This window comes from Anser brachyrhynchus, assembly GCF_964034855.1.
Source record: "Anser brachyrhynchus genome assembly, chromosome: Z".
NCBI lineage: Eukaryota > Metazoa > Chordata > Aves > Anseriformes > Anatidae > Anser > Anser brachyrhynchus.
Window position 1 is genome coordinate 48,612,922 of NC_137697.1, and position 144,179 is coordinate 48,757,100.

A 144,179-nucleotide genomic window follows, 5' to 3' on the forward strand; every position below is an offset into this window, starting at 1 on the left:
TTACTTGGAGTGCAGTCACTTTATGATTATCCTTAATTCATTCTGTATGTTCATATGCTAGTACTGCTAGATGGCTGTCACAATGTGACAAAGGTGATTCTATGTATCAGTAAAATGTGTGGTGTTTTTATGGATCCCTATACCCCTCTGGGATGTATCTTTTCCCTAGGACATGATTCTTTCTTCTGCTTTGAATCTCTGCTCAGATTATCTCAGAGGTGTAGGGAGGTCTGCTGATGTATGTCATTATTTTTGACCTCCGAAACAGCTGCACAAGTCATAACAGTGTGGAATTGATCATCCTCTCCTCCACATGTGCATCCAGGAGTCCTGCCTAACTTCATCTCACCTACCTTGTTGGCAGAGCCCAACAGCACTAGTCTCAGCATTTATGATAGTAGGGAAATAGGCCAGAAAGCAAGTTGTGGTGGTACTGCAGCTTCCGGGGAGCACATTTATGAACCACCAGTGAGTCCTGCACTGGAATCCTTTCTCTGCCAGGGGAAAGTGACTCAATGGCCCGGGAAGCTCGGTTGCAGCTGCACACTCCTTATGCTGCCTGAGAGAGGCTTCCCAGGAGAACATACAGAGCAGTGAGACTTCTTCACCCCCTGCAGTCCGGTTTCTAGCACCCAGGCTTCCTGTTGGTTCAGGGAGATCATCTGATATTGTTCTGTTAAGGGATGTTTATCGGTGAAGTGATACACAAATAAGTCTGTGATTGGTAGAAATTGTCTGTGAGAAAAAAACCTCGAGCAAAATTAGTTTATTTAACAGCAGAGTCCTTTGAAATTGTCTGGCGTTGAACTTCAATACATTTATTAATGGTCTTAGAAGGTGAAGGGAAGATAGTTGTCCAGATTTCTGTGCAGTAAAATTAGAGAGGACTGAAAAAAGAAAGTATGTCAAAGAGTTGTAAATGGCAATTTACAGTTCTTAGGAAAGTGTAACATGGTGGCAAAGGAAATGCAGTGCTGGCACATGCAGAACAGCACTATCTGTGACAACATTTTTCTCTATTCACTCATCTTGCTTTGAATGGCTCTTGGAGAAAGAGGCTTTGGCACCATTATGTGACTAAACATGATTTTAGGATACAGCAAGAAGAAAAAATGTTGAAAGAGAAAAAACATCTGAATTCTTTTTACTTTAAAGAAGTTACCTGGAGAAAGTTATTCTATAGAGCTTTTTCTCAGCTTTATTTCCTCCGGAGTTTGTGTTTCTGGTTAAAAACATGTTGCTGAGTTTATATGGAATTTCATTGCTTCTAAGCAACAGGCAGTGGCAGGTGCAATGTGAAATATCCTAGGCACGGTAACTGATGGGAGTGGAGAGGAGTGTCAGAGCAGCCTGTTGCAAGGTGAGCTGGAAAGAAGAAGGATTGGCATCTGTTTCACTTGTTTCTTTGAATAATTTCATTCGGCTGTGTATATTATGCATAATGTCACATAATGAAGCATGAAGCATATGCGTGTAACTATACACAGCTGGAAATGTGCTGTGGTTGTTACTAATAATCTTACAATTTTAATCTGGTTTTTAATTTCAAATTTTTTTTTTGTCTGCAATGCAACATCCAATTCTTCACAAAGTATATTCACTGCATAATTGAAAGAACAAATACCTAACCACAAAAAATATGTTGGTGTACAATAAACAATAGGTAAATGACAGTAACTGACATTTTAAGGTTGCCAAGGAACACGTATACAAAAAGTAGAAGTGTGCAGCAGAATAAAAGAAGTGATAAACTTTGTATGTTGGTCAATTTTGTTTCCCAGAATCTGGCAAATCATCATGCCCCATATATTCTTCTGATCTGCCAACCCTGATAGTAAAATTAAACCTTTTTTTTTTTTTTTATTTTAACAAAAGCTGAAACTGCTTTTGTTTTGCTAAACTTTGCTAGACTACAGTTAAGATATCTGGCATAATAAAATGTCTTGCCATAATTTACTAAAACTAAACCAGAGATTTTAAGAAATACTGAAAAAAAAAAAAAGTGTTCATCAGGTTATCTATGATTTTGATTGATTCTCGTAAATTAATTGCTTGATATAATTAGTTAGCAGCTCTTTCTGCTTTTAGATAAAATACCATGAAATCCTCATTTCTTTCTCCCATCTGCTTTTAATCTACTCTTTCAGGTGTACTTTGGGTTTTTCTGTTGACTAGTATGTTTTGCTCTTGAGTTTCGTAGCATGAGACTTGTTAATAAAACTGTTACCTGGATGCCTGCTTCATGAAAAGAATTTCCAGGTGTTATTCCCTTGGTCTGAAACTACACCTTGTTGCATACTGGAAAGAAAGGTGCTACAAAGATAACTACTTTGTTAAGAAAGTTTTTCTTCTTCAATGAAGACAAATGGGTTCCAGAGAAAAAATGTAAAGTGTTACTCCATAGCTGTAGTTTTAATTTCATGAATCAAAACTTTAACAATTATGTGTCTCTATTCCTTCTTTCTTTGCTTTCTTTCTTTCCTAGATACACCAGAAAATAAAATACTTTATACTTTTTGTGGATGATTTAAACATGCTTAAATTGGATCGTTATGCCTTTGAGCCTCCTCTTGAGCTGTTTTGACAGTCCCCCAGTTTTGGAGGTATCTATGACAGGGATAAATGGGTTTGGAAATAAACAAAGGTCACCTCAGCTTCTAAATTATTCAAGTGCTGAATCTGATGAGGATGTTTGGATTCCTTACTGTTATGCAGTTATGGGGTTACTGCTTTCTATTGTTTCTAAGCTTAATATTAAGGCGGGTAAAATGATGCTATAACAATTTCAAGGACAGAAATATAAAGCTGTGCAGAGTGTGAGTGATCAGCTGCTTTTTTTTTTTTTTTTTTTTTTCATAACACAAGTAACAATGAGGCTGAAGCTAAAGTGCAGGAGCTGTTTTTCAGAATTTTCCTATAACAAGAGAGCTTTACATCTTTCTGCTATGGAAGAATGCTTGAAATTCATTTTGGGAAGGGGTAACCCGGTTGCCAAACTTAGAGCTGAAGTGGATAATCAATGAGGGTGTTGATTTTTTCTCTCTGATTTCTGCCTTGTTCTTAATGTAAATGAATGGACAATTACCTTTCTCTTCATGCAGCCATTCACTCTGAGCATTAAGTCATTAAGTTATGAGCTTAGCATATTGCAAGACCATTGGCAGCAAACAAAAGATTGATCTGAAAAATTAGCAGGGTCCTTATGCTATTTTAACTACCTTTAAAAAACACCATACAAGTACACTCAACCATAGTGATTTTTGCTTAAGATGCTTGTGATATTTAATTCCCACCTGCCTTCTCTTGAATCATTCTTGCAGTGACAGTAGCAGTTTGCATGTAACTACTGAAGAGTGCTTCCTGACTAACACTGTAACTGATTTTTCTTCCTCTTGTATGTAAGAATGGCACCACCTTCTGTCCCTCCAGGTGGTGGCTGTAATTCTCTAACTCCATGTTTTATTACAGCACTTTGCTGTGCTGTGTTTTTTAACACTTTCAGAGCATAACGTGAAACAAGTTTTTCAGTTTGGTAGCAACTTACATTTTACCTTAAGGTGGAGAAAATGATCTTAAAAATGTTATGTTATATTGCAATATAACTAAATATATAGATAGGTAAAGGGACCACCCCGTGATGTTCATGGAAATCTTTCTTTTCATAATTGTGGAATTTGGATAATAGCTCTCTAACTGCATTTTTCCACTTGCTTGTTGTTTTTGTTTGTTTTTTTTTTTTTTTATTTGAAATGTTTCATGAATTATTCCTAGTTTATTTATTTATTTCTTTATTTTATTTATTTATATGAATCTATCAAAGGGCCAAAAAAGATTTCCTGGCATTTGTAGTTTTGCATTCCTTCAGGAATTTATAAATCAGCATAAGTCATACTGTCTTATGCATACATACATATAAGTACTTGTATTTTAGGACTTTTCCAGGATGTAACCGGTTCTATGATCTTTGAGAGGTGAGGGCACACATGGAGTGCTATGTCCAGTTTTCTGACCTCTGGTACGAGAGAAACATGGACACACTGGAGAGAATCCAATGAAGGGCCACAAAGATGTTGAAGGGTCTGGAGCAGCTCTCTGAAGACAGGCTGAGGGAGTTGGGGTTGTTCAGCCTGGAGAAGAGAAGGCTCCGGGCAGACCTTACAGCGGCCTTCCAGTGCCTAAAGGAGGCCTACAGGAAAGCTGGGAAGGGACTCTTTGTCAGGGGGAGTGGTGACAGGACAAGGTGTAATGGCTTTAATCTAAAAGAGGGTAGATTTAGATTAGGTATAAGAAATACATTCTTCACTCTGAGGTTGGTGAGGCACTGGCACAGGCTGCCCAGAGAAGCTGTGGATGCCCCGTCTCTGGAGGTGTTCCAGGCCAGGTTGGATGGGTCTTTGAGCAACCTGGTCTGGTGGGACATGTCCCTGCCCATGGCAGGGGGTTGGAACTGGATGGTCTTTAAGGTCCCTTCCAACCCAAACTATTCCATGATTCAATTAAACTATCTTTATCTCAAATCAGGAGGTTTACTTTTTTTTCATATATATATATATATATATTTATTTTTTTTTCTTATGCTCTTCAGCATCCCACTGGGAGGCACTTAGCTGCTTGCTGGGTTAATCCCCACAGAGTACACACAGAGTGAATAGAAATTCACTCAGAGTATACATAGAGTGAATAGAATAGAATAAAAAAACATGCCTTTAAACAGGAGTCATAGACTTCCTTTTCTGAATCTGTCTCCTTTTTGCCTTTGTAGTTAATTCTGCCTCTGCAGTTTGTTCCTTATTCAAAAGGATAATATAATTCAAAATATCCTTATGTGGTACAGACTGGTAAATGCCAGAGAAAGGCAATGAATAGTGAAAGTGATGTGATTATGTTTACATATAGCATATTGGCTTGCAGGGACAAGGATTATTTAGTTGATAAACGAGAACAGTCAGAGTAAATTAGCTGAGTTTCCCATAATTCTGAATGTCACACTGAAAAATGATCGTTTCTTCGTTTTCTCCTTTTCTCATCACTAAAAGAAGAGTGGTCATAAAAGAACAAAAAGGGAAATATTTTGTAACTAATAATATTTCATTCAGACTATGACCTACCTGTGGTATTCACAGTGGAGCCAGTCATCAAACACTATCATGACAAACCAGTTTTGTTACTGCAAGTAACATGGGTAGTTCTCTAAGCTAAACTAATTAAAATAATCCAGTTTTACTTCTTGCCATTCCAAGAGTGGTTATTGAAATTAAGAAGGATATATTTTTAAAGTATGGTATAAATACATTTTGTTGGAACTTACTGCTCATTTCATTCTGTCCCTGGCCAGAACTATAAAAAAATAGTAACTTTTAGTAAACACCCAATCTACATGACCAAATTTATTATTATAGATTTTTCCTCCCTGTTTATGTTTGTGCACTACATGTATTTTTATAAGCATTATAAACATTTTAAATAACATTTCTTGTTAGGTAAGCTGAACATATTTGTCAATAACAAAACACACACTGTAATATTGAAATGTTAATAATGTCAATAATGCATCAACATTGCTGTTCCTTTTTCTTTGTTTTCACTTATAACAGTTCACTTTGTGCAGTTACAATTTCTCTGCCATCCCATCTCAGTTCTTCACTCCAATTCAGGAGTAAAGAAGGGCTAAGTATTTCATGTCTGATATTGATTTTTTCATATACTTAATATATTAACATTTCACACTCTTGCTTTTCTTCCTCCATTAGTATTATCCTCCCTGTGTTTTCTGCCATAGGCATTTGCAGGCACTGTCATTTTGTATAAGGTCTCACTTTTCATTTTATTCTGTTTCTTTTCTATTCTGATCTTTGATTCTGTTGGATTATTGAACACTCTTTGCTGCCAGTAAAGACTGCTACATGGACCTGACAAATTCTTTTCTGACTCTTAAAGATTTTTAGAGGCTATTTTAATGTAGAATGAAATATTCTGATTTTAACCAAAAAAAAAATCTTCTTTTTTTTTTTTTTCAAATAAGTGTTCTGCAGCATGATCCTGCAGTAAGAAGGGCCCAAATGCAGGCTGTATTGCAATGAAAGCCAAAGAGTTTTCCACCACCGCTTCATCAACAGTGGAGACCTGCAGTATTTCCATCCTATGCTGTCTGAAAGGACCAGTAAGGAAATCAGCTCATTTTATTTGTATTACACCCTATATGCAAGTATGTCCTGGGTGCACCTGTTGAACTTTGCATGTCAATTTGTAGCAGAGTGTTTTGGAGTCCCTGTCAAAGCAGAACATTTTATGTTTGAGCCAATTGTATTTGGTGGCTTTCTTATGGTAAACGTATCATAAAAACAGTTCTTTTAAAATGTCTGATTAAACTGAAATAATGGAAAATGGAAGTGAGTGAAGCCACATTTGCTCACAAACCCATGGTACGTAGCCCTGTGCATCACATTTAGAAGGGAAATTATTCTTTATCATATTCTTGAAATGCCTGCACGAGCAAAAGTGTGGTTTGCCCAAGTGTGGTCACAGACTGTGAAAGAGTAAGTTCCTTGTAAATAAACTGAACTACATATAAAACTGTAGTAATTGTAGCTGTAGGGATCTAAAGACTTAAGAAGGCCTGCTTTTATCTCTCAAAAATCCTGGAAATGAAGAGGGAAGCAGAAGCTTATCTCCTGTTTGAAAGTCTGTTTGTCAGAGCAGGATCTGGTCTGTTCGTAGAGGAAGCTGCTAATGCTTTTGAGGTGCTAGTAGTTTTAATGCACTTGTAGCAGTAATGGCAAGGGTTTGATGCTGCATTCTCTCCATGCTGACCTGACACATCCCATCTCCCTGCCAGCTCTCACCCATTCTGCCATGTGTTGTTGTTGTTGCTGCTACTGGTTTACTTGTTTGCTTGATTGTTTGTTTTGTTAAAGCATGCTTGTTTCCTGATATCGTCTGTAGCATAACACACAGTCTTCACAGCAGGAAGGAAGCAGAGCAAGTGTGGGGAATGCCATAAGCTGAAATAACATCCAGATTAAACACTGCCTACCCAAGGCCTAAAGATATAAACGGGGCAGAATTTGTCAGAAAAGATGGGTGTCATTTTATTATACCAATTTATGTTTTAGTTAAAACTCAGTTATGTTTCCAGGCATGCAGGGAGACCCCAAAATCGGTATCCTGCCCCTGAAGGTTTACTTATCTTTCAGCAGTGCCGACTGATTTAATAAAAGACATTGCCTTTCCTCATGGTATTTTACGGGAAACTAGGGAGGTACTGAGATGCTGAGAAGGGCGCAATTTACATCTTGATTAAATGAGTTTATTTCTTCTTTCTAAAGGTTTCCTGGACAGGGAGGTGAGGTCCACTGGTAGTTCAAGAGTAGGTAATTTAGCAGATAAATATGAACCACACAACAGCAGGGAGATCTAATTATACTCTGCCCTTTCACTGGTCCTGTGGGAAAGTAAATTGCATGAAACATGTTGATCATTCTGCTCCAAGAAAACCAGAATGAAATAAATTGGTCATTGACACTGCATGCTTCACACTAGAGACAACTCTAGCCTGTTTGTTGTTGTTGTTGTTGTTATTTTGTTTAGTTTTTTGGTTTTGGTTTGGTTTGGTTTTGAAAGCAAAGGATTTTAGCCAAATAATTACACTGAAAAGGAATTTCAGCTATGCCATTGTTATTTAAGTTGAGCAGAGAGCAAGATGTAGTTATGTGAGAGGACAAATATGACTGTTAGCCAACTATCCATCACATAAAGTCCATGTCAGTCAGATTTTCAGATAGTCTATCATCTTTTTCTGTTCCAAACTGAGAGGAAGTCATATGAAGAAAATAAAACTTTGGAAAAAAAAAATATGATTCAGCACAGTCCTACAATTTCCTACAATCTACTAGTTCATATTTTCAGATTTTAAATTTAATGACAGGCTTACAAATATATTTATTTTTGTGTGCCAAAAATGCATGTCTAATATGTGTTTTATTTTTCCACTGGGTTTACACCTTTATCTCCCTTTCAGTTTAGCTTTTCAACTCATTTAACATATATCATCCTCCACCTCCACATTTTTTCAACATAAGACCAAAATAAACAGTTACAATTAAGCTGTGTTTCATGCCTCATTTTCTGCCAAATCACTCTTACAGTGCAGCTCAAATAACTCAGCTGTTTTACCTCTCACTTTTGCTGCCTTTCTTACTCAATTTTCACTTGCATGGCAAATTAATTCTTCTTAACTAGCTACCTCCATAATGAGGCATCTCCTGGAACTAGGTAGAAAAGAATTTCTAAAGAGTTGTCACTTGCACATGTCAGTCAAGCAAAATAAATTCTTTTCCTGTGCAGAGAAGAGGAAAATGCAAACATGAAAAGGAAACTGAGAATGTGTTTGTTTGTTTTTTCTTTTTAATATTTTGAAATGCTTTTCCAATATTTAACAGCTGCTTTTTTAATGGCTCTTCAATTTGTTTATAAAGTGATGATTATGGTGTTTAAACAATTTGGCTCTTATTTTTGAGATCGCTTTCCCAGTTTCCACTGTAAGCAGAGTTTTAAGTGTTAATTTGATGTATGTACAGTCTTGCATGGAGATTGTTATAGAGTCCTTGGAAGGCATAAACAGTATTCTCAGTTCTGGGGAATTCCCTAATTTGTTTTAAAAGGATCATGTATTAAATCAAATACCGGCAGCTAGCAAGCCTAAAGGCAGAGAAACAGAAGTACCAGAAGCGTGCAGAGATCACCTAAGAGCTGCAATGCAAGTAGTGGATTATACTAGATAGAATTTCCCATGGGAATCAAGATACTCATTCTGAAAGGAATTAAAAGTCAAATTGTGTCTTATATTCATGTTTTATTTAACTCATTTGAAAAGAAGCTGATGTTACATTTGATTTAGAGCTGAAAAGACCACTTTGTAGGTTTTCTGATGAATACACTGTTCTCGGAAATGTGGACAGAATATTCATAAAGAGGTTTTAGTGAGAGGAGTTCAATGGCTATGTAAGTATTTCAGAAAGGTCAACTAGGTGTGTGATCAAAACTGAATTACTTGCTGTTATCATCAGAGGAATGGTTACTAATCATTTGGAAAGGGTGAACTTCTGAAAATTAATGGTAGAGTCAAATAACCTCAAACTCACTTTACCTTGTCAGAGCCAGTGCTCTTAACTAAGAAAGAAAAAAGAAACTGGAGGATACATATATCTATCTCTTCACAAAGCAATTCAACACATTAAAAAAAAAAAAAAAAAAAAAAAAAAAAGAGAAGAAAAGTCACAGGAGTACTTTAAAAATCAAATGCAACTTTATATAAATTTATGTGTGTACCTGTGCACGTACGAGATGTGTGGTGTAAGAATGTGCAGATAAAACAACTTACCATCTAAGTGATGTAATTCAAAATAGTATTCATAATATTCATAATATTCATAATTCATAATATGAAAATATTCACAATTCATAATAGCAAGTAGCTCAAAACAGGATTAGAAGAAATAAGTTAGGAGCTGGAAAGAAATGTTCTTCATCTCAAATGTGTGCTTTGGGCATTGTTTTACTTTTCTAATGATCCTTCTCCAGGAACTCAAGATAATTATCTCTGCCTAACAGATGTTAAGTAACGGGTCACTGTGAATCTTTAATATATTTCTTGACTCTCTGGATGCAAAAGTACATGTTGCTGAGTCATCTCTATTAATTTGGATCAGTGAGATCTAGCCAGTTTAGCCCCTGCACAGGGATTCAAGGACATGCAGCATCCCTGGGAAGAGGTATGCAGAGATCAGGAAGGGGAACCTTTGTGAGAAAAGTAGGTGTAGAAATCTGAACCTGCTGAGGCATGGACCTTTGCTAATTTTGTCAAGCCAACTTTTGCAATGGAAACATTGAGAAGAAAGATAGGGAAGATGTTAAAACTATACAAGCAGATTTATTAGTAAATGTCATATTGAACAACACTAAAATGATTAGACAAGTTCAATTTGTGCCACCCTTTTCTGTGGAGTTAAGCTTCCAAATTATTATTCATCAAAGAAGTGTCTTTTACTTTGATAAACCAAACTATGCATCCTCCCTAGGAACATATCTGTTTGCTTCCTGTTCTGATGGTTGAAATGTTAGGAATACCTTTGGAGGAAGAACAAGGATCTAATTTCTCAGTTTGTTGGTCTTCATTTTTAAACCTTGTTTTCTCTGCTGAAACTAAAAAACTAGTCAAAACCTCGGCATAACGGCAGAAGTATCACGTAAGTATGCCATAATCCGTTCCCTCATTTAATATTCAAGAGACTAGATTGCTTGAAATCCTCAGTGTCAAAATCCTTACTTTTCCTATGATGTGAGGTTTCTGTTCACAGTGGGAACTATGTAACTTATAGTACAAAATCAAAAATACCACTGCCATGCACTGAAATGCGGCAAAATGTTATAAATTGCCTCTGCCTCTTCAAAAATTTAAACATTTCAAAATGTTTAAATAAATTTTTTTCGTGCAACGAGGCTGAGAATCATTGCGTATAAACTTTGGATGGTGCAACTAATGAAAATAGAACCACATACTTCTTTTTATTCACTTGCCTGTTCTTATTGTAATGTTTTTGGAGATATAACCTGATTTTTATTATTTTTCCCTATCAATGCCAATGATCAATAATTATTTGTCCTTGATAAAAATTGCTGACTGCAGGCTTACTGTGGGTGAGAGCCAGGCTACATTTAAGACATTTTGGTGAAATTAGGATCTCTAAAATTAGGTGCCCAGATTTTATCTGCCTCTCTTTTGCATTATCATCTGATAGTTAGTCAAGAGAAAAAATATATTCTGGAGTAAGATCCATTTTGTGCCATGAGAAATGTCTGATATAAGCCAGCTAGGAAAATCTAGACGGCTGTTGTTGTTGTGGCACACTGTGAAATCTGAAGTCTTTAAATCCAGGATTCAGAGAACTTGGAATTTAATAGGTGGGGCTGAGGCTTACACCATCAACCAGATTCTGATTTGGCTTAATATCTGTTGGCAAATATACCAATAAACATATATAAAAAAATCAGAATTGTCATCAGTGTTACTATAAATGCTGTTGGATCCTGAAAGCATATAAGAATACATAAGAAAAGAAAAGCATAGAAGCATAGAAGAAAGCATAGAAGAATGTCTTATGAAAAGAATTGTTAGACTGGTTCCTAAGTTCATGCAAAATGTTGAACTTCTACTTGCGATGTCAGCTTCTCTATGACAGTACTCCAAATATGATCATATCATATAAATGCACTTTGTTATTACAAGGCACACCACACCACAAGAGTAGTTCATTAAAGAATTATTTTCCACACCTTCCTTTAAAAGTACTTGAGGAGACAGAATTCATTTATTTATTTTTTTTTCATTGAATGAATTATTGATACAAATTGAAAACCAAACTCATTTTTGACAGAGCTCATTTGTGGTGAAGATCAAAGATTTTGTCCTGCATGGAAATCATATAAATTGTTTTGCCATGTCTAAACAATCACTCACAGAAGAGAAAAGTGGGTTATTAAAGTCTGTGTACACTGAAGCTTGGAAGGAGTTGAATATTCTCTCAGAGATGGTCTATTCTGTTTTTCATTCTACCAGGCATAAAATGTTAGAACAAAACTTTTCATTGCTATCTCAGTCATGATGGGAAAAGTGCAGCTGATGTTTTCTTTTTATGTATGATTTTTTAATATGATAGAACTATAAAACTTTAAATGTCATTCCTGTCTGTCTGTCACCAAATGTCAACAATTTTTTTCTGTACTGGAAAAATCATGATTAAACATTGTCTGTTCAGAGTTTATTCATCATGACTTATATGAATTAAGTGGTGAATAGCAGTTCACTGCTGGGATCTAAGTCCATCTCTAAATATTGACAATAAAAAGCAGCTGATTAGACAATGAGTCAGCGTTCTACTGCTCCTTGCGGTGTATGGCTGGACAGGATTTCATCTGAGCAGATCATACAATTATTACCATCGTGTTTTGTCCATGAACATTTCTGCTTTCTTTTGAACATGTATTTCAATTTGTTATTAATATAAATTGTCAGAAGTGTAACATGGTTCTGTGTATTAGGCCAATACGAGGCACTGTCCTTGCACGATGTCAAATGTTTCTACCCCTTGGGACCAGGCAGTGTAATAGATGGGTTCATGCAGATATGTGGTTACTGTGATCCAACAATGTTTGAGTTGTCCAAACAGCTAACATTTTTATTATATATACATTTGTGTTTATAGCAGAATATATAATTATTTGGACCCAAGATATCAGCCAGGATTACATAATATGTTGTATTTTTCAGCTACTCATTTCTTGCAAGCTGATTAATAAGAATGTCTTAAGAAACTGTATTTTATTTCTCTGACAGTTGATTTTTAATTTATGAATCTTGCTTTCTCTAAGAAATGTCATGAAAACCAAGTATTCTCTGAGCTTATGCACATGACAAGAGCTGTTCTTGAGATATTTTCCTCCCTTTAGTGGTCAAGAAAAACATATTTATTTATTTTTTTTTCTGTATCGACAACATTTTAGATAAATTCTGATCTTGGAAATAATAATATGAAACTTTTTGTAATATTTGTGAATATCCATATGAGTGTAACTGAAATGGTAGATTGATATTATACAGAAATCTGATGACAACATTATATGGCACCTACTTCATATTTAAAGTTAATCAATCTCTACTAGACAATGTTGAAGGAAGAAAAGAAACAATTGTTTTTCGTAAGTGTAACTTTACTGAATATAATTCTCTGTTCTGTTTCTGTACAGTTTTTGTACTATTCTTCAATTGCATTGCTGCAATTTGAAAAGATGTACCCATAAATGAAATATCAACAATAACTACAGTTTTGTAAAGTAGTTACGTAACATCCTTCTTTTTATTTATTTATTTATTTTTCTGTGTCAGCAACTAATAGTAGAAAAATACAGTTCATTTTAATGTCTGTTATATTTGTCTTGTGGTCTAAAACTTTAAAGTACAGCCCTAGAACAGAAGTTCTAATTCTAAATGAGATAAAGAAACAAAACCCAATTTTGACTTTTTGAACTTAACACAAAGCTCTCTCCAGTATTAGTCATTATAAAACATTTAACAGAATGAATACTAAACTAAATGAATCCCTAGTAACAGTCATTATGAAACATTTAATAGAATGAATACTAAAGTAAATGCACCACAACGTCCAATAGTGAATGCATCTGCTAAAGTTTGATAATAGCAGGTTATTACACAAATCAGAAATTACTACATACCATGCATACTGATGGAGCTTTTAAAGTTACAAAACTAAATTTCAACATATTTGGTACCAACGAGTGAGAAAAATCTAAAGGTTTTGAAGTATTTTCACTCATAATTTACTGATGTACTTTCAATTAAATTTCAGGAACGGAATTGTGGACAGTAGTTTATTCAAATTTTTGTAAACAACCAGTTAGTAGATAAAATGAAATTAGATATTGCATCTTCAGAATCCAGTCCTCAAAGAGTAATCAGCAGTTGTTGAAGCCTTGATGAAAAATCTGAAAGAGAATCAAGAAAATGTTGATCAGGTACAAAGAACTTGTACTATTTATGAGATAACATGTTATTGCTCAATATATAACAGTTGAAACCTTGTATTTAAGGAACACTAATTTTAGTCAATATGTTTTTCTTTATGCAACATGGTAGAAGATAAAGTCAACAAAGCAGGGAAAACATTGGAATGGGAGTCTGGCAGGGAAAGGCAGCCAGATCACCACTTTCTGTGCTGCCATTTCTACCCACTCAACTGTTGCTCTGAAAGGACAACAGAATCAGCATGCTGCTTTCCAGAACAGTTCGCGTAGCCTTCCATGCATTAATACCATCCTCAAATGAGTAGCCTGCATTGTCTTTTTTTCATGTAATAATGTTCTCTTATATTTCTATGGTCTTATACTTGCAGACCCGCTCACATAAAGAGTACAACAAAATTCACCACCAGCTAACCAGATCAGAGCTGCTAATGCTGCATAATAACAGCGTTGTATCCTAATTCTCCAGTGGCTGCTGCTGTGCATGTGGAGGAAAGAAAACTACGGTTTCCCATCTCTCTCTGTATACTCTAAGTGTAGTGATGAATGTTAACAGCGAAGAATCAAATGTTTTGAAATATAATGCATTATGAAAACATTTGACAGCACATTTATTTTAACCTTTGTGCAGTTGTTCAGGAAGATGAAGCTACTGCTAAAGTGAAAGCAGAAGAGACTCAAGCAATAGCTGATGATGTTCAGAAAGATCTGGATGAAGCTATCCAAGCTCTGTAGGCTGGAATTAAAACTTTTGACTCCTTAGAGAATGCATATATTTCTGGAATATAGAAGTTTTTCTAAACCACCAGTTCTTACCTTGACTGCGATGGAAGATACTTGCGGTGTTTTACATGCTGAATAAGCTGTTCAATATTGCTCATTACTTTCCTCTATTTCTTACTGGTCAAGCCTTTACGTTTAGTGTGTTGTTTGTGTCTACCAACACCTTTCACTGCAAAACTCATATTTCTTTTTTCCTCAAGCAAAATAACTGCTAACCATTCTAAATGAAAGATGTTTTTCTCACCACACTATATTTATTTATGAAATGGATGTTCCTGGGTCAGAATCCCCATGAAGAATACCTTTGAACTTAAAAGAAATTGAGTATTGACATTTAGCATGTCTGCCTGGCCTCACTCAGATATGCAGTCTTCCGGAAGTTCACAGACATTCAGAACAAGCTGAAACCTTTTGGTTTACTTCCCTGTCTCATTTCTAGCATTAAGAAGGAACAAAAAATGTAACCTAAAAAAATTAAATGCATATGACATGCAATGATGTTTGTTATATTTTGGTTTGTCACGTTTTGATTCATTTACATACATAACATTTTCAAACTGTCTTACACTTTGATTGATGTGCACTCAGTCCCAGTTTTGTGTTCCAAATCAGCAGTCATTTGTGAATGTACTGACATAATGTCTTAAGAAAAAAATTACAACCAGCATCTGAAAAGAGCAAACCTTTTCAGTCAGAAAATGTCATTAAAAACCAAAGGGCAGGCATAACTTTTAATTGGTAATACGGTTAACAATACTCATTTTCTAAAACTGAGCACAATAGAAATTAGAGACTGTAAAAGATCCTTTGAAAATATATATAGCTGTGCATTTATTTTTTTAAGGCTTCTTATATATATATATATATATGCATATTTTTCCAGTTCATAAAGTACATACTGATATTATTTTTAAATACACCAGCTGTGAAACTCAATTTAAGATGGCGTTACTTGTTTGCCCTGCTTATTGCATTGTTGATTTCTCACAATTTTGCCAGTGTTATTAGGATGACCTTTATTTTTCACATAAACCTGCTTGGTTTTTAAAATATCTTAAAGAACTTGTATAAAAGACTAACTTCATAATTTTCCATATGGAAAATGGCTTATTTATTTTCTCCTTTGTGTCAAGCACAATAAGCACAATATAATAATGAAAACTTTGTTTAACAGATTCTCTCAAGAAATTAAACTACTTATTCAAAACTATTGTGACTTGCCTGAAATTTCAGTATTAGAAAACCGTAATGCCTATTCTGCTAGTGAAAAAACAGTTTTGGTAGTTTGCCTTTGAAATGTCTGCACAGATTAATTAAAACCTATAGAGATGATTGATGACTGTAATTCCATTCGTGTTTTTATGAAGCAGTAGAGCCTGAACTTTTTCCCTGTTTGCACATCTGCTGTCTTGCGGTATATAGTATCCTTCATTTTCCTCAGGAAGAGAGCTGTTCCTTGGCTTCCAAATATCCTAAAAGCATATATACATATATGTGTATATATACATATATGTGTATATATACACACACACATATATAATATATATAATGTATATAATATATGTATGTATAGTGTATATATATATGTATATATATTATATATGTGTGTATATATAAAAATAAATTTAGATTATGTGTGAAATAAATAAAAATGGACCTCTATCTTCAGCAAGCATTTGTGATAAATCACTTTACATGAAATCACTCAAAATATGGAAGTTTGTGTCAGTTAAGACACTGTTTTCTAATGTTCAGTCACTTTTTTTTTTTTAATTCCTTTTAATTAATTTTTTTTTAATTTTTTTTAATTAAGCCTAACTAGGCAACAGCAAAACAGCTTCTTGGAGACGCCAGTTTTGTTAGAAAGCTTTTGGAATAGAATAGAATAGAATAGAATAGAATAGAATAGAATAGAATAGAATAGAATAGAATAGAATAGAATAGAATAGAATAGAATAGAATAGAATAGAATAGAATAGAATAGAATAGAATAGAATAGAATAGAATAGAATAGAATAGAATAGAATAGAATAGAATAGAATAGAATAGAATAGAATAGAATAGAATAGAATAGAATAGAATAGAAAATAAATAAAAGCCTCAAATATGGTCGTAAGTTGCAGAGATGCATCAATAAGCCATATTATGTCCCTGAAAAAGTGGAAATGCTTTCAAGAACATGCAGGCCTATGTGTGTGTCGGCAAGAGCTGTGGATTTGTACTGTAATATGATCAAACAGGTTGAACCAACAATATAAAAAATTAGTGCTGCACAATTACTCACTTTATCTTACATGACTTATTTCTTCCGTAATTTATTTTAGTCATGAAAAGCTGAGTTATTGCACTCAGTTATGGAATTTATTGGCAAGTTTATATTTGACAGTAGTTACTCCAGCCTACATGAGCAAATGCTGTGCATCCCATTTGTACCACACAAGAAACTGCGTGAAGAGCCACAGAGGACCTTTTTTACTGGGGCAGGATCACCACCATGATCCACCCATGTGTTTGCAGTGATACTGTCAGCTTTTTTATTCCAAGGGTGAGGGGACAGAGTGATGTCAAGATGATTTTTTTCAGCATTGTGATCCAGAAGAGACTGGATGCCTCCATGCCAAATTTCAATAAGCTTTTGAAAAATAAAGAAGTTTGACAAATATAAATACGAGAGAAGATGGCTATCAGTATAAGACTGATGGCTATCAGTAGGTTTTAAAGACAGGACAGAAACTTTAATTATAAAAGCCATTTGACTGGACTGGTTTCTTTACTTAGCAGAAGGCTCTGAATTGCTTATATTGTTTGTACGTGTGATCTTCAACATTACCGACTAAGGACCCTCAGTTCTTATTAATACAGTCTCAGACAGCTATCTTCTCTGAAATGTGGTGAAGCCACCAGCATTTCATTTGCTAATCCACTTTATGGCCTTCCGATGGCAATAGATCACAGTGCAGCAAATTCAACTACGGAGCTTAATATCAGTGGAACTTTCTGGTCCATATTTTTTAAAATTAGGTGAGTGATAAAAGTGTCTCAAGAAACACACCATTCTATTATGTAATTTTTACATTTCAATCATTCCAAATTGCAGCTAATGTAAATGCCTTAGGATCAAATTTTCTGCCCTAGAAGAGGCATATTACGTCTTTTCCACCAAATAGCTTTACAGCACCTCTTCAAGGTTCTGTCTATAGGGCCTCTAAAATGAAGGTAAGAATAGATTAAGTTAGAGGACTTGCAGATGCACAGCAAGAGCACAAGATTTTGCTAAGGCTGGTATGTGCAAATGCACGAATCATTCCAGAAGGAGCGTTCAGATTCCCATTTCTTCTCTGTCTATTTGAAGAATGAACTGCATCACGCAGTGTGACTGCTACCAGAACATGTTAGCTTTGGAGACCATGGTCCTCAAACTTTCCTCAAACCATTTCTCTTTTCACATTAGATTTGTGATTTGGTTTGGACGATCTGCAATAGGAAAGTGTAGGCAACATAAAGCTGAAAATCCCAAATCTCTGGATAAAAGCTATACATTTTACAGAGGCAGGAGCAGACATTATCATTTGAGGAGGTTTAACAGATAGACAGAGATTTTAAATATATATAGAACCATGACTCAGTAATATCTTTTTGTTCTGTTTTGTTTTCCCTTCAGGAAATTGTATTCCATTTGAAATATGATATGTGTGAGAAATAAGCACAAGAAATTTAGTTAGTAGGACAAGCTGGCTTTGAAAAATTCAGAAAACAGATTGTTTCTTTTAAAAATTCTATTATCACTTTTTCGTCATAATTATACCTTGTCCTGCATGGGAATGTCACAATAATTTTCTTTGCTGTCCTCAGAGATAATATTCATCAACCCCATGAAAAGAAAGAATGCTGAGGTACCAGAGGATATGAAACTCAATGTGTAGGTAGAAAGAAATTGCTTCATTTCAGAGATGCTAAGGAAAAAGAATGAGAAAGACTTAAACATACCTTGTAAGATATGCATCTAAAAAAGAAAATAGTAATAATAAAAAAAATACAATGCTGAAGAGAAAATACAGATTAGGGTCCTGATCAATGGCAAGTTATTACTCACATGAAGCAGCAAAGGAAGTAGTAGGGTGGAGATAGGAAGAGGAGAGAGGGAGGGAAGGGAAGGGGTAGACTGCTGCTTTATCAAAGAGGTGATGAGGCAAACATGAGGAAATGCCAGAGCTTAAGACTATGATTCGGACCAAAGAAAACTGGCCTGGAGAAAGGAGATGAATTTTACGATAGCCCAGCAGAGCTGTTTTGACACTATACTGCTGATGGCAATCCACAGAGGGAATGAAGATGTTCTCGAAGCCCCTTGAAACCTTCTAAGGTGGAGAAAGAGGCTAAAGAAGAAAAATTACAGAAGGCAGGTTTATGAAAACCAAAGAAATACAATCTTTGAATAAACAGTGTGTAGAACTGATGTGTGAGGAGATGTACACAGTTCCTACAGAGGTCGTGTCTGTAGGACTGCAGTTAACTGCTTCACTACCTACCCAGCAGGTGGCACCAGGAGGACACGAATCACATCTAATTCCTTGTTTCATTTTTCAAATCCCAGCTAAGAAACTACTCTGCAACACTTTGTCTTCACCTTTTTCCTTGAGGATAGATAGCACCAATTTTGTGACTGAACATTTGACTGTATACTACATGACTTTGCATTGTACCACAACAATTTCAAATAATATATATATATATATTCAATGTATCCTTTTATCTGGACTAAAAAGATTTTCTACGTCGGCAGAGACAGAATGTGAGGCAAACACTCCGCCTGCCCTGACAAAACAAAACTCCACAGAGAGAAGTATACAACTCTATTTCTCCTTCTGCTCCTTAGGGGAAAGTGAGTTATCTCAGTGACAGCACAGCAAGGAATATATTTTCTTTTGAAAGTTCTGAAAGTCTGTTTAGAAAGGAAACCTCCACATGTAGTCTTCAGTCAGAAAAGGCAGAGTGAAACATGAATATCTCATAACACCCTTCCCAGACTAAATTTATGTCTCTGTGCTGATAAGTCAGCCACTGCATATTGGAATTCCTAGAAAAATGAAGTCATTAAACTTGTGATGATTGAAGTTGTAGAAATTAGGATCCCAGTGCTTACCTACCTAGCAGCTTTTGTAGCAGTGAAGGTATCGCAGAAAAGCACTTCCTACCAAATCACTGTTGGAATCAAAAATATATTCTCCAGAGACTCCAAAAGAATCATAATTTGCCACAGCTTTTGTCCTTTTCTGGCAGTAGTCATATATGGATACTGTCTCATGGGCTGAGAACTTTGAATCAGAAAGAAATAATTTGTGTACTCAAGAATTTATCCTGGTAATTGCTAACTTTTTAATTGAGACATGCAATTTGTAACAAAGGCTGTATTTACAAAATTAGTAACAAGAACGGAGTTATGTCATAGCCTGGGAAGAGCCAACTACTTAAAGTTATCTACATATCTGATGTCATAGGGGAAGAGTCTGTTTGGCAAAATAAATGAAAATAAACTTGCTGAAATATAATAAAATTTTGAAATCATAATTTCTGTTTTTTTGTAAACATGCAAAAAGTTTTAATTCAAGAATCTTATTTATGTTTGATTAGCTGGCTTTAAAAAATGAGTAACAGACAGTGACATTTTCTCATTCCCTATTTATGACATCAAATATATTTTACTCAGAAAATGAAGACCTTCTGGAAAAAGGTTTTCATCATGAGATTTAGTCTTTGAAGCCAGTTTTACAGGAAGATGATACAGCTCACTTATGTCTAAATATTGCTTACAGTTTCTTAATTTGTAAGTATAAGAAAAGTTGCATATTGATTGTTTCTATGTCATTGCTAAGGACGATGGTTAATCTTGTGTATTTTTAATTTTTAAAGGATTTTTAGTTAGCATTATTTTATTGTTAATGTCGTGTCATTTTTAGCATGATTGACATCTTTCACATACATATGAAGTTCACAGAGTTAGTTGCTGCTTGCCAGGCTATAGCTTAGCAGACGTACATTTTTACAAGCGATGCATGAAGGAGGCCAGTTAACAGAGGCAAAGCTGAGGTAGCCAAGAAACGCAGCAGTCTGCACAGCAGATTGCTGTGAAGGGGTGTCAGTGACTGCTTAGAACAGCAGACACGTCCACAGCAATGGTGATGGTGTGCCACAGGGCATGGTCCCAACAGCTCTTGGAGCAACCGTTCCTGGAGCATCAGAGCCACTGATCCAGCCAGAGCTCTGGGTGGAGGATGCAGGTCTTCAGGGAGTGCCTGGGGCCTCTTGCTGGGGCTAGGGCAGTGGGAGATGGCTTTCTGCACTCCAGGAGATGTGTCCTTGTTGAGAAACTGCTTTACTAAGTAAATGAGCTGTGGGAGCAGGTTGGAAAACTCTGCAGCACTCAGACATAATGAGAGAAATTAGGCAGGTCTTCTGCTGCTTCAAAAGTCTGAACCTAATGTGTTCTGTATTAGGCACAGGTAAAGTCTTTGCTTATTGGGCTGGGAAACAGAAACTTTCATTATGGAGAAGGGTGGAAGTTTATGCCTTCTGGCATCAGGAAGACAGCGCCCACTCCATCTATAGATTTGCTAGTATCGAATATATTCAATGTTTTTGCAGCAGACAAGTGCTGAGAGCTCTGTCAAATGAAAGTTGCAGTCTGGCTGAGCTGGAGCCCTGCAACAACATGAGGTGGAAGTAGCAAGTGATGGTGATGAATGACTCCCTGCTGTGGGGTGCAGAGGACCCCCATCTGCCAACCTTGCCTGTTGCATGAGGAGCTTTGCTGCTTGCCAGATTAAGGACATGGAGGAAAGACTGCTGAGGCTGCTGTGGTACTAAGGCTATTAGCTCCTGCTGCTTCTACACATGGGAACCAATTATACTGCCTGACATCACCAGGCAAGTATCAAATATGACTACGATGATCTGCGAAGAATGGTCACGGGGTGTACAATGGGGAGGTATAATGGGTGTTCCTGATCAAAGAACAAGGAATCATGATCTAGGATTGTTTGAAAGAAAAGAGATTCACTTGATCAAGTGAGCTAAAAGTGGTCAACAGCCTGGCCAACCTGGCGAGGAGAGCTTTGCAGTGGAAATGACAGGGGAGGAGATCAAGATTCACAATCAAAGAAAAAAATTGTTGGACTATGTTAGTGTGACCGCTACCCCCTGCTCCTGCAATATGTTTAGCATAACCAACAATGAGGTGACTATCCACAAAATGGATATGCCTTCTCCTGCCTTCTCTGACCCCAGGGTGTGGGGACACCCACTGGCAGAATGATAAAGGCGTTAGTGTTATCAAGACCCATCTGCTGTGACATCCATTGACAGGGTGGTTAAACCCATCAGCTTTATCAATAGCCAGGTGCTGGGTTGCCAGGATATGGTAACACACATCCTGGAACAGGGAAGCCTAACAGCACAGGGAGCACTGTAAAAAATCCAGCAGCAGCAAGCTTTAAGTGGGACTGAGATGGGAACTGCTGCTGGATGGCAAAACCTGTCCCCTGGTGATATGGGACACCTTCAGCTTTTGTCCTCTGAAGACTGAGTGTCTCATAATCTTACAGGTAAAGCCTTGGTCTAGGTTATGATTGTATCATGTGCTGATTGATAACAATTTGACCCAATCTATAGAGGGTCTAGGTGACTGTAAAAATAAAAATAAAAAGTCAAGTCTCAGTATTCATGACAGTATCTATACAGTAAATGCTCCTCCCTTTTCTTAGGATTAACTACGTGGCTCTGAAGTCACCAAATGCTATATAGTTCCATTGTTTTTAAGCTTGCATTGTTATTCTCTACTAAAAGTGCATAGTATCTATGAAAGAAGTATCCCATGGTCTTGATCATCCTGTCTGCAGCAAACAGGAGAGCTATACAGCATTAGAAGTGGACCCAGGTCTCCTTTAGCATGAGATACATTGACATATCACCAGAGGAGGTCTTCTTGTAGCCACTGGAGCCTTTATAAGAGCAGGTTTTCTTCATTGTCCCTAGTATTCAGTTCCTAGGTGCAGAAACATTGCTCAAAATGTATTTCTTTTAGTTTATACCAGCTGCCATTACTGCAGGAAGTGAAAGCACTGGAACAGAAAATTTGCTGCTCATGAGAAAAACTGTCCAGTTGCTACTCAAGGATCTGTCATATACTTTGTAATTGCAAGTCTGTCAGAGAAAGATCCCATGTGTCAGTTTTCTTTGAAGTATTTTAAGCAGGTTAGTTCAATATATCTGTTAAGAAAATACCATTTCACATTATCGATACCTAAAATGTCCTAAAATAGTATCTTATTAACTTTGCATTTAAAATTCAGCACTTCTAGAAAATACATTAATAGTATTTCTCAAAAGATGGCATTGTTACGAATCTTTTGAATTTACCCTGAAATTTCTTTGTAGACCAGATTTCATTGCTTTATATCTCACGAGAGTGCTCATTCTACTTGTAAATATATTGTAAGAATTTCATAAAAATTAGTAAAGTTAAACAAAAATCATGCTTTATTACAAAAGCAGATTCTGTATTAAGTCTTATTATTAAGACAGAGAAAAAATCTGTAATTTCCAAAGTGAGTGTGTGTATATATATATATATTATACACATATATATGTAAATTTTCTTTTTAAGGTCATGATACTTAAATAAATCTTACAAAATACTCTTGGACATTGAGAGCAACTCCCCTGTTCCAAAGCATGGCTGGTAATGCCTGGGTCTCTCCCTGCAGGCATTTGCTTAAGCTGTTATTAGTTATCTTCGGTGACAGAAATTCTACAAGTTCCTTACACCAACTACTGCCATCCTGATTAATATTCATCACCTTTTAAAATCAGGTCACTTATGCTGTGAGGTGACTGACTTTAAGCAACTAAGTATCAAATAGTGTTTGGCTAAATCAACTTTCTCCAAGGTCATACAAAACTCTGCAAAAGGGACCCAATTCTTCTGCTCTTATTTTACCCAATATTTCATGGTGTTTCTTTATGGTGTGGTAGGCAGTCACCCCCATCAAAATAAAAATAAGAATATGTAATTTTGCAACTTTCCCATCTTAAAAAAAGTCAATTTTCTTGTTATTTTGCCTCCCTGAAGATCTTGGTACATGAGTTTGGCATCTTATAAGCTGCCTGTTTTGCAGAGAAAGTAGAGGAAGTTAGTGGGAAGTGGTGAGGACCTATGAGATCTTTAGTTTAAACTGGAAACTAGTGAGTGGAATTTAAGAGCATGTTTATAAATATATTTAAATGCTATCTTCGGTTTATCTGATAATTCAATAATATATTTAAATGGCTTTTCAAATAAGATGCTATTAGTAGTAGTGTTTTATAACATTTATATTTTGTACATTGAACATTGTATGCTTCTTGAATTTTTCTTTACCTTCTCATAATTTCATTTTCACTGATTCTTGTCTCAACTCGTCAGCTATGTGCAGTTAATCTTGGTGTTTCACAGCCTGAAGATACCATGTGATTGATGTGTTACAACAAAGCACTCCCAGCTTTCAGTGGAATTCAAAAGGACATCATTTGTACACCTATCTTCATTTAATTAAGTTACAAGAGAAATTAGATTGGAAAGATTATTTCATGATTACCAACCCATTGTTTCAAGGTATTTTTTTTTTAGACTGACACTGCTTTGTTTCGTTGAACTATTATGAACAGTTTCAACAACAGTGACTCAGCTCTGTCTGCAGGTAATGTCTCAAAGGCCATTTCCTATTTCCTTTGCCTAGGTGAAAGGCTCTTGTCACACCCCTGCACAGGGTAGTCTGAGACTCCTCATCTGCCTCCCTGGAAGAATATAGAAGAGCAGTGGGAGCACTTCCACTCTGTTACCTCATTCCCACACCTTCCTGTTCCTTCTCCTGATCTCAGTCTATATCAGTGATTATGCCTTGTAGTTGTAGTATTCTGTCCTCACTCAAAATTTCTGCCAACAGGGGCCTGGGTAGGTCCATCAATCAGATGGCAATTCATGTCTTCCTTAGACCCGTGGGGCAGATTATCGTATCAATAATATTGTTTACAGCATTTATACTCAGCTCACTCCTTCATAACTGCAGAGAGAAGTATCTATATGTTATCACAGAATTGATGAGGTTGGAAGAGGCCTCTAGAGGTTACTCAGTCCAACTCCCTTGCTCAGGACACTTATTTACTGATATTTATGCAAAAAATGGCTTCTGACATCATTTTATCACTTTGTCTATTCTATTGTGCTCCCAAGTGAATGTAGTAAAAGGGTATAATTGCTTTGCAAAAGTTCGAAGGGCGTTTGACTTAAAGACAAAAAATGTGTTTCTCATATTTGTGTCATATGTCTGCTGGATTATTGACACAACATATTAATACAAATAAAGACAATTTCATATGCACTAACCCAGAAAACTGGTGAGACTACAGTTCTGAACCATTTCATACAGGGCAACATGAGGAAGAAAATCTGAAAATAAGAGAAAGACATGATACTGATCATGCTTCAGAAATTAATTGTGGTGAAGTGTTTTATGGAAGAAAAGTTACAGTTCTTGCAGAATTCTACCTACTCCAAAATGCCAATAGTTGTCTATGAGGGGAATCATGACATAAGAGATCTGAACTGACATGGAATCCCTACAAGTCATGTCAAGCTTGGTGTAGGGCAGAGCCACACTAGCTTGTGACTTCAGAGCTGTTGAGGAGCAATGTACATCTGCAAGATCTTGCCTGCACTTCCTGCACAGAGGAATAATCAGGCTTTTTGCAGACTGAAATACTAGAAGGCCATTTAAAGTCTTTTCCTATGAATGCGGTGGGAATTGTGGCTTCAGTGAAACTGCCTGGAAAGACTGCTCTGTTGTAGTTTGACCCTGTGTTAAGGAACAGTTCCAGCTTCTAGTGTCTGGCCACAATTTCTTGAAACATTTCTAGTGCAGAGTTAATGTTGTTTGAGTTAACAGTTTGCAAAGATCTGTGAGTACATTCTGCTTGTGGGTACATTGAGGCAGTTATTTCTAGATATCATAGTTTTTCAAATTAGTACCTTGAATGGTAGAATTTTCTTTTCATTATTGATTTTTTTTAATAAATATTTGTATCATTAAGAAAGAATAAGAGGCATCTGTCTATGTCAGGTATTGTACAAGCAGCAGTGGAATTGCTAGTAAAGTATGGTGCTTTGTGCTTTTCTACATTTATACATTGGTGTATCATTATTTCTTCTGGTGGGTTTGTAATAGAGAATCTTGGAAAACACTATCCACATTGATCTTGAACCCTTATATCAAGACTTGTCTGCCTTAACTTCATGACTGTTTGTCATAAGCTTGGACTCTGACACAACAGAGGCTTTTCGGGAGTTTGCAGAAGGGTGAAAATATTCAGAATGTTAATGTTTACACTTATTGTATATGCCATCTGGCTGGTATTTTCAGATATCAATATTAAATATCAAATATCTAATTGTTTTAGTAATATTTGGGAAATTAATTCCTTAAGTTTATTTGAAAAACAATTCCTGCAGGCCCCATTGAAATACCAGTCTCTTCTTTATTTTCTTAAAGCATATAATTCTACATTGCCTGTACACAAAGCCCTAGTCCCATAACAGTTGATGAGATTTTACAGTTGACTTTGATGAAGCTGGGATTTCATCTGCATAATGAAACTGTAGGTAATTCTTTCTACTCCTGTTTATGTGTGCTGTGTACTTCATATTTCTAAGAATAGTAAGAGTTTTCTAAGAATGCGCTTAAATTCACATAAAACAATACAGTGCCTAATGATGACATGGTTTCTAGCCATTAAACCACTACCAGCAAAACGATGGGATCATAATTTTTGTTGTACGTAGCTCTTCAGAAAATTGAATCACTTTCATTTTGGGTTTAAGTATGAGACTGAGAACCCTGAGTTCAACATTCAAGCACAAAAATGTGGCCAAGGTTTTTTTTAAAATAGCAAATCCCAAAGCTTCTATTATTGCAAAAGTGTACTTATAATGAACAGATAAAATTTACCCTCTATTTCAGACTGGGGCCAATTTCACTGGGGCAAGGTCAAGTATCTATTGCAAAAACAAAAGATAAAGGATGCAATAAAACTATGAAACTGGGCATTTCTGGAATTGTCAACTAGCAGTTGCATGGATGTTAGCTCTGTAAGAGCTTTTAAAATACACAACAGTATGCAATTTTCATGCTGCAGTACAAAACGTTTGTATGAAGTTCTTGGCAGATCAGAATTGAGCTTATGTTGTTGCTACTTATACCATGGGGTCAATGGAAAGATATTTTAGGACTAAAAAGTTGCTATTGTTTTCTAACCTATTGTACAAAATGTAACCCCACACTGTAGTGACCTTTAGCTCTTAGCCATTTTTTATGTTGTTTTTATGGATATACCATGTCACTTTTTCTTTTTTTTTCTTTCTTTTTTAAATAATGAATGACAATCCAAAGAAAAACTGAGAACTCTTATCCCATTTTAAAGCCCAGAAACTGAAATACAGCAAACCTTACATAGCATATAGCAAACTACCATTTTTGAAAAAAAAAAAAAAAAGGTCAAAAATAGGGTTTTGTGGGTTTTGTTTGCTTTTTTTTGCTGTTGTTGTTTTATTTTGCTTTGTTTAAGCAAGTAAAGAGGTGAGGGAACCTTCATCCTGAAAAAGGGATAGGTGGAAGACAAATAACAGAGGTCTTTGTTGGTGATAGCCAATATAGTTTCACTAAGGGCAAATCGTGCCTGCCAAATCTGGTGGTCTTCTACGATGGGGTTACAACATTGGTGGATATGGGAAGAGAAACTGACCTCATCTACTTAGATTGTGCAAAGTTTTTGACAATGTCCTGCATGATATCCTTGCCTCTAGATTGGAGAAACATGGATTTGATGGATGAACCACTTGGTGGGTAAGGAATTGGCTAGATGGTCACACTCAAATATATATATGCAGGACAACCAGGAGATTAGGCCCAGTCAGCATGGGTTCATGAAAGGCAAGTCCTGTCTGACCACCCTCATCTCCTTCTATGACTGGGTAACCACCTGGTGGATGAGGGAAAGGCTGTTGACATAGTCTACCTAGACTTCAGCAAGGCCTTTGACACTGTCTCCCACAGTATCCTCCTGGAGAAGATGGCAGCCCATGGCTTGGACAGGTACACTCTTTGCTGGGTTAAAAACTGGTTTCAAACTAGCAGAGGGTATATTTAGATTAGATATCAGGACAAAATTCTTTAATATGAGGATGGTGAGGCACTGGAACAGATTGTGGATGCCCCATCCCTGGAAATGTTCAAGACCAGGTTGGATGGGGCTTTGAACAACCTAGACTAGTGGGAAGCGTCCCTGCCCATGAAAGGGGGGTGGGAATTAGAAGATCCTTAAAGTCCATTCCAATCCAAACCATTCTATGATTCTATTGATGAGAAAACCTTGAGAATTACTAGAGAAATAGAGGAGTAGTTGAAATGAATAATACTTTTCCCCAGAAAAATGGAGTATGGGCATCAAAATTAAGCTAGCAGCTAGTAAGTTATATATTTATACATATATACTCTTTTTTCATACTTACTGCATTTCCTCCTCTTTGTAAACCTTATCATTTCAATCAAGACACTGTTTTCTCATAGATGGCCATTCTTTCTGAAAAATAGCAGAGACATCTGATAAATCATCACACAAAAATTGTATATTATAATAGCTAAACAGAATAGTTAAATTTCAATAGGGTGTACTCAAGTCAAATTTCAGCTAATTTTGTTGCACAGTTAGACCCATTCTGCAAGTCCATTTCCTTTATGCTTTTTCTTGCTCCCAACATCTTCTTTTTAATATTCAAGTTTCACAAATTTTCCATTTCGTTACATTTACTTGTTATATATCAGCATGTTCATCTGACTAAACACTAAAACCTATTGTAGATTAATCTCCTTCATGTAGAAAATACAGTTTCCATGCTGCTAGAGCCCATCTGTTAACTTCATAACCCTGAAATAAAAAACAGAAAGCAAAATTAAGTATATAATCAGCATTTTTTTCTTTTAATTCAGATACCAATGAACATCCAAAAGGACTTCAGGCAAATAGCAGGTGAGCAACAATGATAGCTACATCTTTTGAAGAAAGTATCCTTGGCAAAACACAAAGAAAAACCATTTTTGATTTTTTTTTCACGCTGTTATATAAACATGTCTGATGGCGTTGGAGCACATTGGACTATGCAATTATAAAAAGTAGTTGTTCTACCTCTCTTATGTACTTAGGATATAAGTTTAATGGGTATTTCACAATCAAAATAACATTTATTTCTGCAAAGTCAGCTATTAGCTTAAATGAATGAGTACAGCATTTATTTGTTTCTGCAAAGCCTTTCATCGTTTGGATTAAGTAAGATTTAGCAGAGAGGTCTGTGCAAACCTTCTTCCAACTTAACACTGACTTTTCTATACGCAGTACAATTGAAGTAACCATGTAAGAAAGAAAAAGAATGATGATCAATAACCGCATATTTGAAGTTTAAGACTTACAGATTGTGAGTAGACACATGATTTTATATGCTTCTATAATTAATCTATTTTCATCCAGATTGTTGAAAGCGTTCAAATAACAATGTTGTTTTACTGATTTTGCCATAATTCACTACTTAGACCAATTTCCACTAAAACCAGAAAGAGTTTACTTATAAAAGAATCATGTAATTATACAAGACTTCATTCCATACTGGCAGGAATAGCTCTCTTATTAGTTCTCGTAATCACAATATAATTCTTGTAAATGTAATAAAGTTTGTTAAACTAAAACATGTGTTCTAAGACAGGAAATGGATACTAAAAATAACTATTTGTTTCGGCTTTAGTCCTTCTTTCAAAAGATTTCCTGTTGCTTATCTCACTGCACAGTGAAGGCTTTTGAAGCTTGAAACAAAAACTTGTTTTCTTTCTGAATTTTTCTAGTCTTTTCTTCAGAAAGTCACTGCTTTCAGATTATTCATGAATGTTTGTGTGATCACTTGCATTTGCTAGATTTCATTGTCCCTTTCAAGCAATTTTGCTAGTGCTCATCCATTAGTTTCAACTTTCTCAAGAGTAAATGTAGAACTGCAACTCAGGAATTTTTCTGAGCAATAGTATTTTCAGACTACGCACATAAAGAGATCATCTGATATACCACTTTCTGCTTTAGGGGACAAGGCATGATCTAGCCTTCCACCACTATATGTTTTTTAGAACTTCATGAAAATATATCCACAGAACAACTTACTGCTTTTATACCATCTGATGATGAAGAGAAGGACATCTGCATCTCTTGCTTGGAACATCTGCTGTGAATTTAATGACAGTGATAGAGAGGATACATCACTGAATTTAAACCGTTGTTTTCAAGGAGGCAAGGTGCCATGGGATGCCCTCTGGGATCCAGTCTGTGAGCTCTGTGTCTAGGAACCATTGTAAGAGGAGGGAGAGACTGGTAATGAGGAAAAGACAGTACTCTGTAGGCATGATATTATTCCATCTGCCTTAGATACTTGTTTTATCATCAGATGATGACATTAGTGAGGTGTCCTTCTCACTCCATTGACTGGGGAGGACTCAAGGTAACAGACTAATAGAAAGCACCTAACTTTGGGTGCTAAAATTAGATGAGGTGAATTTCACCTGCTCTCTAAAACTGAAGCACCTACTGAAATGATGGATGTAATATGTGAAGACTAGGGAGTGTGATCACTTTTATTTTCAGTCATAGATTAATGAGCAAAGATTATGTGTTTTTTATATATTCTTAATATGATGCAATGTTTTCGTGTTGTTGGTTTTTGTTTTGTTTGTTTATTTGCTTTAACCTTGCGTCCTCATAAAGATGAAGAATTTTCTAATCCAAAGACTGCAGTCAAAGTAGACATATAGTCCTTTTACATATAGTACAATAGTTTGAGGTTCTTACTTGCTGCCTGCAAACTCATAGGTACTCAAAGTCTCCTACCCAAAAACAAGTATACAAAAAATGATTAGTTTTACACATTAATAATGTTTCTTCAGATTCTACAATGTGCATCTCTTTTCCAAGATAAAAAAGCAAATTTCTAATTTTTGCCTTCTAATAAAAAAAAAAAGTGAAGTCTTTTCTTTCTTACAGTTAGTAGCTTTCATAGCCTGTAGCTTTCATAGCCCACATCTTTCAGTCATAGTCTAAGCTGCTGCCATACTTGAACTCCCCTATTATCTTGTCCATGAACCCCGTTAGCCACCTCCCAGGTAATTATCCCTTTTTTTGCTGCCACTGAAAGAGCCATCATACACCAGAACATTAATGTCTTTGCAGAACAAATAGCAGTATGCTGTCACCCTCTGTGGCAGGAGCAACCCACAATTACTCAACTTTATACCTTCACTGCATTTGCTGGCAATAAAATACCGTCTGCTTATCTGTGTGCCTGAAGTTTTTTCCCTCATGGCTGACTAGGCATCTGTTCCACATATTGAGGTAGTCAACGCACAGATTTGCACAATTTATTTCATAATGTTTTCACTCTGGAGCCATAATCTATGTTCCACCTCTGTACCCACACGGTGATGGAGTACCACAAGTTACTGCAGAAGGCACTCACAGTACAGCAGTCATTTCTGCAAGGTTGTTAACAGTTCTTCACTCTTCTAGTCACCTTTCCTACTTTCTGCTTTATAATTAGTGGACCGTATTCACCTTAGTTATCATAGTTTTCCTACCTGCCAACATTCCTGCCAAATTCAGGCTACTCAAGGCTGCATTGTTACTGTCCAAAATCCCACTGGAGTCATGGCCTCTGCCTACAGGAGTAATGAAGACTGAACCACATAGTCAAAGGTAACTGTTTTCTCTCTTAATACAGTCACCACAGCTCTAAAAGGACTCAGTGTTGACTTCAAGTATGTATCATTTACTCAATGTTTTCTACTCTAGCCCCATTTACTTTTGATTTGGCCATTACTTATTTTTTTCTTACTTATGATTAGCTAAGGTGGATTTATACTTCCATTATATTTCTCTAGCTGTTGAAGTTCAAATCTGTATGCCCTTAACAGGTTCTCCCACAGCATTAACCAGTTGCAACCTGTCTGTGAATGTTCTCAACAGGATTGCACAGTGTATATAAGGTGATGATTGCCCAGAGTGAAACTCTTTGTCCATTTCAATTTGCATTAATTCTACTGAGAATATTTTTATTAATTTCTGGATAGTCTAAGATGATTCTTTCCCTGAATGGTAAGTAGTGTTCATTATGATATTTTGCATATGTTTAAAAACAAACATTTCAAGGCCCTCACCCAGGTCATTCTTCAATTTTCCCATCTGAAAAATGTTGTAAAATTTGTAAGACACTTGACACTCTTTCTTCCACAATCTTCAGCACATCTCTTGACATGTTACATTGCCAAAGCCTGTTCTGCTTCTTTTTTTTTTTTTTAATTTTCATAAGTGTTCCTTCAAATTTTTATTTTATTTTTTTTCAGGAATATATTATTCCTCTTTTCAGCACATTTTGTTCTGATTTTCTCTCCTAGCTGTCATTATTTAACATTCATTCAGAATAATCCCTCTTGATATTATTTATTGATTAATCATTAGATTGAGTAATGTGACTTTTTTTTTTCCTAGCAGAAATAATGTTTTGCACTTTCTTTTTCCTTCATTTATGCACTTTCTTTTTCCTGTGAATCCTTAAAGAGCACGTAAAAGCATCTTATCTGCTTTGTCATTAAAATTCATTACATTCATGTCATTATAAAATTCACTGCAGAGTGCATTGTTAGTAACTGCTGTATTTCCTTTGGCATAAACTGATGTATATTGAGATAAAGGTTTGTATATCGTAATAAAGGTTTTCAAGCTCTTCCTTAACAATGGTGAAAATAGTCATCTTTTCAAATCACTACTAACTGTTAACTTACAAAATATCAAGTATGCCATAAAATCAGCTCTGCAGGGGTATTCTTTCTAGTTATGAAAAGTTTTTAGTAATTCATAGAATTCTAAATTGCCTCTGAATATCTATGCCAATCTTATAGTCATTACAGACTGAAACTGAGGAATCACAGTTATGGATAAACCATCCATTTTTCCTAGATTTTAGATTAATTATATTTTTAATTGATTATCATTTTATTTTTATTTTTTTGAGTTTTGAAAATTAAAAAGGTTTTACCATCCTGATTAATTGTGATTAATAAATGCATCTTGCTTTGCATTGTTATATTCACAGGAAGCAAATATGGAAACTTGTGATAATAAAAGGAAAGTGGCATGTGTTATAAAGGAATGTACTAGAGTTGACAAAACCAGCTGCAATGATTTAGGACAACACACATTTATCTGTTGAGGCAGATATTCTATTCAAACACATCTCCTGGATTTCTTGAAGTATGAAAAATATCATAGAATCATAGAATCATAGAATATCCCGAGTTGGAAGGGACCCATAAGGATCATCAAGTCCAACTCCTGGCACCACACAGGTCTAACCAAAAGTTTAGACCATGTGACTAAGTGCACAGTCCAAACACTTCTTAAATTCAGACAGGCTTGATGCAGTGACTACTTCACAGGGGAGCCTGTTCCAGTGTGCAACCGCCCTCTCAGTGAAGAACCTCTTCCTGATGTCCAGCCTAAACTTCCCCTGCTTCAGCTTAACACCGTTCCCATGGGTCCTGTCTCTGGTGATAACGGAGAATAGGTCACCTGTCTCTCCACTCCCCCTCGCGAGGAAGCTGTAGACTGCGATGAGGTCCCCCCTCAGCCCCCCCTTCTCCAGGCTGAACAGGCCCAGTGACCTCAGCCACTCCTCATACGTCTTCCCCTCTAGGCCCTTCACCGTCTTCATCGCCATCCTCTGGCCACTCTCCAACAGTTTAATGTCCTTTTTGTACTGTGGTGCCCAGAACTGCACACAGTACTCGAGGTGAGACCGCACCAGCGCAGAGCAGAGCGGGACAACCACTTCCCTCGACCGACTAGCAATGCCGTGCTTGATGCATCCCAGGGTATGGTTGGCCCTCCTGGCTGCCAGGGCACACTGCTGGCTCATATTCAGCTTGCTATCAACCACAACCCCCAGATCCCTTTCTGCAGGGCTGCTTTCCAGCGTCTCATCACCCAGTCTGTACGTATAGCCGGGGTTGCCCCGTCCCAGGTGCAGGACCCGGCACTTGCTTTTGTTAAACTTCATGTGGTTGGTGATCGCCCAGCTCTCCAATCTGTCCAGATCTCTCTGCAAGGCCCTTCCACCCTCAGCCGGGTCCACAACTCCTCCAAGGCTGGTGTCGTCAGCAAATTTGCTCAAAACACCTTCTAGTCCTACATCCAAATCATTTATAAAAACGTTGAAGAGGACTGGCCCTAAAATGGAGCCTTGAGGGACCCCACTAGTGACCATCCGCCAGCCTGATGTGGCCCCATTTACCACAACCCTTTGAGCCCTGGCCATCAGCCAATTGATCACTCATCATATGATGTTTTTGTTAAGCTGTATGCTGGACATTTTGTCCAGTAGGATCCTATGGGAAACTCTGTCAAAAGCTTTGCTGAAGTCCAAAAAGATCACATCAGCTGGTTTCCCTTTATTGACTAGATGGGTGATCTTCTCATAAAAGGAAATCAAATTTGTTAGGCAGGACCTACCCCTCATGAACCCATGACTACATTGTCCCCCAGGTGCACTTCAACAACTTCAAGGATCATCTTCTCCATAATTTTACCAAGCACTGACATGAGACTGACAGGCCTGTAATTGCTACAGTCTTCTTTCTTACCCTTCTTGAAAACTGGGACAACATTTACCAGCTTCCAGTCTACTGGGACCTCTCCAGATTCCCAAGATCGTTGAAAAATAATTGAGAGAGGCCCTGCGATGACGTCAGCCAGCTCTTTAAGCACCCTGGGATGAATCCCATCCAGACCCATGGACTTGTATGGATCCAGGTGGAGCAGCAAATCCCACACACGTTCAGGGTCGGTTGGGAGTTTGTCATTCCCACCATCACGGTCCTCCAGCTCAGGGCACCCTGGATCCCGAAGACCATCATCAGTGTTGAAGACAGAGGCAAAGAAGGCATTAAACGTCTCTGCTTTGCCTATGTCCTTGTCTGTGAGGAGACCTCCCCATCTAGTAGCGGACCTATGTTTTCTTTGGTTCTCCTTTTTCTGGTCACATATCTAAAAAAACCTTTTTTATTGTCTCCCACAGACATGGCCAGCTTCAACTCTAGTTGCGCTTTGGCCACACAAATTTTTTCCCTACAAACACAAACAGCATCCCTGTATTCCTTCCTTGTCGCCTGACCCTCCTTCCAGCAGCCGTACACTTTCTTTTTTCACCTAAGCTCCAGTAGAAGATCCCTGGTCAACCAGGCCGGCCTTCTGCCCCGCCTGCCTGATTTCCAGTATTTTGGAATTGCCTGATTCTATTCAAACACATCTCCTGGATTTCTTGAAATATGAAAATATAGTTTCCAAACACACTTTGTTATGTTTTATATATTTTTATATGATCTTCTATTTATTAGAAGCCCTGTAACTTGTCTGTAATATTCCATTATACTTAATGTTTTTTTTGGTAGAGCAAATATTTTAAAAGATAGAATCATAGAATCGTAGAATCATTAAGGTTGGAAAAGCCCTCCAAGATCACCCGGTCCAACCATCCCCCTACCACCAATGTCACCCACTAAACCATGTCCCTAAGCACCACGTGCAACATTTCCTTAAACACCCCAGGAACGGTGACTCCACCACTTCCCTTGGCAACCCGTTCCAATGCCTGACTGCTCTTTCTGAGAAGTAATATCTCCTAATTTTTAACCTGTTTTTAAATGAAGACAAGTGCTTTCAAGCATTCCTCCTAAGTGAAATCCTTCTTATTTTGCAAAACATAGCCCAATATGAGCTATAAAGATCTGTTCATTCTGCATCACTGAGAAAGTTCTTGTTTACAGATAATTAAATTTTGATATCAACATTACAGTTCCTTTGACAATCTTTATTACTATGTTAGAGAGGTTATATGTATGAATATTTGATTCTTCTTATATTTTCTATGGAGAATGAATTGCTGCCTTAGTTCAAATCTTAAAATTTAGCTCTTTGGGTGTTTTTTGTTTGTTTGTTTGTTTCCTTTTCCTTTTGAAATATGACTAGCCAGTCATATTTACTTTGGGGTTTTGCAGTCCCATCTCCTAGATTCTACTAGAGAAAAAGGAGAGCATTAGTTCTTATGTATTACAAAAGGATGTCAAAGAGATGCTCCATCTATGAGAATATCAATTCTATTAACTTGCTTTTATGGTGAATGCCAGGCCCTGAAAAAAGTAAAAGTTACTAATACCAGAAAAATCAATGGTTGTATGGTAAAACAAACCCACAAGATAACACAGAATTATCTCCTACAAAGCATATGCCTTAGACCCTGGAGACATACTCTACTAAACAACTGTATATTCATTGACCATAAGCCACGCAAAGGTTTGTTGGCTTGTTTTCATTCAGCTTCTGGCGGAATGAAAACTGATTAATTCCATCAAATTTAGGAGCTGTAACATTCCTTTAGTCTTCTTATAATCATTTCTTTATTAACTGTTCCTTCTTGTTTATTGTGTCACATACATTTATATATGTATGTGACGTACAAATTCAGTGAAAACTGAAGCAAAGGTCAGAGCACAGAATAATATTTGTCTTTGTTTTAGCCTTTCCCTTTAAAACATCTCTTCCTCTAATTCATTAAGCCAATTTTATTTTTAGTTTTAGTTTTTATTTCTTTGATAGTATCCTTTTGCAAACACACCTTTAATTTACAATGATGGATATAACATTAGTTTTAGAATCTTTCTGTCTACTAAATTTTATTAATTTCCTAGTAAAAAACTCTTTTTTTAATGCATAGAATTTGAAATCATTTTTTATACAGTCATTTTCTGAAGTTAAGACAAAATTAATTCAACAATTCTGGTGATCATACTGAAGACCAAAGTTTTAGGTTACAAATGAAAAATGCAAGGACAAGTGTTTGTTTTGCTTCTGCAGTGATTCTGTTTATATAGGAAACAGAGCAGTTGTGTGTATAGATGGGGCAAAATTAGCTGTCCATTCAGATGGCTAATTAGGCAACGAAAGGATAATAAGTATACATAGGCAGCTGCAGCAATGACTGTAGTGAAATCAGTGTGCAGCTTTTTATGTACGATGTTAAAAACTCAATATTTTCATGACTTTTACAGCTTGAGATAGATATTTTCTAGTACCACATTTTTATTTTTTATTTTTATTTTTATTTTTAATTTAGCAACTGAAAGGAACTAATTATTATATATTAGCACTTCAAATAGTGTGCACATGACAACAAAAGGCAATTGCTCCTACATTCTGGAAAACAGGTTTGGAAATATAAGATACTATTTCTTTGTACATTTTAATGTTCAGTAGGAATCTGCCAATATTGTAACTGAATTACCTGTGGAAGGCAAGTTACTGGTATCTAGGATCACAGATGTCTTTGTACAGCCGTAAAGAGATTTTTTTTTTCTGACACATTTAAAGATGACTACTAAGAATACATGCAGTTATGTAAATATATTCCAAGAAAAGGATGAAATGTTTCAGTTGGTTGAAAATCTGAGTAGAAGTATGAATTCAATGTCTGGTGTTGTATTTGTCTTCTATGAATGTGAATTATCATTTATTTTCATGTTTATTTTGTATGATGTACAGAAATGCTAATCCACAGCTCCGCCGTGGGATCCTTCGGCTGCAGGGGGACAGCCTGCTCCACCAGGGGCCTCTCCCTGCACAGGCCACAGGGGAACTGCTGCTGCCTGCCTGGAGCACCTCCTGCCCTCCTGCTGCACTCACCTGGGGGGCTGCAGGGCTGCTTCTCTCACATTTCTCACTCTTCTCTCCCGGCTGCTGTTATGCAGCAGTATTTTTTCCTTCCTTAAATCTGCTCTCCCAGAGGCCCAGCCGGTGTCGCTCCCTGGCTCAGCTCTGGCCAGCAGCAGGTCCCTTTTGGAGCTGGCTGGAGCTGGCTCTGCTCTGACATGGGGCAGCTGCTGGGCTCTGCTCACAGAGGCCACCCCTGCAGATCCCCTCATATCAAAACCCTTGCCTGATAAACCCAATACATAATATTGTCTGCAAACATACTGAGGGTGCACTCAATCTTTTCTTCCAGATCATTGATAACAACATTAAACAAATCTGTCCCCAGGACAGTCCTGGGGAGCACTACCGGTGACTAGCCACCAACTGGATTTAACTCCATTTACTGTGACTCTGATTAGCCATCAAGCCATTTCTTCAGTCAGCAAACTGTGACCTGTTCAAGCCATGACCAGCCAGTTTCTCCAGAAGAATTACGTGTGAAACTGTCAAATGCTTTACTAAAATCCAGGCAGACAACATCCACAGCCTTTCCCTCATCTCTGAAGTGGGTCACCTTGTCATAGGAGGAGATCAGGTTAGCCAGGCAGGACCTGTCTTTCACAAACCCATGCTGACTGGGTCTGATCACTCAGAAGTCCCATATGTGCCATGTGGTGACATTCAAGATGATCTGCCCCATAAACTTACCCAGTTCCAATGTCAGACCGACAGGCCTATAATTCTCCAGATCCTCCATCCTGCCCTTTTTGCAGATTGGAGTCACGTTCATTAACCTCCAGTCAACTGGGACCTCCCTGGTTAACCTGAACTGGTGGTAGATTACTGAGAGTGGCTTGGCAAGCACTTCCATCAGCTCCTTCAGTACCCTTGGATGAATCCCATCTGGTGTCATAGACTTCTGAATGCTTAAAGGATGTAGTAGGTCACTTACAGTTTACTGCTAACTGAGGGTGAATGATCAAGATCTAAGCTGATTCTCATCAGGCTTTTAGCTTTATCATTCAGGCTTTGGAAAGCTGTGCTTTTCTTTTTTCTCTTTATATGATATGTTTTGTCTAAATGGTGTCTTGCATCCAACTATTATTTTTACACATTGTTACCTGAGGCAACAAGTTTTTTTTTATTTTTATTTTTTTCTGTTCCAAAGTGTAAGAAGAGGGAGAAAATATTCCCTCTTTTCTTTTTCTTTTTTTCTTTTTTTTTTTGAAAGGCTAATGCATATTAATATAGCACACATGAAGGTGAAAATGTTAAATACTTTTAAATGTTGCTTGTAGTAACATGAAGATATCGAAAGCTGATAGGAATCTGCCACTACTCTTGAAAAACTTTGCCATCCATGTGCATCTTCCTGCAGATGTTTTCTTATGTTGAGTTACATACATCTTCAAATGCCTTAAAGGCAATCCTTGTTTTATATTGGTAATAGGTAGTATATATAGCCTGACACCTATTGGTTATTCACATAAAAACATTTTAATATGTATGTCATATGATGTACATTATATATATATATATGTATGTGTAACTGGTGTATGCTTTGTTCTTTTGGATGAACTTTCCAAGATTTTAAGAATATATTGAAAAACTTGCTCTGACTGATGATCCAGAAATATTTAGAATGCATGAAGATGCCAATTTAGTGTTTCAGGTTTGTAGGTTTTTCTTAAAAACATTTCTAAACAAATATGTTAAATGAACTATATTTTGTAGCTTAAAGGGCAAATTTAATTTAACAATCACAGTTTGTTAAGCAGAAATAACAAGGAGTGGCTGCACTGCTCATTAGACTTGGCTTCTTCCACATAGGTATGGAACAGAGGATTCTTGGATGTTTTCTTTAACCCATTTCTTATCAAATTACTTATTATTATTTGTACATTATATATTATGTACTATGTTATATGTTATCCATGGTTTTGCACAAATTAATCAGTTTTCACGTGCTAGTGCTTTTATACTGTCCAATTTCACACAGAAACACACCAAAGGAATACTAAGAAGCTGTTCATATCCAGGTTTTCAATATTAAATTAGTTAAATCTTTTTCATTTTTCCTAGAGGGACTCTAGTAATCCTCTAAAATCTGCTTAAGCGGGACATTTATAACAACTGATAATGTGATATGTTTACAACCACTCAATGTAAGGAAGTTAAAGACTTTCAATACAAGCTAAAGTATTAACATGAAGGAAAAAAATGTATTTGTTTATGCTTAAGGTTTTGGGGTAGAACTGCAGTGATTTTGTACAGTTCCTGACTGCACCACAAATACCCAGGGTAGGCTGGGGTAAGTGATTTGATCTCTTTTTATTTTTGCTTCCTGTCAGCAGGAAATAAATGAAATATTTCTTGTTTATCTTCCTGTACCTTGTTTATCTAATCTGAAAGCAATTTGGATTGGCTGTACACAGCCAACCACATATGAAACTAATTTTGGTAGTTTTCTGAGCGCTTCTGAGTACACAATAATGACATCCCATGACTTTAGAAATACATATACGTTAATATTCCCTGTATCATTTTTAATAACCTGATATGAAAATCACACTTTTACCACTTAACCGCCAGTTTCTACAAGATTTCTAATTCTTTACATTTCTATTCTAAATCTATCAAGCATCAATACACATATCAGTCCCTTTGCAAAGATATCAACTTGAGATTTTAGATGCAGTTTTGAACAGAATCAGTTTACTTACATCATAGCCCTCTGCTAGGGAGAAGAAGCGTCAATTTATGTCTACAGTGCAATATTAATTATAAAAACTAGACTTCTATAGCAATAAACTGAAATCCTAGTACAAAAAGATGGAGGTTGCACCTCCTAGAATATAAGGAAGATAAAGGACATGATATTTAATAAACTTTGTTCCTCCAGGCTTGAAATGAGAATTTAATAACATCTAGTCCTAAGATAATTAGGTCAAAGTATTAAAATTTTAATATGTTTTCTTATGTTTAAAACCTCATTCAGTAATACACCTAAGGATTTTAATGGCAAAATTAGGAACATGCTGAGGAGAATAAACCTCTTTATGAAGGAAACAGTGAAAATTGTCCTTAGAATGATCAGCATAAAATATTAATAAACACTTTAATCCAACTTTGAATATTTATCTTTGATTTAAGTAGTATTCATAGTCTACAATTCAGTGCAAAGGAATAGATGCTGTGTAAAATTAAAAAAATATATTTTTTCCTAATTCCTTGGATTTTTTTTTTTCCTGTGCAGCAGTTGTTCTTTTAATAAATAGCTGAGAACAAGTAGACATTTGGTGTAAAACATCAATTTTAAATTTTGAACTGAGCAACTTAAATAAGACCATCATTCCAAATACTGCATGGAAGCATTTCCCATGGAAAATAAATATATATAAATAAATAAATAGGAAGGAAAGAATAGAAAACATGAGACTTCTGTTGGAAAGTGCTCTGAAGGATTCTTATTTTTCTATTATCTACCCTCTGTCCTATATAAAGAGACCAATATTTTAATTACAATAATATCTGAGTTGCAGCCATGGTCAACAGCACAAAGATAAGGAAAAAGCAGCGAGGAAATTCTTCTAGGGCTCATTAACAATATCTTGTCCAAACTCTATGGTATTTCAGTGTCACATATCTTTCTCAGTGCAGCTATTCTATATTATAAAGTCTGGTTGTTAAAACCAGTGAAAATTGGTCCACTGTTTAATAAACTCACTTCTCACTGGAAACACTACAATGGATGGCTACAAACTCTACAGAAGGGTTAGGCAGCCCTGTACGTTAGTGAGTGTTTGGATTGTCTTGAGATTAATAATGCTGATGACAAGGTTGAATGTTTATGGATAAGAATCAGGGGGAAGAACAATGAGGCAGATGTCCTGGTGGGCATTTGTTATAGACCACCTAACCAGGCTAAAGAGGCAGATGAAATATTCCACAAGTAGCTGGGAGAAGTCTTAAAATTGCTAAACCTTGCTCTCATGGGGGACTTCAATATACCAGGTATCTGCTGGACATACAACATAGTTGAGAGGAAACAGTCTAAGCCAACTAGAGACGATGCCCTGCTGGGCCTTTTGAAGGGCAAAATGTAGAGAAGGAATTGTGAGTGATGTGAAGGTTGGAGTCTGCCTTGGGCAAGTGAGTTAATACAGTTTCCGATTCTTGGAAAAGTAAGGAGGGGTTTTAGCAGAACTGCCACCCTGGACTTCCAGAGGGCAGCCTTTGACCAGTTAAGAAGACTGGTTGGCAGAGTCACTTGGGAGGCAGTTCTGAAGGGCAAAGGAGTCCAGGAAGGCTGGACACTCTTCAAGAAAGAAATCCTAAAGGCACAAGAGCAGGCCATCCACACATGCCAAAAGGTGAGCTGGCACCGAAGGAGACTGGCCTGGCTGAACAGAGAGCTGGGGCTAGAGCTCAGGAAGAAGAAGAGGGTGTATGACCTTTGGAAGAAGGGGCAGCCACTCAGAAGGACTACAAAGATATCGTGAGGCTGTGCAGGGAAAAAAAATGGAGGACCAAAGCCCAGTTAGAGCTCAATCTGGCTATTCCTGTTGAAGACAATTAAAAAAAAAAAAGTTTTATATAAATGCATAAACAAGAAAAGCAGAACTATGGAGAATCTCCATCCTTTATTGGATGCGGGGGGAAACATAGTGACAAGAGATGAGAAAACAGCTGAGGTACTTAATGCCTTCTTTGCCTCAACAAGACCAGTATTTCTCTGGGTACTCAGCCCCTTGAGTGGGTAGATAGGGACAGGGAGCAGAACAAAGTCCGGAGCAGAACAAAGTCCTTATAACCCACGAGAAAATGGTTAGCAGCCTGCTACTCCTCTTCTATTCCACTTCTTCAATATTTTTACAAGTGATCTGGACAAGGGGATCAAGTGCACCCTCAGTTAAGTTTACAAATGTCACCAAGTTAGGCATGAGCGTAGATTTGCTCAAGGGTAGGAGGGCTCTGCAGAGGGCTCTGGATAGGCTGGACCAATGGGCTAAGGCCAACTGTATGAGAGTCTTGCACTTGGGGCACAACAACCCCATGAAATGCTACAGGCTGGGGGAAGAGTGTCTGGAAAGCTGCCTGGTGGAAAGAGACTGGGGGTATTGGCTGATAGCTGGCTGGCTGAATATGAGCAAGCAGTGTGCTGAGGTAGCCACGAGGCCAACAATCTCCTGGCTTGTATAAGAAATAGTGTGGCCAGAAGGATTACAGAAGTGATTGTCCCTCTGTACCCAGTTCTGGTGTACCTTGGCCCACATTGAATACTGTGTTCAGTTTTGATCCCCTCACTACAAGAAGGACATCAAGGTGCTGGAGAGTGTCAAAAGAAGGGTGAAGAAGCTGGTGAAGGGTCTAGAGAACACGTGTTATGAGGCGCAGCTGAGGGAGCTGGGATTATTTGGCTTGGAGAAAAGAAGTCTGAGAGGTGATCTTATTATACTTTATGATTACATTCAAGGAGGTTGTAGCGAGATGGGGATCGGACTCTTCTCCTAAGCGCCAAGTGATGAGGGAAAATAGCCTCAAGTTGCACTGGGGGAGGTTTAGTTTAGATATTAGGAGGAATTTCTTTGGTGAAAGGATTGTGCAGCATTGGAATAGGCTGCCCAGGGAAGTGGTTGAGTCACCATCCCTTGAATTCTTCAAGAAACATGTAGATTTAGAACTTAGTAGAATGGTTTAGTGGTGGACTTAAGTACTAGGTTAAAGGTTGGACTAGATGATCTTTGAGGTCTTTTCCAACCTGAACGATTCTATGATTGTAATAAAAGTGTACTTGTCATGATGCCAGTTTTACATAACGAAATAGTAAATATGTGTGTAACATACTAAAAGCCAAACTTCTAATACCCATGAAAAATTGCTGTACTTTGAATGTTAAAAATGGGAAAAAACACCTAATCATAATCTGTGGTTAGTGCATTGAAGTTGTTGCATAAAGCATCATTAAGCAGTAAATTCTCATTTATGCTTGTGAATATCTTCAAAAAGATATGATGACTAGTGAATATAAAACATGTAAGATTAATCAAAACAGATTTTTTTAATATGTAATATATTTATCTGCTAAATGTTAACAACTGCAACACAGCATAAACACTTAGGAGTAACAATCCAAACACTTCAAGAAGAGATCTGAATGGCAATTGGTGTTGACAAAGCAGAGTATAAGTGTGTTGCTAGGACAAATTATGGTGTTGACAGCCTCTTTCAGAGTACCCCCCACTGGCCAGTGATGTGAATGTTATCTGGCTAGATGGGCTAGATGGAATGAACAAAATAGGTGGATGGGATCCAAGTACACAGCAGTTCATGGGATCATACCTAGTTATGTCAACTGAGGATTTGGCTACTCTTAGATTGCATGTTACACAGTGATTAGATACTTGGCATAAAACTGTTTCTCTCAAAATAAAAGATAACCATGTGGGAGTAAAATTCCTGCAGGTGTTTTTAAATCAATGCTTTTCATCATGTTTTAAGTAGAAAACATTGAATAATAGTTCAATCAAGATTAAACTCTTTCAAACCTGTCACAAATCAGAAACTAATTAAACACATTCAAAATTATGGTGAAGTCAGTAATTGTATTCCTATCTGCAACAGACACAGGTGTCCATGAGAAAAACACGGTATAAGAATGACTGTGTCTGACTTGTTTGTGTATTGACTGCACAGAAGTGGAGAAGAAGGAAGGATTTCTAAATGGAGCTGGAAGTCTTAGGCTATTAGAAAAATCATCTATTCAAATAGATGTTCATGATGAGATGTCATAGCAAAAATAGATCTTTTGTTCCATTAGAGAAAATAACATCCTCTTCCAACAAACAGCTTTTATTACACATTCCCTTAGCTCTTAATTTCATTTATTTGCTAAAAGAAAATTTTAACACTCACATCACCTGCAATGCATAAATCTCACAGCAGTTTATGTGGTTATTAAGCAGTCACAACTGTGCTCCTGAAATGCTTTCCCTACTTTGATTTACACTGATATACTGAAGAGGAGTGGCATTTGCCATGGATGACACAGCCCGAGATACCTGGTTTGGGTGTTTTTTTGTCTAACTATATACTATGTGGCTGCGTTAGCAAGGTATGGCCAGCAGGTCAAGTGAGGTGATCCTTCCCCTCTCCTCAGCACTGCTGAAGCCATACCTGGAATACTGTGTCCAGTTCTGAGGCACCCAGTGTAAGAGAGACCTACACATACTGGAAAGAGTCCAATGTAGGGCCATCAAGATGGTCAAGTGACAGGAGCACCCCTCCTACAAGGAGAGGCTGTGAGAGTTGAGACTGTTCAGCCTGGAGAAGAGGAAGCTCAGGGAAGGTCTTATCAATGGCAATAAATGTCTGAGGGGAGGGTGAAAAGATGGTGGAGCTAGGGTCTTTTCAGTGATGCTCACTGACAGGACAGGAGGAAATGAACAACAGTGCCCTCTTTAGGGCACTGACCCAGGGCCAGGTCCTGGCCAGGCATGGGCAGCTGACAAGAGACATGAAACCTCTCAGTGCTACCAACAGTCCTGGATGGAGAGACTGATTTGGAGCTGTGCTGCAGAGCAGCAGCAGCAATGGAGCATGTGCAGGCCCTGAAAGCCCCTGGGGAAGCCTGGAAGAGGAGAGGTCTGGCCACCAGCCATGGAAAGTGAGGAGGTGAAGCTGGTGCTGCTGTCCAGGGAACATGAAGCATGGGCAGTGCTCAGCCTGGGGTCTGTATTTCTATGGGCTGACAAACACTGTTGGAGGAGTTGGGCAATAGGGTGAATCCTCCTGTCCCAAAAAGGCACTGCCATGGTCTCCCAGACCAAACAAGCTGGACAGGGAAAAGGCGCCACCTTCTTCCCAAGTGCTGCTCCGATTGCTCAGAGCAGGCAAAGACCCTGGGGCTGAGCAGCACTGTGTGACCCCATCACCCTGCAGACACTGACCAGGGGATGCTGGGCCCCACTCAGCTCACATCTGAGCTGGGACCCAAGCACTACGTCCATCCCAGCCCAAGGGTCAGCAGGAATTGAACGCAAAAAGCTGCTAGGAAAAGTGACGGTGTCCTGTGGTGTCTCCATGGTGGTATCTGGGTGCAACCCCTTTCAGCAAATGGAGACCCAAAGCTTGGGTCAGGAAGCAGACGTTGTTTTGCCCTGTGGGTGGGACAAAATCCCTAAGAGCAAGCCAAGTGTTGCTTTTGAGCTCACCTGGGAGGAACCAGGGGAGCCCAGAGGGCTGGTCAGCAGCCCTAAAGTGTGGGAAGAGCCTGTAGGACTTGGTCCTGCAGCCTCAAAGAGAAGCATGAGGTGTTGTCGAACACTTCCTCTTGCTTTACATCCCTGGGGATGTGTGCCATGGCCCGAATGACCTGATGGAGCCACGTCACAGGAAGACATAGCCAAGGCCTTGATGACTAGTGTGAAACACCAATGCCCAGCACACAAGATCTGCGAGTTGCAGCAAAGAGTGGCACTGCAGAAACCCCACATGTGTGTGCTGGGGCTGGAGTGCGGCTGGAGCACATGCTGCAGGTGAGAACACAAGTCGTGATGCCAGGCAGAGACAGCTCAGGGACACCCAGCCAGCCATGGTCCCCTCTCCTCTAGGCAGCCTGGCCACGGGCTGTGGAGCTGGTGCCCATGGCTTCAGTGGGTGGCTTCCACCAGCACACCTGGGAATCCTTCTTCCAGGATGTATTGGGTTTATGTGGCAAGGTTTTGGTAGCAGGGGGCTGCAGGAGTGGCCTCTGTGAGCAGAGCCCAGCAGCTGCCCCATGTCAGACCAGAGCAAGCTCCAGATGGCTCCAAAAGGGACCTGCTGCTGGCCAAAGTCAAGTCAGGGAGTGATGTTGGGTGGGCCTCTGGAGAGTAGATTTAAGAAAAGGGGAAAAATGCACAACAGCAGCTGGGATAGAGAAGAGTGAGAACCAGCCCTGCAGCCCCCCAGGTGAGTGCAGCAGGAGGGCAGGAGGTGCTCCAGGCAGGCAGCAGCAGTTCCCCTGCGGCCTGTGCAGGGAGAGGCCCCTGGTGGAACAGGCTGTCCCATGGGTCCCTGCAGCCCATGGGTCCCACATGGAGCAGATCTCCACACTGCAGCCCCCCCGTGGAGGAGCCCCCGGTGGAGCAGGTGGATGTGGCCTGGAGGAGGCTGCGGCCCACGGAGAGCCCCCGCAGGAGCAGGCCCCGGGCCGGAGCTGCAGCCCGTGGAGAGGAGCCCACGCAGGAGCAGGGGGTCTGGGGGGAGCTGCCGCCCACCCGTGGGGGACCCGTGCTGGAACAGTTTGCTCCTGGGGGATGGATGGACCCCGTGGTACGGAGCCATGTGGGAGCAGTTCTTGAATAGCTGCTGCCTGCGGGCAGCCCCCGCAGGCTCAGTTTGGGAAGGACGGCATCCCGTGGGAGGGACCCCACGGGGAGCAGGGGCAGAGAGTGACCGTGAGGGAGACAAAGTGTCAGGGACTGACCGCAGCCCCCGATCCCCATTCCCCTATGCCGTTTGGGGGAGCAGGTAGAAAAGAGTGGATGGGGGGAAGGTGTTTTTGGTTTGCTTTTAGTTTCTCACTTCTCTAGCTTGTTAGTAAAAGGTAATAAATTTTATTAAACTCCCTATACTAAATCTGTTTTGCCCATGACAATAATTGTTAAGTGATCTCCCTGTCCTTATCTCAACCCTTAAGACTTTTTCATCATATTTTCTCCACCTTCCCTTTGAGGTGAGGGAGTGACAGAGCAGGTTGTGGTGCAGCTCAGCTGCACAGATGAGTAAAACCACCACACAGGAGTACCCATCTCTGCACATTTTTTGGAGTCCTACATAGTTGAACTTTTAGTTTAGATCATCTGTGGAAAGCAAAGGCTCTGAAGACGATTCAAAATAAACGTAATCTGCACTTAGATACTGAGATGTGAATGTAGAACCCTGGCTGCAAGTCTTGTTTGAAATCACTTCTGACATCCTTGCCACCTTTCAGGTATACTGGCTGTAAACAAAAAAAACAAGATTTCTTTATATCCATAAAATCAATAGGAATCACAGAGAGGCTGTGTCATTAATGTTTCTTAGAACTGAAAAGTACAGGAATAAACTGACAGATATTGTGAGTTTAGGTGTTTCTCACTGTGCAAGTCATTCATTAATAGTTACTTCAGTCAATAAGAAAAGAGTAAGTTGACAATATAGCATTTTTAGTGAAGCAAGGTCTAATTCTACCTCAAATATACACAGCACATTCTCTTATATCTGCCCGGTTTTCGCTGGAATTTACATTCTCCACAAGGATAGGGTCAGCCAAAAACAATACATACACTCTGTACACGTAGTGGCCGTCTTCTATGTAAAACCACTGGATGAGGTGCAGCTGTCGACTGCACTTTCTGAATGTCAGCAAATATAGCACTGAAATCTTTGGCTCACTTTGTCAAGAGAGACAGAGGTGAAGAAGACAGGTTTAGGTACAGTTCCTATCTCACCCGGCAGTCAGAGAAGATCTTATTCAGAAAGATGAGCAGCTTGATATTACCTTACTTGTTCCACGAGGATTTTTGCTTTTGTGCTCGATGTGAACAGAAACCAGTGCCAGGAGACATTTTTGTGTGCCTTGAAGCCCCCCTGGTGACGCATGCTTGCTTTGTCATGTTCCATATCTGCCTTTCAGGCCTGCAGTGACTACATATGAGCTGGACCCTGAACTTCATCCATGCCCCCTCTTCTTTGGGGCAATACATTCAAGAGAACCCACACATGGTCCTTCCTTCAGTGTCGGTTACTTCAGCTTGGAAAAGGATTGTTTGGATCTAAAATATCTGACTGATTTTTGACCATCCAGTATATGCTGGGTTTTGCAAATTTCTTAGCTTACAGTTCTCTACTAGTGTCTATCACAGTATAGAAAGGTTGTGGGTTTTTTTCTCATACAGTCCATACCAAGACTTTGTTAGACTCACTCCTGAGACTATTCCATAAACTCAGAGAAGGTTTAGGAAGGAAGACTGGAAGGTAAAATGGATTTAATCACAGCTCATCATTTTCAAAGATGTGTAATTTCTTAATGGAGTCTCCTGTCAGAAAGTGTTCACCTTTACTCCTTAAAAGGTTTTCAGATACATGACGATACTGAAGTTGAGCCTGGTTATGAGAAAGCTGATTATCAGCCAAGGGAACTTCTCTCTCCCTTGACAGGTGCAGTGTTTTGTGAGCAAAGTGAAATGCTCAACCCAACATTTACTGGTATATGTTCAGTATATATGCCCTGTCCTTAAGATGTCCTCTGTGCAGCAAATTAAGACACTCCATGACAGGCACCTGCCACAACATTATCTCTGAGCTCAAGATAATACAGAGCTCTGAGTGAGATTTTCTCCTGACACAAAGAAGATGTTAGAGGTACACCAGTGAGTTGGAACCTGAAAGGGAGTTAACATGCTGCACTCCTGAAAAGATGAAATTAGTTATGTGTCCTCTGCCCATTTAAACTGGTGAATAATATCACAAGATTCTGCATGTGATGAACACCGAACCCCAGACAGTTGGCTTTGCCACTTGCCAAAAAAATATTTTCACTTTTTAATTTTTTTTTTTATGAGTTGGACTTGATGATCCTTATGGGTCCCTTCCAACTAGGGATATTCTATGATTCTATGATACATTTATCTGTTCAGGAATTCCATTAGGCATACTTCATCAGTGCCATCCAGAAAAAAATACCTCAACTGAAGGGAACTGTAGCGACTGTCTGCAAGCAAAACACTTTGTTGTCTTGCCAAGAACACTTTACTAGTTTGTAGTAGAAAATATATGGTCACTGAATTACAACAACATGGAACTAGTTTGTGATCAGTCAATGAGATAAAAGGCAGGCTCTTTTAATGTGTTCATGGAACTGGTCATGTCCAATATTAATAACAAAAACTGATGACAATAGTCACTTTATACTATTTCTGCATTAAAGTCCATTAAAGTGACAAATCAGGTTGTTGCTGTTTAGATGTACACAGTACCCACAGCTTCCATTTTATAGCAGCCCTGGAGGAAATAAATGGACAGAAATGTGGTTGATATTTTGTTTCATGCAAGTTTTGGAGGTGACTCCTCATGTTCAGACCCTGGCATGCATCCCCTGGAATTGTGTAACAGACAGTCCTCCTTACAAATAGGTTTTCTACTCTCTCAACAAACTCTATCAAGTTTACAAGAATCTTCCATGCTATGCAGATGCTTACCATCAAAACTAATTTTCAAAAGCTCAGATTTTCACTTGGCAATCTTTGTTGACAGTGGTGAGAACCTGGCTGTTTCTTGCTCTGTCAACTCATCTTCTCACAAATCCCAAATACAAAAAGTTGAGACTTACATATATATATATAATGTTATTCTTACTCTGCAGAAGCAACAATTAAATAAAAAAAAACCAAACAAATACACAAAAAAAAACAACAACAAAACTCACAGCTTTAAATAAGAGGTATGTGGTTCACTTCTGTTTCTGTAATACAATTTTAAAATTATGACTTGAAGGCTCTCTGGAAACACTCAAAAAATATTGCTGTTTTTGTGGTGATGAGAGAAGAGGAGGAAAAAATTTTGTAGTAGTTTTATTTAAAAAATAAAATAAAATAAAAAATCCTGCCCTGTGGGCCAATGCAGAATATTCTTCCCCGAAGCCCTTAGGAAGCTGAGTACTAAATTTTATCTCAGGACAGCAGTAGATGCAAGTATTTCACTTTATTAGTTAAGGATTTAGGAATTTCATGCTGAACTTTATCTTTTTTGGCTTTAACTATGGGAGCTGCTCAGGGATATGAAAGAAGATGCTGACCCAAGTTTGCTGTGTAGTCTTTTCTCCAAAAGCCATTTGGAATTAAAACACAAAATTCACACAGCACAGCTGCTGAGAAATCTGCTCTTCATCATCACCATTATCGTAGCTGAGTCCGTTTCTGGACACTGAGGTTTCAGTCTGCTGCTATTCTTCAAGGCATTTGAAAATTCATAGCAGTAGGAAGAATGTGCAGCAGAAAGGCCCTTCTGGCACGTTTGAAATGGTGTATCCAACATCTCCACAGCTTGAGCCTTCCCAGCTATTGCACAGCATCAATCTCAGGTCATTGCCTTGTTCTGTCTGATCTCATATGGAAGGTGTATTTTAAAGTATTTGAATCTAGTCGATTTTACTATGTGCTAGTGATTCCCAAACAGTGGTAAAATATGTCAGTGATGCATTTGGGAAACTGTAAATTCTCTGTTATTTGAGTTTTAAGATTAGTTATGTTGGAAGCAGTTGAAACATAGCTGTTGTTGATCCCATGTTGGTCAGGAGAAAGATTGTGTGAATGATTTGTGTGATATTTGATAAGGAGTCAGAACTAGAGATCCAAAGAGCATCTTAAATGGTGATCGAAAGCAGTTGTGATGGAGTCTAGCTTTAAAAGCTACCGTGTCAAATATAAATCCAAGAGACATTTCTACTCTTTCCTGTGCAAAACCTGCACAAAAGCACAGTAGACACATAGAGTCCTCCAGCCTGTTCAACATGAGAGAAAGGGAGCCAGTTTTCTGAGCATACACATTTTTACTAAATTGAAATGGGGAGTTTGTATGTTTTCGGTACTTTCTCCCTTACTCTGCATGCAATCAAGAGGAAAAATTATAAGAAACCCTTGTTTTGCTAATAATTCCAAACTGGATGTGTAATTCTGGTAAGGGGAGGTCTTCCAGGAAAATTTTCTTTGCTGAGCCCTTAACACAGACATATTTTCAATAAAAGTTTTACAGAGGTTCAAAATATTCTTCCAAATTCCAGAAAGAGGAGATTGACAGAAGAGATTTTAACTGAATCATAGAATATCCGAGTTGGAAGGGACCCACAAGAATCATCTAATGGCCTGGGTTGAAAAGGACCTTAAAGATCATCTAGTTTCACCCCCCCGAGCTCTGGGCAGGGTTGCCAACCACTAGAGCAGTGGTTCTAACTAGTTCCCTGAGCAGTCTGAAGTCTGCTCTCCCCAAATCCAGGGTTGAAGTTTTGGCAGCAGTTTTCCTTTTATCACCGAATATTTTGAATTCAACTACCTTGTGGTCGCTATGGCCAAGGCAGCTACCAAGGCCACTTCACCCACAAGACACTCCCTGTTCGCAAGCAACAGGCATAGGAGGGCACCTTTCCTAGTCAGCTGGATTCACCTGTATTTATTTCTGTGGTGGTTTCACAATATTTGACACTCTTACAGTATAAAACCCCCAATTAGCCATGTTCTTCAACAATATTCTGCTGATTTAAACAACTCTCTTACTCAGGGAATGTGGTAACTTAGTATAAGAAAATGTTTTTAGCTCAAAATCCTCTACTTCTCTATTATTATCAATACTAAAAAGTTAATGTTAGTTCTAAAGAACTATATGGTTTTACTGTAGTAAATACATTCTTGATATTCACTGATAGAAGTTATACAGCCACACTTCCCATGGTGGTAGGCAAAATAGCAGACTTTCAAGGGTGACTGCCAGTGTTCTAAGAAGATTGAAAAACACATTGTTCCAGGTATATCTAGGTATTTTGAGTCAAGATAATTAAGACACTTCAGAAAACACTGTAACCCATGAGTCAAAGTGAAAACTAGGCATTGATGGTATCTATTGTTTTTTATGCTTCATGAACAAATCAGGGCAGACTCTCATCTTCTTATGCTGAATACCACCATGCCAGAAACCTACCATGCCTTCTAAGAAATAAGGCTCTCTCTTTAGCAAGAGACAATGCATAAAGGCCTTTACTGTCATGTTTCTGTGTTACCTGGGAAGGGTAAGAGGATCAACGCTCTTCATGTTTCACTTGTGTAAGTGCCTCAACATTGTAAGGGACATTGTGGGCTAGTTCCTTGTTGCCATTTACCCTTAGTAGTCATTTTGGGATTTTTTCCTTCTCTTAGAATTATGTAGTACTTTGACAGATACTCTGTGACACTATCTAGCCATGTCATGAAGGGCTGTGAATCAGTATATAGAGATGATGCGTCTGCTTTTCCAAGGGTGCTGTGGTTCTCAGAAAAATCTTAAATGTATTGGCACTTTATTCTGCATTGCCTTGTGTGTATAGTAACTATTTTCTGGGCCATCTTAAACTAGGTCATTCTACAAATTCTGTGCTGATGGTGCTATTACCTTCCAAAAGGTTAAGTGACTACTGAATATCCAAAGGATCTGCTCTACTTTGTCACCTTAACAAGTAAGCAGAAAGCAGTTTCAGTCTAGTATAAAGATTTGTAAACTGCATAGAGCTAACATAATTTGAGTTTTAGAACACTTCTGTAAGAGACAGTCCAGCCTTGCTATATAACAGTATTAGATAGTAAACTGTAAATTGAAGTTTTTATTTGCACTGACTTAATAAAACAAAAATTATTGAAATTAATTTCCCGTTGCTGTTTTCAGACAGTTTCTGTCCTTTCTCTGATCCTAACATATACACATCCAGTTAAAAATACTCTTATACAACAAATCTACATTACTTGTAAAAAAACGTGCTTTGCATTGGAAAGCTAAGCTATTCTGACTGTGTGCTTTAACTTTAGCTTTTATCTTTTTATCCTGTCACTGGAGATTACTTTCAAAATGGAGATCTTCAAGCAAAAATATTAGTGGTCCTTGAGCAAGTGTTCCAAAGGTCATTTAGCATCCTGCATCATCAGCGGCAGAAGTAAATGATATTTAGGCTTTTTATTTGTCTATTGTCCCTGTAACTAAAGCAGTAATTTACAGTGAGCACTTCAGCTGCAGTCCAGGAGCAGAGCCTGATATGACTAACCCAAAGCCCCAGACCAGTACAGCAGTTCAGTTAAGATATTTCTATTAGCCAAACTGCTCTTGAATTGCATTTTGCAAGGTCAATTTAATAAGTAGAAGCAACAAAATGGGCAGGAGAAAGAATCAGAGATCATGGCAGTTTTGTCTTGCTGGCCCAGAAAGAACTAATTAGAGCACTAGAGCTCCTGTGGAGGAGAACAAGATCTCAGAAATATGGATTGAATTTTCAGTGGAGGTTTTTACCATAAGTCATTGTTACCCCTCTGAGCTGCACCCAGAACTGAAGAAACTTCCGTAAATACAGAGCACAAAAGTTACATGAAATACTGAACAGGCAGCTGTGGCCAGAACCATCAGGGTGCTTTTTTGAACATAACTCCAAGTGGTGTGATAGCTCCATTGATGTGATGATCTAATTTCATATCCACAGAGGTAGCATTCAGAACAGTGAAGTCTCTGTCTGAAGGGAGCCATCACACCCATAATAAAGAGCAATAGAGGAGAAGCTCAAGAACCTGATTCAAAAAGAAATAGTTGCGTGTTCCTTCAGTCTGTATAGCTATCAGCTTCACTGTCACCTTTAAATTAAATGCTTTCTCTTGAATAATAGCTCTCTTTCTTCAATACTGATAGTGAGACGGATCCATCAAGCAGATACGGGACATGTTAATTCTGGTGCACTAACAAGTGGAAGAAAAGGAAGGTGTAGGCTAACCATAGAAAACAGTAAGTTGTTGTTTTCTTTTAGTGAACACTCAGAAAAATGCTATGTTACCCCAAAGAGGGAAGATGCCTCAATCAGATCATATCCTTTTGGAGGTCTGTGGTGGTCAGTTGGCAAAAAAAAGTCATACCAAGAAAGGTGCATTGCCACTACAGCAGTGAATGGAAAGATGCTATTGAGAAGAGGGTTTTATTGCCAATATCTTCCAGCCAAATATCATGATAGAAATATTTTTTTATTAATTGATACTTTGATACTGTAATTGAAACATTGATGCATAAAAATTTAGCAAAATAAAAATAACCTTTTACACAATCTTTTTAACAAAGTCATATTGACCAAGCTTGAAAGTGGACTGTACTAAAAGAATTTGCAAAAAATATTGCTTAAGTGTGGTAAAGACCAAGGGCAACAAATATGGAATCTGACACCAGTGAAATCATTGGCAAATTTGCTACAGATTATGCAAAGCCAATATTTTTGCCCTAATTACACAGAGTTAATCACTCTACGTTGGCAACTGTGACCCAAGAAATCAGAGATATCTCAGATTAAGTAAAGATGACAGCTACAGTTAAGCGGCAAGAGCACCGGGGGTGTTGTGTTAATGATATGTATGATTGTCAGCATGAATTTTCTTTCCATCCTCAACAGCCAACATTTCCTACATTAGAAACAAACTAACAAAAAGATAATATCCTGGCAAAAAAAAATAAAAATAATAAATATATATATTAATAATTAAAATCTGAAAACATATTTACTGATAAAACATTCCAGACATTGCACAGGTAAGAGCTAACAAGATGATAGTTTATTTTCTTATATGCAATATGCAGGATCATAAAAGTGCAGAGAGATGTCTGTCAAATGTGAGGAGTAAATTTCACAACCACACTAAACAAAAATGATAAAACATAAAGATATTGAAAACAATAAAATGCTGCAAATCTTATAGTCAAGAATGTATCATTTAACTTACTAACAATATTTAAAAGTTCACAAATACATAGTAACACATTGACACTACTGTTAACTTGTTATAAATGTATTGTGCACTTGAATTCTTGTCTATTATTTGTAACAGATGATGACATAATTACGTGTGGAATTAGTCTAGGAAATAAGTAACAGAGCTCAATATGTATACTATTCAGTAACTACAATTACTAACATCAGTAATTATTATCTCCTAAAATTAACTTTATCCCCATCAGTGTATGTTAGCACATAAAAGTACACTTCTCTCTTATGAGTTAAATTACTTAGCAGAATTACTGGTAATATTCACTTTTAAGTTACCTTTCTGCTCTTTGTGTTTATCTTTGAAATCCTTATGTAAAATCCTTTGAAACAGCTTCTATGAAGTTTGGAGCAGACATGAGTATTGTAAATGTGCAAATGATGGCAAAAAGGGTAAATGCAACCAGGCATAATCTGTCTATAACTGCAGCTGCAAACTTCCACTCACTGCAGATCTCTTCACCCTCATCTTGCTTCCTGAAGCGCGTTGCTATGAACTGAACTTCCTCCAGGATCTTCACAATCACTGGGATAGTATCCATTAAAGCTTTCTTTTGAACAAGCTCATTATCTTCTGGCAAGGGGCAAGAGATCTTTCCACTCTTGCTACCCAGGTCATTGTTCTGGGGGCAGCATGGATTCTCCATTGCATGGTAGCTGTAGATCATGCTGCCATTGCTGGACTGGTGCCCAGGCAGGACGTTCATCTCCATGCTCTTCATGCTTGGATGGTGCTTGGGGTAGCTATATTTGCAAGAGAGGGGCTTTAGGTTTTCCCCGGGTTTTTTCATACGTAAAAACCAAGCACACCAATTCAGCAGAATGACACGGACCTGAAAGAAAGTGATCATAATATAAAAAAAGGGAACTTTAGTGCAATTTAACAGGTTTTGAAATATTCAGTGACTGTTATAGTCAGTCTGTATGTTCTGCTAGAATGACTGCCTGCTGTTTCTTCAGCTATCTGCTTTCAAATGTAGTGGTTTTGGCTCTGGCTTATTCCCGAGAAATACCTTTTTTTTGGATATGTTTTGAAGATGTCTACCTAGTGTAGAAAGCAAAAGAGATGTAAGATCTTATTTTACAAAATGGTTTTTGAACTCCTGTATTTTGCAAACAACCTTGCATCTCTGTAATTGAACGCAGTGGATAAAGTTGGCTGCATTGTTTTACAACCACTTCCCAGGTAACATGGAAAGAGACAGAGTTAAGGATCTGAGGAACAAAGTTTCAGATTACGCTGAAAAAAAAATAATATATATACACAACAAAATAACAGCTGTTTTAGCACTATCCTCACCCATATTGTTTAAATCTAAATAACCTTTTTTTTTTCTCTCTTTTTTTTTTTAATTTTCACTTGAGTGATCTTAATACTCCTTTGAAGTTTAGCTGCATAATACAGAAGACCTTTTTCTAATGAATAACAGTAAATCAGTTAGACTGGGCAGTTCAAATCCAAATGTTGTTGTCAGCTGCCATTGGCTCCTCATGGTCTGGTGTACAACTTCTTGGAGCATTGTGAGAATGCTCTATCCTGCACCTGGCAGACTGGGGAGTGTACATTTCTTGTCAAGGTCATCAGCTGAGCCAAATGCAGAGAGTACATCCAGCTCTTTTTCCTTGTGAATTGGTCTTCTGATGTTCTGTCTGAAATCTGAGCCTCCGATAATTCCTGGAGTTGATACATTGCAAATTAAATCAGTAAATCTTGTAACTGTAAAGTCCTTCAAGCAGTATGTATACAAAATAGACATTTGCAAGGTGCTCGTGAGTCACTCCAGGGACAGAGAGGGCCTCCGTTATGACTTTGTCATTCTGGCTGCAAGTCAAATAATCTGCTGTTTGGTAAAGAGCAGAAGTGACCACTGGTTTCAGGAAGAACAGGACTCTTTCTGCATTTCTGCTGCAGTCACTTCAGCCACACAGAGCTCAGCACTGCCCTCTGCCTCTGTGGTTGTTTTGGATACAGGTTGAGTTGTCTCCTGTGTTTGCACAGTGCAGATGCAGGGATGGGGAAGTTACAGCAAGCACATCAAGTTGCTGCTGTAACGACAAGCATAATTTCAGAAAGGAGAAACCATTAATTACCACAGCTGGGAATAATACTAATAAAAACCCCAAGCAATAGCAAGTGGAAGATGGTTACACAACTTTGAAATTCTACAGTAAGTGTTCTTCTGGTTTGCAGTCTCGTACTGTTTTCTGTGAGCTTTTCTGCTTCTCTCCTACTAATGAATCACTTATTCCTTATCCTGGAAGAATATTTCCTGTGTTTCAAATTATTATGTTTTTCCCAAGGACTTTAAATGTTTCATTATTTCCTCCATGGTCACCACAGACAAAGAGAAAACTGTAATGTAGCAGCTTAAAAAAATCCATCCTCGATTTAATTGAACTTACTTAGTTATAATGTCCTCTGACAGCCTTTAGACAGAAAATGAAACATCATTGAACAAAATAAGGTCTTAATTACTAACAGTATTTTAACAGTGTTTGTGGCAAAGGGGAGAAAGATAAATTTATTCTCTAGTACCATGAAATTCCAAAATACTACACCAGGCAAACTTTCCTATTAGAAAATGTTAATATGTCTCTTAGCTCTGGAAGGAGACGTGAGGTGAAAAAGCTTTATTCTACAGGAATATTACTTTTCTTTTCAAGATAAAGTGTTTGCTCCCTAGGGAAATTAGATTTATAAATATAGCCAAGCCCATTTCCCATAGAAAAATAAATATGTGCAAGAAAGCAACACAGCTTTTAATTTGCTTAAACTTCAAAATACAATATTTCTTTGAAAACAGAGATGCTCATGCATCAAAATGGTCTGTCATGCCAACTAATTCAGGAGACAGATACAGCACAGGAGCTGTCAGAAAACAGCCCGGATATGATGGTATGAAACTACATTCTCATCTGTACTGTCATTTATGGGTTTCTGTGGAGGAAGGACACAGGTATGCCACCCTCAGAAGTTAGCAGCCTGCCGCTGTTGCAACCCTGCCACCACCGCAGCCTTTCTGCTCTCTGTGCTTGATCTTCCTATATCTGTCACCTGTCCAATTGTTTTGGTTGTCAGCAGGGGTGGGTTGGTGGAGTTGTACCTCACACCTGATATTATCCATTCCCAAATTGTCAGCTAGCTGGACTTTGCCTCATGCTATTTCAGCAGATGTTTTAAAAAGCGCCACGTTGCCATCAGATCCCACTTCTGAGCTGAGTAACCAGTAAATACCATGACCGAACACCTCAGATTTAAGCTTCTCTCTTGGAAAGATGTAGGCTTTACTAAATCATCAAGATTAATAGGAAGGAAGGCACAATTCTCATCTGTGGAGTAAGGGAAGAAGCAAGAACTTGCAGAGAGCTTAAAAACTAACGCTCGTATCTCCTCCCTCCTCTGGCCCAAAGGCCAAACACCAAGCCCTTGAGAGATGGGCAGGGAAAAGAAACTGCTCAGTTGTGAAAAGTTTAGAAAGCAGATGTTTTGGCAGTGCCATCAGTTATACCCTCTAGGTTTGAAGCTGCTTCCACACAAACCCAGTGCCTTCCCCTGGAACTTACCTCAGCACTAATTGCATCGGAGCAGGAGGTGAAAATAATTGTGTAACATTATCCAGTCAACTAGGGCAAGAGCTCTGCAGTACACTGATGTCTGGCTTTGTGAGGAGGAGGAGAGTGTGGGGAGAGAGTAGCTGGTAGGGGAATCTGATGAGACTGGAATTGCAGAGGAAAAAAGAACAGTATTTCCTACTTTCTGCAGACAGATGTAGTATATCCCAGTTTTTCATTGAGCAAAAGTCTGTAAGGCTGTCTGCGACAGAAGAATGTAACATGCCCTGAAATAGGTGGACAGGAAAAAATGAAAATGGAGAATGTGCCATGAATCCTAGTGACTGAGCCTTGGCCGTGTATTGCAGAGGACTAATGCCCAATTCTGTGGAGTTAGCCTCTTCCCTGCATACCTGGCATTCACTTTTTTTTTTTTTTTCTCTTGAGATCTCACAGCTCTGTCAGCTTGCCTGTTCTGCAGATTTCACAGTCTTATCATCTGCTCTTCCCAGCAGTCCGTTAAAGAGTTTTTGCTTCATAATTTATTTTTTTATTGTTTTTTTGTTTGTTTGTTTGTTTTAATGCATGCCAGTTCAGCAGTTCAGCAGTCAGGGCACTGAACCATGTTCATCTGGAGTGATAATTCTTTATACTCAGTGTTTCCAGACGAGAGGGTGGACCTCAGCAGCTCTGTGGCAAGACCCCAGACTACTCAACCAGGTCTTCTTTTATCTGTAGTTTTTATTCTTTCGTCCTTTGGTCCAGATATTGTCAGGCACAGACCAGACTGTAGTCACAAAGCTTAGCAGCAGGTCTGTAGAGGGCTAGTGAGTCCTACACAACATGCTTCAAAACACAGGTCTAGAGCCCTCCATTCCCTCTCTTCTCACCCTCCAGCCCCTGTTTTCCCGTACTGGTTTCAAGAGTCTGGTTAGGCCCAATGCTAAAACTGGCCAAATTGACAGAAGCTCCCGTGTTTGTCAGTTGTGTTAGCACAGGATGTTGCCATGGGACTTTGCAGCACTGTTCTCTTAGGCTTGTGCTCTCTCACGAGAAACTCACAGAAGAGTCCTGAATCATAATTTCCTCCAAAATCTGAGCATCATACGACAGTTTCCTCAGCAAAATAACTGAGGAGGCCTGAGAGGATCTCCTGCTGTACTGTGATACAGAGCAAGAGCTGACTAAAGAGCTCATTTAATATGAGCTATTTTGTCCAGGCTCCTCAAAAAGCAAGATGAATAATAAAATTGCTCATGGGAGCTGTTACGCTGCTACATACTCTGTCCAGGTACATATCTGAAGCATGTTTGCCCAAATTTGTGCCCTCAAGTCTTGCTTGCATGGAGGCTTATCCACAATTCCCATGCTCTGGTGTCTTGAAAGTAAGGTGATCTTAAATGATATGGCACTTTAAGAAATAGTTATTAAAAGGCTTATTAGCTATTGGACTTCCTTTTTATTTATTTATTTATTTATTTATTTATTTATTTATTTATTTTTTAATTTGCACTGATGCTGCAGTTTATTTTTGGAGGTGTCAAATTAGAAAGCATTTCTGTTCTCAGGCTGACATTGGTGAGCATAGGACATTTAACGTGTCAGGATAATTGTCTAGCATGACAAATGTGGTGAATGAGGTACTAGAGGATGCTATAGGAGCAGACATCTGCAAAACCAAGGTAGGCAGATGACTATTTGTATCTGCTTATGCTTTCATTGTTTTTCTTTTTGCAATAGCAAAGCACAACCTTCTTATTCTAAAACCTATTCTTAGGGAAGGGAGAGAGGAAAAAGCATACTTTAGTTTTATCTGGAAAATCTAAAATAAACACATTCCTCCTGAAAGGCATCTGGGACAGGTGCCAGACCTCAGTGGGAAAACAGTCTCTGCTGTAGAGAAAAGAGGGTCCAGATGCTAGCTGAACTGAGAAGTGATCAGACGGAAACAGACAGAATTAATTTTCCACTCAGAGCAGTGGACATAGCTTCAGCAAAGGGCAGATACTTGAGCCAGTGATGTCCGGGGATCTACTTGATGCCAGAGCAAGCCCAAAAGTATTGCCTTTCTGTTTCTGCTGATGGTGCACTAGGAGCCGGATCCGAGCTGTGAGAAGCGTAGCTGTGCTCAGCGTTCAGTTATGAGTTGTTGCTGTTCCTGGTTTTCCAGCAGCTCTGGGAGCCAACTCCTAAGTGGGGCAGTTGCAAGACAAGATAAGCAAATTGGCTTCACCTCCTGCCTTTGTTCTGGAGGATTACAGCTCTGCTGCTAGATTCAGTGAGAATCTATGAGGGAGCAGAGCAGACAAACTGCCCAGCAGAGGCCAGTAAATGTTTGCTGGTGCTTTGTAATGTCACGTTTTATTGGTGTCTGCTGGATAAGAAATCAAAGGTGCTGCCCACCTTTGTTAGCGCTTGCAATGCACGTGCTGAGAGAGATTACTCTTACCTACCCCTGTTTAAAGTTTAAATAAAAAACCTAAATAACAGATGCTGTTTTTAATGGAAACCCCAATTTAGTATGTTTGTTCTTTCACTCCAACAACAAATGTAACAGTGTAAAACAGTGTCCCTATTTGACACTTGGGGTTAATGGGGAACAACTTCTTCCCCTCATCAGTTTGCCACAACATTTAGATTTTTCCATCAGTAGGCTGTTGAATATTTACCACCAGAGCTACTTACCCATCTGGGCATCTTTCCGGCTTGTGGGTCGTGATGGTGAAACTGCAGAACCAGCACCGTTACAACCACAGACAGCCCAACAATGACCATAATGCTAGCGAAATACTGAGCTGCAAGTAGAACGAGGATTTGGTTAGGAGGGAAAATAATAATAATAATATTCCTTGGCCAGGCCCTGAGAGCTACATTTGAGAAGCATTGCATCTTATCCAAATATCCTCTACTCTGATCTTCCACATCGGAGCATCTGAGGCCTTTTAGGTTTTCAGTCTATCTGCTCAATTCCCTCATCTCCACCTAGGAAAGGCCAGAACTGGTGAAGGGCTTATGTTGATCAGTTTTTATTCCCAGAGAGGAATGTGCAGCCCCATGCCAGGGACCTGCTCCGTGTCTGCTGCCAGGACAGCAAGGTGCCTGCAGAGCTGACCTGCACACCATCACACCTGGCCCTGGACCTCCCTGCCATGCATGCAGAGGTGCTGGAGAGAAAAGCTGTCTTTGTGGCACCAGTGGACACCCCAGGAAGAGTGGTTGTGTCACCCTTTTCTCCTCCTTCATGCCATCATTGCCCACAAGGGCTTAGGTGCATTTTTTCAACACCCTCCGCAGCCCTTAGGGCCACCTCTCTTGGTTTCTTTGAGAACAAAATACACACTTGCCTAAGTGTTAAATTTAAACCTTCCATGCAGGAAAGAAATCAAGATCTTGAAAGCCAGAACTAGGACCTGAAACCGAATCTCAGTGTCAGTAGAGCCTCCTCATGCCAGCAGTGGGGTTGATGCACCAGGGTGTACAGAAGAATTATCCACAGGGCTAATGATATTTGAGGGCATCTGTGTCAAAACACCAGGGACCATTACAGCTGGGTGATAGGGAGAGATGTGGGAGAGAATGTGACATCACCACAGGCTGCAGCCTCCTTCCATCATCACCCCTCCCTCCTGCAGCTTGCAGAAAAAAATGAGAATCTAATTAAGACTCCGAGGCAAGTTTTTCTATTTCAATTTCTTAATGCTGCTTCCCACTGCCTCAGCAGAAAAAAAAAAAAAAAACCACTTGTTCATAATAATGGGGTTCTGAAACCTTTCTGAAACCAATGTTGCTATTGCTTCAAGAGGCAGGTGCGGGTTTCTGAGGTAAGATGAATTTCACAGCTGAATGCTCCTGAGAGTGAGGTGAATTGAGAGGTCTTTGCTGCACCTACTTATAAGAGAACAGACCCAATAGCCAGGCAGAAGAACAGCAAACCACAAACTCAGGGTTGAAAAAAGATGTCTGATTTGATTCCAGCATGCATCATGCAAGAGAAATGCAGCAGTGTTGATATCACTGTTTTAATTACTGCCATAAATCACTAAATCCTACAATAAATTCTGTGCATTTTGGTGCCTCCAGTAAGACTACCTGACCTGAATGGTGCCTCCAGTAAGACTACCTGACCTGAAGTGATCCACTTAAAAGAGCTTTGGCTTGGATTTTTTCATAGAGTCTTACTGAATTACCTGCCTTGTTGAATTTGAAAAGAACTTGGTATTACCCGACACTATCAACGTCCAAGCTAATGATTAGGGTAGGAAATCAGTCTTAACTTTGTGTGCTGGAAACCCAGAAATTGAGGTCAGGAAATTGCTGTAGAGATCTACTAACAAACAAGGAAAGCAGTTCTCTCAGGAACAGACTGGGAATTGTAGGGGACCCGTGGAGCCATAAAGAAAGATGTTTTTTGTTTTTGCCTAATGATAGACAAAAGAAGATAGAGAAGAAGAAATGGCTGGGTGAGCATCATCTGTATATGTCAGGAGGCTTCAGTTCAAGGTACAGTTAAGTTTTCAGTTGGAAAGTAAGGATGGAGGAAATAGGGAATTGTACTTCAGCCCTGTTGCCAGGGTCAGGCAATGAAATGTCACAAGAGTATCTGTGAGATGAAAATTGGCAAAATTGGCGTGGGTAAACCCATGCAGCCCAGGCGTTGAGCTCATCTCAGGGGAAGAAAGCCCCAAATCTCTGGAGCAGCCCAGACCTGAAGAACCAGCACTGAGAGGGGTGGAAGGAAGTATCAGCTGGTGGCACATTTTACGTGTTAGCCTTTCACAGCTCCAGTATGCAACAAGATGAAGGCTGTTGCCTGCTCTCCTGTGGCAAGATGAGTTAGATGAGTCACTGTTCACAAATAAATTGCTAGATCTTCTGCCCATGTCTATCTTTGATCAAAAACATGATTCTACCTACAATCCAAATCCTGCACTGGGACAGAGACACAGGTAGAGATGGCCAAGACCAAGCTGGGCCTGGGTTCAGTGACAGTTCACGTGGAAGGGAAGGAAAGACCCCAGGACCCAATGTTAAATTCTGCAAGGCAAACAGATGCTGACTCTGAAAAAATATGTGTACTCACTCTGCATTTCCTAATATTACCTTCCAGAGTTTAATCTTGCGTCCTTCTCTTTCCTTGCTGAAAAACATGGTCCTTCTGCAATAGTCAGGAGAACTGGTGAGGAAGACTCCCATGCTGTCTCCCATGCACCTCCCCAAAAGCATTGCTTAATGGTTTGAGAACGCTCCAGCCTGCTGACTTGGCATCTCTGCCCCGGCAGGTTTTAGCCCTCACAACAGACGGATCAACTCCCATCACTTGGTGAAAGCAACAAGGGCTGATGTGCCATTTCACACCTAGCACACCCTCTGCTATGACTGTGACTTTCTCACCTTTCTTCAGCCACCCTATGAGGAGAGGAGCAGTCTGCAGTCACCCCACACTTGCCCCACACAGGCCCAAATCAGTGAACTCTATTCCTGGGGCACCACCGATGTTGCTGAGCACTGCCACAGGAATAGAGATGCTCTCCCATGAAACGTGGCACAGGAAACAAGTGACACTCACGGGCTTAGGGCTTTGAAGCTGCTGCTCTCACCAGCCCCTACACCTGTGAGTGCCTGTTGGCAGGAATAAATGTGAATCTGATTTCACAAAACCTCATCCCCTCTCACTGAAACAGCAGAAGGGAAGTGCTCAATCTCTCCCACTAAGTATCTCTCTGTATCCTTCTTAAGAGCTCCTGCTTACTGAGGTCTTCCCTCATATAAATGGGTCATCCTGGAGGCTTTAACAAATCACCTCCCAGTGGGTAGTGTCAGCCCTCGGATTAAAGAAGAGCAATCCCAGACCAGGGTGCGTTAGCAAGAGCATGGGACCAAGTGCTGTACGTCAGCTGCTCTGGGGCACGTCTGGGAAATGACTGACCCATTCTGGAAGGCAACTGCTTCATTTGCACTCTCTGTCCTGGACAGCTGCCACAGTCCAGGGAAGGGAGATATCCACGTCTCCAGCCCCACCATATACCTGCCTTACACAGTGGCATTTCCCAGGAATACCAACGCCTGCTAGATGCTCTCCATCGATTTCAGAGCTGCATGCCGCTCTCTTTAGCAGTTGCGTGTGACAAGGAAAGCTGTTTAAGATTATTGGCTGAGCTCTTTCAAGCATGAAATATTTGCTCTCCTACAGCTGATATTATTCCCTTTGCCAAAGGAGGCATGATGTAACACGCTACCTGGACAGCTGTTCTAACATCTGGGAGTTGTCAGCCCCTGTCTCAGCACTGTCAGAAGAAGATCAGGTGCTGCTGTCATAGCAAATACAGATCTAATATAGACATAGAGGCCCAGAAGCTCTTTAAAATATCGGTGACAACAGCTATTTGTTCTTACAGACATCCTCTGAAATTGCCTATATCAAAAGGATGGCACTGACTTGCAAATCATAACTCAAGGAGCTTCCAGCATGATTTATGGACCTTCTGTGCCCTTATTTGATGTCAGGAAAGCACCTTAGGATTATTTTAGAAATTATTTGGATCTGCTGCTTGAGTGGAACTGGATTAACTTTAAGGGCTGAGTAGGAGCAGGGTAAATAAAACAGAAACCCTGAGGGGCGAAATGATTCCAGATGGATGCTTCACTTTGTTGATTTTATCATTGAACACTGATTCAGAAAGCAGTGTATTACCCAGATTTATTAACACAGCTAATCATAGGAAAGGCAGAGCTTCTCCATTGTGTCCAGTCTTGCTGTTACTGTGGAAGAGGGGGGACAAAAGAGAGTGTTATGATCAAGTGTTTACAATGATAAGATTGGATACTTCCCACTACCTTTTCTGTTTGTATTCCTTCTTTTGTGGACACACCAGTTTGTGCAACTGAAATGCAGGACCGGCTTAGAGCTTCTGTAAGTCAGGTCATTTCAATCATTTAGTGCTGAGCACTTCTGGTGAACTCTCATGAAATGGCACAAACATCCCAGAGAGAGCATGCACAGAAAGAGATACACACTGCTCTTCCCTCTGGAATGGCTCCAGGTTAATAAACTGAAGCCTGTGGAGGGTGCAGAAAACCTCAGATGTCAGCACAAGGACTTCCACCCACCCTCCTTCTTTTCTCCTGTGGCATGGAGCAGGACTGGAGCTGGTCTAACACTGTCGCAGTCTATGGCAGGTGATGGCTGTTCATGGGCAGAGTTTCTTGGAGACCAGGGAAATCAGAAGGTGGAGGACAGACTGCCTTGCTGGCTGACTTACTGTTGTATTCAGACATCAAAGAGACAGGGACGATGACAAGGGCAAGAAAAAGTTGTCCATCATTAAGATTTACTGTATCTGGGACACCTTGTGTCAATCTATTAGGTCTCACTGGCAGTAGAAGGCAAAAAAAAAATTGTTACTGGTGCCTCACAAACGTGAAATATCTTAAAAGACTGAGAGACTTCAGGATTAGAACCTATGTTGACCTTCTGATTATGGTATTTTTAAAGGGCATAGATTTTCTCTCTCTTTTTCCTCCCACATGCTGTTGAATAATAGAACAAATGTTTGAGGAATAAAACTGTTCTTATTCTTTTTTTCTTTTTTTTTTCTTTTAAACAAAGTGCATCCAAGAGTCATGGATTTCTGCAAAGCACCATTGATCACTGTAAAGAACTGCTGCAAATAAGAATTTCTGTTGGGTGGAAGAAGCTGAAAGGAGACCTGGCATCAGCAGGTCACCAGGAAGGACCATGAAAAGGGAAGGAGAAAATCATTCCACAAAACTGGAAAGAGACAGGCAAAAATGAAATGGCAGCAGCTGAAGACATGCAGGCAGATGACAAAAGATGCAATAGATTAATCTCATTTTCTCTCTCTAGTCAGGACCATTAATAATATCTTATGCTCATAGCTTAAACAATCTGTAATTCCTGGAGGTGGCAAAGCACCACATTGCTTCCTTGTCTTAGCAATTTGCAGTCTCATTTGCTGTATGACTAACTGCAAGAAATCACCCTAAGCATCTGCTGCAAACTTACTTACCCACAGCTTACAACCTTGATTTGTATTGAGATAATGTTGGCAAGATAATGAATGGCAAGGAGGGAAGAAGGCTGAAAACAGGTCAGCACAGCAGAGCCCTGAGCTGCAAATTCAACTGTTGTGGATTTAGAATAAGCAAGCAGATGAAGAAGACAGAGGAAAATGCAGTTATGTTATCTGGAGATGAGGGTAACTTGAGGGTTTTTATGCAGCATTTGACACATCCAGCCAAGGTGTCAGGCATCATGTGGATGTTGATCATAGGAAGTGACAGTTCCTTATCTTCACAAGCCCTGCTGTCCACTTCCAAATGCTCTCTGCACAAGTTAGCTTTCAGGTGCTTCACACTTTCTGCAATAAGAGTCCTTTTATAGAAAATACAGATTTGGTTGTGTTATTGTGGAGAGAGAAATAGTGATTTGCAGCATTTTGGAGATATTTGGCTGTGGGGAAAAAAGTCTGACATGATTGAGGACTTCTCCCGAGCAACAGGATGCTCTCTGACTGGTTTCAGAACATTTCACCTGAGGATTTCCCTTTTGGGCAATCTGATCTGACTTCCTCAGAGCATGGCTAGGATGGAGGGAGTGCAGCCAACTCACACCTTATTGCAGATTTGGTCTCAAGCTAAAGCTGTCCTGCTGTGAGTGCCCCCAGCTGTTGCTCTGCATAACTGTACTTCTCTGCCACCCAGGACCTGACCTCAAAGGCTTCTGGTCTGCTGTGAGCTGTGGACCAACAGGAGAGTAAACAGCCAGATGAATTGCAAAGTGATCATTTTAGGGTCTCTTTCTCCACTGCATTGCCCTGTTCTCACAGCAGTGGGACAACACTGCAGCAAAACAAAGGTGGGCTCAAGGCAGATGCAGGAAGGTGGCAGAGAAACCTTCTGAAATTGGTGTTTTTATCTGTTGCTGGAAGCAGCCAGCATCACGGAGTGAGAGGGAAGAGTGGCAACAGCTACAAAACTTTTCAGTGCTTCAGGGTTTCTCCCCTCTGGAGATGATGTCGGAGGTGGGAAGGAAGGAGGTCAGGAAGCTGGTCGTGATCATGCCCACAGCCGTGATGCTCTGAATTTTCTAGTGCAATGGGTTTGGGGTTTATCCGACTTTAACAAGGGTTGTGGATTGATCTGTCTTTCTGAAAGACTAGTTGGTATTCGTAGTAACTAAACATTACATTAGAAGCTACATTTTTTTATGGTTTATAAATCCAAACCAGAAGCTTAAACTGAGACACTGATTTTTGAAGATATGCCTACAGCAGTACAAGATTAATTAGATTCTGGTCACTGTTTTAACAGGTACTGCTGGATGTGTGTAGGCATGGTCAACAGCTGTGACATCTTAAGGAGTCTCTACTCAAAGGACAGTCATGAAGGGACAGAGCTACAGTCAGGAATCTGTCTTGACGTAGGGGAACTTGTTCCTCAGTGACTTCTTAATGCATGGTTTACTAGCCTTAATTACAAGGTTGCTTCCAAATGGGAAACACAGCTTAATGAAACAGACCAGAGATATGGAGGCTGTAAGAAGGGAGGCACAGAGCTCTATAAAAAAGAGAATTCAGGCATATGTCTATTGCCAGAGGAAGGAACTGATCTTATCTCCAGAGATGGTCATAAAAATATTATCAAAAAATGGACTTGATTATCCATCCCTGTTTACCTGAATAAATTTATCTTTATAGAGTTAAAAATAAAAATAAAAAAGACACTTCCAGTTTACATCTGAATGACTCAAATGTAGTTCTCAGATTAATTACCTAAGCCTTTAGTTTCAGTGGGTAGGACCTGAGCTTGTACAAAAGCTCTAATTGAAATAAGAGGATTTGCTTAATTTCAGTGCGGTCACTGAACTGGGAAATCGGCACATGCACATCCATGTAGATATCCCTTCTTATATAATGCAGTAGGCTGGGTGCAATGGTAGGGACATGAAATCCCTTTGAAATTACTGGCTTTCATTGTGTGAGATAAATCTATGCATAACTGCATAGGTTTTGAGAAGTGGAAAGAACAGTTGATGTATACGTAAGCTGTATCACACAGGCTTTAGGATTTTAGCCAGTGATCAGCACATTCAGCCCAGCCATTTCAGATGTGCAATACACCTGGAGTACTTTGCATTTCTTCATGTTCCTTCCTCAAGTAATGACATCCATCTCTCTCTACTTACATAGACTCTTCATAAAATATTTTCAAAGAGAGAAATCAAAAGTCAAAGCACGTGTGCAGCCAGACACATTGCCCATGAGGAATGATTAAGCTACACCAGGGAGGGTAAGTTTAGGACACAGCTGCTGCTCTATGGACGTGGTCTGAAAGTCTTTTAAGGAGCTACACTCCAGAGCTTTGAGTGCCAGGAGGGACCTCCAGGACCCAGAAGTGAAACAAGCCTTGTGTATAGAGTTGACTTGTGTTGGGCTCCGGCCAAACCATTGTGTTTGTAGATGTCATGGGACTAAAACTCTCTTCATCCAAATGGCTGAGCTGGTTTCTGTTGCTAGGGGTAGTTAATTTTTTAAACAGAAACAGAGGCATCCTTGCTCTGGTTCCCAAGCTTCTTTCTTTGGCATCACAAATGACTTTGCAGAAGGGCAGCATTCAACTTTTGAATGGTCTCTGTGCCTTGCTTGGCACGTACTCATGCTGCTGAAAATTGTGTTTTGGAAATATTTTTTTCCCCCAAACATGGATGGTCTCCTGGAGAAGGATGGGAGCAGATGTGCTGCTATTCAAGGAGAAACTAGCTTCTGATATGAATGCAGGCCCCCAGGAAGGCTGGGTGAGAGCAGGGACCAAATGTCATCATCCAGACTACCCAGATAGAACATTTGGCAGGGAAATAATAGACTGATCATTGTGGAAAAGAAAGTTCCTGTAAACACAACTTGCAGTGCAGTGGAGTATCAGGATTCTGGTGTTGAAAAGTGCTGAGCAGCCTGCTGCTTATATCTATAAGCTTATATCTTTGCTGCCTGCTCTTTGCAGAAAAGAAGTCTGCTTGTTTTTAATGTGTATTAACACAGCATTTAGAGGGCTGTATAGAAATGGGCATCCATTGTGAGGGGAAATTGAACATCATGAAGAACAGCTCTGGGCAGCTTTATAAGCAGACAAAGAAAGGGCACACACACCAAGGAACCAGGGAGCAGCTTTGTGCAGAGGTAGAAAAAAGCAAATGTCTTGCCCTGCCTGTCTTCTTGTGTCTATTTAGGCTGAGTGGTGCTTTATTCACTGTAAATATAAGTTGAGGACACAAGGGAAGTGGCCTCAGCTAAGAAGAACCAGACTATAATTTCCACATTTCCTTTCAAACAGACCAGACCTGAGAAGCTAGTTCATTCCCAGGTGTCGTATTAGAGCAGCATTCCTTTGTCTCTTCATAAGAGACACTCCAAACAGCAGCCATGAGAATTTCCAGTATTATTATCTACTATTATTTAAGTAGTTAAAGCTGTGGTCAGATGGTGGAGAAAAGTAAAATGTACAGCATGTTTGGGTTTAGTGTTTATACACTAGCAAAGGCCAGAAGTGTTCAGCCATGTCCAGGTAGCAGTGGGTGCATGGCTGTTTCAAAAATAAAAATAAAAAAATTCTAGGAATAAATTCAGATTTTCCAAAGCACGTGGGGTCATGTTTTCCCACACAAAGACCAGCAACAGTGGCTTTTCTGTAGACTAGCAATGGATTTTTTCAGCTGCTGGTGGCTTTGTTAAGAGGATAGAAGGTGTGCTCTTCATAGAGTCATTTAGGTTGGATAAGACCCTTAAGATTATCAAGTCCAATCATCAACCTAACACTGCCAAGTCCACTACTAAACCATGTCCCCAAGTGCCTTGTCCTCATATCTCTTAAACATCTCCAGGGATGGTAACTCCACCACTTCACTGTGCAACCTTTTCCAATGCTTCAGCACCCCTTCATGAAGAAATTCTTCCTGACATCCAAACTAAACCTCCCCTGGCACAACTTGGTGCTGTTTCTATCACTTGTCACCTGAGAAAGAGACCAACACCCACCTCTCTACAACCTCCTTTTGGGTAGTTGTAGGGATCGATGAGGTCTCCCATACCGGGGAGACAAGTTAATACCCACAAGGCTGAACTATTTGGAGGAAAGGCTGACTGAGCCAGCATGCAATTCAGGCCAGAGCTATAGGCAGCCCTGGCCCTAGGCAAGCAGAGCCCATCAGGAGTCCAGAGGGCAGCTCTTGGGAGATGGCACAGGGGGCACAGGGCTGCACAGGGGCCAGCCAAGAGCTGGGGCAGAGTGGGCATGGGGTGAGGAGCCAGGAGGCCCGGGGGGATCCCTCCCTTCAGCAACAGCCAGGCCTCATCTAGGTGCTCCTTTCTGGGGTCCTGGGCAGGGCGGATGACGGCAGACTTTCAGAGAATGATGCCTGAGTGGACCCCACCATGTGGATGGGTCGGTTTGCTTTTAGGCTGTTACAGGGGAGCATCAGATGAAAGTAATCATGGGGTTGTTTTAGGCAACCCTCATCTGGATACCTAAAGTCAGTCTCTAGTGTCTTACAAAGTATTTGTGTGCTGGCATAATTATATTATAATGTTTCACAATGCAAAATTTGACTAATGAACAGATGAAAGAAACAGACTGCATTTGACCTACATGACAACTTTGAGATTCCAATATATTTAATATGCTCTAATTATTGAGGCATTAGGAAAAACTTGTAACAATACGTGCAGCCAATGAGGCATACTAGCTGTGAGAAGAGACTCCTTTATCATCTCCCTGTCTTTTGATCTAAAAAGGATGAAAAGTTGTGAGAGGTCCTAATATAACATTTACATGGAGAAACGGACTGTTGCATAGTCAACCTCCTTCTCCACAGGTAGATCTGATTTTTTTTTGCCTTGAAGTTAGATAATAAGATGTCTGAGTAAATGTTCTTTTGTTATTTTTATGATACAATTCATGCTAGGCTTTAATTTTACAATGATGAAGTGCACCTTCTGTCAGCACTTAGATACAATGTTGAATTTTTAGTTTATTTCAACTGTCTGGAATGTGAACCTTAGTCATGATTTATATGCAAATATTGACCTTAGCTCACAGGAGAGGATAATTTAACAATTTCTGAGTTTTCCTTTGGTGTTCATACTTATTTCTTTGGCAATCCAGAACAGCTTTATTTTTCCCACCCTGTTATGAGATCAGGAAGCTATGCTTTACCCAGTTTATAGGAGAGAAACTGAGTCCTCATGAGATCAAGATAGAGTGATGATCCTATGAAAATAAAAATAATAATACCTGTCTGTAATACTCAAATCAACTTCAGGATAGAAATGACTCAAATAGACATGCATCAGGTGTTGTTAGCTGGGTCTTGCAGAACAGCAGAGTCCCAGCCTCATTTTCTCCTTTTTAAAGCCAGCTCCAAATTTAGCAAAAGGAGGACCAGGAGATAAGGGACTGCACTGCACAGATCACTTAGTCCCAGTGAAAAAGATAACTACTGGCTGCTTTGCCTGTGCCCACAGGGTGACTGTCACCAGCTTCTCCTTCAGCAGGTGCCGGTAGTAACTCAGGCTCTGCACCCAGGTACATGTGCATCCAACAGAAAGACAACAAAAGTACACGTGCCTTCACTGATCACAACTTGCCACCCAGCCTTCTGCCTCTCCCATCCAATTTAGCCATCACAGCTCTGCTGGGTTTCTGCCTCCTCAGCCCAAGAGAGGCGGAGAGCCACCTGAATCTCCTGGCCCTCTGACCAGCTTCAAGGCATTCCCTTCTGCCTTTGCTTCTCTGAAGGCACAAGGGAGCTTCTCGCTGCTTCTCCCTCTCGTGCTGCCAGTGACAAATCAGCTGGCAGAGGAATGTGCAGCACACAGAGGTGACTTTCCCTTCCTGTAGTTTATGTCACATGCAGCTTCAGAAACAAGATGCCATCAAGTCCATATTTCTCACTTTTTCTGTTAAGGTTCATAATATCCACGTCTTTGTGTGCTAGCAGCTTGATATGACAGTCCCATAACAAATAAGCCATCCCTCCTCCCACATCAATTTACCTCGTAGAATAAAAGTGAATCCCTCACCTGACTTGTTATTTGACACTCCAGAAAGAACAAATAAATAAATAAAAAATGATTACAGCCCGCTGTCTTTCTTGTATGGCCTTGGGCAAATCATTTAATCCTTCATAGTGTCTTCACTCCTTGTCTGCAAAAATGGGAAAATATCATTCCTTCCAGCTGTTTCTTTATACTTCCCATCGATTGTGTGCTTTGTGTGCCTAACCTACTGATCTGGAGACTTCTGATACCACAACAGTGACAAAGTGAGTAACAATCTACCACGTTAAATCCACATAAGATTTTTTTTAGATGTTTCCATGGCTATTTGCTAACTCATAATAAAAATATTTATCTAGTATAAGTTTCTATTTCTTGTATTATCTTTGGAGTTATTTAACATTGGTCAATGCCAGAAAGAGAATTGCCTAGAAGGTTCCTAGTTTGGATTTTACAGGGCTATATCTAGCTTTAGAGATTTTAAGCCAGTTATGATTGTGGGTTTTTTGCTCTCAGTGTAGGCTGTGCAGTCTCACAAGCATTTCCCCCAGAGGGTGATATCCTATCCATTTTGTGTTCGTGTTAACTTCTCTATCTGTAGGTTGAGTCTTGCTGTTCAGACAGTGGTGGGAATTTCTTGAGTCATTTGTGCAAGCCTCACCACTCTGTTCTTACCTTCATTCCTTGGTAAGGACAAGCTCCCCTGCAACAGCATGGCAATTTAACTCACACTGGTTATTTCGAAAGAACAGCTCATGATTGCACCTATGAGAGTTCTGTGTCTAGCTTGGTGGGGATGACCACGAAGAGAAACTGAGACTTCAGTGAGGTTTAAAGGCTCATGACACATCTTTGCAGACTCCCTGTAGATCTGCATATGGTGGAAGGACTCTGTCCAATGCATTGTTCATTAAACTTTTTCATATTTAAGCAAAAAGTTGTGTTTAATTTACATCAGGTAGTACAATAAATTCCCAACAGTGCATAAAAGGATGGAGAGCAGGTGACGTGGAAGAGGAAAGGATTTTCTTCAGACAGCAGCACTGACATCTTCAAATGGGCCCAGCTTCATCCAGAGAGATGTCAGAGTAACTGTACCAGCAGACCCAATGAGCCCAGCACCATGGCCAAGTAATATTCCTGTATCCCACCCACATCCATGTACTGGTGGTGCTGTCCTTTGTACTCTGCCTACCCAAACCTCCACATCGTGTATTGATTCTTCGTCCCCTGAATCATTCCAATTACCAGCTTATATGATACTTGCAGAGCCCCTTTCTATCCCTCATGCAGGCTCTCTCTGCATCTACTCAGACAGCAAAACCCAGACAGGGATTTACTCCTGACGTTGCTGAAATGTAGAACTGTGGTAAGACAAAGAGTCAAACCTCCAATAGGCATTGAAGAACTCTTGGAAAGCATTGTACTTTATGCACAGAGCAGAGAAAATCAACCTACCTATTAGTGGGACTGAGTCAGAAGTTGCAGGCATGATCTCGGCCACAAGCAGCATGAATACTGTCAGGGAAAGCAGAACAGTGATACCTGCAGGGAGTGAACATGTAGGGGAAAGATGAGGAACACGATCACTGCAGCTCCTCCTCTGATGTCTTTGCTGTTAAATATAACTTTGTCCTGATCTATGGCTAAGCCAAAACCATGACTTAGTGCTTGTCAGAGCAGGTGAGAACTTCTACCAAGTGAGAGCATCTTTGGATGCACTTTTATCTGCTCCCTTTCCACTTCTCAATTGCACCCAAACCTTTGCTCCTCTGAAAATAATGGATAAATCTTTGCAGGTCAGTCAAATGGAGCTTGCAGATCTCATGAAATACACTGTTCTTGCAAAACAGAACTCATACAAAACCCAGACAATTATTAAGGGCTAGGAGACACTTGAACAGTTTTGGCTATTGCATGTTATATAACACCCTCCACAGAGATGCATGCCTGTTTCAAAAGGAGCTCTTTGTTATCTTGTTCTCTCTGGAAAGGCTGTTTGCAAAACCTAACTACCCTAAGCTGAGAAATTGCTTTTTATTTCGCATGTTTAATGTATGAACATTACATCCCATTTTTGTGACAACGTTGTTACTTTAGCTCAGATAATCCTTTTCCCTGCCTGTTTTTCACAGGCAGCAGTCGTATCCCTCACAGCCCGTGTTTTGCTTCTTGTAAGACTGGCTGCTCAGTAGAACCCTGATGGTTCTACCAAGTGCATTTGCATGATTTAAAGGTTTCTATCCTGATTGCATCTGTGCACAATTGACTCTAAAGGTCTTAGCTGGGTCACTCTTACATATTTACTTTACTTTTATTTATTTTACATTTTATTTTCCCTGTCTTTTCTTGGAAGCGCCCCTCCTCTCTTTATTGGTACACATGACAGTAAATCTTGTTTAGCTATTCCTTGGCTGTTGCTACTTTGCATTGCTTGGGAACTCATGGTTTGGAGGTTTGGGAGCTGTACTTGGAAGGCAAAAATAAAGTGTCCAGCTGCTGCTGCTCATGACCCTTCACTCTCTGTATGTCAGCATGTCTTATCTGAAAGAGAGAGTTAATCAGCCGTGAAATCCAGTGAGACTTGCTAAGGAACAGAACCACAGGGAAGACAGAGTACTATCACTGCTGCCTCTGCCAGAGATGAGTTCTGCCTCATCCCAGGGTAAATGCAAGTAGAAGTACTTAGCACAGTGTGTGTGAATGGTGTGCAGAAAGCTGTTACACCAGTTTCTGCAACCAAACAAGTGCTTCTGTTGTTCCTCCAGGGAAATCTTTATTTATCAAGCACCGTGAGGCATTATTTGCCAATTTATGGGAATCCCTAATGAAATAAGTGAATTCTTGAGCACTTACCTAAAGAAATCTTCTCTCCTGAATCAGCTGGCAAGAGGAAAACAAGCAGAGCCAAGCCAGATATGAGGACACAGGGAATCAGTAGGTTCAAGCCGTAGTAGAGGGTGCGTCGGCGCATGGTGATGGTGTATGTCACATCTGGGTAGGGTTCTTTACAGCACTCGTAGTACATCTCATTCCTTTTTCCTGGGACACCTACAGAAAGGGAGGTCAGAGCAGTGAGGAGAGGTGCAGGACTGCCCAGCATCCATCCCCTTGGAAGGGGCCAAGAACAGATGGCTTATGAGCCAGTGTGTGGCTCATAAGGGCCTCTCACTGGCACCAAAAGGATCTCCAGAGACGCCCTAGTCTTTCCCCAACCACAAGCAGATCCAGCTTTTTGTGCAGAAAAATGTTTTTTATTTCATGTTCTTATGAACGAAATGTTTCTTATTTCAAGTTTCTTATTTTATTGCCTCTCAGATGCCCTGGCTGGTAGAAATACTGTAATCAGTTGTTCTGGGGCAGTTTTTCCTTGGCTATATATCCGGATTAGAAGACGAAACATCCTGCTTGCAAGTTCTCATTAAGGTGGTCTAAAACCTGTCCATTTCTACAGCATTACTTCTGATTTACCCCTACTTAAATGAGTTCAAAATATCTCACTGAGATCAAGCTATGAATAACCAATTCTGGACATGGGTTCCTCTTTTAAAAATACAGGTATCTTCTAAAGCACAGAAGAGGAGAGAGACATAGTGAGCTGCAGTTATTTGCAGATATTACTGACTGGAGGACACTTTCATGGTTTTCTGCGTGAGAGGGATTCTTTGCAAAAGCTCATTTCAGTTTTGCTGAAATAGTGTTTTTTGCACCAATCATTTTTTGGCTGATGTGTTAGAGTAGATGTGACAGTAGTGTTCAGTGTGTCTACATGAGGTACATCTAAGTATAGTACTGGCATACTGCTCGGATGCATCAGCACCAGTAGATTTCATCTATGCACTTAGATTTAGGCAATTGCTTCAGAACACAGTGTTTTCAGACACATTTCAAAGAATGCATTTGAAAGGTTGTTTCTGAACTCTTTTTTTTTTTTTATGCTGTTGTTTTCATGGAAACTTTTAATATCTGTATTTCAAATGTCTCAACAGGATTGATCATTTCTATATATTTGGGTTTTGCCTTTGAAAATTAGACTACTGAAAAAAAAAAAATTTAGGCCAGACAATTTACCCACTAAATCCCACTCTCCATTTGAGATGTAGTTGGAAATATCAGCGTCAAGCATCTGTAGGTCAATCAACCAGCCGCTGTGAGTCCAGGAGCCAAACTTCAAATCACACTTCTGCACATCGAAGGGGAACCAGCGGACATCAATGTAGCAGGTGCTCTTCAAGATACCTGTGGACAGAAATCAACCAGAATCAATCACGTGCAGGGTGCAGTTCACCTCCACCCTTATTTATCCAGTTGATTCTGACCACCTTTCTTCTGCAAAAGCCTGTGTGATGTAGTCGTGGGGTAACCAAACAACTAGCACAGGTGGAAAATGTTGGCATGTGTGGAATATCATCCCTTCCTGGGGCACCAAGGAAGAGCAGAGAAGATGACCTGTGCAGCCCGTGCCACCAGCAGCTGGTGGCAAAGCACAGACGTCAACCCTGCAAACCCTCACCCCTGCAGGCCCATGGCTCTTCAGCCCTCACCTTACCTCCCCACCTCCCCTGGGCCAGCAGCCATCTCAGATGTGCCGTGCGATGGAGAAGCAGCTCCTGCTTCATTAGAAAGTTATCTCCAATGCTGTGCCGAGGTGACCTGTTTGCAGTAATTGTTTCTGCGTTCTCCCTAAAACACCAGCTAACACGAATCCTACCTCTGATTCACCTAAACAGAGTCTGATGCTTTGCTGTAAGTACTCAGGCTGCGACTTTTCAAGATTAAAATCCCCAAAACAGAGTTACTGTGTTGCTGTTTCTGCCTGCTGCTGCAGAGGCTGAGGGCATTCTGGCATAACTGTGTAGTATGTACACGGTTACTTATTCCCCTGCACAAACACTGATGCTCTGCAGAGGCTAGATTCCCTCCTTTTGCTCCGTCAGTTTCTGGTAGGTCTGCCTCCCACTGCCACAGCCATTGCGGGGTTGGTTTCATGGGCGTTTTCTCCCAAATCTTGGCTCTGCTCCCTTCCTTCTCAACAGACAGCTGTCTCCTTCTTGTCCCCTCTCTCCACTCCTCCACCAAGCCATATGTAACAGAGCTTGTTTCTCTAACGGAGAGCAGTAGCGGGTACAGCCTGCTCTCAGTCCTGGGAAATAAAACTTTCATGAAGCCTTGGAAACAACATCTTTTTCTCCTTTCCATGTTTTCCAGTCTCTTGATTGATCTAGCTGTTTCTGTGAGCAGTTGTTGCATTAAGTAGGCTGATTATCAACATTTACCTTCTAAATTGTGTTGGGCAAAGCAGTTTAGCAGCAGTTAAATTCATTTAGGAAATTATTTCCTGTGATTTGCATGAGACATTTCTATTACTCCTTATTCTCTCTTTTCAATTTCCTTGGGGTCTTAAGTAACCAATTCTTCGCCACAGAGTTTGTAGCTCACCATAGATGTACTCTGCTTGTGTGGTATGCTTTCTCCTCTGTTAGGTGAAAAGAGATTGGCAGAGCACCAGATCTGCCCACACAGACACCTTTTCCATCACCTACTTGTGCAGACCCTTGAGGAATGAAGAAGGCTCTGCTCTGGTGCATCCTGATTTAATTCCTGTCATCTGTTTCTCCCTGGAGAGCAACCATTCCCATGGTCCGCCGCAGAAAAAAACATAAAGTTCATAAAGATTTTTGTTTGTTTGTTTGTTTTTTCATTTGCTTGTTTGTTTTGTATGTTTTTAAAGAGGTCTCAGAGGTAGGGATCAGCTGGGGATCAGCCACCAGGGAAGACCCTTTTGTTTCCTGGTGTCCCTTGTGGATGTGCTGGCATCAACAAACCAGCAGCTATGGCACAAGGTTTGGACATTTCTTGCCCACCAAACGGAGTGACTGCGGAGCTAGCTTGTGTGTTTTCTGGCAGGTCCTAGCTGCTCAGCCCTCTGGGCACTGAATCAACAATACAGACAGAAAGTGGGATGTGTTCTGGGTCTGGCTGGCCAGCACTGGCCTCAGTTCATCTTTTCACCTGGATCTGGAGGTTCAGCCTCATGAGGTGGACTTGGCTGCAGAGGGATTGCTGCTTCTGGGTGCCTCCTCTGGTCACAGCTCTTCTCACTCTTAGGAAAGAGCTAGTTGGTTGACATGAGAAACTTCCCTCTGTGGTAAAGTGACCTGTGGTGTGTACCACCTTGCTTTGGGCAATACCTCAGCTGGGCCTCTGAATGATCAAACTGCTCAGGAGAGAGATTTACTGACTTATGAAGTGGAAATACGCAACCAATAATGGACCTAAATTACTTCAGTGGGTCTGTCTAATAATTAAATTACACAGCTTGCAAAATTTCTGCAGACTGCTTCTAAACACTTTGAATTCATTTATGAAGGAAAACTGCTTGTAGTTATTTGAAGCTACACATTCACTTAAAACAAACAAACACATTGCATTCTACCTGGAGGAATATATTGGCAGGATCCAGAGTAATTCACCAGCACATTTGTGTGAAATGTTGCATCAAATCTTTCATCCGCACTATAACACGATATAAAGAAAACAAAAGAAAAGAAAGAAAATGTAGGCTGATGTTTGAGTTAAGATGTACCAAATTCCTACAGAAAAAATAATCTTTTGTGAGAATTCAGTGCACAGAATCAAGGTCTGGCTTACACCTAAGTTAAGAGCACACCCTATATTAGTATCTTGCCTTCTGATAGACATTATTGGCCTGCTCCCAGACATGCTGGTGACTTTATTAATGTCTTCAGAGAATCAGAGAATCATATCATAGAATGGTTTGGGTTTGAGGGGGCTTTAAAGACCACCCAGTTCCAACCCCCTGCCATGGGCAGGGACACCTCCCACAAGACCAGGTTTCCCAAAGCCCCATCCAGCCTGGCCTTGAACACCTCCAGGGATGGGGCATCCACAGCTTCTCTGGGCAACCTGTGCCAGTGGCTCACCACCCTCTGAGTAAAGAATTTCCTCCTAACCTCTAATGTAAATCTCCCCTCTTTTAGTTTAAAACCATTCCCCCTTGTCCTATCATTATCTACCCAAGCAAAAATGATGCTCTCCATCTTTTTTAATAAATCCCCTTTAAGTAGTGAAAAGCTGCAGTGAGGTCTCCCCAAAGACTTTTCTTCTTCAGTCTCAACACCAGATGTCACAGGGCAAAGGCAGAAAGGAAAGGAGCAGAAGTATCATAGTTTTTGACGTTTCTAAGTGGTTTTCAAAGACTGGACTGTAGGCAGGATGTTTTTTTTTTCTGGGGCTGCTGTCAGAATCAGGCAGCTCATGGTGTAAATCAAGTTATTTTTTACCTAGATATCTATTATGGGAGAAAAGATTTCCTGAGGCTATAATTCTGCAGTCTCTTAGGATACATGGGGGCCAAAAGTTTGCTTCAGGCAATGGAAGAAGACACTGGAGAGAAGTTCTTTCAGATCTGGGGTTCATAGGACAGTACTGATTGAGACTGTAAGAGCAGAAACCATGCAAAAGGGACCAAGAAAAGAGAATTTATTTAAGATTCCACCAGTTCTGAGAAAAAGAAGGGAATAGTGAATATCACTAAGAAGGGAATAGGGAATATCACATTCTATCATAGTGTGCTGAGCAAGGGCGAGCATTCTTCAAGGGAGCAGGCATGGGGACCTGCTCCAGGTTAAATACAGAAGGTTCCCCGTGCTGGTGCTACAAACCCTTGCCTGTCATGGCTACGTGCAGGTCTTTGTTGCATGACTCCACCATCTTACACACCCAGTCTTACAACCAAACAAGTAAAATTCACATTCCCTGTTCCTCTTATGACCTGCCCTCTGTTCCGGTCTGAGGAGTCCTCAGGCAAGACATGCTGGAGGAGACGACATACAGGACACACAGACAGCCTACTCTGATGGGAAAAAGTAAATCACAGTGTCTGCTGCTTCAGGATCCTCTGCATCGTGGCTTGGAAATCAAGGGCTGAGCATTGAAAACATGGGAGCAAGATCATATGCCTCAGGATAAGATTAATGAAACAGAACAAAACAATGGGGATGAAATTGAAAAGACCAAGGTGCAGGACAAGTGATGACATAAAAGGCAGCAAAAAAGGCTTTCATTAGTAGAAGAAAACAAGGAAAAGTCTAACAGGACAAGTCAGACAGGATAGACCCACTGCTTGCTGTGGTACAGAGAGCTGCAGTATCCTGTACCCTCTGCACTTCACTCTTCACAAATTGTGGCTCACCCCAAGTAATTCTCACACAGCGCCAGGAGTCCAGGGCAGGAGAGGGGAGGAATAGGTTAAAGAAGTGTATGTAGATGAGAGAGATTCCAGTTGGCAGCACTGATGAAATTTACTCTCAAGTACTGAAGGGACTGGCCGAAATACCCTCTGAAGCATTAACAATTATCTGTGAGAGCTCAGGGAGAACAGGGAAGGGCTCAGTGAATTAGAGAAGATCAAACAGAATTCTGACTTTTTTTTCTTTTTTTTTTTGTAAAAAGGTAAAATTACAGACACATCAGTCTAACTTCAAAGATAATGAGGTGAAAAAAGCTGGCACAGATTTGTCAAGGGCCAACTGGATCAAATCAATCTAATTTTCTTACTGACTAAATGAATAAGAGGAGGTAGGAGATATATCTGAACTTCAGAAAGCCTTTTCCATGTCATGCTCTTATAAATAAACTAGAGTAATATGGACCATACCATATGCTTCATTTTTGGTGACTGAAAATGAGTAGAGAGACTTTAAGTAGTAAAGCCGGAGTAAAGAATTATACTTTAAAAATTTCCAGGCCACTCCAAGCCTCCTTCAGATATACTGGGGACTTGGAATGGAAAATGGATCTTGGTAGACAGTGAAAAAGAGCAGAATGAAATTCAACCCAGATAATTAGAAAATATTATGCATACAACTGACAGAAAAAGACAGATCAGTGAAAATCTAGCCAGACAGCAAGACTGGAGAACAAAATTAGTCCAAAAGTAAGATGTTAGAGCAAAAATAAAATCTCTCCCTCCTGGAAAGAATTAAAGAAAAGTGTCTAGAGAACTTTCACTCCAACCAAAACTGCAGAAGTACTGTCCAGAGTACTGGACTCTCATGGAAAAGAAAAAAAAAATAATCTAGAGTGTTAAGAGGAGACAAGGGGTGACGAAAAGAAGTTTAGAAAATGTGGGTGATGGGTAATGTGCAAAGAAACACAGATTGTTCAGTTCAGGCAGGAAGACTCTGGCAGCGGTAATTTTCTAGCACAGGTGCGTTAATTATAAGGAGAGTATGGATTGTTTGCTCTGCACATTCACTGGGATAAGGGAAATAAGACATCTGCAAAACAACTGCAAGATTTAAACTGGCTATTAGAAAAATCTGTTAGCTGTTGTTTTTTTTTTTTTGTTTTTGTTTTTGTTTTTTTTTTTTTTTTTACGTGTAAGAGAAGAAGTCCTGGATGGATAAAGCCCTGAAATATCAGTGAAGCAATGTTGTTTTCCACCACCTAGTGCTCTAGTGTTAGGCTCTCACTGGATATTGCGCACCTTGCTTACCTGTTATACAGAAGAATGTCTGGTACCCAAATCTGGTCAGCTGGAAATCGTAAGTTCTGCACTCCTGGGTATTCATACTGATCCCAAGACAAGTAAATATCAACCCAGTACTGTTGGAAAATACATACATTATGTTATACAAGCTGGCAAAAGACGTTTAAGGTATCTGGAATGTTTAGGGAACAGAATGGATGTTGTCAATAGCAATAGCAGTAGTATGATAGTATGATAGTATGGCTAAAAGGGTGTTACGTGTGCTATAGCTGAAGACACCCTCTGCAAAGGACAGGATACACATAGGCTGTGCCCTGACAGTCCTGTAGTCCCGTGGGATGGTTTGTGTTAGTTTTTCCAATAGAGCTAAACCCATTCTTTCTGCAAATAGCAGCAGGTAGCTGCAGAAGAAGCTGCACCCATTAACTTGACATAGTGTTCGGCTGCTTAAGTCAAAGCAGAATTAGCTCAATCATTCAAGTCTCCCGCAGGCTTTCCCCTGCAGAGCTGCATCTTTGCTGAGCACAAACCATTAAGGAGATCGGTTTATGCTCCGTAAGAATAGATCATATCTCTCACCATACGCCACCAGCAGCAGACGTGGTGGGAAGCTCCCTCCACCACAGCCCTAAGTGAAGATCAGTTTTGCTTATCCTGCGTGGCCAGCACTGGTCACTGCTCAGCTGGAGAGGTTTGCAGGAAAGGGAAGAGGTGCATTTAGGGATGAGGTTGTTAAATCGGGAGGGAAGGCAGTGCTCCTAGGAAGCTGTCCCAACTATGAGCCTGGGCACTGCTGACAGCAGTGCAGCACAGGGCTGCACGTGGTCCTCTGCGTTTGGGAGTGCGTGCTGGGGGGTTCTTGTACAAGCCATGAGAGCAGGGCACCCAGGTCTTACTGTGTCTTACTTCACCACAGGTCCTCATCTCTGCCCTTGGAGAGGCCCTGAGCCCCTTAAAGAGTCTCTCCTTCACTTGTGGTGGGAGTCTGGCTTTTGGGCTCTCCATTGCAAGACCCCCTATGCCCAGTGGTCTAACTATATAGGTTGGTATTACCTCCTGAAGCCAACAGGTCTGCCCAATGGATTAACTCAGTCTCCTTCGCTTTGTTTCAAATGCTAAAAGGAACATCGGAAAAATTTCAGAGGACTCAAGAACATGCACTAATTTCACACTGCAGACAAATTAAAAGGCAGCAATCTTGCTTTCCAGGTAAGAAAATGCATCCAGTAGTTTGCTATTAGGAAGGGGGGGTTGTTCTTTATCGACACAGGTTACTCACCATCTGCAGCCAAGCGTTTGTGATCAACACCTGGTTCTTCTCATCCTTTGAATGAAAGGGGAAAGGAAAAAGGGAAAGGGAAAGGGAAGAGAAAAACGGATGAGCCACAAATTACAGATAAATTACAAGTGGAAGAGTTCTTGTTCTGCTTCTTTGAAAACCCATGCTCTTGGGGTAAACAAGCACAAATGGTATGGAGTAGACTGGGAGCTCAGCACAGAACCACCCAGCTGCTTTGCATGGCTCAGACAATAATGGCTCTTTCTACCCTTTAAAACTACAGACCTCCTGAATTTATCATAACAAATCACTATCAAAAGTGAAAATAATAGACAACAGCTGTTATTTTGCTGGAGACAATTGAAGAGCTTACCAAATGCACAAGCTTTTCCTTTTGGCTAGCTGGGCAGAACAAGTTATTTCTAATACCATGAAGCATGTGGTAATTGGAGCAGGTTTATGTCTTCTCTGCTGCCACTGCAAAACCGTAGTGAAACAGCACTGGAAGCACTCTTCTTTTGGAGTCTGCAGAACCCCAGATCCACACCCATGCTTTGCATAGCTCCAGATACTGCCACAGGTGTGCCCTGCACTTATGGGGAGCTAAGGCTGGGTACTCAGTGGTGCTGGTTCACTGTATGCACAGTTCTGTCCAGCTTGAACTGAGGTGGATCCTTAGGTTTGGGTTTGATGCTGTGCCTGGGGGCATTTCTGACCAACGTAGCCACTTTCCAAGAAAATCACATTTTTGGCCAAAAGGCATGCCAGAAGCCAGCACTTGTCCTCTCTGCTTCAGCTCAGATCTCTTGCAAGGAACAGCCATGGCCTGGGCAATGTGACTCACTTGTCCGCAGCAAAGTGGGAATGCTTTCAACCTGTCACACCCCATACTGCATTGACTTGCCTACCCTTCCTACAGGTAAGTTACTATAAAGTACAACTTGGGCTCCTGAGACACTACTCTTCTTTAATTAGAGACAGTTTTTATGATTGATTGTGTTTTTTCCTATTCTTCCATAGCCAAAGAGAAACATCAGACACAGAACTCATGCAGAGACTAGAGCGATTAGCGATATTACAAGGAAGATGTGGAGATCTCTGAAGGAGAGCTAGATGTTTTATCATCAGACAAAGCTGCTGTGAAACTCTACAGAAAACCCTGTGACTTCACTGCAGTGATCAAACCTCAGGGCCCAACAGAGCAGCAAATACTCATGGACAGTATGCAGTAAGAGCAGACAGACAGAGAACTTCACCAAGATGCAAGAAGATGTGTTGTCCTAGCAAATTTCTGAGGAGAAACACCCATTAGTCCTGGCTGTCACCTAATCAAGTTACTTCCCAGGCTCATGGTGACAACAACGTGGTGCCAGTGCTCTGGACTCCTGAGCTACCAATTCATGTGTCTGTGTGTGTGTGCACGCCCTACGAAGCATCTGTTCTTCTGCAGTGTTTGGAGTGGGACACACTGCAATTGCAGACTGCTCCAGCAGGCATTAAAACCCTAAAGAGCATTCCCTGACCATGTTCTTAATGTTGAAGATAAGTGAGCGTGTGTCCTCCATGCAAAACTCTCTGTCACACCACTGCCTCTCCTGCTCCCCTCAAGTCCATGCCACTTGTACTTTTCATTGGCACTCAGCATCCAAAAATGCTTGGTCTCCAAAATTACAAGGTAAACCACAGTTCTGAAGTAGCCTGGGCTTTTTGGTTAGCCCAGATCCATAATTACACTTACTGGTTAACATAGGTAGTGAAACCAGAACTGCCTTAATCACTTTGGAAAAAATACCAGTCTGCTCATTTTACCTCGTGGGGAAAGGGAGGAAAGTACCTTACACTTTTTGTTGGCTACCCGAAAGCCACAGGGGGATGCAGCAAAGGGTAGTGTGGATCTGGAAGGCCTGTAAGTTTACTCCATGTGGAGATGTTTCTGCTCAGGAGCCTTTAACTCTTGACAAGCAAACTTCCTTTTACTTGACGTAGTAAGTTTATTCTCAATAAACTCCATGATTGCAAAGAAAAACACCTAGTGCAGACCTCTGTACTTCACAGAACTGCCTGTTGTGCTTAGCTGCTCACCCATCATATCTTTATGAGGTCCTTATTCAGAGTCAGGTGCTAATGACCTTGGCAATCAGCTTTGTCTTCAAGCAATTCATCAGCCACCGCACAGCATGTGGATATTTCATGTAGCGTTAAACACATTACCTTGGGTACAATTTGCCTCCTTGTCACAAGGCCACAGTGTTCAACGTGTTTGTTCTGCTTCTCAGTTTTGTTTTGCAGTCAAAGTTGAACTTTTCTATTAGAGTTGTCACACATTCATCCGGAGCGTAAGCACACCCTGCATGGTCTTCCTGCCTTGCTTTTTGATAACCACAGTCAGAGAGAGCACAAAGTCTAACCAGAGCTTTGGGCTGCTTATGACTCTTTCAGCCTTGGGGGAAAAAATGTCACTTCAGGCTCTTTTCATGGCCATTCAGAGTCTGTCTATTCTCATCCTCGCCTCCAGGCTGCTAAGCTTTCAAAGGCTTTATAGACAGCAAATGCTATTTCCGTATTCAGCACTGATTAAAAGAAGCAACCTGACGGGTCCTTCTTATCACAGGAAGGAACAGAAAGTTTTCTAAACAAGGATCTGAGTTTGGAAAAAAAAAAAAAAAAAAAAAAAAAAAGACTGTTCTGGGGGAGCAGAGGGGGACAATCCCCTCCCTCCACCTGCTGGCCACCCCTCTGTTGATGCAGCCCAGGACGCAGTTGGCCTTCTGGGCTGCAAGCACACACTGCTGGCTCACGTCGAGCTTTTCATCCACCAGAACTCCCAAGTCCTTCTCTGCAGGGCTGCTCTCAGTGAATTCTTCTCCCAGTCTGTCCTCATGTCTGGGATTGCCCAGACCCAGGTGCAGCACCCTGCACTTGGACTTGTTGAACCTCATTAGGTTCACGTGGGCCCACTTCTCCAGCATGTCCAGGTCCCTTTGGATGGCATCCCTCAGAAGACCCCTCCTCAGAAGGACCCCGAGGAGCCAGGCCTTCCAAGAATGCACCCTGAGGCTGCCCAGGAGGTGAGGGCTGTGGAAGTCTGGAAGTCTGAATCTATCATTCCATGTTAGTGCAAGGGGCTTTTAAGGCCTGAGATGTTTATGGAGCTTTCCATCTTTGCAAGTTTGTTGTTTTACTGGGCTGTGCAGCTTTGTAACCTATAAGGAAACAGTTTGGCCTTTGGAGTGTGCTGGTTGCCTGGCCTTTCCAGAGCTCAGGAGGGATCAGGATCTGTGGGCAGAAGTCATCTCTGAGATACCTGGGCATGGGAGGGACCGTATTTGTCTGCTATAAGGGTACTTACAGGTAACCAAGAGTATGTATGCCTTACCTAGTCCCAGGAGCTCAATGGCAGGCACTGTTTTGCCTAGATGAAAGCCATTTCTCCCACTTGGGAAGCACTGGAAACAGTTCCCTCATTGCATGTTGTGGATTTGTGCAGAGGGATCAGTTGTGAAGGTGCCTTTCCTTCAGGAGAAAGCTTGAACAACCCAGCCCTTTGCTTTTCCTGTGCATGGCCTATACCTCGCTTGGCACTGTCAGCCCTGGCGATGACCTTCCCTCTGTTTTTCACTCTCCGCTCTTCCTGTAGCAAAGCACCCAAAGCAGCCCAGCCAAGATCCCAGGTGAGACTGGAGAAGACAAGCACCCAGAGATGCTTTTTCAGCACTCCTCAGGCTGTTCCCCTGGGCTGCAAACGTTTAGCTCAAAAAAATCAGTTTGCTTCTGGTTATTTAAAAATGCTGGGAAAGCTATTTCTGTGGTCAGTAGCCAGTGCAAGAGTTGCCCTCTAAATCCTTTCTTTCTTTATCTGGGTCACATTCTCCCCTTTCTATCTTCAGACTCACCCCAGTTAATCCTCTCTCTTGGACATCTGATTATTCCTTTAGCCTTTGACCCATGGATGTTTCCTCCAGTGCACGTGCTAGGACATGTGTGAGTTTTATTTTTATTTATTTATTTATTTTCCCTGCTGCCAACTCAAAGCTCTCAATATGCGTAGGTCTGCCTTTCTTTTGCACCAATGCCTATCAGTAGACTCTCCCTTGCCAGGCCAACATCCAGGCAAACTATGCCTGCCTTCAACTGCGTAATTATATGGGTCATTACACATGGATGGAAAAATCCAAAGGCCTTCCTGGTTTAGTAGCCACATCCTATGGTGATATGTCATCCCTGTAACGAGGCATTTACTAACAGGTGACTGACCAACCTCATTAATCTTTGCACTTTCGCAGAGGGAGTTAATTCTGCCATTGATTTATCACAAGATACTGAGCAGAAAAGTCCTAAATTGCACAGGTAACTCTTAGCAGTGACCAAAGGCCATATGGGGCTACTTTGGTTAATTTCTTTTCTTTTTTTTTTTTTTTTTAATGCTGCTTTTGTGTCTGAATATGTAGGAGGGTTATGGTCAAGAGAGAACACCACTGACCTTGAGACTCAGCTTTGTTAGCAGAGGCATCATTCTCCACACTGGATTTTGATCAAGAGAATCAAAAGGAAACAGTAAGGCTTTCAAATGCTCTTAGGCTCTGTCTATATCTGCAGCAGGCAGTCCTTTCCACTGCCAAAAAAACCTACTACCCACTACCTTGGGATGATTAAGTAAAAGAACTTTAATGCATTGTATGAATGAAGCCCCACAAAACCAGACGGCTTGGGGAAAGCCTGGGTTGCCCTGGCAACAGTCATTAAGCATAGCTGGACAGCCTTTATACTTTTTTTTCAGTGTTTGTTAACTATAAGCACTCGTACATCTACAATTTGCCTTCTGAAAGAGCATTTAAAACGTTGGAATGAACGTTGCCATAGTAACATCAAAATTGAGGAGATAACTCATGTTTAAGTACTTCATTTCCGTACTTTCAAGAAGGCACTTTCAAGAGGAAATGGGAATGGGGTGATGTCCTGGGGTCAAGAGGAAGGGATGACGAGGGACACAAATATACACTGGAACACCAAAGATGAACAAACATCAACCGATGTCTGCTGAGCATTTCTGTGCGCATCAGGATGGAGACGTGGTGAAGTTTGTCAAGCCAAAGATATAGTTAAGAGCTCATAGCTGAATATCCACTCCCTCCTGCTTTTCTCATTTTACCACCTTGGGCCTTTACTCCTATGTACACTTAAAGGTGTTTTATTTAACTTCTATGGGATGCAGACTTAGTCTCACACCTTTCATAGTGCATGGCATTCAACGACAGACTGTGGCTGTAAGTGCCTCACTGGTGAATATCTGTAATTTTTTGCTACAATGCAGCCACTCACCAGAGCCTGAAGACCTGGACTTCTGGGAAGAGTGCCATATTAGAGACTCCAGAGCTGGTTTGATGGCTATTTGGCCTCAAACCCTTCAGCAGAGACCTGCACATTCAAGGTACCCCATCCCCACACCGTGGCAGGGTGCTGGGAAGAGTGAGGGTTCGTGCTTTGTCCTGCCACTTCACACACGTTTCCCTGGGAAGCCCCAGGAGCTGCGACAATGGGCCTCACGTGGCTTTCCAGCACAGGGCTGCTCTCTGATGACCGCTTGGATGAACTGACATGCCTGCCCAGTTCCTGAGGGAAAGGATGTTATGTCACAGCCTAAAATCAGCCTGCCCTCCACTGAAATACCAAGCCATCCACACACAGCATGTAGGTGGTTTGTGTAATCTCCAGGGTGGGTTCCTCATCCTGAAATAGCCCTCTGTGTGTTTTGTGCACAGTTGGCAGGTGTTCTGATAAACAGGACTCGACAAAAATAATATTATTCCAGCATATTCATTATTCATTGCCTTTTTCAGAATTTGAAATGACAGGAAAAGCAGTGGGAGGGGCCAGAGAAAGGTCACAAACAGGCCAGCCCTGAGAACTCACCAAAGTCTCACTCCCAGGACACCTGCAAAGGTGCCTTTGCATTTCCTCCTCTATCTACATGCTGTCGTGACAGGGCATAAGTCTGTTCTGAAACACAAGCAAGCACTTAAAGCCTTTTGTGAGGGATGGGAAATGGGGGAAGAGGATTTTACTTAAGAACTGAAGTGACTCTCAGGAGTTACACTCAAGGATACAGCACTAAGATACAAACCTTCCAAACACCGACAAACTAAGAAATGGACAAGGACACGCTGACAGCTTTGGTTTAAATGCTTTATTGCAACTTGAGGATTTAGAAACGTGACCATTTGCAGTACCCCTGTCCTGTGCCAGTTTCCACAGCCCCTGGGCAATGGTGAGGCATGGCCAGAAGTCTGATTTGTGAGAACTCTGCTGCCTTTACTGGAGGAAAGTGTCATGCATTTCAAGCAGTTGAGTGTTTCTCCAAAGGACAAGTTTCTTTCCCTGCCACTGCTATCAGGCTCCTGAGTGATAATCAGGCAAATCTCACCTTAAATAATTTTTGCTCCTTTGCACCTTGTCGAGCTGAAGTAACAAGTGATAGGGACTCCTGAGAATCCTAGATGACTCAAATAAGATTAGGGAGTATCCATGGGTTCAAAATCTAAATTCCCCTGTCCTCAAATGGGATAGTACAGGCCTTTTTGCTACACAGGCAGAAGACTGGGTAGTTATTGTGAAATGCCCAATCTGGATCAGCATCACAGGAAAAATAAAAATAAATAAAAAATAAAATAAAATAAAATAAAATAAAATAAAATAAAATAAAATAAAATAAAATAAAATAAAATAAAATAAAATAAAATAAAATAAAATAAAATAAAATAAAATAAAATAAAATAAAATAAAAAATCAGTGTATTTCTTGTTAAAACCACAGCCACCAAGCACAGCTTGGAGACCCATGCCAAATAACAGAGAGCAAACAAGCTGTTGGATTGCTGCTTACTAGGTGAACCCTATCCACTCTTTACCCTGAGCCATGCAGAAGCCAATGAAGAAAAGCTTTAGGTTAAGAGGCGGGTAATTTAAGACTTCATGACAATGGTTAATGCAAGTGTGTGGGCAAAGATGTATCAGACAGGAAGCCATAATTCCCATGGTGCCTGACTTCATTGTGCTAGCAAACTCAAGTGTTGCATGTTTAATTGGCTTAGTAAGACTGACATTTTGATAATGCCTGACACTTATAAGGAAGCCAAAATACTAATTCATGACTCAATTAGCCCTGGCATTCCCACTGTTGAAGCTTCAACCATGCTAATGAAGAAGCCAATTTATTTAATTTTTCTTCCCAGAGTTCAAAATTGGTCACAGTAAGTGAGCTTTATGACCAGGAGAGAGTTGTTGGGATTTAACTTTAATGAATCTATTGGTCTATCAACCTTTCCATAATTTTCTGCTTGGACTTTTAATGACTACTTTTCATGATCACTAATTACTGATTTTCAGCTTTTATAATGAGGTCCACTCTGATTTCCTTCTCAGTCACACAGTTTTGAATCGGTCTCACTGCACTGGTCTCCATGAATTTGCTCTTGCAAGATGAGAATGCAGTTTCTGGTGGAGAAAAATCTTTCTGGAAGGAGATGGGTTTTTGGAGAGTAGGGCTGTACAAGGAGAAATGGAGCAGCTATAGCTCACAAAGACTATGTAGGAAGCCCACAGATAAATAATAAATGCAAAGGCTTGAATAGGGAACAATAACAAAAATAAAAATAAAAATATTTAAATGCAGAAGAACTGAAGGGCTGAAAGAGTTTTTCTCCCTACCTTTTTTCAATGCTTTGTAGATAAATAAAATACAAAATATCTGCTTACTAAATATTTCCTTATGGTATCTCTTTCTTTTATATGCTCTGTGTTTCAATCTTGAGTAGTCAAGCTTACACTTTTCAAGTTATCTATTCTGAAAAGATTTGTACTGGATGTACTATCAGGATTACGGTTTAATCTAGTGAATACTGATGCTATATTGGGAATAATATGTGAATGGGTGCTTATGTGTTTGACGTATTTATTATTTATTTCTTTGAATCATTTGTGAATTGACCTGGGTTCGCTCTGCAGATATGTGGACACATGGCAGTGCCAGGAGGTAGGGTGGGAGGGAATGGCTTAGCCACTATAAAGTAAATTTAGGAATGGAGAGGAGAATTAGAGCTAGAAAGATAATATTTGAATTTTCTGATTGTTTGGTTCACTTGCAGAACCAGTGTGCCTGGCTGCCACCCTGCTCAGCACCGCTGGCAGGACCAGCACCACCACCAGCAACACCAGCAACACCAGTACCACCAGCAGCTCTTGTCCTCAGCCAACTTTGCAAAAGGGGAAAACAGTACCTTCACCGTGTTAATGTTTTTGGGAAGGAATAAACACATTTTCAGATTAGAAAGCAGAGCTTCTATCATAAATCATCCAAGTTTACAGCTTATGAAACACAAGCACTTAAAAACAAGGGGATGACTGCTAAAGACGTTCAGATCTGACAGAGATTTTGCAAGTACACTGCCACTAGGAGGTCTGCGTCAGATGGCAGGTGCCACACAGCTGGCCTTCATCACCTTCCTCCTGTCTTTTTACCTTCACCTTGTGGCACAGCCTACTTACAGGCAGCCTTGCTCTTTGGCAATTCTCAGACGAATGGAGCAAGCACCAGCAAAGAGTTCATCCTACACCAGCTCTTGGGGGCAGAATTTGAGGGTCCTGCTAACTGAGATACAGATCACCCAGGAACTGAGCCGGCAGTTGAGGACATCCTCGCTATAAAAGCTGCCTGCAAAACAAAATTGTTATCCCACCAAGCACTTCCTTAAAAAAAAAAAAAAATAAATTAAAAATTAAAAAAAAAATAAAAAAATAAAAAGACTTTTCGGGGCTGCAATCAGATTTAGAGGGAAAACAATGTGAACTAAAGCTTGAATCTGGAAGTCTGATTTCTGGTAGATAAAGCTAAAACTGCTGTGTTGCCAAGCTAGCACACTGCTTATAGCAGTAATAACTGCATCTGAGTACTCAGGGAAAACATGCACATATTTTCACCATAATTTCCCTGCCCAACAACGCACAATATGCACAGTTCCAGTTTTCAGGAGACAAACTGCGTACTGGCTCTTTACTGCCCCATTAAACTCTTCTGTGATCTTGTCTTGCTACTTTACACACCAATCAAGAGCTTCGAGAAGCACCTAAATTTGCAGTTTAAGTGGGATTATTTGCAAGCATGTGATCCGGTTTGGGATGATCCTGCAATCTGTAGAATGGACAATCATTCTACACACTGTTCAATCAAATCAAAACAACTTACAGTAAATTTTCCGTATATAATGTTTGTTTGGGGTTTATAGCTACAGCAAAAAGATGAATTTTTTTGCTTCCAGAAGTGCCAAGTTGCTCTTGGGTGGCAAGATTGGTTTTGTTCTAATATTTTTGTTCCTTCCTAGTGGGGGCTTGCAATCTCTTTTTCTTATTATTTTTCTTACTGTATTTCCTCTGAAACAGGAGGCTGTTGCCACAAAAGCAGTAACAAGACTGTGGTGTTACAAACTTGGGCAACCTTGCTACTCCTGGTGTGGTTTTCTGGATCAATAGCAGCTGGAAGAGTGAACACAGAGGAGAAAAGCACTACAGGACTTCGCCACACACGGGGAGCTGTGCAGCCAGACCTTCGGGGTGGCTCTGCAGAAGATGACAATGTCAGAGACAGAGTGATGGCAGGGCCGTCCCTTCCTTCTTGCATGAGGCTAATGAGCATGCTTAGCAGTGTGTAGCCTCTGAAAGGAAACAATGCACTTACTGGAAACCTCAGAGCTGTGTTTGCTTTTAGAAAGGGCTTTTGAGTCATTTATTACTTCTGCAGCTTTGTGGCACCTTGCAGCACTCTTCTTAGAATGTGGCTCTTTAAATCATTTTTTTTATTAAGTCTGTGAGAATTGCTGCAGTTTTAGTCATGATATACTTCTAATGGTCTGGTTTCTTTTTCTCTTTATACATTTAAACTCACAGTTTGGAGAAACATGTGGCCTAGAAAGCTAATCAAACAAGCTTTTCCTGTGGACAGCCAAAAGCAGTGTGTCTATTGATGCAGTGGCATTGATGCACTGACCCAGAGATAACGATAAATAGTATCACTAGCAGAAGGAAAGCTAAAAAAAAAAAAAAACTGCATTTTTTTTAAAATGTTTCACCAGGGCTTCATCATAAAGGATGTAGACCCTCTCAGATAAGGTCTCCTGCAGATGCCAGCAAGAGCAATCAAAACCACTATTCACAATGACAAATATTTTCTACTTAGCAGGCTCCTATCACAGTGAGCCATAGGGAAAATGCCAGCACTTCCTTTGCTGTGAAAATGCCTTATTTCTTAATTTGTCTAGCCTGGCTGACAAGCTGGGCTTTTAGGCAAATTAAGAAGAGGAATCTCATTCCAGGTACTCTTGGATGTGCTGTACACTTGCTTGGGCTGTCAGGGTCTGCTTGTGCTCCTGGGAGAGTTCACCACTCAAATCCCCCAGTGGTTGTGCCAGGGAAGTGCCCAGCTCCTCTGGGAAAGAGTGGGGGACAGGCCCCAGGCAAAAGTGACCCCAGGATGTTGTCCTTATACATTTAGGATATGGCAATTTAAACTGAGTCCTGATGCTAAACAGGGAGTGCAACAGCACCCCTTCCTAATCATTCATTTCCTGGATGTGAGAGGTCTGGCTTGGCTGCAGATGTGAACTAAGACCACTTTGGAAAAATCCTAACCCTAATGACAGGATGTTCTTCAAATCATGCATTTGTCTAGTGGACTATTTGTTGTCTATTTGTACAACTGTGAAAAGCAAAGAACATGTTCTTCAAGGCTTTGAGTATGGCAGCTGGCTTTGGGCTTTGAGTGCTAAAAAAATAAATAAAAAATAAATAAAAAATAAAGGCAAATAAATGTTGGTGGCTGCAGAAAATTCAGTCCAAGCGAGTCATGCTATGAAATTCTCTTTGAATGGATGAGAGAAGAGGAGGTGATACTTTAAGTCATCACTATTTGGCAAACTACAGGGATCTCAGAGCTGTCTTTCCTCTCTGCATAGCGAATTGTCATCAATGCTGTTCTTAGAAGCCTGGCTGCAAAAGATGAATTTAGATTTGATTGTATTACTGTACAGTTTGTGTAGGGAACAGACTTCAGGAGGCAATCCCTGTAAACATGTGGTAAATATGATGCCAGGCCTTGGCAAGGATGAAGAGTGAATTTTTGTATCAGTGACATACCCTTACTCCTTCCATGCAAATATAAAACATGGAACTTTATCTCTTCTTCTTTACATTGCTTTCTCTCATATGGAAACCAGTCTTGTGCACACTACCTCGACAGTGGTGACAGTACTCCACTGGCACTGTCCCTGGCACGGAGTCTTCATACAGACTGCTACTGTACGGTGTGAATGAAATAATTTTAGCCTCTCTACAAAAGATTTTCTGTTCTTCCCTGAGGGAGACAGGCACCTTTTTTACATTGTGTAAGATACACATTTCGGGTCAGTACGGATGTTTTTTGAAAACACCATTACTGAAGGTTGCAAGACCATGAGCCTGGGACAAGTCAATAATGCTCTGAGCTTAGCTTCTAGCATCTGTAGTGTGTGCTGAGACAGAGGGAAGCAAAGCTGTGTTTCTATGTAGGCATGACCGTTTAGATGACCTCTTTCTTATTGCAGAAAACCAAAAAGAAACAGAGGAATTAAATGTGTTGCAATGGACATATACATAAGGTAGACAGAGCACTTAAAGAAATGTCTGTTGAAAGGATATATTTCACATGCAAATGTGAAACCCAGCTGAAAAAAGGTTTTATGTAACTCTTCCCTCCTCCTGACTGAGTGACTTTGAAAATGTACAGTCACAGCCGGAAGGCTAAAAAGTCCTCTCTTCTACCCTTAACCTTCAAATTACTGCATGAAATACCAGCGGAAAAAGAAGGTTTGAAGCAAGATCTTTGGAGCTAAGATTCCTCTGCTAAACCTGGAATTGCTCGCTGAAATTTACTTGAAAGTAGCTGGAGGATTTCTCTGCTCTTTCGTTCATGAAGAGGACTGTGAGCTCCTGCTGTGAATGAGTGACTTCAGCTAAGGGTACTGATCTCCTCTCTCTTCCAGCTGAGTGCAGTCACTAATGTGTCAAAGGAGAAAGCTGCTTATCCTGCCTGAGTGGCTGCTGCCTGCCCCAGGGGAACCACAACTGGCTGGTCCTGCCACTGGTGCTGCACTGTGCTGGGGGGCTAGGCCTCCAGGGGCTCTCTTGTCCCCCCAGAAGGAGCACGTGGTGCACCACACATTTCCATAAAAATTACGGGTACTATAAGATTTCTAAATGTTTGAGACCTCTATCAAACTGGTCTGCAATTACACCAATGTTTGCAAGTTTCTCTCTCTCCTCTTCATTCCCTCCTGACAATGACAGTGTGTTGGAAACCAGCTCATACTACTGGAAATAGTAGGATGAAGGGAGAAGCACTGATGTATTCAGCTGTTGCACTGACCTAAGTGAAGGTGGTCAAATATTTTTTCTTGCCTGTTTTTTGTTTGCTTGTTTATTTGTTTGTTTGTTTTCCATGCACGTGAAAGAAATTCTCCCCATATAACATGGCTTATCATAGAGAATCATCCTCAGGATGAAAAAGAGATTCAGGTTTAGATTATAGTATTAAACTATTCCATGTCTCAAATCTCCAGTTCTGGAAAAGTATGTTTTAGAGAGATTGGTAAAGACAATTAGAGTGCTGTGCCTACTGGTTTTGTTTTTATGTATATCTAACCTCGTCTCAAGACAGGCTCCTTCAACTGTCTGGTAAAGACGTGGTTGGAGAAGAGGTCAACACCATTATAATGTCTAAAGAAAAAGTGTAAATGCAGTGATGCTAGCTCTTAATGCTTCACATTCTCTTCAGTTATTGCATCCTGCATGACATTGAGAAGAAGAAATCATTAATAATTTGTAGTGACACATAGCTTCTGAACTATTTAATTATCAGAGATGACTGTGATTCTAGAATGACATTCACTCTTTCAAAGTGTAAAAGCATGTACTCAAGCATTTTTTGAGGGTGCTCATCCAAAGACAGTACGCTTTCATCTCTGATAGCCTGATTAAGAGGAAATGTGTGGTACCTACATGAGAGATAAGATTAGTTATGCTGAACGGGTGCCGTAGAGAACAGAGCAGCCAGTGCCTTACCACGTCGATTATCTGCAGCAAAGAAAGCTGAAGCTCGACTACAAGGGGCTGGGAGTCGTTCATGACCGGTCGCTCAAGACGATTGTAGTTTCTCAGCAGCTCTCTGTACAAGCGCCTCTGGCTTTCACCCTGCAGAGAGACTAGGGGAAAAGAAAGAAGGCAGCTGTCACTGAGGCTGGTCCCATTGTCCTCATCGGTTGTCTGTTTAGCTGAAAAATCCCTCTTAATATATTGGTAATTTGAAAGCAGTTTTCCAAAAACTACTTCCCCCAAACTCTGCATGTAGGTGTGACAGACACAGTTTTTCTATATATGTGACTGATGAGCTCCTAAAGAAAAAGAAAAGAAAAAGAAAAAAAAATACTATTAGCACTTTAACTGGTTACTAACACTCAGAAACTACCAAACAGCCTTTTGGACTCAGAGTAAAAGTCCCCCACTGCTTGGCCCCCTCCTGATGATGATCAGGACTACAGAAGTGCCAGACAGCTTGCTGGAAGGCAGTCAGAGCACTTTCATTTGCTTGTGCTTATTTCCTAGAGATGGGCTGCTGTGTGCCAGTGCTGGTATTACTTGGCCAAATTGAGTGTTTACTCAGCATGAGTAACAGGTAGCCTCATAACTCGGGGCTGATGTATCAGCCCTTCTCTGAGTGTGCTCAGGAAGCAGGAAAAAGCCTTCTAAATACCCTCTTTGGTTTCGTGTGGAAGCCTGTACAGGCTTTGGGTTGACATTTTTCCTTCAGATGGCAGCACGCTTTGCTAGCACCAAATGAGGTGGTGGTTTGAAGGCCAGAATGTTTGGCAGGTATGTGTAACAGTGAAACTGAGCTCATGGTGTCAGATGCTTAACTTGTTTTCCTGGGGGAATGGTCCCGACACAGTGGCTGCCACGCAGACACAAAAGCTTGTGAAAGACTAGCAGGACTTCAGTTTGTGCTTAAATCGAACTGTGCTCCTGTGTCCTGTCACCCTGGCTTTGTGACGGGCATGGAGCATGTTCGTGTACCTGGTGTTGCAGTGTTTCCAGGCCACAGCAAGCATGGTTGAGGCCCTGCGGCAGTGATTTCCCCAGTTTCTTCCTATGGTAACGCCAGCACCTCACTGGGATTTGCTGCCCAGGAGCTTGGGTCCCCTAGGACCATGCAGGTGTTGGTGCTCTGCCCGGTGGCAGCCTGAGCTCGACCCAGAGTGGCATCAGAGTGTGGGCCACGGGCTGCAGGTTCCCTCAGGCCAAACCAGTCCTGTCTACACCAGTGCACAACCCCTACACTGTAGAAATACAACCCGTGGCAGGGAATCTCCACACTAAATTGTTATTACTTGGGGCTGAGGCATTTTTAATCCATGGCAGCTTCTGCTCTGTGTGACTCGTTTTAACTCTTGGGCAGAGGTCTTCACACTGAGACCAGGAATCCTCTCACAGTGGTTGTGATGATCACCTTTTTGACAGTCCAAGCAAACTCTAACAACGAATTCTCCTTTCCCCAGCATTTTACTGTGCTCAGCAAGCCCTGCAAGCCTGGAACAGGTATCTCCAACACAGCAGCCATGCCTTTTAAAGCTGATAATGTTGCTCAGTTAAAAAATCTGTTTCATTCACGTTTGTTTCTATTTTCCTGATGCTGAGGGGAGTTTTGTGGCTTACCAGTATGGCAGTGCCTCATGAACAAGGAGAAAGAGTATTTTTGTTTATTTTGGAGAGTTACACTGACTCATCATCTTCATGGACCCTCTCTTCTCTTGAATAAAACATAGCATGTTCATGGGGGTCCAGGGGAGCAGGATGCTGTAGGGCTGCTCCAGTAGCCCTTGCTGACACACTGGACACTATGCTTTACCATCTGCAATGACAAGCTCTGGCCACAGTTTCTCAATTCAACAGCTTAAGCAAGCTTCATTGCAAGTCAGTGATTAAAGTCCTCTTAATATATTGATTTCCAGTGCCTCAGCAGGCTCCAATTCCCTTTTAAGATTCTTCTGTGGGAAGGAAACCAGTGAAAATCACAAGACATTGTTCTATGCAAAGAGGCTCTGTGTTTTCAGCAGATCTGCTGTCCTTTGACTTACCTAACACACTCCCCCTGTTCTCCTCTCCTGTTCCTGTGCTTTAGGGAAGGAACGACTGCCTGCACTATTGCCCTCATTCTGAGTGCTTATGTAATGGTTGCCTTTAACATCCCTTTTAAACTGTCTACCTCAGCTTTTTGCAGCAGAGAAGTGCCCTTCACCAGGCTCAGGAAGTTGGCTGGGCTGCAGGAGTGCCCTGGTACCGTCACTGTCATGGTGCATTAAAACAGCTCGCCGAGGGAGGTCTGACTTGGAGAGATCTCAGCACAACCCCTTGCGGTTTGCTCCATGAAAATGTCTTTGTACTGTGAGCTGAAGTAACCCAGCAGTACACTTTTCGTAGCTGTTTTTTTCACCCTATCTTCAACTCTCCCCTCTGCAATGGGGTCCTATTGCTTTGCAACCTCTTGTATCCAAAGTTGTTAACATAACCTTAGCTGATCTATACTTAGCCTGCTGAGTCAGCAAGAGTAGCCGCATGTTTGTGTGCTGTCTGGTTATGTTTACAAAATTACACAGACTCAGAAGCAGAAGAGCTTTTGGGTTCTCCTGGCATGTTATCTTGGCAGCCATCGGTATCACAAAGACCTGGTAAGTCTAATCAAACCACCTTCTCTTTGCTCTATTTTGGAGAAGAAACTGAGCAGGCTGAGAAGTCAGACTTGTGTTTTCATATATTTTTCTTTAAATTGTAATTTTCAAATACTAAATGTTTCCTACTCCAGAGAGATTGCTGCTTTTTTTTCCCCTCTGATGCTTGTGCTAATGCATTGTGACACTACAAATCTGAGTGCTAAATGGAGTGTTTGCTGGAGATGGGGAAATCTGCATCTCTCAGGAATAATGGTAGAATAAGCTTTACCATTGCCTCCCCCTCAGCTGCAGAAATCTCGCCAAAAGCAGTGTCACTGTGAGCTCACTGGTCCCTAATACAAAGTTTCATCTTTTAAACTAGGCTGGAAGTTGAGCGTCAAAACTTCAGGTTACAAGGTCAGTCTCCCAAATGCCAGACTTGCTTGGCTATGTATGTTACAGGGAAAGTGCAAGCAATGGTCATTAAGGATGATGCTTGCTAGATGCAACAACTTTGAATAAAAGAGAGCTTCATGTGTCACACTGCCTCAGCCAGTGTCCCCCGTGTTACTGAATTATCTTTGAAGTAGTAGCAAAACATGCTGTCTTCACTAAAATTTGAGGGAAGCATGCCCGGCGGATGATGTTTATCTTGAACTTAGCAAGGCTTTTGACACTATTTCTCAGAACATCCTCAGAGACAAGCAGATGTTTTTCAGGCTAGATAAGTGAACAGTGAGGTGGACTGTCAGGTTCAGAGGGCTGTAATCAGCGACATGAAGTCCAGCTGAAGGCCAGTCAGCATCAGAGTACCCCAGCGGTGGATACTAGGGATACTAGCTAGTTAACATCATTGATGTTAATGTCTGCAAGTTTCCAGGTGATACGAAACTGAATGGCTGATGCACCACGTATTTGTGCTGCCTTTCACAGGGACAGATTAGAGAATTGGATGACAGAAACTTCATTAAGTTCAGTTAAAGGAGGTGCAAAGTTCTGCACCTGCAGATGAACAACCTCAGGCTGGCAGCCCACTGTTTGGAGAGCAGGTTGGCGGAAAAACCTTGGTGGGCTTTGTGGACACCAGGTGACCATGAGCCAGGAATCCACCCTTGCAGTAAAGAAGGCCACCAGCACCTTGAGCTGCATCAAGCAAAGTCTCACCAGCAGGTCAAGGGAGGTTGTCCTTGCTCTCTACTCAGCACTGGTGAGACAAACTTGGAGTGGTGGGTCTGGGTCTGGCCTCCCCAGTACAAAGGAGATGTGGACTTTCTAGAACAAGTCCACCAAAAGGCCATAAAGGTGATGAAGGGACTGGAACACCTCTCCAGTGAGGAAAAGCTGAGAGAGTGTTCTTCTGTTCAGCCTAGAGAAGAGAAGACTCGGGATCTTATCAATGGCTACCTGATGGGCAGAAGTAAAGAAAAGAGAATAGGGAAAGGGGAAGGGGAAGGGGAAGGGGGAGGGGGAGGGGGAGGGGGAGGGGGAGGGGGAGGGGAAGAAAAAAAGGGGAAGGGGGAGGGGAGGGAAGGGGAAAAAAGGGTTATGGGATTATGAAGTGAAATGCAATATTTGAGGTAGGCAGAATTTTGGACTGGGTTACTGCCTAAGTTTTACTCTCTGAGTAACTTAAATTGGTTCTCTAAACTGTTCCTGCAATTTGCAGACATTTGGAAAGCACGAGACAATTAATCCATGGAAGAGATAAAGTCCCTTTATGGTTTTGTGAAAAGCTTTATGGATAGCAGGGGTATTCATGGACTATGTTCATCTCTTCAGTACCTCTCTAAATCTCCTCCTATACAGCTGCATGTGGAAAGAAGTCTGCAAAAAGCCCGTACTGTGATGTTCACTGATTGATCAACACGATCTATAAACTGCTACCAAATCTCTTGGGAATACAGGTTATAATGGGATTGCATCTTTCTTTCTAGGACGGAGCTGCTGAGAACTGCACTGCAAGGTAATCTGCCCAGGAACTATCTCTCTATTGCAGCATGCTACCATCTCCTCCCGCAGGAGGTGTAAGAAAATATGGGTCTCTCTAAATGCATTACCAAGAGATCGGGGAAAACCCCTGTGGAGGTATGGTGTCCTCTCTGCTGGATCAGTGAGTCCTGTGATGTGAAGGAAGAGCCTGTACCAAGGAAACAGAAGATGGCAGCCTCCCTATGGGCTCATTTCTGAAATGCCTCTGAACAGCTGTCTTTCTCCTCCTTCATTCCCTTACAACATGCTCGCCTTGAATTATTTCTGCTGGAGATAAAGCAAGACGCCTTGGTGTTATTTCACAGTCTGGGCTCTGCCTTTCTTTGCACACAGAGAGTCTGCATGTAAGATTTCATCATTGTTAAGTGCAGACATGTTGTAATGCCCCAGATAGGTTAGGCAGAGACACTAAGGGTGAAACATGGAATAACTGGATATCAAATAAACATCTGCAGAGCTTTAGTAGCTAAACAGCAGAGATTCTTCAGGGCAAATCTAGAAGCAAGAACATCCAGGTATTTGGATAACGTGTGGCTTAACAGCTACATGGGGAGAGGCATGTTTGATGTGGCTAGCACAGATGGTGTCTCATAGTGACTGTATGGTATCTATAAAGGGTTTTGAATTCTCTGAGATGTTGCAATTAAATTAGATCAAGCTGGTGCTGGATGATGTCAGCTCCAAGTCAGCAACTGTGTATGCTTAAGCTCAAGCTCAGAATGAACTCTTCATGTCTTGTTGCCAATGATGGCAAAGAGAGCTGCTTCAGTTGGCATGCATGCTTTGTGGTAACTTAAGACACACTGATCTTATTGCATCTCAGATATCTGTGAGTGCTGCAAAACTAAAGATAAATGTTTAAACAACCCCAAACCACTGCAAAGAGAGGAAAAAATAAATTAAAAAATAATAATTAAAAAATAAATAAAGAAAAAGACATAAACCTGACTAAAACTAGTGAAGCCATTTCACCTGACCTGTGTGCTGCACGTGGTTTGTTGGGTTGCACGGGTTTCCTCACTTAACATTTTGCTTGGCCTGACGAAGAAACAGAGCTCCTGACATGTGGCTGTGGGCTGACCACAGACCTCTTCCACTTTCCGTCTGCCTGGGTTCCTCTGGGCTTGACTTGTCTCTTCTGTGTTTGAGTGGCAGCCTGAAGTCCCCAGTGTGTCCTTGAACCTTCTGTGGGTTTGGGTTCAGATCTGGTTAAGAGTTTGTTGGGTCTGGAGGCTGTTCAGTGTTGTCTGGTAAGAATGGCTGTCAAAATTGCAGCTATCTCTGGTCAGACTGTCCATATGCTATCCCCAGGAAGGCCAGATGCTTCCTCCTTTCCTAAGAGTAGTGCTGTCATATCTTGGCTCATAGATCCTCCTGCTCTGCTTTGCATGCAGAGCTCCCTGAGCTCCAAGGCAAGAGCACAGCCTTGCCAGCTTCCCAGGTTTGCTCCAAAAGGGGTAAGCTTCTTGACCAAGCATCCGTGGTGTGGGCGATAGGTTGGCTTGCTATGTACAGTAAAGAATAAATATTAAAGCATAAATATTAACGAGAGAGTAAGTGGACTAACAGAGATTTCAAAGCTGGTCTGAGACATATTATTTGTGTTTATTGATCACTCCTCCTATTTTTAATGTATATTGTATATATACAAATGTTTATAAAATAATCCATGGATTTATTTTGATAATCTCTTGACTTTTTTGTCTATATTGTGCCAGCTTCTAGCTGAATGCTTTCTAGTTGTTGCTCATTTCTTTTGGCACAGGCCTGAGTCTTACACACAAGCTATTACTTCATTCATAGAAGTTTATGGTAGTTATTTGTACCTAAATAATTTCAGTTCAAATGTCATATTTTTCCTACGTCACTTTTCTTGACAGATATGCATGCTAATATGTTTCTGAATTACAAAACATGCCTTTATTTCTTCCTTTTTCAAAAACAGTTCATAGAAGTATTTGCATATAAACAGCACAGTAAGTTAAAGTCAACTGCGTATTCCTTATTCATCACTTTGTTGCTTTCACATATTTCGTCCCCTGCTACTTTCAGAAGGTGTCCAAAACTGCAGCAATATTGTGGCTGTGGTGTTTATTCAACATCCTTGCACTTTCTGCAGGTATTTAACACCAATTTTGGCAGGTTTTTTTTCCTCTTTTTTTCTTTGTATACTGTGTTTTTTTGTTGTTTTTTTGTTTGATTGATTGATTTTTTGCCACATTCCTTGTTTGGTTTTTGGGTGTTTATGTTTGGTTTGGTTTGTACTGTTTTGCAAAAGAAATTGAGTGGAGTTCTGGCCTTTTTTGAAAATCAGTGTCATTACACTGGTAGGTATTTTTATATTTCATTGTTCATTGCCTACAATGTCGGTGTGATTGGAACATTTACACAGCAAAAGCCATTAGGAAAACATTTGTGCAGCAGACCTAACTCCCAGAACTTTCACATACTTTCCTAACAACCTGCAAACTCTTCTGGAGTACCTCATCTTCTACTAGTTATTTTCTCTTTAGTTTATCGTTGCATGGTTACTGGGGTTTTAGCTATTTCTGAGTGAACGCAAATAGAATGATCACATGAAGATGCATACCGTACACTATTATGAATTATGGAGGAAGTAACGAAGTAGTATCAGAGAAAAAACAACATGCAACTTCACTGACATAAGTAATTAGAATGACAACAGCACTTGTTAAAATGTGGTATGTTCTACTGCTTTGGTAGCTATAAAAAAGCATCTGCCTAATTTTGTATATTTTGCAGATTTCTGAAAATGTAAAGCATGCCACTGTCATATGTCACTTAATCCCCAGAGACACAGATGTGTCCCATCCGCTTTTGTTCTTATGTGCAGCATTTTCACTTTTGTCTGTGGCTGCAAAAGCATTATTTCTTTCAATGTCCTTTGATTTAAAATGCACACCATCACACCTTCGGGGAAGAGTACTCACATGCTAGACAATGGAATCATATCAGCTGCCTCAACCCTCTGTGTGTTTGTGTGAGAGAGTACTGTGTATTTGAATAGGTCTGTCATTTAAAATCTCTTTTTAATCTTCTTCGCTTCTGGGTAATATTTGACTCTCATCTTCAGCTCTCGCTACGCAGATTGTTTTTGCATCTTACACTCAAAACTCGTTAGATATCCAGAGGAATGTGAGAAATGCCTGGTTCTCCTAAAAAAAAAAAAAAAAAAAAAAAAAAAGGACCTAATCTTCCTGATACTGGTCATTTCTGCTCTTTTATACCAGATAAAGAGCTCCCCGCAGAGATGGGTATTAAGGGGTATGTGAGGAAAGGTTTCAACTCAAAGACTTTAGGCACATGACAATATGCTAAAAAGAGTATATAGGCCATTATATAATGAAAGGATGGGATTATTTTTTTTCAGTGGTCCTGATGGCTTGGTGCAGATGTTTTAAAAGCTGAGATATGTGAGACATGCGTTAGGATATTAACAGTGGGATACCTCTCAAACTCATGGCAGTTATCTAAACTACCTCCTTGCTCCAGATCAGAAACATAACTGGCTGCAGCCAGAAAGGGAAAAAGGGAAAAAAAAAAAAGCTGTATTCTTAGTGTTATGCTAGTTTACATCAGCTCCGTGCAACACAAGTGTAGTTAATACAATCATAGATGTGGAGGAGCACAGGAAGAGGGAGTTGGTGCAGGGGTGAAGACTGGGACTCCCCTTGCCAAGACGTATTACAGAGAGCTGTGGTTGTGCAAAGGTGACTCCTGATGGCCTTCCAGAGATCACTGGGGTCAAGCGGTGGTGGACGCCAGTGGAAACAAATAAAATCATACAATAAGAGTGAGGCACTGGGGATACAGCCATCAGCGTGCTGGAACAGGCTTCTGAATTCCCAACTCACACTGGCTCACAGAGCAGCATCCTTCCACATCCCTTCACCTCGACACAGTTCAGTACCCAAGCCAGTAAATGAAGGGAAAACCCTCTTCAGGAAAGCACTATGTACCTCACTAATCGAGTGCTGCTAATAAGGTAGCCATGGCAATCTGCACCACATTCACAGATGTCTCTAAAAAGGAGCCCACTCAAGCCCACAAAATACCATTGCTACTGACCATAACCACTGCAACATGTTTGGGCACACAGAGTGGTTCATTTTCACAACACGATGGTTGTGTGCAACATTTTTCACTCTGACCTGTCCTCTGCATCATCCAGAGCAGTTAGATTGTCACTGTTGCTTCAGCAACATCACGTCAAGGCAATGGTTTTGAGGCAAGGTCCCTCTGTCACCCCTGAGCTGTGAAAAAAAAAAGGAACAACTTTCTCTGCCTAGTGGAGGTAAGTTTGTGACTAAGGAATAGCACCTGGGAGAGTGATGCCTGATTTTCATCTTTGCTTTCTTCACACCTTGGGAACTTTTTGTCATCCTGGGAGATCAACTCATTTTTCTCTTCTTCTTCTTCCAGGGTCCTGCTGATCCTGGATTGGGCTTATTCTATTTATATTGTGATATTTCTAGTGTAGGAAGTGGAGACTGAACCACTGGTTTGCACAATAAGCTGAATATGTCATTGCAGCCTCCAGCACTGTCATTATCTACAATGAGTTTAGAAAAAAAATCTCTTCCTAACTATCATCTCCTCAGCCCTCAGCAGATTTACTTATTTGTTTCCTTTTCTGAAATCATATTACACCTGCCTGTCCACCGAGGTCTTCCCAGATCTGAGCAATAAATGATGAACTTTTGCCCTTTCAGCCTGCAAACTGCACTTGCATAGCAATTCTAACGAGCAAAGGTACTGAGGATGCAAAAGGCAAATTCAGTGATGGCTTCTTCTGCCTTCTTCCTGCATCACTCAAGACTCAGCTGTGGCCTTGGAGCACAGTGGGAGGGCTGCACTGCCATGGGCAAGGGCACTAATGGTTGAAGTCAACATGGACCTGGGAATGTAGAGAAAGCTGCAAACTTGTGTTAGGACCCTGTGTCAGAAACTCAAATGGTGGATGACAAGAAACATGGTGTCAGGGCCCCATGAAAGGGATGTGGGCTTCCCTGCTGGGAATTTTGACAGCACCTTGAACAGATGCTCATTTCTCATCCTTTTCAGTGCTGCATGCCTGAACCAGGAAATATGAATATACATCTTTTCAAGATCCAAAATAGTTTACTGTGAGGGAACCAAAACTTACAGAAAACATCTGTGGATGAGAATCACCCCTGTTTTAAGCTGCACTGCTCAGGTTTCACTAGGCCAGGCTAAACTTGCTGCCCATCTACGTGAAAGATGCTGTATTGCTAGATAACTGGTTGTAGTTTGGAAGTTTGAGCAGCCAAAGTGGCTGCTGTCAAGCAGCTTTGCTGAGGAAAAGAAGCCTAACTCTTTAGTGGTCCAGGTCTTCAAAGGCAAAGGGAGCTGTAAATACAAGCATGAATATTCCTAGCGGGGAGTCTGAATCTATTTTTCGCTGAAGACAAAAGCTGCCTCTAGGAGTGTCTTGATGAGGGAAGTGGCTGATGCTTAGCAAATTAGACTTGTGACCAATCAAACAAGGGTCTGTGGAGATCTGACCTAGGACACTTGAAATTGTAAGATGTGCTTTGATTTGGCTCATTTCAGCACAGATTTGCTTTTGCTTATATCAAGTGGCTGAACTCAGGCTGTATCACGAAGGATATGGCTGTTTTCTTCCATACTCCGAGTGTCACAAGGTCTCAGTGGCACATGTGTGTTTATTAGCTTTGATCTGTCTCCATTTCCAGGATGGTAAATACTTTTGTCTTTCTCTCATGTCCTGTTTTTTAGGGGATCAACAGGGAGATGAAATATGTTGTTTTCATTGCTGCTTTCTGCCAACCAAAACTGCGTCAGCTGACTAACTCTGACTAAGAGAAATGAACTGCAGTGAAAATGAGGTACTCTCAGGCAATGTTGGTCTGGGAGCCTGATTTTGACATGATTTTATCTGCCGATTTTAAAGCCTTGGTAACCTCAATGTATTGTTCCTGAGTTATGTCAGTGCAATTGCGTGTCCAGGTGGAGCATGGCAGTCATCTTGTGATACAGTAGCAGACACCTGAACATGTTGGGATGCTCGATCTCTGAGAGACCACAACTAATTTGAAAAGCAGAAAGTGAAACTATGTATGCTGCCTTGCCTGCTCTCTTTCATGCCCCAGCATAAAGACTTCCTGAGTCTGTTAGGGCATTTTGACCTAAAGGGAAAACTATTTTCCCAGTTGGAAGGAGGCTTCCTCTGGGGAAGGATGGCTCCTCTCCTCACCCACGCACATGTTCCCAGTTAATCCATCCTTTCCATTAGCCTCATCTCTCATTGGCATTTTTAGCATATACGAAGTACTTCAACTTCTTATTGCAATATCAGCTAGAAGGTCCCCACGGAGGTCAGACACCTCTACTGTAGTAGACTTTGAACAGACACTTGGTGAGAAGGTGCTATATACTAAAATGGGCAAGAGGTGAGAGGGGAACTGAATATGTAATCATGAATGTAAGCATCAATATGACATCTGTTAGAAGGCTGGGAAGGCAACCTGGTCTGGAGAGGAGGGAAAAAATCTGCTTCACAGGTAGTTTGCAAGGATCTTGCAGCTTTCAAGCATGGCTAATGCTTTTCCTCTTAGCTTGGGGTGGGCTAGTGAAAATTTCATGGATAACCTGTGGTTCCTTCAACCCAGTGCCTGCTGAGGTGGAGAGAATCTGTAGCTCTGAGAGATGATTTTAGCTCTGTGGTTTGACAATCCCTGTTTACTGGAATGCATGAGCAAACCAGGCTTTTGTTTTGTTGGGAATCCATAAGTAGGTTGACTTTGGAGAGTGTTTTTTAATTAGCTTTCTAGCTGACAGCTGTGGAAACAAGCCATTGTAACAAATTGTTATTACAATTATTACAAAGACAGACGTCCAGTAATTTGCCCTGTATCATTCATGTCTGTCTAAGCAAGCTTGTGTGAGGGGATTCTTCCTCTCCAGCATGGGGTTGCCTGTGGAGTGTCTGACCTACTAAATTCTTGGTCTCTTCTATAATTTGGGGATGAAGCCTAAACAAGAATGGATACAATTCAAAGTCACTGCCTGGGTGAAAGCTGAAGCACTGACAACAGAAAACCATCTAACAAATAGTTTTATAATTTTTTCTCTCTTCTTGCTGTTCTTACAGCTGCTCCTTCTCAAGCTAGATATCAGTGTGCTGATGACTTTTCTAAAGTGGAACAATGTTCAGAAGATATACCCCTTCACGTGTCATGACCTCCTCTGCCACTTTGCAGGCTCAGGGCAAGAAAGTTCTTCAAAAAGAACAAAGGATGGGTAAGAACTGTAGAATGTGTTTTCTACATCATTATACAACAACAACAACAAAAAAGTTTTTTTCTTTTTTTCCCTAAACCTACTCAGAGATGAAAACAATAAGTAGCATCCTACTCTACAGCCAGCCTATATTCAGCATCAGTGGGGCCCACTGTATGACACACAGTTAGCTTTGTACCTAACGAAGCCTCCCTAGCACAACTGAAGACACCGACCCTATGGAGTGAGTCCAGTGGGTGTCACCGAGAGGAAGGGCTGCTGGAGCACAGCACATCCAGTGAGAGGTGGAGTGAAATTGGCTTTGTGATGAGAAGTCAACAGGGAGCTCTTCTGGCTGCCCTCATCTCTTGCAGGGGAGGGCTGTATGATGATGGAGTCAGACTCTCCTGTGAGGTGCTCAGGCACAGCACCAATCAGACAGAAGTCACATCATGGGGCTTTTCCAGGAGACCAGTGCAGCCTTTTTTCTCTGAAAGATGCTCACCATAAAGGAGGCCACCATCCCTGAAAATCTTTCCAGACTGACTGCACTAGGATCAACTTAATTGAGCTCCTCTGAGAAGGGGTATTAGACTGGGCAACCTTTGGAGGTCCCTTTCAGCTGAATTATTCTATAAGTCTGTAATCTACAAGTCTATTACTCTATAGATCAAATCCTCTTACTCCAACAGCCACAAATATATCTTTTCCAATTTACAGATTATATTTTTTCTCTTGCCATTGTGGAGATCAAAGTGACCTAGAAACTTTTTTACATAGTCACAGTTGAAGTTCAGGGAACACAGGGCACAGTTTTGTCAAACCAACCTGCAAATTATGGCTTTAGGTTGTTTAAGCAACAACAGACTTCCCACCTACCATTATATGGTCTTCAAATTACCTGCTAATAAGAATATCATTGTTCCCTGTCTGTGGTCAAAGGGAGGAGAACACAGTCCCTCTTGTCCTAAGTGGTGGCGTAAGACAGAAGACTTAATGTGCCTCTAAGAGGGAAGGAGGAAGGATGAACTCCTCCCTATCCTCAATGTGAAATGAGATCTCAAGCCTACACTTTCCCTCTAAGTCCTTTGTTTGTCCAAATCTATGCTGCGTTAAAGAGATAAGTAGGGACTTTGGCTTTCTCTGTTAACTAACCTGTCCTCATGCAACATCCTGGAAGACAATAAGGACTGTAGACATCTATTTCTGGAAGTCAGTAAGTACTGCAGACATCCATTTTAGTTCTCTGGTAAACACAGTTTCTCTTAGCTGAGAAAGGCCAGTAGATAGCAAGGCAGGACAGGGTCACCTGCATCTCGCTGTTGACAAGCATAAGTACTCATGCTCATTATGTTATTTTTCTATTGCAATTCACTGACTTAATTGTGAGCCATAGGCAGGAAGACTGTTATTTCCACTTACATCATCTGGTTCAGGTCTCTGCCCTGTTACCAGCAGCTTTGCTCAACACAGAAAGTACTTGATAAGCAACACATTTTCTTCAAGCTATATTTGCTCAGCAATAAACTCCTGCCTACCTGTTTCACTCCCTTGGGTGCTGCTGATTGCCAATGCTAGCTCTACCTGTCTAAGGCAGCTCTGCTCTCTTCCTTTATTAGATTACGCAGGCAGTAGGTATCCCTGAACAACCATGCCAGGAGTGATGCAAAGGTTTTGATCTACTTTAATCACACCCTAGAGCTGGAGAAACTTTCTCTCTCCCTCCTTGATTACCACATACAACATCCAATACGTTACTGCTATCACTAACTGATCCTCTCCTCCACCCCTCTTTAGAGAACAAACCAGAGGGAGAAAAAAAGGTCTGGATCCCTCTTTAGAACCTGAATCTTTTGCCTAAAATGGGAATTTCTGCTCTGAGGTCATCAGATGTCCTCCTGTGCTGGAGCAAGGCTGAATGCTCTTGAGGCACCATCGGTCATTCTCCCAAAGAACACGTAGAAGATACTTTCTTGTACACTGTACCAACTGCTGGAATGATGCAACTCAGAGAGGATCATCTCAGAAGATCTGGGGAACTGGGCTGAATGTGACATTCAGATCTCAAATTAAGAGCATGAAAAACTCTAAATAATCTGATTTTAATACCTGGTTCTAGTTGGGTAAATTATGAGATCTAAAGTCAAAGATCTTCCACTGACCATCCAAACTACCATGAAAATACACCATATTCTGTTAAGGTTCAGGACTTCTTGCATCTATTCAAAAATGTCTCCTTGGGCTAAACCAGTTTGATCTTCACAGCTCACAGCTCTTCATCAGCCCTATGCAACTTAGGCCCAAAGTTTAGACTTCATATATAAACATTTAAATACCAGCCTTGATTGCTCCTGCTACAGAGATCTCTAAACTCCCTTCACTTCCATTTAACTAGTTCACATTAACGAAATTGTAGCTTGGCAGCAGAATCTGGCCTTTTGAGACTGTCTTGCCAATGATTTTGCTGCTGCAGAAACAGCACCTGCTTACATGGAAGTGAACCAAAACCAGTATCCTAGTGAGGATTTGCTCCTAGAGATCACCAGCTGTTTTCTGATGTGATCACCAGAGCTCATCTAAATCAGAAGAGCCATGAGAAACCAAAAAAGGGGTACAGCATAAGAATTCCACTCTGTACTGCAAGTGAGACAAAGAAAAGCTGTTTTTTTTTTGCACCAGCTCAGTAAGCCAAGTCAGGTTAAATTACTTCATCATTTACATCTTTTGGTGGTAATCTTGTTTGCAGCATCCTCTGCCATAGGTTTTGTCCAACCCAGCTTAGCCCTTCATTCCCACAGGATTGCAGGGTATGAGCTCAACCCTTACTTTGTCTTTGCCTTGGCTGAGCTTTTCAAAACACACAGCCAGAGTAGGGCCCTGATGTCAGCCTGCACTGAGCAAAGAAACTAAGAGGTCTGACTCTGCTCTGTGTGGTGTGTGTGGCACTTTTATGCCTTCACTTTAAAAAAATGTACATAAAAGTACAGTAATTAAAATACACGGGTTAGCTGGAGACTTTCAGCTCAATGTGTAGCAAAGCATGTGTTTAACTCCTGGGTTGTTCAAAGCCAGCAGGTGCCCAAGCACTGCGCTGAAGGTAATGCTCCTCGGGGAGGCTAGGTGCCTGTATGGTCAGTTAGGTACATTTCTTGGGAGGAGAACTCCTTTACAAAGCCATTTACAGCCTGGCTCCTCAACTGTGCCATGCCTGAGGAAAGCAGAAGGGTCTGATCCCTCGCTTCCCATCCTTCTCTAGAACAAGGTTTTCTAGTCACTCTGCTTGAGATTACTACGAACCTGATGGACTTACAGAGGACTTCCATCCTCTGGATGCTCCTTCAGGAAGCTGATGACCGGTTTGCCTAATTTCACTAGGGCACATATCCCAAGAAAGCATCACTAGCTCCAGGTGCTTTGGGAAGGAGGGATGCAGCGACCTAACAAGAAGGACACAGCTCCCAGCAGTAGCACAAGCAGAGCCAGGATGAGGTTGCTGAAATGAAAATTCATGGGGGAGGAAAAAAAAAAAAAAAAAGAGTTCTTGTGTCTTTCTGGTTGTTTTGTATTTTGTATTTTTTTTCTAGTCCTTTTAACAACTTCCCTGTCAATCAGCCTTACAGGAATTTTCAGTAGTTGAGAAACTGCTATGAATTCTGTTGAAACAACTCAGCACTACCTGAGAGTGATGTTAGCTATGACAGGCTTGCTGTGAATTCCACGAGTAGTCTTGTGGGAGTTCATTTGAAGCTTACTACTAAGAAGGCTCCACTATTGACACCATGTTAAGATCATCTTTATTTTTCTTCTGTTCTGCCCCAACTGCCCAATTTCTGTGGATTTTCTCTTTTCTAGAAATAAAAAACATATATACCCATAGAGCAGAGGGTAAATATGGAGCACCTTCATTACAGGTTCATTTTATTCTGTATTAGCTGTTGTCTATAAAAGCATATACTTGTAAACTTCTGGTAAAAGCACCTAACAAAAAATCCTCTGAATTATTTATAAAGCTGTTTGAGTCTTCATGTGCTACTCAGAGAAACTGAACATCCTCCTTGGTGAATTAGTGATTACTCAGTATTCAAAAGGCCACATTTTAAGTGTTTGAAATAGGACTGCACGTAAGCTGAGTTATATCAATAACTAGCAGCCATCACTTCGATGTTAGTTCAGCTCTGAAGTAGCACAGAAATGTCTTACCAACAAAGATAACAAGGTTCTTAATTAAAATGGGGGGGAGGGGGGGAGGTGGCAAAATTTTCTGCAATACCACTGCTACATCAGGCAACTGAAATGTGGAGCTGTAATAATGACATGCATAGTTGTTTTGAGGGTTCAGATAAACTAATGAAGAATTGTCAGGGTGACTTGTATAGTCCAGTGCAACAACACAAATATGTAACTTTCCAGTGCACCTGCATGTCTGAAGTATGTGGACTACATTCTCTGTTTTAAAAGGCAATCCTCCTTTCTCTATGTAGAAACCATGGGTAACATAACATGGTCCAACACACCTGCAATACTCAATTTTAAAATTTGTATTTGCTGCAGGCAGGAATGTTTCACATAAAAAGCTGTTAGGGAGCAATAACAGTGTATTTTGTGTAAAACCCAGAATATCTTTCAGGACTATGGCTATTTCAATCTCCCTTCTCATTGAAAAAATCTTTGTCATTAGCCCTGCATTCCTCCATGTTTCAAAAGAGTCACACAGGTACTAGTTTTGTTTGTAACATGACAAAACTTCAGAAGACAGCTTGGTCACATATGACAGCTTAGACTACAGCAGCCCATTAATATTTTTATTAGATATTTCCAGCTTACACCTGTCACTGCCTGGAAGGACTCTTTTTAAACAAACTCAAAGGTAGAAGAGAAAAACATTAAACCACAAATAGTAAAGTCATATGTTTATGCACCTGCATATCTTACCAAATAATGCACAGAAAGTAAACAGTTACTAATTTTCTTCTGGTCATATTTTCTTTGTAGAACAACATAATTTCAGCATCACACCTACAGGGTTCTCACAGCCATCCTGTCCAGTCTGGAGTTATAACTTCTCATTCCCAAAATAAACAGTGATAGAATAAAATTATAAAGGAGAGAAAGAATATTTTCCTCTCCAAATGCAATCATTTCTATTCATTTCTGAAAGTGAAAATGGCTCAGCTTTCATTAAAAAAGCATACCTTTTCCCTTCTTAAGAAAAGGTGCACAGTAGTGTAAGATACACAGACTTAATCAAACTTATTACAAAACTTTTCTTAACTTCAGTACTGCATTCTGATGAAGTTTAAACTACATGCAGATACAAGTCCTGAAAAAGAGCTGGGGTGAGTGTGACTGGCGTTTATGAAAGAAATAAAAAGAAAAAAAAATAAAGGGGGGGGGGCGGGGGGCGGAATGGACAACCAAAGATGAACTTACCTTTAAAGAAAGACAGGAAGAAGGATGCCCAGAGGCATAGTCCAGAGTAAAAAAATCCCAAGCACTTTTCTGTGAGCATTGTCGAAACTGGCTGGCTATCGCTCCTGAGCAGAAGGTGAAATAGGATCAAGTCTTGGCAAGAGCCTGTAATGACTGATGTATTTGGCAATTACAGTAATAAGGCACCAAACCAGCTTCCTACCAGGAGAGAGAAGAGTATTTGCCTGTGTGCTTCTCCGGTCCCCAGGAGCCAAATCAGCTCAGTGCTGGGTCAGTAAATCCAAACACAAAGGAGCTGGCTACTTTGCTTGGGACTCACATTCCCAGGCACTCTGAGCCTTTCCTTGATCAGAAGCAAATGCCAGCAATCCCCGCACACAGCTGTGTGTGTGTTGCAAGGAGGGGGAGCAGTGCTGCCTGGGAGATGCTTTCCATATCCCCAGATTGTACCTAACTCGAGACAGCACGTCTGCAGCACTTCCAGTGCTTGCACTCGAGTGCCTCTAGAGCTGCTTCCCAGAAAAATGAGTTTGTGTCCCTCTCTGCTCTCTCTCAGCTACCAGTGTGACTTGCAGCATGCACCTGTGGCATGGTGTCCCTGCAATCCACCTGCCCTTTCTCACAGGAGAAATGGTCCAGGTGCAGAAGCTGGGGATAGTGACCCTGGACTGTCTCATGCCCTCTTCAATTTTCCCCTTTCCTATGAGCACATCCACCGAAGGCAGGCAGCTGCCCTCAGTGCCCCTTCCCCAGCTGCCCACTGCTTCTGGCTCTGCACTGGGGAGTTTTGCACACATTGTGGCTCCCCTGGGACAGTTCCTCTATTTCTCCACTTCACTTGGTCAGGACAGAGAAGCATCTTGTAGTTCTTGGGCAATTTTGCCAGCCTGTGGTCTGCGCTAGATTTCAGCAGTCACTGCCTTCATCCTGGCTTGCTTGGGGGTAGGAAGGTTGTCTTGCACTTTTCTGCCCATTTTAACCAATACCACCTGGACATTGTGGCTGAGATTGAGATTTGTGCCCCCTGTCCTCAATTCTACTCTGGGGCGACGAGTCTCTCCTGAATGCACACCCAGTCCCTGCTTGTCTCTGCCCACCTCTGAATTGTATTAGGTTTGGGATGCAGATGGAAAGGAAGAGGGTTACATCTTCCATGCTTTGTGTTGCCTAGACGAAAAGAGCAGTTGCACCCGCATATGTAGCTGTCTGTTAGCACTCTGTCCCCTTTTCTTCTGTCCAGCAGACCTCCTAAGAAAATCCCACACTGACACCTCAAAGCAATACAGCTCTTTCATATCCTAGAGTAAGGCATGGCAGGGATATGCAGATGTAGAGATTTCCATTGGGCACATTTGGACTACCCATAAAGACAGATAACAGGAGCCTCCAGGGCCTGCCTTAATTAAAGACCTCACCTATTCACTAAGCTCTCTGCTGGTACTGAATGACTTACACAAAACACAGCCTACCCCTTAGTGCTACACCTGTAACTAGGATGGGATTTGTCAGAGAGTAAAAGGATCAAAGAATTGATCCTTTTGAATTGAGGTTGGAAGGGATCTCTGGAGGTCATCAGGTAAAAAATCCCTGCCCAATCAGGACCACCCAGACCATGTTGCTGAGTATCATATCCAGATGAGTTTTGAAGGAGGGAGACTCCACAGCCTCTCTGGGCAACCTGTGCAAGTGCTGGGTCACTGGCACAGTAAAGAAGTTCATAGAATCATCAAGTCTGGAAAAAGACCTTGAAGATCACCAAGTTCTTGCTGACATGCAAGAGGAACCTCTTGAGTTCCTGTTTTCGCCCATTGCATACTGCCCTGGCACTGGGCACCACTAAAAAGAACCTGGCTCCACCCATTCTGCACATTACTTTCAGGTATTTACTGATGTTGATCAGATCCCCCCGAGTTTTGTTTTCTGCAGGCTGAACAGTCCCAGCTCTCTCAGCCTTTCCTCAGAGGAGGGGTGCTCCAGGCTCTTCATCACCTAAGTGGCCCTATGTTGACAACACCCAGTGTGACCATATCTCACACTGGGGAGTCCAGTACTGGACACAGTACTTAAGTGTGGAGTGCTGGGCAGAGGGGAAGGATAGCCTCCCTTAACCTGTTGGCAATGCTTTGCTTAATGCAACCCAGGACACGATTAGCATTCCCTGTAGCAAGGGCTGATTTGTGGCTCATATTCGATGTGGGGTCCACTAGTACTCCAGGAAGTTCTTTGCAAAGCTATTCTCTGGCTGGGCAACCCCAGCAACTGCTGGTGCCTGGGGCTGTTCCTCACCAGGTGCAGAGATCTGCCTTTCCCCCTGTTGACCTGCTCGGGGTTCCTGTGTGGGCAGGGCACAGCCCTGGCTACCTGCAGCCAGCAGCAGCACCAGGCCATGACTCTGCACACCGGGGATCTGGGCGCCACCATGGCCAGGCCGTGCCCAGCAGGGCAGGCTGGCAGGAGGGCAGAGCCCCGAGGCGCAGGGGCACAGGGGGTGCTGAGCAGGAGGCCAGGCCTGGGGCGATGGGCATGGGCACGGGCTGGCCCCAGTCACCCCTTGGCTGCAAACCTCTCTCTGGGAGCAGCTGAAGAGCTGCAGGCCTGCAGCTGAGCAGCACAGCACGCGCTTTCAGGGGGAGCAAAGCAGTGGTGCTGGGCACCTGGGGAGGGAAGCACCAAGACGAACAGCTCAGCCCTCCTGGCAAAGGGCGGCATCGCCGTGCCCCAATGCCACCAGACCTCATAGCGGGCATGCGAGGACGCGGTGGGCACAGCAGCAGGAAGAGGGGGAGACGGTGGCAGGGGTGGGGATGGCAACTCCAAATAAATTGTTAGCTACACTGAGACTTTTTATATTTATAAAATGGCTTTATTTTCTACGTTGTACAGATTTATTTCCTGAGGGCCTTCCGGTGCTCCTAGGTGCCGGCATGTGCCCCGTCTGCTGGCGGGGCCCTGTTTCTGCCAGCTCCTGGGGCACTGGCCTAGTGTTGCCGGCGGGGTGGCCTCTTCTTGGCTGGCGGTGCAGAGGCCTGGGAGGTGGGGGCCCTCCTCTTCGGGGCTCGCCGGGGCCCCCTTTGTGGACGGTCCCTGCTCTGCTGTGCTGTGGAGGGCCCCGCCGCAGCCTCCGGTGGCTCCTCCTGGGGCTCTTCTTGGTTCCTGGGGACAGGAACCGGGCTGGATGGGGGGTGGCCGGGACCCCCTTGAAGGGCAGCAGTGGAGGTGCCTGGGAGGTCCTCCGCGTTGGTTCCACTGGGGCTGCCGGAGGGCTCTGGGCTGTGGGCAGGAGTCCCCGCTGGGGAGGCTGCAGGGCCTGGGGCTGCTGCGGGGTTGCCCTCCTGTTCCCCAGCAGCACGGGAGCTCCCCAGGCCCAGCAGGCGGTGGGCCTCCCTGCTGCATTGCTGCACGGTGATGTTGATGAGACGCTGCACAAAGCTGCGTGCGTGGCTTTGCAGGGAGGTGCGTATGAGCAGGGTCAGGGCCTCCTGGTTGAGGCCAAGGAAGCACAGGCTGGAGATGACCAAGTTCAGCGCTGCGGTGGCTTCCCTGCCATCAGCCCCCAAGAGTCGTCCCAGCTCCTGGCACAGCCAGGGCAGCAGGGGCTGCAGCATCTCTGGGTGCAGGCGGAAGAGGGAGGCCCAGATGTAGGGGTGGAGGCCGCCCACAGGAGCTGTAGGCACCGGTCCTGCAGCCTGTGGTCGGGAGGCTGCTGGGCGACGGAGTCTGCGCGTGGCTGGGCGGCCGGGAACTCTCTCTGCCTGCTGGGCGATGAGCGGTGCCTCTGCAGGTGGTGGGATGACGAGCTCCTCGAAGCTGTCATCGGCCCGCACCGAGTGCACGATGGAGCTGACTCTCCTCTTGCAGAGGGGGCACTCGGGCTTGTTGTCCACCCACTGCTGGATGCATCGGAAGCAAAACTGGTGGAGACATGGCATCACATAGCTGGCGTTGTCCCAGGTGTCAAGGCAAATGGGGCAGCGACTGTCCAGCACCGTGGCCATGCTCTCCAGCTGCGGCAGTGGGCTGGGTGGAGCAGGGGATGAGGGGCTGCTCCTCCTCACTGGCGCTGCAGCAGCAGGTGTCACCCTGCAAAAGGCAGAGAAGAGGCCATGGTCATCGGCTGATGTGGGGGCTGCTGGAAGAGCTGTGCAGCTCCCTCAGGGAGGAAACCCTTCCAGCTGCCCAGGGGGAGGTGTCCCTGCAGTGCTCACCTCTGCTGCTGCGAGCGCTCCTCTTGGGTCTCCCGATGGCGCGAACGAGGCAGGGCCGCGGGAGAAGCTCTGATGGCTCTGGGAAGGGCACTGAGAGCTGCTGCAACAACTCTCAGGGCATGACACCAGCACCAAGGCCGACCTTGCTCCTCACTCCAGACCTCACGTAAACGCTTAGCCGGAGTGCGGGCACTAGCCAGCGGGGTGGGCCTCTGCGCCTGCGTATAAGCAGTGAGGGCCACGCAGTCACAATCCATTGCACACAGACATCACAGTCCATCGCTTGGAGATGCCACCAGCCACCCGTAGGACATATCATAATGGACCATCCTCACCCTGGCAGCTCTCTGGCCCCAGATTCTGAGGACTCCTGTAATGTTCGGGTCCACTCCATGCCCCCCAGCTTTTGTCTTGTCCTTGGCATCGGTGTTCCCCACCAGTCAGGGGGGCCTTGGCTGTGCCTTGCCGGGGCCCCATCCAGGTCACCTTGGCTCCGGCATACATCTTCAAGCACATACAGCAAGAGTGTCCATTCGATAAAAGCTCGGGCCTGCCTTTGAGGCTGCAGCGCACAGTCCCTCCAGTCCTCCTCACGCTCCAGCACTGATGGCCAGCCCTCGTGTCTCCCCTGCTTCCTCCCCCGCTGGCTGGAAGTCAGCCCTCTGCTTGCTCCCAGGGATTTTCTCCGGTCTGTCTTTACTCGCTGGGGAGAGCAGGGGGGATGCTGCCCTCTGCTCAGCACCCATCACGCCTCATCCAGGCACTGCATCCTTTGTAGGGTCACGGGCAGGAAACACACGGGGAAGCTGGAGGGGCCCTGTGGGGAAGCTCTGTGCAGCCAGGGCTGGTTCAGCATGACTCAGAAGAGGTTTAGGGGCACCTAACAGCACGCTCTGGTGCCTTTGGGGAAGGGACCAAGGAAACGGGGCCTGGCTCTTCACAGCAGTGCCTGGTGAGAGAGCGGGGGCAGTGGCATCAGATGAAGCTGGACAGGTTCGGGCTGAATGTAAGGGAAACAAAATCACAAGGATCATTAACCATGGAATCATAGAACGGCTTCGGTTGGAAGGGACCTTAAAGTTCATCTTGTTCTAACCCCCCTGACATAGGCAGGAATGCCACCCACTAGATCACATTTGCCAGAGTCCCATCCAGCCTGTCCTTGAACACCTCCAGGGATGGGGCATCCACAACTTCTCTTGGCAATCTGTTCCAGTGTCTCACCACCCTCTGAGTGGAGAATTTCCTCCTAACATCTAATCTAAATCTCCCCTCTTTCAGTTTAAAACCAATAACCCTTGTCCTATAATTATGTACACAAGTAAATAGTCCCTCTCCATGCTTTTTATATGAAAATTATAATTTATATTGTCCTTTGTGAAGCCATGCTGGCTGTCTTAGATCACCTCCGTGTCCTGCATGTGCCTTGACATTGCTTCCAGGAGGATCTGTTCCATGATCTTGCCAGGCACAGAGGTGAGACTCACCAGTCTGTAGTTCCCCAGGTCCTCCTTTCTACCCTTTTTAAAAATGACAGTGGTGTTTCCCTTTTTCCAGTCACCAGGGACTTCACCTGACTGCCAGGACTTTCCAAATACAATGGAGAGAGTCTTGGCAGCTCCACCAGCCAGTTCCCTCAGGACCCTGGGATGCGTGGCACCCAGACCTGTACCTGTCCAGTTTCATCAGGGGGTCTCCAACCTGCTCTTTGCTTACAGTGGGAGGGACTTTGCTCCCCCAGCCCTCGCCTAGAGGGTCAGGGACTGGAGAGATGTGGGAAATGACCGTCAGTGAAGGCTGAGGCAGAGTGGTTGCTGAGTACCTCAGCCTTCTCCATGCCTGTCATTACCATTTCTCCCTCCTCATCCATCAGAGGAGGTATGCTCTCCTTGGCCTTTCTTTTTTGAGCAATGTACCTGTGGAATCCCTCCTTGTTATTCTTTGCATCCCTTGCCAGGCTTAGTTCCATCTGTGCCTTGGCTTCCTGATCCCATCCCTGCACATCCAAACAGCATCCCTGTACTCTTCAGCCATCCTGTTTTTCTGCCCTCCCTTCTTGCTTTCTTACACAGGGGGAGGGAGAGCTCTAGTGCTCTAAGAAAAGCACCCTGAAGAGTTGCCAGCTCTGTTCAGCTCCTTTGTCCCTAAGGCAGTGGTCCAGGGAATCTCATCCACTAAGTCTTTAAATGGTTCCAAGTTTGAGTATTGTTAAATGATGGAGCAGAAAAGCAATCCAGATATTCCCAGGGATTCACTTTTAGGCTAATTTTGTAAATTGAGGAGATGAGGAGCACAGAAAGCAGCTGGACCATAAAGCCCCAGGATCCTGGCTGCCGCTGTGTGTGCCCAGCAGCACCCTGCACCCTCCCAACCCTCATCAAGCTGCCTGTCTTTGCTGCCCACCTCCCCATGCAGTCCCGGGGGCTCATCTCCTCCCTGCCCACCCCAGAGACCAGGAGCCTGTATTTGCAGCTCCTCTAACACACAGAGGGTCTTTCCTGCCCCCTCAGAGCCCACAAGCAGGTGATACCCCCACACTCTCATTTTCAGGATTTTCAGGCAGCTGTGCCTGGATCACAGGGTGAAGATGTCATATGTGGTGGCTCTAAATGTGGAAGGGATGTGATGCTCCACAGCTGTGTTTTTATGTCTTGTTGAGGCTTGAGGGTACCTAGCCCAGGGTCAGGATGATGCTGGGGCTGTCCTCTTCGAGCCAGAGGGAGCTGCCTTTTCTGCTTCTGCTTTTCCTCCGAGCTCTGGGAGCCCCCAGGGACCTGAGTTAATGCAGGGCCTGCCTGCTTGCCCCCTCCAGCCACAGCATAAGACCTCTTAGGGGTCAAGAAGTACAAGTTGATTGGCAGGTAATTGCAGGTAATTAATAAAACGGTAAATGACTTTGATTCTAGTTGTTTGTAAGCCATGTGAGTTGAGCACTGTTACCATGAGAGAGCAGAGGAATCAGAATTAGGGACCAGCCCTGGGGAGGGGTGACAGCCCAGTTAGCATCTTCTCGTGGAGCAGCATGAGAGATTAGAGTTACCCCGGGGAGAACATGTGCCCTGGCCTGTAACCATGATTCTGTGAATTTTGGCTTGGCTTAGGCGGGGGCTTTGAAGGGTTGTGTTTGTGACCAGGCATGTGTTAGTTTACATCTCCAAGTGATCAGCACTCAAGGACCAGGTTGGTATCTTTATGCACAAGGAAGACCTCTCATTCCACAGTGGTTGTCCCCAAAATCTGTATTGTCTAAGGCTGCTTGTTAAACGCATGGTTTTCTGTCCTGAGATATGGAGTCACTGAAAAAGGAATAGACGAGGAAGCCCATGATGAAAACAGGTGAAATCAATCATCTAAGATTACCTGATAGCATAGCTTTTGGCCAACTTATTGCTCAGCTTCAAGTGCTAAAATAAGCCACAGATTCATGACACCATCAGGAAACACCTCGCAGCCTCTTTGGGAGGTGATGTGCTGCACATTTGCACCATTCACCCCATTCAGCAACTCAAAAGTTAGTTACGAAGTTGTGAGAAAGGAAATTTGGCTTTGTCCAAAGTAGTAGTTAGAATCCAAATATGCTTCTGGAGTCCCAGCTAGACCAACAGTGCTGGTTGCCTCTCTTTGAGTAGCAAAAATTCTTTTTCTTCCACCTGCATGAGCAGAATTGGGATTGCTCAGTATGTTGCATTGCAAAGGAATGCCTTCCCTCCAGTTGCTAACGCAGGGAAAAATGCACTGTGATCCATTCAGCATTCAGACTTTTTTTTTTTTTTATGTCATGGTTCAAAAAACTGTCTCGTTACTCAGCAGTCTGATGGAAATGGAATTTGGATTTCAACTCTCTCTGGATTTGACCCCTACACATGCTGTTTTTTTCCCCTTTTGAGGGGTTGCTGTAAACAACCATACAAGAGCATTGTCCAGAGTGCATGGTTACTCCTGCTGTGGCACTATTGTGTAACTGGAGAGTCCGTGACATGCTGAAACTTGGTTTTAAATAGTCTTATGAAAAATCAAGGCTGCCCATCTGGTACATTTGCCTGCAGGCAGAGCGAATGCCCTCTTCTCTCATGACTCTCGCAATTTATAGGCATTTTGAGTTCAGCTGGTGCTGGATGTACGTGAAAGTAGTGACTTAAACTAAATAGGGTCTGTCAAAGCAAGTGATTATTCTTCAAAGGAGGCAAGTAAACCACAGGAATCAGTCAAATTACAATTTTCTAATTAAGACTTCTGAGAACGTTTGTATGGAAAACTGCCTTTCAGTGGCTCCATCAGCCCTTCATTTTTATTTGTCTTCCACCTTGCAGTTCACAGATGATCCAGATTGGTATAGCTTCTTAGAACCAAGAAGTGGGACACTCTAAAATGTCTTGCAGAGTAAAGGGGAAATGACAGGATGTCTCTGAACTAGACTCAGTGGAGGAAGAGGAAGAAGTTTCTGAAGTTTCTGATCATAGGGTGTTTTACAACAAATAATACAATTATTTAATTACAATAATATTAATATTTATAATTAATAATAATTAATATTAATAATACTATACAATAATAACAAACAAACAATAATCCTCATTGTGTTTACAGGAAAAATCTCCAGAGGAAGTAGACCGTGAATCTACAATGGGTAAAATACCTAAGGCTGAGCTAATAAGCAATTAGTGACACCCAGTTTTACTGATGTGGCTTCTTGTGTTTGCTTTACATGGAATGTGAGAGGATCAGCAGTGACTTTAGTGTCAATGGGTATTGCCTTCACCATTTTTATTTTCATTTTTTTCCTTTTTATGACAGCATTCTGCATGGTTTACCAAACTGCTAATATTGCAATTGGCCTACTGGATAAAACTAGATAAAGCTGCTTATCAACACATTGCATTTAGTTTTAAAAATAGACATTATGAATATCCTTGTGGCAAGGTCTTCCTTTTCTAGGGGGAGTTTACTAGTAATCTTGGATGTAATTCCCTGCAATCTTTTGTCCCTCCTTCACACAGACTCTGCACTGACAGCCGGCCCAGTGGCGTGGTCTCAGCATGCTTGGAGCAAACACACAGCCAGGTGCTGGGCTAGTGAAGATCCCACTGAGTGTCTATTGCTGTACAAAGCTGTGCTTAGGGCAAAGAAAACTTACAGAAATATACAAAACGTATATATAATTCTTCAATGTATGCAATGTACAACACTCTTCAGTGCAGAATGCCAGGCATATCCCCTTTACAGAACGGGTCCCCCCTCTGGGGCAGCCTGCTCATCCTGAATGCTAAATGAGTTTCGGGAAGCACAGCCCGGCAGCGGAGAGTCCTGCCTGCGAGCAGTGGTAGCACTCAGGGCCTGAGCAGCGGCGGCACTCACGGCCTACTCGCTGCTGGCACGGCTGGCCCTGCCGTGGGCACCGGCACCCATGGGTGCACAGTTGCCAGTGCACCACAGAAGTCACGGCTCTGAGCAGCAGCGGGTGGTGAAATGCTGTGGTTTCTTCTTTCTCTGAGATTGTATTGCTACACAGTCTCATTTAAAGCACCTCATATGTGGGGAAAGAGGGGGTGGTTTTCCTAGGCTGAAGACACGCACAGGCCTGGGGTCTCACATGGAGCAGTAGCAGTACACCATCTGCTCAGCTCAGCCCTGTGGCTGCTCCCGTGTGGGCCCTCTCCATGGAGTACAGTCCTTCAGGAACAGACTGCTCCAGTGTGGGACCCCACAGGCCACAGTTCCTGCCACGAGCCTGCTCCTGGCAGGGCTCTCCGTGGGCTGCGGCTTTCTTCAGACCACATCCACCTGCACCAGTGAGGGGTTCTTCGTGGGCTGCAGCGTGATCTGCTCAAAGAGAGTCCTCCGTGGCCCACAAGGGGGAGATCTGCTCAAAGACAGTCCTCCATGGCTCACAAGGGGATAACCTGCTCAGCCATGGTCTTCTCCACCGGCTACAGGCGAATCTTTGCTCTGATGCTTGGAGCGCTTCCTGCCCTCCTTCTTCACTGACCTTGGTGTCTGCAAGGTTGTTTCGCTCATATTTTTCTCACTCCTCTATCACAGAAGCTGTGCCGTGTTCTTTTCCCTTTCTTAACTATGTTATCACATAGTTAATATAAGGGACACGATTTAGTGGGTGATGGTGGTGGTAGGACGATGGTTGGACCAGATGATCTTGGAGTTCTTTTCAAACATTAATGATTCTGTGATTCTATGGTCACAGAGGTGCCACCAGTGTCACTGATGCACTTGACTTTGGCCAGTGGCAGGTCCATTTTGGAGCTGGGTGGAACTGGCTCTTGTCCAACACAGGGGCAGACACGTCTCTTGTCACAGAGGCCACCTCTTTAGCTCCCCATGCTGTCAATTGCCACATAAACCCAGTACAGCATGTTGGCTTTGCTGCACATGAAGAGCCACTTGTGCCAACTCCAAAATCTCATACCTCTAACGTAGCATCTTGTTAGAAGACCTGATGCATCAGAGTCTCCTGCAGTCACTAGTAGTTGTCTGAAACAGGGACAATGACACATTCAAATGTAAGAATATCCATTGCCGGGACCCTGGTGTCTCTGGGCTAAGAGGGACAAACATGTATGTGGATTAAGAAAACACAGGACCTTTGAGGAAATCTTACATGTCTTCAGGTAGGGCAGAAGTTTGTGTCAGAACAGAGATGGGGACGAGAGCAGTGGAGTGATGTGATGAACTGGAACAGCTAGAACTAAAGTGTCTACCCAGCTATTCTGGTTTCTTATATATATAAAAGTATATATATATATATATTTCCTCCTGCACAGTAGGAATCTCAAGTCATTTTAAAGTGTCTAAATAAGTGCAGCCAGAGAAGAAACAGCAATGAGGTGTGTGTCCAGATGGACAACCTGAGAAAGGATCAAGATCTACCCTGACTGTGCACCCTTGAGGTGAAAAAGGAACAGAGCACATCTACATCTGCCCTTGTCTTGCTGTCAGGGCCTGCCTATATATTTTCCTCTCTTTTACAAAGATGCTTGTCCTCAGGCAAGCATTCAAGGATGCTTTCATTATTACCTGAAAGACTGCAGGGTGTACTTTGCCAAACCTGTGTCTCAGCAGCACTGCCAATGTAAGCAGCCCTTTGTCTTCATCCTACAACTACTCTGTCTTCCTCCTCAGAAGAATTCTGCTGCTAATCAATTTGAATAAATAAACAAATAAATACATACATAAATAAATACATAAATAAAAAGCAACTATGTATGTTTCAGCCAGTCTCCCCACAACCATAGCTTCTCCTATGAACAGGACCAAGAAGGCAGGGGTGTTACCTAAGGTAAGGTGTAAGGGGTGTTAGGTAAGGATGAGGCAGAAAGCCTCTTTCCTCTCCTCCCCACTAACTCCTGTGCTGCGGTGTGCAGCTGAACACTCCTGGCACCACAATGACACCTCTTCTGTCCTCCTCCTTCTCTAAACCCAGAGATGTTCAAGGGACATGCAGTTAGCCATTTCTCCCCACAGGTCTGCACAGAGAGCAAGTGTCAGTATTCGAGCTTTAGGTGCTCCCAGGCTGCTCTCCGCAGTGTGTGCCTGCCCATGCAGGTGGGAGTACCCCCAGGGCTGGCTCCACATGTCACACCCCTTCTGGCAGCCCCGCGAGCTTCAGGGCGAGCTGTTTGTGGCATTGATGGGGAGGCTGTTTCATCAGGGTAGAGGGTGCAATCCCAGAGGTTCCACTTCTGGCACTGCCAAATGACATGACTGCTTCTCTATTTACTGCTTTCCTTCCCTGCCATCACAAAGGTTCATGCTTCTTTCCTACTTATTTTCAAGCTGATGCCTTGTTTGTGTCAAAAGTGTTTTTGTGAATCCTCAGTTACTGTTTAATCCAGCTAATGGTCACCTGCCTCTTTAGCACAGTCACTCTGGGGCCTCTCAGCACAGTTTTGTATATCCTATTCACACACACACTGTTCAAATTACACCCCTTTCTAATCAGGTGCTATTTTCCATGCCATTTTGCAAAAATATACGCATATGCATCCTCACACCTCTCTGTTCCTCTTGCAGAGCATCTAAACCTCAAAGGCACCTTCTCCAGTACTGACATGTTTCCTCCCCACACACTCCTCAAAGTGCATGCCATCAGCTTCCCCACTTGTAGCACTAAAAGTCTACAAGACTCACACTTCATGTTCTTTCTTTACCAGTTGTAACCTGTTAGACTTCTTTGATTTGAAGTTTATCTCCTAATAGCAGCAGCAACTTTTTTGCAGACTGCATTGCATTACTTGATACGATGCATTTGTAGACTCCTTGTTCACAACACTACAAAATTTTATTTACCTTTTCTTTACCCTATTTTAGTTCCCTAACTGGATTGCCAGTTTAATCCGTGCCTTAGAACAAAATGTGCTCTCTCATTCCCCCCTCCCCCCCCCCTTTTTTAAATTATTATTAAATTATTATTATTATTTATTTTTTTTTTATTTTAGTACAGTTTTGAGTCTGTAAAAAATGTCTGAGTTTTGTCTTCTCTGTCTGGGAAAAGTGTACTCTGCTCTGGGAATGTGTGCTTTGATTCATTTCAGAAGAATTTCTCAGCAAATGTTGAAGGTTATTATTAGGAACATACCAGATTATTTTGTTTAATCTATTTTATCTCCTTTTCAGAGCACAGTTCATTATCTTTGAACTATCAATTGTTTGTCCCCTCAATTTTCTGTCCATATTAAAATGTGAAGGTTGCAGTTTTTTGTAATTCTCTGCATCAAGTTTCCTCCTGTGAAAGGTCTTTCCTACACCAATCAGCATTATGGAATTACCGGCTCATCCATCCCCACATATGACCTTTAGCTTCAGCCTTATCTGTGGCATTACAAAAGTGACTGGAATGACCAAAAAGCAGCTGTTCTGATTCCTGAGGCCTGGCAGGAGCTGTCCTATCCCCTGCAAAATTCTGGCTTTAGCCTGGGTCTTGCCAGGTCATACATGGTGCCAGTTGCATTAGGGTTCACCAGTGGGGACATCTCAAAGGCTCAGATTTTAAGAACAGCTCAGATGATGAACTCAAATCAACCTAAATCAAATATACTTTGGATTCTCTAAAATGTGGTGGAGGCAATATCTGCCTTATCTGTGAGGCTGCTCAGAAGAAGAGGATCTCAGCACCAACTGTGCTGAGAAAGAAGAACATTACATCTTCAGAATTTCCTCTCCTTTAGTTAAACAACAGCTTTGGTTCTTGTTCCGCAAGACTCTTTACAATGCCACTGCCAAAAATGCAACCTCTTTCATACTGACCCAGCATTATTGCCGGGCTGTTAGACAAGCACTGCCAAGGACCAGACATCCTGCCCAGGGCTTTCTACAGATGCTCAACAACTTTCTAGATATAGGAGATAATCCCACATGTTAGCTCTATCCATGCATGAAAATGGCCTGGATTTACAGACTGAGATCTTTTGCTGATTGCTAACTCCATCAAAGGAAGAGTTAAGAGTGTAGCTATGACTGTACCATCAGACATTGCTCCATTTTTCCTCTTGGGAAACGCAAAGACAACTGTCCATGGAGAGAAAGCATCCTTTCAAATACAAGGAAGCTATTTACATCCTCAAGCTCTTCACTGTCCTTTCTCTTTCTCTTCATTTCTCATCCCTGGCTGCATGAGAGCTTTTTCCAGGGAGGACACAGTCACACTTTTCCTTTGATATTGTAGTGTCAAAAGTTGCTGCCAGAAATATCACTGTGACGGCCTGAATGTGTTTTGAACACAATCCTTAGCCCCACCTTCAGAAGACCTCTTGCCTGGGTGTGTTGTTCTCAGGATATTTTCCTGCTACAGATGTCTCTGTTTGCACACTTACTTGCAGGCTCAGGAAAGGCTGGGCTGGCTAGCTTTGGGCCTCACTAGTGGACAGGTGTGATCAGACAGCCTGTTCTTCACTCTGACATTTGGCAAGCCCCAGAGCATTAGACAATAACAGTGAGAGGAATTTTTGTAAATAAAGAGCTGAAGTCTGACTTTATGGAGAAATTGCATGACCTGAAGAGCATGCTGATGACAGTCAATGATATAACTCTGTGGTTAGTGCAGGCTGCACAAAGATGTACAGGCACTGACAGAATGAGAGCAGGATGCATACATCGCCCAGGCCATAAAGTCACAGCATCCTGCTGGCTGGTAGGGACCTCTGAAGGTCAACAAATCCAATGCTTTGCTCAGAGTGCCCACGTAACTGTTGTGTTGTGAAGAATGACCTCTTTTCAAAACTATTTCTCAGGGCAGTGCAAAGTCCTACATCATGGAGAAAAAACCACATGAACTAGTATTTGCCAGGGCCACCAACCTGAAAGATGTCTTTGCGGAAAAGGATGCAGATATCCTGCTGGATAAGAAGTTGTACATGAACCAGCAATGTGACCTTGCTCTAATGAAGACTAATGGTATTCTGGGCTGCACTAGTAAGCATGTTGCCAGCAGGTTGAAGGAGGTGATCCTTCCCCTCTCCTCAGCACTGCTGGAGCCATACCTGGAATTCTGTGTCCAGTTCTGGGGTGCGCAGTACAAGAGAGACCTACACGTACTGGAAAGAGTCCAATGTGGGGCCATCAAGATGGTCAAGGGACTGGAGCACATCTATTGTGAGGAGAGGCTGAGGGAGTTGGGACTGTTCAGCCTGGAGAAGAGGAGGCTCCAGGGGCATCTTATCGATGGCAATAAATGCCTGAGGGGATGGTGCAAAGATAATGCAGCCAGACTCTTTTCAGTGATGCTCAGTGACAGAACAAGGGGCAATGGGCATGAACTGAAACACAGGCTGGCCACATTCCCCACAATGTCCTGTTGGGTCCCACAGAACACTTGGTAGAGAGCAGGCTATGGGTCTCTGAGGGTTTTGCAGGGACAGGAGTGTCCCTCTTAGGTTTCTGAACCAAGGCCAGGTCCTGGCCAGGTGTGCCCAGCGCGCATGAAAGACATGAAACCTCTCAGTGCTACCAACAGTCCTGGATGGAGAGACTGCTTTGGAGCTGTGCTGCAGAGCAGCAGCAGCAATGGAGCATGTGCAGGCTCTGAAAGCCCCTGGGGAAGCCTGGAAGAGGAGAGGTCTGGCCACCAGCCATGGAAGGTGAGGAGGTGAAGCTGGTGCTGCTGTCCAGGGAACCTGAAGCATGGGCACTGGTCATCCTGTGGTCTGTATTTCTGTGGGCTGACAAACACTGTTGGAGGAATTGGGCAATAGAGTGCATCCTCCTTCCTGTCCCAAAAAGGCACTGCCATGGTCTCCCAGACCAAACAAACTGGACAGGGAAAAGGCGCCACCTTCTTCCCAAGTGCTGCTCCGATTGCTCAGGGCAGGCAGAGACCCTGGGGCTGAGCAGCACTGTGTGACCCCATCACCCTGCAGACACTGACTAGGGGATGCTGGGCCCCACTCAGCTCACATCTGAGCTGGGACCCAAGCACTACGTCCATCCCAGCCCAAGGGTCAGCAGGAACTGAACACAAAAAGCTGCCAGGAAAAGTGACGGTGTCCTGTGGTGTCTCCATGGTGGTATCTGGGTGCAACCCCTTTCAGCAAATGGAGACCCAAAGCTTGGGTCAGGAAGCAGCCATGTGTCTTTGCCTTGTGGGTAGCACAAAATCCCTAAGAGCAAGCCAAGTGTTGCTTTTGAGCTCACATGGGGGAGAGATCAGAGACAATACCAAGTTGGGTGGAGCTGTTGACTCCACTGAGGATGGGGAGGCCTTGCAGAGAGATCTTGACAAATGTTGTTGTTGGCTATCACCAACAATATGAAGTTTAACAAGAGTAAGTGCCAGATTCTGCACTTGGGAAGGGGCAACTCTGGCTATACATACAGTCTAGGGGACAAGATGCTAGAGAGCAGCCCCAAAGAAAGGGATCTGAGGGTTTTGATCGACAGCAAGCTGTTAACCCAGGACAGTGGTCACGGCACAGAGCCTGACAGAGTTCAAGAAGTGTTAGGACAGTGTTCTCAGACACAGTCTGATTTTATTTTATCTTTTTTTGGGGTAGTCCTTTGGGGACTAGGAGTTGCACTCAATGATCCTTGTGGGTCACTTCCACCTCAGACATTCTATGATACAAACATCTGGAGGCCACTCTCTTCTTTTAGACTCACTGCAGCACAATGTATTCTTTTAGAAAGGCAACATCAACTAACCCCTGAATACCAATCTGCCTGTAACACTCTTATGGAAAAGGGCCACACAATCCAATAACTAATTTATTCTTTAATCGTTTAGATCACCTTCATAGAATCGTAGAATCTTGGGTTGGAAGGGATATTAAAGATCATCTAATTCCCCTCCTTTGTCTCGCCATGATCAGGGACACCTCCCACCAGACCAGGTTGCTCAAAGACCCATACAACCTGGCCTTGAACACTTCCAGAGACGGGGCATCCAGAGCTTCTTTGGGCAACTCGTCCAAGTGCCTCACTGCCCACAGAGTAAAAAATGTCTTCCTTACATCTATTGTAGATCTACCCTCTGTTATGAAGTCTGCCTGGAGCCTTCTCTTCTCCAGGCTGAACATCCCCAACTCCCTCAGCCTGTCTCCGTAGGAAGGGTGCTCCAGACCCTTCATCAACTCTGTGGCCTCCTCTGGATTCATTCTAATACATCCATTTCCTTCTTGTGTTGGGGGCCTCAGAGCTGAACGCAGCGCTCCAGGTCAGGTCTCACGAGAGCAGAACAGAGGGGGACAATCACCTCCCCAGCCCTGCTGGCCACACTGCTTTTGATGCAGCCAGGATACGGTTGGCTTTCTGGGCTGCAAGCACCCAGTGTTGGCTCATGTTCAGCTTCTTGCCAACCAACACCCTCAGGTCCTTCTCCTCAGGGCTGCTCGCAATCCATTCTCTGCCCAAGCTCTCTTTATCCTTGCATTGACCCAGCTCATATTCAAGTCCTTGCACTTGGCCTTGTTGAAACCCATGATGTTCACACAGGCCTACCTCTCACCCCTATCCAGGTACTTCTGGATGGCATCCCTTCCCTCCAGCTTGTCATCCCTTCCCACACAGCTTGTTGGCATCAGCAAACTTGCTGAGGGTGCACTCAATCCCACTGTTCATGGCACCGACAAAGATGTTAAACGGCACCGGTGCCATATTTGCAAGCAGCACAAAGTGTATTTCCTCCTGCTCTGGACAGAATCACGTAGGGCCAAGAGGCCTAAGCTTTGGAGGTCTCTTCAGATCTCCTGGATCTTAGGTGCAAGTCTGAGCTGCTTGACAGATGTGCCTTTTGTACACTTGACAATCTGCCAGTGGTTGTGGTCATCACACAACATTTCTGCTTCACTGGCAGTTTTTCCATCTCCTTGGCTGGGTCACCAGTTGCTCCAGCATGTAGCTTCTAGTCAGCAACAGGCCTCAGTTGCCCCTTCCTTTAGTCACACTCTTGTCTGCCTTTGTGTTCGTCTGTGCTTTTATTTCCCTGATTGGGCGTCCTGAGAAGCTGCACACAGGTGTGCTGTGATCTCAATGAAGCTCTAGTGTGGGTGCCACCAATACCTGCCTTCCTCATGGGGCTTTCTCTGCCAGTCCTTCCAGAGGCTTCCACACACAGCTGTTACCTTTCATGTTTCCTAGCAATCACCAAAGCCCAGAACCGCTCCCACTGCAAGAGGCTTGAGGAGGTCTCTACTCCACCCCACTGGCTCGGCACGTGGTCGGCACTGAAGTTAGACCTGGAGGCTCGGGGTCGTGCTCACTCAGGTCTTGAAATCCTCTGAGCCCCGGGGCCCCACAGCCTTGCTGGACAGCCACTCCCTCCAGCGCTTAATGATCCTTGTGATTTTGTTTCCCTTATATTCAGCCTGAGCCTGTCCAGTTTCACCTGGTGCTACTGCCCCCCGCTCTCTCACCAGGCACTGCTGTGAAGAGCCGGGCCCCGTTTCCTTGGTCCCTTCCCCAAAGGCACCAGAGCGTGCTGTTAGGTGCCCCTAAACCTCTTCTGAGCCGTGCTGAACCAGCCCTGGCTGCACAGAGCTTCCCCACAGGGCCCCTCCAGCTTCCCCGTGTGTCTCCTGCCCGTGACCCTACAAAGGATGCAGTGCCTGGATGAGGCGTGATGGGTGCTGAGCAGAGGGCAGCATCCCCCCTGCTCTCCCCAGTAAGAAAAGACAGACCGGAGAAAATCCCTGGGAGCAAGCAGAGGGCTGACTTCCAGCCAGCGGGGGAGGAAGCAGGGGAGACACGAGGGCTGGCCATCAGTGCTGGAGCGTGAGGAGGACTGGAGGGACTGTGCGCTGCAGCCTCAAAGGCAGGCCCGAGCTTTTATCGAATGGACACTCTTGCTGTATGTGCTTGAAGATGTATGCCGGAGCCAAGGTGACCTGGATGGGGCCCCGGCAAGGCACAGCCAAGGCCCCCCTGACTGGTGGGGAACACCGATGCCAAGGACAAGACAAAAGCTGGGGGGCATGGAGTGGACACGAACATTACAGGAGTCCTCAGAATCTGGGGCCAGAGAGCTGCCAGGGTGAGGATGGTCCATTATGATATGTCCTACGGGTGGCTGGTGGCGTCTCCAAGCGATGGACTGTGATGTCTGTGTGCAATGGATTGTGACTGCATGGCCCTCACTGCTTATACGCAGGCGCAGAGGCCCACCCCGCTGGCTAGAGCCCGCACTCCGGCTGAGCGTTTACGTGAGGTCTGGAGTGAGGAGCAAGGTTGGCCTTGGTGCTGGTGTCGTGCTCTGGGAGTTGCTGCAGCAGTTCTCAGTGCCCTTCCCAGAGCCATCAGAGCTTCTCCCGCGGCCCTGCCTCATTTGCGCCGTCGGGAGACCCAAGAGGAGCGCTCGCAGCAGCAGAGGTGAGCACTGCAGGGACACCTCCCCCTGGGCAGCTGGAAGGGTTTCCTCCCTGAGGGAGCTGCACAGCTCTTCCAGCAGCCCCCACATCAGCCGATGACCATGGCCTCTTCTCTGCCTTTTGCAGGGTGACACCTGCTGCTGCAGCGCCAGTGAGGAGGAGCAGCCCCTCATCCCCTGCTCCACCCAGCCCACTGCCGCAGCTGGAGAGCATGGCCATGGCGCTGGACAGTCGCTGCCCCATTTGCCTTGACACCTGGGACAACGCCAGCTATGTGATGCCATGTCTCCACCAGTTTTGCTTCCGATGCATCCAGCAGTGGGTGGACAACAAGCCCGAGTGCCCCCTCTGCAAGAGGAGAGTCAGCTCCATCATGCACTCGGTGCGGGCCGATGACAGCTTCGAGGAGCTCGTCATCCCACCACCTGCAGAGGCACCGCTCATCGCCCAGCAGGCAGAGAGAGTTCCCGGCCGCCCAGCCACGCGCAGACTCCGTCGCCCAGCAGCCTCCCGACCACAGGCTGCAGGACCGGTGCCTACAGCTCCTGTGGGCGGCCTCCACCCCTACATCTGGGCCTCCCTCTTCCGCCTGCACCCAGAGATGCTGCAGCCCCTGCTGCCCTGGCTGTGCCAGGAGCTGGGACGACTCTTGGGGGCTGATGGCAGGGAAGCCACCGCAGCGCTGAACTTGGTCATCTCCAGCCTGTGCTTCCTTGGCCTCGACCAGGAGGCCCTGACCCTGCTCATACGCACCTCCCTGCAAAGCCACGCACGCAGCTTTGTGCAGCGTCTCATCGACATCACCGTGCAGCGATGCAGCAGGGAGGCCCACCGCCTGCTGGGCCTGGGGAGCTCCCGTGCTGCTGGGGAACAGGAGGGCAACCCCGCAGCAGCCCCAGGCCCTGCAGCCTCCCCAGCAGGGACTCCTGCCCACAGCCCAGAGCCCTCCAGCAGCCCCAGTGGAACCAACGCGGAGGACCTCCCAGGCACCTCCACTGCTGCCCTTCAAGGGGGTCCCGGCCACCCCCCATCCAGCCCGGTTCCTGTCCCCAGGAACCAAGAAGAGCCCCAGGAGGAGCCACCGGAGGCTGTGGCGGGGCCCTCCACAGCACAGCAGAGTAGGGACCGTCCACAAAGGGGGCCCCGGCGAGCCCCGAAGAGGAGGGCCCCCACCTCCCAGGCCTCTGCACCGCCAGCCAAGAAGAGGCCACCCCGCCGGCAACACTAGGACAGTGCCCCAGGAGCTGGCAAAAACAGGGCCCCGCCAGCAGACGGGGCACATGCCGGCACCTAGGAGCACCGGAAGGCCCTCAGGAAATAAATCTATACAACGTAGAAAATAAAGCCATTTTATAAATATAAAAAGTCTCAGTGTAGCTAACAATTTATTTGGAGTTGCCATCCCCACCCCTGCCACCGTCTCCCCCTCTTCCTGCTGCTGTGCCCACCGCGTCCTCGCATGCCCGCTATGAGGTCTGGTGGCATTGGGGCACGGCGATGCCGCCCTTTGCCAGGAGGGCTGAGCTGTTCGTCTTGGTGCTTCCCTCCCCAGGTGCCCGGCACCACTGCTTTGCTCCCCCTGAAAGCGTGTGCTGTGCTGCTCAGCTGCAGGCCTGCAGCTCTTCAGCTGCTCCCAGAGAGAGGTTTGCAGCCAAGGGGTGCCCAGGTTCAACAAGTCCACATGCAAGGTGCTGCACCTGGGTCGGAGCAATCCCAGACATGAGGACAGGCCGGGAGAAGAGCTCAGTGAGAGCAGCCCAGCAGAGAAGGACTTGGGGGTTCTGGTGGATGAGAAGCTCAACATGAGCCAGCAGTGTGTGCTTGCAGCCCAGAAGGCCAACTGCGTCCTGGGCTGCATCAACAGAGGGGTGGCCAGCAGGGGAGGAAGGCGATTGTCCACCTCTGCTCTGCCCTTGTGAGGCCCCACTTGGAGTGCTGCGTCCAGGTCTGGGGCCCCTAGCACAAGAAGTACATGGACCTGTTAGAGTGTGTCCAGATGAGATTCATGAAGATGATCAAAGGGCTGGAGCACCTCTCCTGTGAAGAAAGGCTGAGGGAGGTGGGGATGTTCAGCCTGGAGAAGCCTCAGGGGTGACCTAATTGCAGCTTTTCAGTTCTTAAAGGGGGCTTGTAAAAAAGATTGAGAGCAACTTTATGCTCTGGCAGACAAAGACTGAACAAAGGGAGTTGGACTTGATGTTCCTTGTGGGTCCCTTCTATGATTCTAAGGGGGAATAGTTTTAAACTAAAATAAGGAAGATTTAGATTAGATGTTAGAAAGAAATTCTTTGCTCAGAAGGTGGTGAGGCACTGGCACAGGTTGCCCAGAGAAGCTGTGGATGCTCCATCTCTGGAGGTGTTCAAGGCCAGGTTGGATGGGGCCTTGAGCTGGTCTGGTGGGAGGTGTCCCTGCCCATGGCAGGGGGGTTGGAACTGGATGGTCTTTAATATCCCCTTTAACCCAAAGCAGTTCTGTGGTCCCATGATTCTATGAATATCAGGTGGCAGAAGTGAGAGTGTCTTGTTACCAAATACACACCCTGGAGCTAGAAACCTTACTGAAAATCACGGTTTCAGAACCTGGTCCTGGGATGCAATGGTAGACAGGTATGTATGGGGGATTTTTGTATCATGTGCATGGGGAGAGGCAATCTGGTGACCAGGCCTGGTGCCATCAAGTCAAGCTGTGGGCAGTGATGACCACCTGCAGCACAGGGATCCTGGCAGGCCAGGCACCCAGGGACTAAGGATAAACCAAAACCCAGCTTTCTCTTTTAAAACCCAGGCAAGGTACTGGTGCTACAAAGTGCAAGTGTCTTATTTCACTTCTTAGACAGAGTCTGGTTCCTTGCTGGGCTCATTCCTCACACGGGCTTGGTCATCAGAGCAGGGCCTGGGTAAGGGGTTCCCTGCTCACAGGCTGCTAACAAGGAAAGAAATAAAGGGAGGGAGCTTGTCCTGCATTGCTACTCCTCCCTCTTGTTTCTTCTACTTTCTTCTGTGCTGCCACTGAAAAAGTCTGAGAGATAATAATGCCAAACTCTTAAGGCTGAGGTCCTGTGAGAAGCATGCACAATGCCCTGAAGCTCAGCACCTGAGGCTGGGTGTCATACAGGACTCTTGGCCACTCACACTTAACAGCTTAGCAAGCGGAAAGGGCTGGATCCCACATACACAGTGGGTAGTTATTTCTGAACACTGGAATTTGCAGCTGAAAAAAACAGAACCACTGCTTCCAGAAAAGCAAATGAAGGAAGCACTCCTTCATTTTGTAGTCATTCTCACAGTAGACAGTGGAGTAGATTATTTTCTGCTTTTGGTGAGAATACCATATACAATTCTGCTTGATTTTCACCAAATTGAGATGAGACAACCTTTTCCCTTGAAAAGCAGCTCCTTCTTATATCCACATTGGACGTGGTTTCTTCTTACTTCTGTCAGGTCCTATTTGTCTGTCTGTTTGTTTGTTTGTCCACCCACACAGAAGTTGATTTTGCCCAGAGCAGGCCTGCAGTTCTATAACTAATCCGTAGTGAGATGTTTCTAGCCCTTGTTTTCAGGGCCAGCCTGCACCCTATTGCTGGCTTGGCCATCTCTTCACTGTACTGTCTGCCCTCACTTCTTGGGCTTCTGCTTTCCTGAGGTCTGTACTGTCCTTTGCTCTTGGTATCAGCTTTGTGGTAGTGTCCTAAATATGTTCTCTACACTGAATAACGAGTTTTTACAGCCATCTGTATGCACCTGTATGCTATCTGCTATGGTTGTGCCCTACCAGGATAAGCAAAACAGCAGAGCCACAGCCACCTGATCCGCAGCAAAAGCACCAAGAAAAGTGAAAGCACAGCTCCAGGCAGGCCAAGGAAAAGCTGAGGCAGCGGAAGGCTGGCCAGCCACACCTCAGTCACCCTGCAGACTCAGTACAAAGGCTGTTATCTGCTACTAGCCCGGGTCAGGGTGCTGCTACGCCACAGGGTATGGAGACAAGGAGAGGAGAAACAGCAAGACTTGGGTCTGCGGAGGAGCAGCAGCACGAGCCTCTCTGCGCGTGAGCACCGTAAAGTGCATGCGCACTGCCTCCCTGCCCTCAGGTTAACTCATGCCAAGCGCAAGCGCACTGACCCTCCCTCAGCCCTCACCCTGCAGCGCCAGGCGCAGGCCGCAGCGCAGGCCCCGTGCCAGTGCCAGTGCCCCCCTTGCTTTGGGGGCCTCAACACTCCCAACCCCCACTTCAGGGCACCTGAAAGGTTCCCTGACACTCTGCAGCTTCCCCCCCCTCATCCCTTCCCTGCGTAAATGCCCCCAAACACCTCAGCCTCTGTCCCAGGGGCCAAAAATACCCTAAAACTTGCTGCAAGGCCCCATTTATACCCTCCCCCCCCCACACACACACAGTGGAAGTATCCCCAGTGTTTCCCAATCCTGCCCAGGGACCCAGACATCTCCCAGACCTTGCCATGGGGGCCAAAAACACTGCCCCAAAGCTTTCAACAAACTTTAAATATCCTCAAACTCTGTGCCATACTTACTGGTTCAGAGAGACCCCGTACCCTGAACAGTTTTCCTCAAAGAGCCCCAAATCCGTCCCAGCCCCCCACACACACCTCACTTCAGGACCCCTAGAGACCTCCCCAAAATCCTACCACAGGGCCCTGAACCCTGCCACAAAAGCTCCCAGAAACAAGGAAAGCCACACACCCTGTCCTAATGCTCCTGAAGACCCCAAACCTGCTTTATGCCCAAAACACAAAAAGTGTGCCCCAGGAACCCAGATAGTTTCAACCAACCCCTCTATGCAGATGCCCACAGCCACCTAAGGACCTCAAACCCTGACCAAAATTCCCCCGAGATCCTCAGAACTGCACTAGGTCACCCAAACACCTGATTCAGGTCCCTGAAAGATGTTTCCCAGCCCCTAATCATATTCTGACATCCCTCCAAAACCCTCAAATCATGCCAAAATGCTTCATTAAAACCTGTCAGAAAACTGCTAGGTTCCTGAAACACCCTTATAACCTGCTTCAGACCTCAAAGACCTCAAAGTCATCAGTCCTTATACCTTGCTCAACTGCCACCAAGGAGCTCCAAACCCTGCCCCAGAGGTCCCCGAACACCCAGTGATCTGTCCCAAGGGACCCCACTGCCAAACACTGCCCCCTTGGTGCCCAAACACTGGCAAAAATGAGAGACACCAAACATCCCCACACCTGTCCAAAAGCTCCAAATAAGCAAACCCTCCCAGCCCCCCCAAACCATCCATCCCCAGGTGTGCAAAGGTCCCAAACCATGTACAGGTACCTCCAGAGATGCCCAAACCTGCCCTTGGTTGCTGAATGACATCTGCCCACCCCAAAGGCCCCAAAACACTCCTGAAACTCAACCTCAATCAGCTCCAAACTTGCTTCAGGACTTCCAAACACCTCCTAGTTCTACCTCAGGGTCCCTAAAGAACAACAAAATCTCTTCAAAACTCTCACCAGTCGCTTAACTACCTCGGGACCCTCCAACGCCTTTCTCTGATCCTGTCCAAACCCTGTCTGGCCTGGGTTTCCTGCTCTCCTGGGCCACTCACACCAACCCTGACATCCCACACCTATGTCTCCGCACAGATGCACCACAGGAAGGGGCTCACAGCGATGGTGTGCTACCAGCCCATGGATTTGCCTCAGAGGACCAGGCCCCATGGTTCTCAGTGAAGAGGAACTAGTTGGGCACAGTCTTCATCGTCAAGAGGAGCAGCCCCCATGGCACTGAGCTCTGTGGAGCAGCCTGAGATTGGAAGTCCTGCAGCACTTGAGGGACAGGCATCAGGGGAGTGTCTAATGGTATGAAACCCAGAACCACACTCATGTTGTGGAAGGGTGGTGGAACAGCTCCCCATGTGGCACAATGTCCCCCATCCCCACCACATTGGAAAATCAGTGTGCTTTCTTGGTGCAAAGGAAGGCACCAACTCAGAAGAGGCAGAAAGTGTTGCTGCCCCTTGGTTGGGGCAGGTAAGGGCCAAGGTGATGAAGAGTGCACGGCAGGGCAGGGAAGGGGAGGAGAATCACTGGTCATGGAAGAGCTCCCTGTTCAAACAGAGGGGGCACTGCTTTGGCCACAGGAGCCATCAGCACAGAGGCAGCACAAGGGAGCCCCAGAAAGCCTGGGGACAATCAGCAGAGGAGCAGCTTTTGCCTGCCTCCCCTTCTCCTTAGGTGGTGGGACCAGTCAGGCATCCAGGGTCCCCCGGAGAGCTTCAGGACACCGGCCTGCAAGTGGCATGCAGCCCCACGCCCCCATGAGGCCACCCACTGCCTCCAGGAGAGGAGGCTGTTTTGGGGACCTGCCCAGCTGTGGGTGGACGGGCCACCTCCTCCCTGGGTGCCACCAGGAGGCTGAGGTACTTTGGCTCATGGCCTGCCTGTCTCGTGAGGTGCAGCCCACTTAAGCAGCTCCGAGTTCGCTTGGCTCGTCAGTGCTGCCACCAGGCACTGCCCCTCAGCTAGCCCTCCTCTGCCCCTCCATGTCTCTCAGTTGCACACCTCATGCTCCAGGGAAAACAGCCCCTGAAGGTGTCCCTCCCTAACACCCCACTAATTTCCTGCACGGCCCTTCACAACTTGTTTGGTGAGAGGAAAGTAGGCTGAGGTGAGGCCATATGACAGGCTCAGTGGCACCTCTTGCACCTTCTTCCCCTCCATGTTTCCTCAGTGCCAGAGAAAACCTTCACGGAGGCCATCTGATTTCCCATTCTCTGTGGAGCACGATGTGCAGCCACCTCCAAACAGAAGAGGCACAGAGATCTGTGAAAGAAGGAGCCAGTCAGTGAACCCAAACCAAATGTTACACCTGAGTATGTGCATATTCATCTGTCAGTTGGGGAACTTAATATCTTTTCCTTCATAACACATTTCTTGTTTGTGACTAATTTCTATGCAATATTCTTCATCCTTCCTTCACTTCCCATCCTGTGGGTCTGTTAACACTGTGCTCGATGATTTATGAGTATGACATAGCAGATGCCACCTTTTTAGCATGGCTGGCTGTGGTCCTGGGTGGCTCCTAGTCACAGAGGGGATGTTGATGAGGCTCAGAAGCTCTTTGCGAAGAGAAGTCAGGACTTTAATGGGCTTGTTTTCTCTCTTCAAGATTTCTTCACTCATGCCTGATGTTTTTATGCTATTGCCTCTCTCCCCAGACAGGGAGAGGAAGCCTTATCTGTTCCTGACACTCTTTATCTTGTTTTTGACCTTGTCATTATATGCATATTCAGGAAGTTCCTTATTTGTAGTTTCTTGTGGTTATCTTCTGGCAACTTTCAGTTACTTGAATGTCTGCCTTCTGCACCTGCACCCATCTTTGCCCCTTTGCTGATCAGATTGTTCTCATGCTCAGCTACAGCAGGTCTGGCTCTACCATCACAGCATTATAAAGGTTGTGGGTACTGCTTGTGTTACACTAGCTGAGTATGCTCATAACTGGGTTCAAGACAAGCTAATATTAGTTAAGTCCTGATTAGCACATTCAGAATTCATAGGTAAATCAGGCCTTTGCTTTGGTTACTTAGCTCCCTAGCTGTGTTATCCATCCCTGCATGGCAAGACATCGTGGAGGATGTGAGGCTCAAGGACTCTTGCAGGATGCCACTCCCAGGGAGCATGGATGAAAAGGTGCTCAGACCCTGACCCACCTAAAAATGACCTAGAAAGCTTCACACCCATGGTGGGGCAGGGGCAACCAGACGCCCACTGTAGGACATGTAGTGTGTCAGCTGCTAGATCCATTTGGCACCATCTGCAATCTGCAAACAACAGATACCCTAGAAGTTTGGGTCACACAGCAGTGGTGGTAGTGGCAAGAGGAAGGCTGAAATAGAGCTTTGGTTATTTGAAGTGGATCTGCCAAGATTTCTTCTTAGAAGGAAGCAATGCCAAAGGGACCAAGGAGGCTTTTAGCTCAGAAGAACAGCTGGGGAAAGGAACAGGGAGAGGTTGCATTTTTTATTTTTTATTTTTTATTTTATTTTATTTTATTTTATTTTATTTTATTTTATTTTATTTTATTTTTATTTTTTTCTTCTGAGCAGAAATGAGAGCAGGTCACTGTTTAAAACAGAGATAAGGCAGAATGGACCAGGTGAGGCAGAGCGAAGTTTCTACAGTTTCTCCCTGCAGGCATGCTGTGTTATGCCCTTTCTCCAGGGGAGGATGCTCTTGATTAAATCATCTCTTCTATCAAAGGAACATGTTATAGTAAACTAAATAATATCAGTAATGTCCATCACATGTTAATAAATCTGAGAGTTCTTGAAATAGGATCTCAGAGTGTGTACATGAGGGAAACTTACCCAGGCAGAAAGTACTGCAAAAGATGTTTCGGCTAGTTAATGTTTTGCCTAGCACCTTTTGGGGTGCCTTTTCCACTGAACCTCTCAAGTAATCTAGTTTTCTTCTAGGCACTGAACGTGAACGACAGCTGAGTTATGCACCCTAAAGAAAGGTGTATCACAGTATGCTGACTTCAGCTATGGTGGTAATTAGGCCAGCGTGCACCCATGCCCAGATTTTTTTTTTTCTAAAGACAAAATGTGTTATTAGCAGAACCAGTACAAACAGCTCATGGTGCAAGCTAAGTATTTGTGTGAATTACCTGGCTCCACTGTTAGCAGTACTACAGTGCCTCTACAGCACACCTTTGCCTTGTGCTGTGTAGCAGATGTGATGTACTCTTGGACCTATAAAATACTTGTTTAATATAGTGAAAAAAGATGAGTCTTTTCTTAATGTTTTCTTAATCCACCCTTTATTAAAAAACATAAGCATTTGTAAATATATAAAATTATAAAGTACCAAGTGCTTTTTGCTTCCCAGTACAGTAGGACTCAGGAGTGATGGGTAAATCTGGTGTTAATCTGTTCAGTGTATTAGGTCCAGTGCTGCAGAACTGACCAGTCAGTTTGCAAAAGATGGTTAATTTCATTCCTCTGACAGGTCCAAAGTTACTTTGTTTCACCTCAGTTTAAGACTTCCTTCCTGCTCCTCTTGACAGATATCAGTGCTTATCAGGGACATCAAGGCTGTACCTGTAGGAACTAGGAGACTCCATGGAAGGATGCAGGAAGTTATTTTATAAATAGAAAGATATCCAGTTGCTAATGGGAAGGAGAATTCAGGCATTGAGAGAGCTGCTCTTTAGTGTTTATCAGGTAAAGTGCATTCTTTGCTATGTGATTATCCCCTAACTGGACTGGAGAAAAACAGCCACTGTATTTTCAGAGGTCCAATTTGCATCAAGTTCCCTTAATCAACAAATACTGAGATCTCCTCTGCCAGCTGCATGATATGAAGCATCGCCAAGTCCCACCCATCTTATTTTTTAGCACCAAAATGTCATAGGGTAAAAAGTCCTCAGGCTGTAGATTTAGACCTCAACACCAGAGCAGGACATTGGGCTCCTATGCAAGTATTGTTGTAAAATGAAAAACAATTGTACCCGTTTCAATTCTTAGTGGAACTGAACTCCAAACAGGATCTTTTGTGTTACTAACCATCTCTTCAAACACTGAGCAACAGCTTTTGCTTGTAGAGAGAACTCCAAAGTGCTTGTTGACATTGTTTCTTACTTGGTCTTCCACCAAAACCCCCTATCATCTGCAGAAACTCGTGAAGGCGCCCTGCGTTCTCTGTGTGGTCACCTTTGCCAGGTCTTTTGCCAGCTGCTGCCACACCATTCCCCCAAAAGTGAGCTGCTTTCTCAATGTTTTTCTGTGAGAGCATGTCTTCGCTTGGTGCAGTACACAACTCTAACCATAAGGTTCATCTTCTTGTGAAAAGCTTGAGCCATTGGAATTGTTGGACAGATGGGGAAACACCAGGAGCCCAAAACAAACTTTTCCTGAATGTCTCAGCATATGGCAGGGGATCAGAAAGGGCAAGGAAGGCTGTTATGCTTAATTTCTGCTGCTCACTGATTTTTTCTTTTACAGTCAGCATGGCAGGGAGCGCTTTCCTTTTCCTGTTTCTGCGAGAGGACAAAGTGGACATTGCAACAGATTTGTGTTACAGATCATATACCTACACCTCCCTGCTGCAACAGACAGGTGCTCTAGCTCCTACCGAATAATTATTTCCACACTTAGAGTGGAAAAGTTGCTATGCAATATGGGAACCGTAGTCCTGAAAGGCAAGTTCTTCGGCAGGTTTGTGATATCAACTTTCACCTCTCCAAAAGCTTCACTCCTGATCCATGTATATGAAAATGAAAAAAAGGCTGAAATATGATGCTCCACTCTTCTGCAACATTTCTTCAGCTTGAATCATGTCAGCTAAAAAACCCTGTTACCTGTGTAGTTACCCAGTTCCCCTTTGACCTCTGGCAGCACAGCCTGTATTACAGCCCAGACTCACAAATAAATACAAGATTGGGAGAAGATCAGCGAAGGTGCCCCAGTGATTGCTGTAGCCACCCTCTTGTGAAATCCAGGGTGCTTCTTGTGCAGCAGGACCCACACACCCCAGTCTGCCAGCTGAGCACTTGCAGTCGTGGTCCCTGCCCATAGGCCTGAGTCCTTCCCTAACTGGGCCCTTGGCATGCCCCTTTCAGCCTTGTTAGGCTTCGGGAACATCTGCTGATTCTGTATCTTCTGTCCTGACCAAATCGCTGTTCGTCTCAGCATGGAGCCGCTTGTAGTCCGTGTGGAAGAAGATGACGTAGAAACAAGCCATGGCACTGCAGAGGCCAGCCAGCACCAGCACTGGAGCTGCAAATAAGATAGACTTTTAGAGGGTGAATCCACGCATCCCAAATGGTGCAGAAGTCTAGAGGTCAGTTCCCTAACAACTGCACAGCCTGGGTGATCTGTTCCCAGTGGCTACCCTGAGGACAGCGTGCAGCTCACAGTGAGGGAGCACTAGTTTGGTAAAAGCCAAACATCATCTCACATACTAAGGGCTTTAGAAGAGGATCTGAGTGAAAAGTGGAAGGCTTACAGGAGTCGTGTCCTGCACGGCCCACAGGTTGGAGGCCTTACACCAGTGCACACAGTGTGTTTGTGGGAGTGCATTTGCATGTACCTGTGTGTGTATGTGTGTGGACATTTGTGTGTTGGGGGCAGGTGAAGGACATTACAAGAAAGACTTAAAACACCTGGGCTTCATAAGAGAACAGGTCCTCACAGGTAGCTTTGTTTTGTTATCTAAAAGCAAGGTGTAGCAAAGGTTCACTAAAGATAAACTTTAACTGAAGAAAAACCCTGTGTCTTAAAAACCTTTTCTGATGAAAAAAAAAAAAAAGGAAATTTATACAATGTCTGGAAGTAGTTATGGTCTTATTCAAACAGTATCTCAAATAAACACCTCCACACGTTTCTCCACATATATGTCCCTGCATATATCAAACCACAAATGAGTAGGGATGGGTACCTAATCATAAGCTCTGATCTGATGAG

At 42.7% G+C, this 144,179-nt stretch overlaps 2 protein-coding genes across 4 annotated transcripts in view; both read right to left on the reverse strand.

The window, feature by feature from the left end:
- Window positions 1–54,164: 54,164 nt before the first annotated feature.
- On the reverse strand, window positions 54,165–114,205 carry LOC308186183 (neuronal acetylcholine receptor subunit alpha-7-like). The gene is made up of 11 exons (XM_080575212.1): window positions 113,942–114,205; window positions 113,740–113,843; window positions 96,395–96,534; window positions 83,253–83,297; window positions 81,980–82,089; window positions 78,896–78,975; window positions 76,531–76,698; window positions 75,316–75,510; window positions 73,918–74,004; window positions 61,076–61,185; window positions 54,165–55,671 (listed from the first exon to the last, which is right to left on the reverse strand). Exons 2-11 carry the CDS (start codon window positions 113,816–113,818, stop codon window positions 55,150–55,152), a joined length of 1,536 nt encoding a protein of 511 aa, XP_080431338.1. The 5' UTR covers window positions 113,819–113,843; window positions 113,942–114,205; the 3' UTR covers window positions 54,165–55,149.
- Window positions 114,206–141,507: 27,302 nt separating this feature from the next.
- The window catches only part of SLC49A3 (solute carrier family 49 member 3), a 19,810-nt gene continuing 17,138 nt past the window's right edge, over window positions 141,508–144,179 (reverse strand). For all 3 annotated transcript variants that reach the window (XM_080574854.1, XM_080574852.1, XM_080574853.1), the window contains one exon: window positions 141,508–143,492. In XM_080574854.1, coding sequence (XP_080430980.1) covers window positions 143,402–143,492 — 91 coding nt within the window. In that variant the 3' untranslated portion in view covers window positions 141,508–143,401. The remainder of the gene's footprint in view (window positions 143,493–144,179) is intronic.

Excerpts from the sequence above, each read along its gene's own strand:
- LOC308186183 (XM_080575212.1), bottom strand. The coding sequence starts at position 113,818 with ATGCTCACAGAAAAGTGCTTGGGATTTTTTTACTCTGGACTATGCCTC. Across the intron at positions 76,699-78,895 it reads CTGCCAATATATTCCTCCAG|GTATCTTGAAGAGCACCTGC; the intron begins GTAGAATGCAAT and ends TTCTGTCCACAG. Across the intron at positions 61,186-73,917 it reads TGACTCAGTCCCACTAATAG|CTCAGTATTTCGCTAGCATT; the intron begins GTAGGTTGATTT and ends TTCTACTTGCAG.